Genomic DNA, 121896 nt, shown 5'->3' on the forward strand with positions numbered 1-121896 from the left:
AAAATTGAAGAAAAGAAGACGCTTCCCTTTGTAGCGTAATTAATGTAACAATGGTTATTGTTACATTAAAGACTGCAATATAGGACAAAAGGCAGGTTACTATTAGGGGTGGTAATCACCAGAGGCCTCACGATACAATATCATCACGATACTTATGTCACGACATGATATTATTGCGATTTATTTTAAACATATTGCAATATTCTGTGATATATTGCAATTTATTACCTTTTTTCCAACTTCAAATTTTTTTCCCCCACCCCTAGTTAATATGCATATACATAAATACACCCATAGCTATATATAGACATATAAATAGATATAATATATATCTATATCTACACTTAAACACATATATCACACACATATGCACAGACATATCTATATTCATACACATAGAAGTATTTGTTTGTTTGTGTCTATGTCGACTTCCAATGTTATTTTTAACTCCAGCTCACACCCTGACTCAAAGTATCCCACCCACATTCAAAAATGAAATTATCTGCTTTATTCCTATAATCATCTTTTTCAAGAACCCACTAATATTTCAAAAACATTTTGAATCATTCAGTGTTTTATTGTTGTCTTGTTGTAGCTTATATGATTTACCCATCATCAGAATATTGATGTTTACATTATCGCTTAAATCGCCAAATATTTTGGTCAAGGGACAAATATAAAAATTGGAGTTGTAAACAGAGATACACTTTTCAAATTTAACCTTAAATAATGCCACGTCCTTACAATACCAAATAGATGAAAGTCTGACTCATCTTCCTCCTCACAAAATCTACCTAAGCCACACTGTTGAATGCCCCATTTTCTAAGCATTTTCCTAGGCAAGTATCTGTAAATTTGTTTTAGTTGTCAAATTCTAAATGACACATCAAAGGTACCTGTAGTTGTGTAAATGCATGTAAAAAGCCTTCTCCATGGGACACATTTGTCTAACAAATCCTCCCAATTTGACTGAATAGCTACCAGTGCAACAAATTGTTGTTGAGATGCATGCATGTATAATTGATATATTTTCTTGTTTATTTTTCTCTTATGCCCTAATGAAGGGACAGCATACCATTTCTTTCATGTTCTTTTTTTTGTGAAGGTGCAGAAACTCATTTTGCTTGAACTTTGTAATTTTCTCCCATCTCAGTATAGACAAAACTTCCCATTCCATGCTTTAATTTTTGGTCTTTTGAAATGTTCTGTTCAGTCAGCCAACTCGCGTTATGTGAATGTAGAATATGTACAGCACTGATATGTGTCACCTAGGCTCTGACCTTGTCACTCCCAGCGAAAAAGAACCATGCTTAGCACAGCAGGATGTTGGGAGGAACTAACAATAACTTTCCCAATAGAGGAATGTAGACTACAGGTGGTGGTGCAGCTTCTGAAATGCTATATGAACTGCAGCAAAGCTTTTAGTTGAGCGGTGTGGCAGCATGCATGCAACTTCAACTTTTTTGATAATCTTTCAGAAGCTGTTTTCACATCAGTTTTTAGAAGGCCCTGGGGAAACTCTAATGCACCTACTGGCTACATGAACACCTTTCTAAGATTTACTATAGTTGCTGCTTGCCAAATTGGTCCTCCCTTTGTCTCCACTGGCTGTCCTGCCATATCTGTGTGGGTCACTCTCAGTCTGTCTGCGTGGGTTGTTCTCAGTCTGTTCGTCTGCAAACGTCGGTCTCAGTTTGTCTCTTGCTGTGAGCATATATCTGTGCTGCCGCCTGTCTGTGTTCATTGTTATCCGTCTGTGTGTCAGTGTTAGCTTGAATCTGTTGGCGGTCCTATTTTGTCTGAAAATCAAAGCAACTCGCAGCTTGTTAAAGGTCACAAGGACAAAAAAGTTCGCTGTGGATGTGCACAAGATATATCATTCCATGATGCATTTTCATTGTTTTGCAAATTCCAAATGATATACAGTATTTTGGTCATTTTAAAGATTATTTTTTTAGGGCTTTTATTGCCTTTATGATAGTTTGAGAATGACAGGATAACATGCAGCAAAGGACCACAGGTTGGAATTAAACCTGGGCTGCTGCCAATGACTCAGCTCACATGGGGCACAGGCTCTACCAAAGTGAGCTCAAGGTCGCCCCTATTCCCGTCATTTCAAGTTATACAGTAGGTGCTTTTTGTTTATTGCACGTTAGCCATGTCACATTCAGTAAAAGAGTTAATAAGTAGAAAAAAGACCCAGAAGTCCAAGACTTTAACTTCTGATCGTTCAGAGGGCTCATCTCTTCCAAGAAGATATGATTAGAATGCATGTTTCAGATCCCTGGATAAACATCAGTTGAATCTTAAGCAGTCTGTTCATTGTTGTGAATAGTGTTTGATGTGCGGCAGGCATAACTGCAGGATTGTAGCAGTAGTCAAAAACTCTGAACATCTTGACAAACCGACTGGAGTTACAGAGGGTGAAGATCAATGGAATGTCTGATCTTCAGGCTCCGGGTAAACTTTTAACTTAAAATGCACAGTATTTCTTTTCTTTTTCTTCATAATTTGCTATGTTTTGGGATTATATTCGATTGGTTCTGGTAAATGTCCTGCACAGGATGTTTTTGCTGCCTGTCGATTATTATTGAGACACACCTGAAAGCACCATTTGAAGGCAGGGATGACCTTGTCTAGAAGTTAATCTTTATGATCAAAGGATGAGCGGTTTCGTGGTTTCATCTGTAACAACCAGTAAACTGTTGAGTGAACAGTGTTGATATGCAAAATAAATGTGCTCATTTTAATAGTAGGATCATTTTACAGGATTACCTGTACAAGAAAAAGCAGGTTATTCAATCTAAAAGCATGTGTCTGTTTACACATTACTGAAATACCAAAGCTGTTTTGCAAACATGGTTTAACATTATAATATAAATGGTATGTTCTATCGAATAAACACATTCCTGAATAAGTTCTTCAGAAATAGAGCAAAACCCTACATACATTTCAGAGGTAATTCTCCAACCATTCTGCACCTTTTCTAGACTGTGGAGGACAGTGAACTTAATAACCGGTGTAACTGCATTTTCAGATTTCAGCAATGAAATCGGTGAGTTAAACGTTATAATAACAGATAGAATGACGGCTAATACGATGTAAATAAGACACAGGTTATTAAAAATATACAATTTTCCTCCAAAGGAAAGCAAAACCACAAACAAAAAACATTTCTAAACTTGCAGTTAACACCATAATTACATCACAAATCTAATATGAAGGGGCAACATGGTGGCATGTGTGAGGATGGCAAATCTGGATGAGTTTCTTTCCACATTCTCACAAGCAAGGCGCTGGAGACTTTAAACTGCCTTTTCTCTGTTGGCTCTTTGATATTTGGCTTTGTGTTTCACTGCCTTCCACTCAGTAAATACTGAATGCACTCCGGTACACTAAAACTCTGAATGGGAATGTGCAAGTCCACCCTTGTATCTGATTAGTTTGATAATATTGCATATCATCTTAAATATAGCTGGCATTAGTGCTATTTAGCTTTCTCATTTCCTAAAGCTAAGCTACTGTAACTACTGCAATACTTCTGCAGAAAGGATAAGATGTAATGGATGATGACACATTAAACCACATTGTATCTGCACCTTCACTTAAGGCATCCCTGTATGAATATACTGCAGACTGGATTCTGCAAAGAAGGCAAGAATGATCTGCTACTAGTCGAGTTCTTTCCCTAGGGAAAGATACTGCCAGGGAAGATAGAAAGACAATGACTGGTGAAGCATGTGCAGATTCTGCAAAGCCATGCTCACAGAGATTCTATAGTCCCAAATGCTGCAGCAAATCAGTCTATACATGCTTGAATCTATGGCTGATGTTGAGCAATGCTCAACAGGCCACTCAAACATTGTCTACAGGAGAAATGAATAGGGCTCTTACTGAACTCTGGCTGTCTGATATAACCCAAAGCACTACTCCCCTATGACTCTGATCGTCTAAGAAACATAATCTCATACATTTTCAATTTGCTGTTTTCTCCACTTCTTTCTGAGAAAAACTGGCACAAATAAAGGCTATCGTGATATTCGCACAGTATGACTGAGTTTATGTCTATAAGCTGTCTTTATGCCATCTTCTTTTAATGAGAGCAAGCTCAATTTGAGCTGTGATGCAGGGTAATGATCAAATAAAAGCATATATATATATATATATATATATATATATATTATAATTAGTATAAGTTATACCTTGCTCCTTTCTTTTTCTCTAATTTGGAATTAATTGCCAATGCTGTAATCATGCATGTTCCTTTGCTCAGCCCTTCATGCCCTTGAGGTCAGTAAACACTTGTCCTTAGTATCATTAAACTGGAACATATATAATGTATTATATCAGTTGTCCACATCTTTCAAAGTCTGCTTGGGTTCCACTGTTAATTTTTTTCAACTGCTTACACACAAAATCTTTTCATGTCACACGATTTTTGAAACCTCTCACTCAAAACCATAAGCTATTTCTCAGCCTTTCACTCAGTTTTCAATTGCATGAAACACTTTTTTTCAAAACACTACACACAATTCTCTACCTAAGACACAAAAATCTAACAGGAAGTGACTTGCTTTCCTTTTCTCAACACAACCAAGTTTTAGTATAGGCCTATATAGAGGTCAAAGGTCAGATTACCTGTTTTGAACAATGGATGCCAACAATAGACAGAGAGCAAGGGGAGGAGGAGGGACAGACAGGGGATGACAATGAGGAGGAGGAGGAGGAGGAAGAGGAAGATGGAGGAGGATCAACCGCGGATTGACCATGAGAAAAGCCCATCTTGAGTAGCTTTACAATGGCGTCCATACTGCATGCAACTATCTAATGACTATTTCAGCATTACAAATCAATCAGACTTTGTTTGTGCATACAATCCCCCCCACCCCACGACACACAAGCACACATTCTTTATTCTAAAAATGATACCTTTGGTTTACATATGTTTGTAGTTTTGGTTTCTTGTTTCATGCTACTGTATACAACACTGTGCTACTCTTACAAACGTGATGTTTTGTCCAATAAATATTTTCTGTTTTACTGTAACATTGCATTGTTGTTTACAGTGCACTTTTCAACCACTCTCAGCAGATTATTTTCACTCTAGAACATTGTAAATGTAGATATAGGCCTATGAAAGACAAAAGAGCTTTAGATTTAGAACAACAGTGTGTTATCCAAAAATGTACTATTATGAAAAAGGTGTTTGCCATTTGATGCAAATGCTTCATATTGAGATGTGTTTATGGTACTTTGAATGCAGTATTTCATTTTGAAGGAGATGTGAGGCATTTTGCATTTTGTGTGTGCAGTTTTGGGAATTGTGTGTAGAATTTTGAAAAAAGGAGACATAGTTTTGAAAACGTGTGTAAGCAGTTGGAAAAAACTGTAATAAAAATGCTGTGTATGCTCAGGAATACAGAAACAATGCCAATGACAGACATGCCTGTGAAGCCAAATTGCTTCAAAATCAACCAAATGTTCCATCCAAACTGAACAGGTGTGTGGGAACCATTGAGTTTTGCTTGGCAATGGTCTTTGTTTAATTAAATTAGCATAATTTAAATATAATGCCAGTGCTTTTAAGCAGCTTAATATGCTCAAGGTATGAGAGCCAATTTCTTTTGTCCCACATTTTTGGTCAGAGCACAGTGTGTGCACAATGTAAGAGTGCATGCAAATAGCCCACATGCCACCTTTTAACAATATTGTATCTGCTGTAGTGTAGTCTAAACAAGTAGCAAGTGTCATCTGCTGAACTGGCAGTATCTCATATCGTTTATCTGTCTTTTGATTTATGTACCCACTACACTGCTTTACTGCGGGTGGTTCTTATCTTTTATCAAAAGCACATCACAGGCGTCCCACTGGCTCAACATCTGCAGCAGTTCGAACCATCACAAGCTACTCATCTACATACTTTTACTATCATATACTGTATGTGGCTGCTCTGTTGTGCATTTTACAGATCACCTGACCTTTCCCTCCAAAATGTCTCTGCTGCTTTCACTGATGCCAAAACAAAGGACATTGTTCTAATAGAATAAATCAGTGGTTGTGAATTCCTCACAAATCACATAATGTGTGTGTGTGTGTGTGTGTGTGTGTGTGTGTGTGTGTGTGTGTGTGTGTGTGTGTGTGTGTGTGTGTGTGTGTGTGTGTGTGTGTGTGTGTGTGACATTTGAGCTGCCAGACACATTAATTTGAATTTCCTGCTGAGAGAAATTGGAAAATAGATCTGAATCTTATATTATAGTATTATTAATGGAAAAACAACAAATAAAATAGAATTACGGTTATATCTGATGGCAATGAGGCTTTCAATGCCCTGATTTCACCCTTAAAATAGCTTTTAGATTATAAAGTAATCGCTATGATTGTTTCGCAACAGCTCCAATCACAGATGTCAGACACAATATTTATTTGCGGGGATTAACCATCAATTTCCTACTATTATTTCACGTGGTGGAGCAGTTTTGCTTTTGAAAATACACACATCATATGGACCATAAACAGAAGCTGCCCTTCTATTATTAGTCCTGCCGATGATAATTGGATGAAGGGAAACAAGGGAATGTGCTTTCCATGCTGTTATTCCACCCTGTAGGAATCCTTGTCTGGGAAAACGGAAATGTGTAGAGGCAGGAAATCCCTCTTGCTATATTGTAGCGTCAACGACTGTCTCTTGTATGAAATACTGTTACTGACTCTCAGACAAAACTGAAGCGCATTCCACACCTCAGCTCAGGAAAAGTTCTTCTCCGACACTTGTCAATCATATTGATGAGCCATCCATTTTGAGATGGTGTGGTGCCTGAGGCTGAACTAAGTGCCATCTTTTAGGCCAACATAGGCATACTAAATCCATAGGCATTATATGCAAGACAAGAGAAAAGCGATGCTGAGGTACAGTTTTGAATGGTCCTGATCTGCTGCACGTTACGCATCACTGTTCTTTTGCTTCTTACTTCTTCCCATCACTCTTGATTGACTAAAATGTCCCAGCAACTCACAGTTACAACCAAGCTTTATGCTGCAGCAGCAAAATGAAAATGCCAATCACAAACGCCAACAAAAAGCTAATTGCATGTAAATGAATGTTTTAAGTTAATTTAAAGCCATATATGAATACATGTATGCATTTATTAATGATTTATGTATCTTCAAAACTTGTTACTAGAGGAGTAACACTAACCAATTAGTTTTGCAAATATGGGGCAGCCTAAACCCTTTAAAGGCCCTTATACAGTACAGTAGCTCCAATCTGAAGACAATAGTAATAATATTAAGACCAGCAGATTTAAAGATATTCTTAATTAATGGTGTTTGGTTTTTATAATTCTATTTTCATAATTATGAGCTGTAGTAGCAGCTGAAGTGTTATTAATTAACTCAATGTCGCAATGTCAAACTATAGAATGTGGTGAATGGCAAAATCTGCGTATACAATTTAATAATTGTACAACATTCTTTAAAATAGAAATGAGAAAATGTGAAGAAAATAAAAAAACACCCATCTCTGCTATAACTCTGTAATCCATTTTGACACATATATACTGTATTATTGAAGATGATGTGCATGTATGAACAGCACACAGATATAGAGTGTACAATACATAAAACACTAATCTACACAACAACACAGAAACAGACATAAATTAAGACAAAAGGCATCACTTTTTGCATATTATCGTATTATATCTATATAGGGAATCTTAAGGGTATTCACATCAACTTAGTATTTATGCAGAGGGAAGCTTTTAAGAGATGAGATTATAGTCAGAGAGATGGTATTTGAATGCTGAATGATGAATCGGTTAAGTCGCCCTGAGCATTTTCCCTGTGTAATCAGAGATCACAAAATGCATTACATCACTTTAACTGAAATGGGCTCAGCTATTGTACTATAGTAGCTTGATTGATGAGTATTGTATTATTTGTGAAAAGAAAACAGTTTAGCCAGACAGCGTCTCATGTCTGTGTCGACGTTGTTTGTGACTAACACCTTGTCACAGTGTCGGTATCTCAATTAAAATCAGCACAAATTCAGTCGATCATCATTTCATTTAGATTCTGACTTTATACTGCCCGACAAAGCCAAAACGCAGTAACTACATAGTTAGTTGACTTTTTGACATCTGTACCTTACAAAACGTATTATGCCATGTGTAACTTGGAGTGAAATAAAACTTAAAATTTGCAAGAGGGTAAAAACCAAATTGCAGTGACTGCACTCCACATAGTCAAGGCCAGCTGGTTAGCTAAAGCAAATGTTACCACTTTTTACTGTTTCCTGTGATTATGGAGAAAAAAGAAACACCAGATAAGGTAGTCCTGCTGAAAGGTAACACGCTTAAATAGCTTAGCAGAGAGGCAGTAACTGGGTCTTTGGTGTTTTTTGCCCCCCACGTCTCCTCCCAAGCAGCGCGGCAATGGTTATGTTTAGGGTTAAGGTTATGGTTAGCTGCCTGGAAGGCACCGTTGGAGGCAAAAAACACCATCGAGCCAGTAACTGCCCTCTCCGCAGCCTCTGACTCCAGAGGAATTCATAAGATTTGATGTGGTCACGCTACCTTTAAGTCACATATTGAAATGTATTTCATTAAATATTATTTTATGAAAAAGCTCAGTTCAAATGGAGGAGAATAATAAATGTAAATGTTTTACACCTTAAACTGTATAACCTGTTACAGTTTGGCCTTCAAAACCTTTTCTTCTCAACTTGTTTCTATAGTTACTGCTCTCTGCCTGATACAAAATGTATGAAAATGACAATTTTACAAAAAAAAAAATCAACCCCGCTTAATTCTGCATCATATTTTGATAGATTCATGCATCCTGTAAAAGAGTTATCTAACAGTATTGCACATGCCTGACCCTTTATCTAAATGCATACAAGTTTAACACAGTCAGGGGTACAACTGTTTAATAAAAGATAGTGTTATGTAAACTTGTGTCGTAACAGCTCACAGAGTATATAAGCCAGCTGTAATGTATAATGTACACCAAGCCTGAAGAAAAGACCATGTGGACAAGTGTGATAAGACATGAGAATCAGGGCTCCAAACAGCATGCACAATCTGTCATATTTGTAAGATACGGAGATGTGCTTTACAGCTAAACTACAGTATAATATGCAAATAACCATCATGGCAGTATAGGGAGCACAGTTTCCCCTTTAGCCTTCCCTATGGCGATTGTGCCTATCATAAGGCATCAAAGTGTCTGGATAAGTGGGGAAAGGTTACAGGGAGGGCAAACTGCCATTTGTGGACAGATTATATGCTTTAACTACTGTAATGCTGAGTGCAAAATGGTTACAGACCAAACCAAATGATCTAAATGTATGTCTAAAATACAGTGTTAAGAAACTGAACTCCAGCATGTCTAATAAAACCAGATTAAATCAATAATTATATGCAATGTACAATTACTAGGAATTTTCTCTAAACGCCCCTAATTACACACAATACAAGACCAGATTTTAATAGTCTATAATAATAATACATACATACATATATAATACAACAATAAGTATAATAATAACTGCAGCTGCGACAAAAGCATCACTATAATTATGATCATTATTTCTTAATTTGTCCCCAAGGGGCACTTCACCATACAAGGCAAAAGGGCAGTGGCTTGTGCTATTATAGAGACAAAACTCTGCATGTCCCTGGTTAAAAGCCATTTAAGACAGAGAGGTTGGGCCTTCAAGGCAAGTCAGAGTTGTGGTACCGGCAAATAGCTCTGTTGCCTTGATTAATTCAGCACTTGATAGAAGGAGATATTCACGTCATAGCAAAACGGCTTGGACTCCTGCATTTATTCTCTTTTAGTATGTCTTTGTGTGGGAGAGATTGTGGCACACAAGCTGTGTCCCAATTTCATACTATATGCTAATTCTAACTGGGTTGTCACAGAAAAGTGGCAACGCTCATGTAAGTTTACATATATTATTTGTCGGAAAATTTGACTGTGCAGTTGATAAACTCTATTATCAAAAATCCAATGTATAAAGAAAATGGATAAACTACTCACAGCTCACCAGATAAAAGTGGTAAGAAGGTTCCAGGAACAGAAGTACACTAATGTCTTGTATGCTAACTGCAAAAACAGTATACAGGCAATGTAAGGATTAGAATATTCTGTATATAACTTGTATCCAGTAGGGAACTGGGGCACAGCCTTAGTCTATCCAGCATACATGAGGTGTTCAAGTGTGCAAGTGTAAGATTAAAGATAATGCCAAAGACCACACAGTTAGGGGATAGTATTCAACAAGGATGGCATAAGGCTTGGTCATTTCAGTTTTTACAACGCCTTTGTAGAAATAACAAATAATGTGCATCCGTTGTTTATGAACACAGTAAGCGATGATAACGAAGTTGGAGAGACCCTAAGGACTGAGAAAAGCAGATGAAAGCAGCCTTTTTTGGAAGTTTCACTCCATGAAGAAGTAGCAGAACAGCTGAAGCAGCAACACAGGCAGCACAATAAAATCCACACACATTCAGCAAGTCAGACTGTTCATTGAAAAGAAGGAGAATTAAAGATTGTGCATGGCTACACACCCAGATTCAGGTCTAACTACATTATAAGGTCATTTCCAGTGGAAGATGACTTTTTGCTGATTTTCATTTTCTCTCACTAAAAATCAATTGTGACTTAACTACATGCATGCACCATGACCGAGAGCATTGTAAAATCTGTTTTGTCATACCTTTTTGGCTGATTCAATTCTTGAAGCCGAAGAAAACAACTTCAGAGACATAAAATGTAGTCGGTCAAAGCAATCCATCAAAGTAAACCGAAGGCTACAAATAACATTTTTCAATGTTGCATCTGAACAGTAATAGGGCATAAACCTTTCTATTAACGTTTGCTATTAAGACACAGGGACACCACTATGGAAGGGGGGATAGTTTGACTCTTTTGCTTCTGTGGTTTCCTCTTGAATTATTATTAAGTGTTGGTTTATAATCCCGACATATTCCTATAGATTTCCTTTCCAAAATGTGGTGATGCTAGAAGTCTCCTTGTGTCAATAACACCCCAATCCTGAAAATTAAATGAAAGTGAAACTTGATTTTTAGCATAACAAAACAAATACTGTGTCTCAGAAAAGTGATGACAAGCTGTACTGGGAAGCAGGAAATAAGCAGAAACTCCAATCACACTAGACTTTTTCTTTTAATGCACCATATAATAGGCCCTACACCTTGAGTAATAACAGGATTTGCACATTATACTACAAGGTGGTAATAGAACACTTCTGTGCTCAGACCACCCCTGCTTCTGCTAGACTCAAAGAATCACGTTAGACTAAATTTCTCCTTTTCAGTTGCTGATCCAGCTTCAGTTTGCAGTATAGTGGTGATCAAAATGTGCCTCTGATTGGTGACATTTCCTGGTGGACGTGACAACATTTTATGTGGTGGTGAAAGTAATTTGCTGATAACAATTGTGCATTTTACATGCTGTAATCCCCTTATAGAGATAGGTAGTGAAAACAAACCACTTTTGAAGCCGCAGCTTAAAGTCAAACATGAGCTGTTGTCAAGGTGTCTAATAGTGATAGACCGATTAATCTTAATTAATCGATTAGTTGTTTGATCTATAAAATGTCAGAAAATGGTGAAAACTGTGGATCAGTGTTTTCAAAAGACCAAGGTGACGTCCTCAAATGTCTTGTTTGGTCTACAACTCAAAGATATTCAGTTTACTGTCATAGAGGAGTGAAGAAACTTGTAGAAAATATTCACATTTAAGAAGCTGGAATCAGATCATTTTTACTATTTTCCCATTAAAACGGCTCAAACCGATTAATTGATTATCAAAATAGTTGCTGATAAATGTAATAGTTGACAACTAATCGATGAATTGATTAATCGTTGCAGCTCTAAGTTCAACAATGTTGTGTCTCATTTGTTAATATAATTAATTTGTTTTATTTTATCAGATGCAAAAAAAAATTATATATCGGCTATCGGCCGCACTGCTCTATAATAAGTAAATATTGAAACACTCATAGCGGTCAACCACTAGTGTCTAATGTGTAATACAACTTTGCCACATTGTACTAATGTCCTGTAGTCTAAAACCATGATCAGTTCCAAAACATGTCCTCCATTTCTATGGATATAACATATGTAATAAAACCATTAAAATGTAAGGATCCTATTTAAAGAACCTCTTATGGCCTACAGGATGTGCTGCTCTTTAGACTTGCTGAAGCTGCACGACTGAAAACACTACCTAAGCATATAATGAGAAGTCTGTTCAGCTCAGCTGGCAAGAGCACAGCATTATCCCCATTAAGGTTCAGAGTTCAATGCCTATAATGTGTTAGTAAATTAAATACCCCATTAAAGTCCATTAAGTAGTGGAAAAACAGAAAAGTAAGATACAATATACTATTGTCCTTTGCTAATGTTCATTGTTCTAAGGTGACTGAAAAAAAGTGTGTAAACACTCTTTGAACAACAATAAAATATAACCTCAAATCCCAAACTTTATGCTTTCTCGAATGACAGCAAAGATTACGAAGCATCTCCTAGTGTGTTGTATATGTGCAGTTTCACGTCATTGTCATGGTCTGCACTAAATATTGTCCAAAGTAGTGCATGGAAAGCAGTATGATTCCAGCCCACTCTGTCCACATAACAATAAAAGGATTTGACTTTTTTCAAATTTAAATGACCCTACTATTACCACTACATCAATCAAATTGAGATAACAAAAAATTTAAAATTTGAAAGGTTAATTAATACCCATACAGTCAGTTTCAGGGTAGGCCATTTTGCAGGATGTACATGGACATTAACCCCGGAAAGCCTTGTCTGTGTAAATGTACCTCAAATAATTTAGAGAAGCTCCTACTGCTATTACATTACTATTGTTACTGTTCTGACTATAAGGACTAAATGAATTACATTTGTAGCTAAACTTAACCAAATTGTTTTATGAGACTATTTTTTTATAGAATCCCTGTTGACCTAAAAGTGTTCCTCTGATGGAAACGGTTCTTAAAACAGCAAGTCAGAGGCAGCAGAGGTACAGTAGAGCTGTAAAAGGTTGATGTGCTTTGGAAATTGGATACCAAAGTGTGCAGCAAAGCCAACTTTAAGTCTACCAGGTAAATCAATGTGTTTGTTCATTTGTGGACAGAGCTTAAAGCAAGCTGTAAAGGTTTGTCTAAGGAAGCAGTTAGAGCAGTGACTGCCTGCTATCGCTTTCAGCAAGTTAGCCGATACAGGTACACTTTGACACTAGATGTTGTAATTTGTGTGTTAAGTGGCATGTTTGCTGGAATATTGTTCATAGTTTTAATTATATAGGTTGCATGTATATTTTGTCAGTAGCATTTTGGTGGTATAACTGTATGCGATAGAGCATTGATTGTTGCCTTGGCCATACATTATAGTAATTTGCTGCAGCACACCTACTGCTATATGGGTGTAGTTTGTATACAGATGGAGTGGTTCACTTCATTTTTCTGCCTTCAAATAGTCTGTGATTATTATCTGAACTGCAGAACTAGTTTGTTTCTTGCCATTTTGCAAAATGCTTAATGAATGGTATTTCAGAAGTCTGTTATATGCAAATATTGGAGGATTTGGTTGGTTAATGACAACTCAGTGAGACTTTCAAGACACTTTTCTTTACCAGTATGCAGAGGGAAGAGTTGGTCCAGGGGAGATCTGTTACTAGACAGAGGAGCCGTTTACCCTTGCAGGTCACATTATAGTGTGTCATCACGTCAAGGATAATTGAAAGTGTGGGGGGGAATACCAAGCGGGGATACAGAGGACAAAATGATGGTGACGGAAAACAGTGAAAGCCAAAAACAATATTCAAGCTGCATGCACAGAAGTGACACAATATGTTACACGATCACAATTCTATAAGTGCATTATAACTCCAGTCTTTGTATGTTGCTTTGTATGCTGGAAAGTGAATTGAGATTGAATTCATTTTTTCAGGGGAAAAAAAGGTACATGAGGAGCAAGTTTGTCCATATCCTTTAAACATTTTTGGAAACAAGTTAAATTACATTTCAATTAATTATCAAAACACAACATAAGCACTTGGAGTTAGAATGTGTTCAAAATCTATTATTCTCTTAGTAATTTTCACATACTGAAACCAAACTGTAAGATACCGGATTAGTTATTTAGTGTCACATTATTTTTCTTATATTTACTGCAGAGAGTCAGTATTATCTAAAAACTGGTAGACAGCTTTGAATAAATTGGACAATTATGAATGCCTACATTAAAGGTGTTTCTCATCTCATGTTGTTGTCAGGATGAACTTACAAAGAGCTGACAGGATGTTTAATATTTAAAACCTGCACTTCTTATTGTTTCTATGTGCTTAATCAATACCCAAACATACAATTAGTGTATTCTATCATGTACTTACTATACCCTATCTGTAGCCATATATGGTTATACATAGATTATCAATTAAATGATGTGAACAGGCCCTTTACATATTGCACTATCTCTGTGAAATTGTATGCAATCCCTAGAAAAAAAACAATGTTATATAATCACTTTGGAAGCCTCCCAAATGGGAGCAAGCTAGCAGCTTGTTATAATTGCTCTACAAGAACGGAGTAAGTTTATAACAAGCCTAAATATGTCTTGCTCACTTAAAACCTACTGGAGGCCAAAACATCCCAGGCATCAGGCAGGGAGGTAAGGCAATGTTGGAGGCCCCTGTCCAAAGCTTTGCAGTGTACATACATCCTCTTACTCCACCAGTATAACACTGCAGGATATTTGTGGAGAGTTAAAAAACAATAGCAGTAATGCTACGGCGCAAGACCCACCTGGAACTGTACCATCTAAAATGAACATATACGACATGACAAAACTGGCCAATACCAAGTAAAGCCCTGTTGAATGATAATGAAGCTTGGTGGTGGTGTTCCTCCAGGACTGTGTGACAATGCCCACACACTGTCTATGTGCATATGTGCAGAGTTAAAATAAAAACCATAAATACCAAGCTTATGTTAAAAGAAATAATTCACTGTTCCACATGACTGGCTCTGACACCTCAACTGTCAATTTAGTTCAATGTAACTGGGGGAAAGAAAGTGCATCTCAAAAAAACAAAAAGAAGCTTGCAAGATCATTGTCGCATGATGGTTAAATTCTCCCCGAGCATTTGAGGCGATGACACAATGGCAGTGCAACACTCAGCAGTATTTTTTTAAAGATTATCTCCACTGTGGTGTTATGAAATGCTGTGCAGTCTTCACGTCTTTGAATTGCACCTAATGGTGGAACAACACTGCCCCCTGCTGGGTTTAACATGCGCAGCAGATCACAACAATATCTACACAATGTGCATGTATACACATGCTGTGCTCCGTAAGGGAACAATTTATTTGCCATATGATAGCAATTAATGATAGAATGCACTTTACTAACAGCTGACACAAGAGCAATTGCCAAATGAGCGTGGCCGTGCCATAAAGCAAAATACTCATCATGTATGCCTGTTTGCTTTCCTAAACGCCAGCTGGCTGTGTGCACACTTTTGGGCGTGGCTGTGTGTGTGTGCACCCATATGTTGACTGGCCACATATGGTAATTTGCAGTAAATCATAGACAATACTGAAACTCTTATCAAATAAAAACCAAAACAGCCAAACCAGATGCAGCAACATTAAAGGGATATTTCACCTTTGGAAAGATGAATATATCTTTAAATTGGGTCACTTATGTAGTAGAAATGTGAATTGTTTTTAGAAATTGGTGGCTTCTAGGGTGAGAAAAGCCAGAAAATGTGTTTTTGGCTCATGTGGATGAAAGACACCAAATCCCAGAATGCACTTGCTTCGCTGTTTTAGCGTCTACTCCCAAGCCACGCCTACCGTTTACAGACAGACAGACAGACAGACAGTGAGACAGTCAACTCAACTTTAGTGTGTTTTATTGTCATTTCAACCATATACACGAAACAACGTGGCCCAAGTGGTTACACAATTAAAATATATAAAAACGACATTATATAAAAACGACATACGAAACAGGCTACATTTAGTGCACACACATTATATGCTCCGTAAAGTTCAGCTAACACATAGCTACTAGCATTAGCGCTTGGGCTATAAACACAGAGTATAAACACAGCCGTAAATTTGCGTGGAATGTAGAATGGTCGGCATTTAACAGTCACAAACTCCACCAGCAGTTAGCAGTTAGTTGGATACAAGCACCCCATTTCTGCACCAGGCAGTCCGTGTTAACACAGCCCACCTCCACTAGCTAGTCTTACCCGGTGACAGAGCAGCCGGCCTGGTAGCTGGATAGTCCGGTACACTGTTGTTCAGCCATGTTTCCACAACAACTAAAACACAGCAGTCTCTGAACTCGTGTTGGGAGTTTCGTTGAAGTTGGATGTAGTCCAGTTTGTTGTCTAATGAGCGGACACTTGCAAGCAGGATTGATGGACCAGGTGGCCGGCTAGCGTTAGCTTTCCACCAGCACACTCGTTCAACGTTCCCCGCTGATGATGTCCCTTTACCGGCCAGAGGCATCGAGCAACACCGCTGGTCTCCATACCCAGCGGGCGAAATTCGCGTAGTGTGTCTAAATCGGTGAAGTATCCCTTTAACATTAACAATACATTTTTTTATTACTGATTTTATAATAAGCAGATACACACTGTGCTCCACCATCCCAAACCCTGGTGGTGAACAAACTCTCACCATTGCCTACTACAAGAACTCTAAATAATTAAGTCAACATTGTCAAAGTGACACAGTCATTAAAGTGGAGTACGTTATACTGCAATTTTTGATGTTCAAAAAGGGATGATCAAAAACTAAAACTAAAATACATAAAAATTCCAGGCACTAGCTGAAAACTTTAATATGTTGCTACATTAAAAAAATGTTATGCAACATATTCAAATTAAAGTAGATGAGAATTTTATTTTTTGGATTTTCTGGAATCTGGACTTTGGACACACCTTCAGATATGTACCCAGGGGAACAATGATCTTAAATCACTACAGTGTTTCCTCTATGTTGATTTGACCGTGGTGGCCCCCCACGGCAACATTTCTGCCCCCCATGGTATCAGAAATAGGGCTGCATTGTTAGAGTACATGTCGGAGAATAGCGTGGACACACGAGGATAACTAGCCAGTTGAGATTGTGTATGTACGTCCTTGAGAACTGTAAGTCGTATAACTTATGTTGTCAGTTCATTTAAGCCTGGTCTTGCAAATTTAAATTAAGTTAACTGGTGATTTTCGGACCTGCCCCCACTGCTAAAAAAAATCCTAAAGGAAACACTGTCACTACCTTCCTTAAAAGCTACCCCTCTCCCACCAGAAAGCAATGAAAAGTGGAGGAATGCAGGTGAAGAGGGAGGAAGGTAAAGTGGAGGCTGTTTTGGACAGTTCATTTGCTACTCCATCAAAAATAGATGTCTGCTACTGAGGAAATGGATGTTTATTAACCCACAATATGCTTTACAGATGTAGGAGATCTAAATTCAGATTAGGCTCAGAAACACACATTAACCTGAAACTCCTGACTCATTTTCACTCACGAGCTAATAGTTTGCTGCTGTGTTTTGTCACTGATGTCACAATGTCTCTTTTGTCACAGATAAGTGAGACAAGTGCAACATCTTCTATATCCTCCATTACCGGCACAGCAAGAAACATGACAGCACAAACATCCTTTTTTCTAGGTCACAGAGGAAATAAGAAAGGAGTTTTAGAGCTCTAGGATACACGTCTCGTCTCGTTCTGTCCAGACAGATGCGCTCACTGTTGCCAAACCCCAACCCCCACTGTATGTCTGTGGTTCCCATTACTTTAGCCTAATCAAAGTAACCTTTCCTCGATGCTAATCACCACCAAACTGACCTTGTTCTTGCCTTAGAAAAACTGTGAGCTAAACATGAGGCATTTGAGCTGCCATGTGTATCACAAATATGCAAATGAATGCAGCAAGGTGCTCCCAAAATCTAATCAGATCATCAGTTCTCCAGGGGAAACGTGGAAATATGGTTCTTGACTTATTGTGTTTAGAAGAATGCGTCTACACAGACAGCCTTAGGAAACATAGAGAGAGAGAGCAATGTAATGCGTCAAAACAATTGTATCAGTTTTATTCTCCGAATTTTTTCGTGCAAATTTTGGACTTCTGTGTTCAAAATACGCCACAACTTTGTCTGGGGTAATGTGATGTGTTCATCTCCCTATAGGAAGACAGGAGGGTAGGAAGGGTTGGTGGGTTCACTACACAGCAAGTGACCCGCTGGAGACAGATGTAGCAGGTCACAGAAATAATCAGTGACACAGACAATACAGAACAAAGAAGGAACAGGTAGATAATAAGATGGTTGTGCCAGCAAATAAAGTAAGTATGTGAAAAGAGGTTGGTTTCGCATTCTGTGAGGAGTTCTTATGTTGGATACGAGCCAGGAAGAGGCAAGGCTGATGGCAGTTTTCCTACTGCAGTAATAAATCCCTGTGATGATATCAAATTTTGGAAAAAAAACAATGGAAAACAAATCCATTGCAGCATAATTATTTGATTTCACTTAAGGTATTCAAGTGTTTTCATGGCTAGGTCTGTTTTTTTGTTTAATTGTTTGCCACTTGAGCCAAAACTATAAACCAAACAAAGAAAAGAAGTTTCTCTTAAAGCATGTCTGAAAAAAATCATATTGTAGAGGTTTTAACAGCAGACCCTGATTCAGCAGGTCAGAAAAGCTGGTACAGGCTAGGGTCGTATTTTCCACTAGATGGTACTGTAGTCTCTCTTTATTTCACTCAAAGCTGCAAGATGCACCATCCTTATATTCCTCCAGTGTGATCAGAGATGCTTATACCTTGCCTACTAAAAAGCTCATTGTTGTCTAACAGAAGCATGTTCTGCAAATAACGACTACCAGAATCTACTTAAAAGGGGAAACATTACAAACCACAAATCTATAACTGTGGCCAAAAACAACAACAGCTAGGCTTTGATTTTCAAGTTAAGACGTTTAAACAGCCTACATGAATCCAGAAATTGGATTGTCTAATCTTTGCTTTTCAATTACAAAATGTTGGACAGTTTTCCTTTTTCAGGCTTCTGAAAACTATTCAAACAAATAACACTAGCTGAAAAAAAGGAAACTTCACTCTCAGGTTGAACTGCTAGCAATTCATGGCGATATGTCAATTGACAAGGGGTTGTGACTTGTGAGTAGACATGGTTTGTAACCAGGGTCATATTCCAAAAAGGTTTGTAACCACTGGTCTATAGGCTAGAATGCTATATTGCTGGTGAACAAAGAAGAATGGTATTGCTGACATGGCTGGACTTTATCTTCAATATCACAGCATTAAATAAGATGTTTTCTAATATATGTTACAATATGGCAAATGTATGCAACAGTCTGGTGTGCTCTCATACGATTTTAGTTTTTCGTACAGCTTTAACAAGAATTGGAATGCAAAGGCAACAATTGCAATCTGCTATCATTGGCAGAACAAACAGTTTAAGTTAGGTGACATCTAGGCTATCTCATATATATTTTGCTTTTTCATCAGAAACAGCAGTTGCAGTCACCTTGGAGTCATGCTGGTCAGAAAAGATTCCATCTTTTTGTAATACATTTGATTTGCCATATTTTGGCAAAAATGAATGAACACACATATTGTCCATCCATATGCTCAGTGTGTTCCCGACAAACTGTTAAAGGGATTTGGCAAAAATGTGGGTGTTTGGAATACACTAATCCAAAACATGGCTGAATACACAGCTTCCACTCTTTTATTTTAATGGTCCTCATGCACTACATGCCATTCACATTTTTGGCATGGATTTAAGCTGGGTATTTAGCCATATTTTGGCACAACTGTGTGTTTAGAACATTGTGAGCATATAGATGGACAGTGGAGGGGATTATGCTGCAGGAGATGTTTGAAAAAAGTTTCTATAGATTTTTTCATACTTCTGTATGTCAGAAAATCCTGTCACTATTGAAATCCAATGTAAGCAAATAAAGCTGACCATACATTAGATTCTAGGAAGGACTTAATAACAAGCTTTTATCAGCTACCTTTCAAGCTTAAAGGGGGCAAGTATTTCATACTATAACAAATACATTGGGTTTTCAATAATACTTATTAAGTCAAACTCTTTAATTATTTATATTAGTGCTGTCAGTTAAACGCATTATTAACGGCGTTAACGCAAACGTTAAACGTAAAGTTTCACCCATACACAGCCTGTATGACACGGAGAAAGCAGCCCAACTGGAACTGCTGCAAAGTGCAAACGCTGTCTCATTAACCGGTGATCACTGGACGTCAGTGAGTAATCAAAATTATTTAGAAGTTACTGCAAACTATATTGACTATGTATATCAGCATACAGTTTTAGGACTGTGTTGTTTGTATCATTTTTTTGACTGTTTTTGTCATTTGGGACATTGTCCACCCCCTTTTCTGTCCAGGAGAATTGTTACATTCCTTATTAGAAAAACGTAAAGGTTACATATGTACCGGTACATAAGTGTTAGTGTTACATCTCAGTTAGGTTAGGTACTTGTAGGAATTGTGTGAGTCACACATTTTTCTTTTGTTTACAGTAAATAAATGATAAACAATTACAAATCTTAAAGTCAAGTTCATAAAGTAACTTTCTTTGCATTCATTTGATTCCCAATTAAGATACACTGGTAAGAATGGCTTTCCATTGTTAATATGTACTTAAAAACAGTTCTGAAATGCAAAATAATAGAATTTTATTCATGTGATAAAACATGCGATTAATCGTGATTAACTATAGAAATTTGACGATTAAAAAAAAAAAATCGTTTGACAGCCCTAATTTTTATATATTTATTTATATATATATATACCTGTAATTTATATGATCAACTAAATGACTGACCGGGACTTTAACAAGAAAATAATCCTTTTAACATGAAGTGAGTTAAAGCATCCTGTCAGAGGTGCAGAGATTGGCATAGGGACCCAATTGGTTAGTGTTGATCTTGTGATATACACAGAACAATAATATGAATTAGCCCCTAATAAATCTCATCCTGCAAGTGTTCTTGTGCAGCGGAGGCTCTTAGGGGACACATCAAATAATTGATCACCATAAAGAGTCGGAGATGGATAATGCTGAGAGAGAGTTTTTGCAAGGTAATAAAGGGACCTGGCAGGAATGAGCGAGGGATCTCGGAGCTTGAGCCTCCTCCTGTTACGGATTCTGTATAGATTTTTCATTTGTTTAAGAAGGACATATCATATGCAGGAAATACAACATTAGCTACCGTCACTGGAAACGTAACTGATGGCTTCCTCACCTTTAATGAACGGTAATCAATCACATCCTAAAGCTATAACACTATATCATTGTATGGTTATTTAGCTACATTATGTAATAAATATGCTTTAACCCAGTGATAGTGGAACAAGGCGATGATATTGCAAGTCAATATTTAAGTTATAGAACTAAAATTTGTATCACGTCATTATATTTGCTTTGCCAAGTCATTCAAAAATCCTTCGGCATTGTAAAGGTGAACAAAGATTTTACTTTAACAAGCCCAGTATGTGGCAAATACATATTTAATGATTTGCAGTGACTCTGAGTTGAAGCACTTGTGCAGCTCAGGCTTTACAGAGAGATATTGACTTACATTGTATTGCAGCCCAATACATTTACAGGGGGCCGTCCAATCATTTTTAAACACTTTATTAGAGAGGACAAATTGTCATGGGGTTCACAATACAAGTGAATATAAATTGCACACGCACAAACTCTATTGGGACAGTATGAGTGCTGGACGTAGTTTTTGTGAGCCTTCTCATCTTTGCATCAGTCTTGACACAATAAATAGACAAATCAATGTCTTTACTGCCTGCCTTTTACTTAGGTTGGGGAATGTGACATGAATTACATCTAGTCGGATGAGTTTTTATTATGATACTAACGTAATTCACTGGGCACTCAAAATTAATTAATCAGTCAGGCTCCAATCGATTCAATTTGCTGGCAAACTCTCTGTCAGTTAGACTCTCTTCCTTTATACAGGCTATTCATATGCAGTATTAGATGTTTGGAGCAAAATATCAATACTACTTATACTACAATTCTTTTTACCAACTCATTTACATTACAAAATAATGTATATTATTATAAGATATGTTAGTGGTAATTACAAACTACACAATATCCCCAGGCAAAATCAAAACAATCAGCTTTACAAAATACAGTTTCATCTCAGCAGTCTTGTGGAGATCCCTCACTGAACTGACTCTCTTCTTAAATGATCAGTTTTATTTATTTTATATTCAGAAGACAGTTATATGGCTGCAGCTGCTCATCTCCTTTCTACAGTATAAAAAAGTGAACCTGTGCTTGAACCTAACATAACTGTACTGCTTCTCATTACTCCTTGGTTTTTACACGAGAAAGTCAATGTCGGTGCTGTTCGGGGGCATCAGACTGGCCTGGGGCAAACCAAACAGAATAAAGCGGATTATAAATAAGTGAAAGGTGGTTTAGCACTGAAAGGGCTTTGTTCTGTAAATTTGACAGCATGGCAATACAGCATTTATTTTTATTGAGTAAGCCACACAGATCCTGACACATCTTGTATTTTGATCAATTTAGTTCATTAAATGTTGTGTATGGCATTTACTGTGTGGGGTGAGCCTCTAGTCTTTTTTCCCTTAAAGCTGCAGTAGGTAGTTTATTTTTGCCGTCATTCGGCAAAAAAAATCATAATAACCTTTCAGCATATTGTAATTCAAGTAGTCTGAGAGAAAACTAACTTCTGCACCTCCTCCGCTCTGTATTTAGGTTTCAGAAAATGATAGCCATCACGGGAGACTTTGGCCAATGGTAGGTCATTTCAGAGAGAGAGCGTTCCCGTTAGACAAAGAGGGAAGAGGTAGAGCTGCAGGAAGAGGTCTCACTCTACTTTAAATCCTGCTGGGGTTTTTTGCTACCCACTGCAGCTTTAAGGCTGATGTTTTATTTATTTTCATATTAGCACAGGTGGTCTTTTTTTCAGGGGAGATTGCCCACAAAATTATATTGGCACCTAAATAGTAGCAATGTAAGCTACAAACTCCCAAAATTCTATAACCAGTAAATTCTTGAGTGCAACATCCCATTTCTCCACTCATTCTCGAAACCTGATTTATCTTTTTTCTATGCAGAAAAACAAACTTTGATAGAAAAAGTCATCACAATTTAAATGGCAACTACAATTTCAGAAAAGGAAGCAATTTTCTGCCCAATTCCACTAACCACTTTCATTTTGAGGGACTGAAATACCTTGAAACTTTTAAACATCCTACAAAAAAAAACAATTGTAGGCTACCCACTCTCTGTTTAAAGTGCTGCAGGCTAGTTTCTATAAGAGCTGGTTTAACAAACTCTGAGTCTAACCCTGAACTGAGTTGATTCACCCTGAGATGAGAAACTCTGAGTTTTAGGTTCCAGAACAGCTGATTTGAGTTGGTTCAATCAACTCAGAGTAGGTTCACTCAGAATTAAGCATGTGTACCACCACAATAAAAAGGCAGCATGAATGGAGCCATGATACTACGATTCACCATGGTAACAACCACAAACAAACGTCAGCGGAAATACTCATGCCACATACAGCAAGTTTGAACATGTATTCCGTTAAAAAAGCAACACAGGGGGGGGGGCGGCCTCTAGCTCACCCAGTAAGAGCGTTCGCCCCATGTTGGCTGAGTCCTGCAGCGGCGTGGGTTCAAATCCAACCCGCTGCCCTTTGCTGCGTGTCATCCCCTATCTCTCTCCCCCTTTCCAGTCTATCCACTATCAATAAAGAGAAAATGCCTGACCCGAAAAAAAGAAAAAAAAATAATCTAAAAAAGCAATACAGGGGAAAAGTACTAGGTACTGAGGCTGCAGCACCATCATTAACAGAATTACAATTAATAATCTTTAATTTCAAAGGGTTTACATCATTCACCTGCAATACTGTGGAACTCCTTTTTAATGGCTATTACTGGTTTGTGTCCAGGGAACACTACAAAAACATTTAAAAAACGTTTCAGAGCGAGTCACATTCTTCTGACGGCAACTAGCTATATAGGCGCATGTGATGCGGGGCACATATACAGTGGCTTTACTAATGTGCTCCGCATCAACAATGTTGTAAAGAAAACTGCTGTTTGCAAAAAAAAAAACGTAATGTGACACAAAGAATCTGCTGGGATGTAAGAGCATGTCCATGATGGGTGACGTTAGTGATATGAGGACGGATAAGGTTATGTAGGCTACATAACTGATAGACTGGGAAGAAAAACAATAACGCTCAAATAGGTAGGCTAGTATCTGGGAATGAAAATGCATCTAGTCGGGGCCTCAATATCATCTCCCGATGTATGTTTAACTCCCTGAGAAGTAATACAGCTTCTTCATCAACGGGGTCGTCTACAAAAGGAAATGCCATGTTTTGAGGGGAAAAAAGCGTTTTATAGTCTGCCTAACACAGTTAATAAACCAACCCTGTTTTTTTTATTCATGCCAATAACAAACTGCGCTAAAATGCACCTGATACAGATTCACAGGCTCAGTTACCATAGTAACTGACTCTGAGGTTAAGTTACCTCTCTTTCTGAAACGGGCTGGAGTTACCCCTCTCTCTCTCAGGTTTGATTAACCTCCCTTTCTGAAACGGAAAACCCAGAGTTTCCCTCATCTCAGGGTTAACAAATACAAAGAGTTTTCACTAAACCTTTCTGAAACGGACCCCTGCTGAGAGGACAAACACATACTGTAAACTGCCTTCAGTGAAATACTGAGACATTTATAAATTGCTGCAATTTAGCTGTTCGATAGGAAATATACTTTAAATCTGTTAGATTCTGGTGTTGTGCAAGGTAACATAAATATATAGCCTAATGGGCTATTATAAATGTTGATTTTCCACAGAGTTAATAAGTAAACTTGATCCAGATAAAATTTTCTTACAGATGTAACATGCTCGCTGCTGGCCATCAATTAGTTTGGACTGTCTTAGCAGTCTGATGTAAATTGAGGCTGTTAATGTGTTTAAGGTTATTGTGCGCATAGTCGCATGACGTCAAGCCCTCACGCCTTGCATCCCGAGCCTCTCAGTTTGTCGTCATAGTGGAGGACAGTCCGGATCAAACGGGGTCGTTTTGCCTTCGCACCTGCGAAACGGAATGGATTGTTCCTGATGTTGGGGATGTATCATTTAAACTCAGTCCGTCCAGGTCACTGATGGGCATTAAAAGTTGAATTAATCCCTTTATTAAGTTGGACTGATTATGGTTTAGAGTTTTGCTGCGATTTCCTCACTCATTTCGGTCGCGGCTGTAAAGTTTGGTCCTCCAACCCTCTGACAGCTCCGGTGTGGAATCAAACACACCCGCGGTATCTGTGTGACAGAGCAGCGGACCAAGAGAAGAGTAGCCTAGATGGGAGCAGAGTGAAGTGGAAATGGTCTACCATCAGCGCGTCTCTCTGTGTCTCACTTGTTTTTTCCAATCGTCCGAAACTCCGGCAGGTTTGCAAGATGTGGTTTTAGCTGCTGGACTCGGGTCGAGAGTTTGGATTCTCACTGTTGGATCTACAGGATGCATCATCACCTGAACCCACATTATGTGCAACCCGAAGAAAATCGGATCTGTTTGACAAGTTTATTTTAATCCCGAAACACCTCTATAAACCTTATACGAAGTCTTCTGAAGCGCAATGATTTTAACAACTTTTGTCATGATATTGTCCTTCCCGGGTAAGTCACGCATGCATCTGTTGATTTCTATCTTTCGGCTACAATAGCTATATAGTCTTTTTTTAAACGGCTCATGTTCCTTTTACAGTTCAACTCGCACACACTGGCAGTGGGGAATGAAAACGGGGAAAAAATCTGTTAATTTGTTGGATCTGTTCTGATTGTTGAGGCACGATTGCAGAAAGTTTGTCTAATGCTTGCGTAGCCTATCGTGTGCATCTTTGTGTTATTTGGCAACAATGCAATGAAGTAGCCTACTCTCCATATAAAAAAAACAAGCGTTAATTGACTGATCGGTTAGCCTGTTGTGTGTAGAACAATCGACAAATGAGTTCACATCGTGCGCACAAATCTTTCTGACTTCCTTCTTTGTAACTCCCAGACTCAGTGTTCACCTTGAAGGGTGAGGGCAGCTCGTCCTCCCGGCCCGCCCGGCCGGACTGCGTAAAGGCCAGTGAACAATGTCTGAAGGAGTACAGCTGCAGCACCAAGTACCGGACGATGAGGCAGTGTGTGGCGGGCAGGGAAAACAACTTCAGCGCGGTCACCGGTACGGAGGCGCAGGGAGAGTGCCGCAGCGCTATAGATGCCATGAAGCAGAGCACCCTCAATAACTGCAGGTGTAGAAGAGGCATGAAGAAGGAGAAGAACTGTCTCCGGATCTTTTGGAGCATATTTCAGAGTTTACAGGGTATGCAGAGCAAACTAATAATCATTAATAATAATAATTTGATTGATTGAGATTACTATAAAAAAAAAAAGTAGGCTATGAAGTATTCTGATCCTTTTGCTTGGTAAAAGAAATACTCCATTACAGCCAAAGTAAAAGGCCTGCATTTAAATTGTACATTTGTACTCAAGTAAAAGTACAGAAATGTCATCAGAAAAAATGTACTTGTACTTGCAGAATGGCCCCTGCCCTGTCATTTCTATTTTGTATTGGGTAATTATTAAGCATGAATGTGTATTAAGCAGTATTTCAATGCTGTAGCTGCAAGTGGAACAGTTTTACTACTTGTAGGTAGTTGAATCTGTGATGCGGTATTGTTATAAGCTTATCATATGCTTTGTTTGTGAAATCTGAAACTGCAAAGAAATTGTCAGATATATGCAGTGGAGTATACTATATATGTCGAAAATGTAGTTTGAAGTAGCGTATCTTAAAAGCGAAACAAACAAGAAAAGTAGGTACCTGAAACTTTGATAACATTCACTTAATCATCCTTTTCCTGTGAATCAGTCAAATTGCAGTAAGAAAGGTCCTCAGAACCCAGTGTTAACCCTTTCTGAGATAGAGATAATTGTACTTGTAACAAAGTGAACCTAAGATCAGCCTTGCTCATAACTTCTGCGTAATTACATAACATATTATTGTTTACAAAACAATAATTAATTAACTAATTAACAGGGATGATCCAATTACCCATTTAGTATAATTGATATGTTAAAGAGTATTCAATAACATCCACCCACACAACATAACATATGTTTACACATACATACACACCTTTTCCAGCTCATATTGTTGACAATATTTTTTTTCCCATGCAGGTAATGATTTGCTAGAGTACTCTCCATATGAACCAGTCAATAGCCGGCTCTCAGATATCTTCCGCCTGGCTCCCATCATAGCTGGTAAGAGGCTGCTTTTACATTGCCGACACCCCTTAGGTTTGGACATTGTGCAAAGTTCAGTCACTGCGTACATAGACCCATTACTTCTCAGTTGTGCTTTAAACCCAGCTTAAGTCACCACATCGCCGGTACAAATCTGTCACTATTTGACAACCACTCTTTTCTATTGCTGTCTGGTTTCAGGCTGCAGCTTTCAACGCCCATTATCCATCACAAAAGCTTTTATCTGCCACTGTGACCCACCGTATACAAAGCAGAGTAATTTAGTATATTTCACTTTCAGCTCTCAAAGCAATGATGAGGGGTTTGCATGTTTTTCCACTGTCACAGTAATTTTGCTGGAAGTAGCATTTATGTGCTAGTTTTGAATTAATTATCCTTTTAGAGTAAAGCCTGTGTTGTACGAGCTCCAGAAGCCTGCAGGGCGAAATGCCTGGATTATAAAAAAAGAAAGCAGAAATGTTGCTTGCAGTTTGTTGTTGCGAATCTAAATGCCATACGTGTCCTCAAATGTCAATGGAGTGCAGGTGGATTTGGGAGCATACACCTAGGCAGGCCCATATTTAAATATCACACACACACACATACACACACACACACACACACACACACACGAGTAATTAACCATCTGTCTGCATTCAATGGCACTGATAGAACAAGAGCTGTGTGTGTGACAAGTGCAGCGCTCTCTGGCACTCTTCAGTGTTGGGCTTTCTGGCTGGAGGAGGGTGTCTGCTGCACAGACCAGCTACCATTTCAGTGGGGGGAAAAAATGGTCATTTGATTCTTTCTCTCCCTCTCTGGCTCTCTCTGGCTCTCTTTCGCTCTGTCTGGCTCTCGCTGTGATTGAATCCACTTAGTGTATCAAAGTGGCTCTGCGCCACATGCAGTGACATAATGGCTAACTGTATTTCAAACTGAGAGTAAAGACAAATTTATTGGAATTCGGATTTCTTTCTTGTGCTGGAATAGTGCAAATATTGGTCTAGCAATGTGAGACTAAGACGAATTGCAAGAAAACAGAAATTGGAAAAGTGGTTAAGGATTCATGATGCTTTTACATAATGGGAATACTATTAAAACAGTAAAACAAATCCAGGATTATTAAAAGGCGGAGATGAAAAAGCAGCATGAAATCTGCAGGTAATGTTTTTACGAAATAATTTGCTTGATGTAGCTTAGAAGAGACAGCAGATCCCACTGAACAAATGTGGAATGTTTTAATCTTTATTAAGATATATTCAAAAATCTGATCTGCTGCTAATGTGCTCTTCTATCAAAGTCAATGACTTAGAATATTAAAGACATGCCAGTTTAACTTGTGTTTTATCATTATTAGGTGCTATTATATTATAAGAAATCTCGATGTGTATGTGAGCAGATAAATCGAGAGATGAAGCTGGAGCTGAGTAGCCCGTTTAATGTATATCAGTGTAAACAGCCAAAGGCTCTAAGAAAAAATAAATCACTTAATGGGTTAGATATCAAGAATCCATTTGCCATAAGTGACCTCATTCCTGTCTGCAACTAAGCAGGGCCTCAGGCAATCCACAGTGTAAAATAATGCACATGAGAGCAGCATAGAATGGTCCATGATATCCCATGGGTCAACTGCTAAAACATGATCCTCACTACTCTGAATGGCTGAACATCTTTGTTTGTTATTATACATTTCATTAATTTTTACTTAAAATAAGTTTCAGCAAAATGTAATTGTCTTAACAGTCCTCTAATCCTGTTTTTTATTTTAGATGTATATGTTTATGTAATAGCTTTAAATCTACACGTTTTGCAAAGTTTTCTCATCTTCATATAAATGACATCACTAAATGTAAATATCTAGCAACAAGCTATCAACAGGGCTAAGAGTCTACAGCTATTCCAGCGACTCTATGATGCTGTACTTAAGCACATTGGTGTTTTGAGCTACGGTGGTAAGATCGCATGCTCACAATGACAATCTAACATGCTGATGTTAAACAGGTATGTTCACCATGTTCACCATCTTAATTTAGCATGCTAATATTTGCTAATTAGCACTAAACACAAGTACAGTTGAGGCTGATAGGAATGTCATTAATTTGGCATCACCAAAGTGATTAGAAATCCTTCAAGAACCATGAATATTTGTACTAGATTTCATGGCAATCCATCCAATAGTTCTTTTAGCCAATAGTCAAAAAAAAAAGTCAAGGTTAGAGGTTAAGTCAGGGGATCACTAAACTCAGTAAGATTCATCCTCTGGGGACCATGAATGTCTTTATTGCAACCAATCCAGTAGTTAAGATACTTTAGTCTGGACCAAAGTGGTTGACTGACCGGCAGACTGGCATTGCTATCCATAGAGCCATGCTACGAGTACGGCTAAAAAACAAAGACACCATAATTAGTTTCCCACTCGACTACTACTGTAGTATGACTCCTTTCTGTTTTGAGTACTACCTTTGTTGTCACTTTTCATCATTTATGACTTTTGCAGAAAGCTTTATGATGTTTTTAAAACATTATTAATTCAAACTAAAAGGCGTAACATCAAAGCCAATAACTGCCAGAATATAGTCTCCAGGAACAGCTGAAATTAAATGCTGCGTCATTTAGAAATCAATGAACAAGTGCCTTTCAGAGATGTAACACAATACTGTTGTGCAGACTAAGGGAACGATGGGAGAACTGCCCTTAACAAAAAGGAAAAACAGCTTCTGTACAACACATTGTTTATGTCTTTAAAAAATATTTACCAGGGTACTCAAGGCCACCAACAAGGAAAACTCAAATTACTACATTCCACTGAGCTAAAGACAACTTGAGGTTATTCCATAGCGAGAGCTAAGAAGAGGAAGAATTGCTGCAGGGTATATCTTGTACAATCACATTCCCAACTTACAGTATAAGTAAGATATTTTTTAGAGACAAGATGAACTGATTCTGCATTTCCTCAACAAGTCTGAAACCAGTGGTATAAGAACAGATTACATCCCATCATTGGAGTCGCACTTACTGTTTATAAGAATGCGCAAGGGAAAAAAATAATTTCATTCTGTCTTTAATTGTGTTCTCAATGCTTCCCCTTGAAAATGATAGAATATACTTAAAATCACCTTATTTGCATCCAGTGCTTATTTGAACGTGAATATGTAAATCAGTGTTAGAGCATTTAAGAATATAGCCATGTCTCTATGCAGACACACCTCTTGTACTCTATTTCAATAAACTCCTGACACTCATGTTCCTATGATGCTATAGCCACTATGAATCGGAGCACATTTTCTTAACTGCATGAATGTTTACAGTTTCAGAGTGACAAACTTTAGAAGTTTTCAAAAAGCCCTCCAGACAGTTTCTCAATTTACATGTAAGCAGCCACTCAGTCTTAAAGAGAATCAAGTCAGTGAACAAGAGATGAAGCCTGGCATAATAGTTTTTCACTGCAAAGATCTCCAGAATAATTCAGTGGGTCTAGTTGCCTGAAGCAACAGATTCATCCTCTGTAGTCTTTGTCCTCTGCCACTGGCCCTGGCCTGCCTGTGCACTGTGTATACTGTATGTGAGCAAACTGCTCCAGCTAAATATCAGAGTAGAAGAAACATTTTTAATCTGCTGATCCTTTTATACAAGACTGCTTTCAGCCATATCAGCGAATCATCTGGAGGCATTTCCTTTCACACACTTCTCCTTTGTTTTCTTTCTGCCCCTCTGTGACCGCAGAATAACACAATTTATTCCAACTGAGTTAACCAGAAGGAGCTTGTAACCCAATAACAGACACAAGTTGTGGATTATAAATCTGAAATTCACTTAGATGCTGCGTGATCAAATATTAAAACATTTAGTGACATGAAGTGAAACCAACGTTATCCTTTTTATTAGCAAGCTAAGCTTATAATATTTTACTTCTTCATAAAAGAATGCATAATAGGATTGTTTCATATAACATGAGATATCTGAACAGTGCATAAAGCACTTAAAGTTGGCTGCACCCAGGGGAAACTGTGTACCCAGGGGTGGACACAATAACACCAACATCTGTTAAATAAACTGTAATCTAAGATGTTGAATGGACACCTCTAACATGACACACCGTATTTACAGTGTTGCAATATTTTGTATGTGTGATGGTATTATGTAGAATGCAACAGAAAATGTATTTAATGATTTTAGCGGGCAACATGAAAAAATTAAATAAAATCACAATAGCAAAAAGGCCTTCTCTCGATATCAATATATTTCATAATACTTTAGAATTTACATGTCAATAGTTCACTGGATTGCATTAAAATTGCACATACTTGAGAATGCCTGCTTTTCAGCACATGCCAAAGTGTCCTTGGGCAAGATCCTGAACCACAAATTGCTCCCAATGGTCAGGCCAGCACCTTGCATGGTAGCCCGCTGGCATTGGTGTGTGACTCTGTGTTTAAATGAGAAAATGAATTGCAAATTGTACAATTGACGATTAATAATTAATATGAAGTCCAGCACGATTTTCAGTTTGTGCTGAGAGTTTATTGTGAAAAGACATAATGTTACTCTTGTGTTTAGGGGACATTACATGAAATGGTAAGGTGTAACATACCTGAAACTTACTTTGCTACTGTGTTTTGACAATTTGATTTGGCCACATCATGCAAAACAAAAATAATATGTGATCAAATGAATCATGGCAAGAATGTCATGGAGCAAATACTATCATCAAAGTGGATATGCAACCATGGGTGATGTGGGCAATGGCTAATCATGGCTTTGAGATAAGAAAATAAAACACTATAGGCTGCAGGTGACACAGAATAATGTTTTCGGTCAGGCGTGGAATTATTTGATGTGAGCTAACCACACCCTGCACCCACGCGCACAAACACGTACACACACAATCAGTCTTACTGTGTGCATGTCTGTTGCATAGAGACCCTCATCTACATACAAATCACCCTGCACACATTCATACAGTGACAGTGACATACACATCCTCTCAGTGCCCCAGGCTTTCCTTACATCTTTCAGATTAATGTGTAGGTGCATGAATATACAGGTTCATAGTTTTAACTACTAATGCTTGAAAGTAGGAAGGAAGAAAAGGAAAAAAAAAGTCCCCAACAGTAAAATTATTCGACAACTGCTGAAGGTGAGACAATGCATAGACAGTTATATTTTGTATTGGCTGAGCTGAATATAACTGGTTTTCTGAAAAACAGAAAGCAAAAGTGGGCCTGAGCATCCACATATCTGACTCAGGCACTGCATCGACAGGTGCAACCATTGGGCTCGTACCTGCTTTCACTCCCACATCCTGCAGTCATTGTAGCGTTATACTGTATATTGTCGAGTCATCTTAACTAGGGATCGACCGATACTAGTTTTTCAGAGCTGATATCAATACCGATTATTAGTAGTTAATGAAGCCGTTAACCGATATTTTGAACAGATATGCATTTACATTAAAAATGAAGCTTTTAGTCAAAATTAACGTTTTGGAATGTTACAAACTCCAAAGACAAAAGTGTTTTTAATGCTTCAGGCAAGTATGTAACAAAACTGAAACACTAAACATAATACACAGTAAAAATTAATCAATAAATAAATACTAAAATAGCTTCCTGAAGTCTAAACATGCTAACAGTTTATTGCAGGTGTTGCAGACTGCTTACAGAGCTGTAGCGGAGCCAAAGTAGTGCACTTTTTAATTCATTAACTTTATCGGTTATCGGTAAAATAAAACACCGATACAAATAGTCTGCAAATTGCCAAATATCGGCCCAGATAACCGGCCAGGCCGATAATTGGTCGATCCCTAATCTTAACCTTAACTCAATGTTAACCATATCTTATATGGAATCATCATATAAGAATCATACTTAATATGGCAGACATGAGCAATGCAGAGGGTATTGCACTTCTGAATGAGTACAGGTTGAATGACAGACTGGAGGATTAAATGAAATAGAAAAAAGAATAGCTGATGCAGTATAAACTAAGTGAGATCCTGCTAATTACATAGGTGCACTTAATAAATGGGTCTTGGGTCTGGTCATAAATACTGAGACACTGGCGTGGATGTAGTGATGCTGGCAAGAAGCCTGATAGAAGGCAGGGTGCCATGAAGGAGTGGGCCCTGACCACTGCTTTTTCTTTCCATTATGGGAGATGATGAAGAGGGCACTAAGTAAAGGTATTAGTTTAAAAGGATTAAATAAGGCAGTGGTACATTGTGAAGAGGATTTTAGACCATTGCATATAGAGGCTCTGCAATATAGTTATGTTGTGGTTATCAGTATTTGGGATGGTTAATTTTGGGGACAATTAAAATAAACTGTAGAAGCAAGAGAGGTTTAGACATTTTGTCCAAACATTACATGTCAAATATACATAATATACATACTGTTGCTTGCAATATAGAACCTCTTAAAAACCAGTTACAAACAGAAAAGTCAAAAGACAGTGAAATCAATTTATAAAAATCAGAAACCCTGATACCCATTCAATATGTATTAAATTAACACACACTCTTGTTCTCTGGCTTTGTTCTCAGTGGCATGACCTTACAATGCTGATCATCTTCATTGACTGAGCTAATAGTTTTAACCGACCATGTACACTGGGCTTCAACGTAATCCAGACTTTTTAAATGCACGTTGCTTCGAGATCTCCATGCACACAGCTGGCTCTTGAGGTTTGCTCTGAGGGTCACACTAATACTCTGTATTACTATAATCTGTGTACCATAGATATGGGAGGGTTTACATGTCAGACACAGATAAAAAGAGCAATTCCATGACCACATGTTCATATCCATATTCTTGAATTAGAACATTCAGAGAACAAAGAAAAAGTAGGCTTGAGCAATTGCTTGGCAGAACATTATTATCCAGAACTGTGACACTGGAATTAAACCCTATAGAGAAAAGAGGTTTAAGGACCAGCTCTACTGCTTCTGACCTCACCACCCCCATGTTTAATGGTAGCATCAGTCCAGGAAATTCTGTTGGAGCTCTTTATTTCATGTATCCTGTGCAAAGAGAGGGTTAATCCATCTAAGCCTACATCTATAGACATAAGCAAAAAGAAAAAAGGGGATTACACAATTAGATGCACAAGGCTTGGATGCTGCAAACCATGCAGCCACGTTCAGGCGTTTTACCACCATTCTCATCTGGCACACAATCTAATATGGCCCACATTTGCAGCATTGTTTGCTGGTGTGATTTTAGTTATGTCAAAGTCTTTTTGCGATGGGCATTTTTTTAAATATTTTTTGACATTGTATAGATCAAACAATGAATCAATTAACTTAAAAATACTAGTCACAGTCCTAGGTTTTCCTCATGAAGTGTTAATTTAGTCTACCAGCTGTGCTCAGTAAATACAGTGCTGAAGACGCCAGATGCAAGCCTTTGAAGAGAATTTTTTCTAGGTCCAGACTTCACCTCACCTATATTCAAGAGCTCATAGGCCAGTACACTAACACCGATGCATGCCATGGGTTAAATAAGCTAACACAATTTGAACATGCTTAAGCCCACTGATCTGAAATAGTGTTTTCAGTAATTACCTATGTAAAATGTTGTATATACACTGCTAAACCTTCACAGGCATTTCATAAGATAGAGCATTACAAACATTGGACGTCTTGGCAGTTGTACAATAGAATGGTATGCTTCTCATATTCTTACATTTACCTTAGTGGACGCAGCCCCCCAGGACACCATAATTAACCTCTTATTTGAGATTCATATTTAACCCTACCTGACTGGCGGTCTTTCAAAAGGTCTTTTGTATCAAACTATTAGAAGTCAAAGGGTCAGATTCCAGTGTTTGCTACACTGGTTTTTATTTGGTCTACACCAATGGCAACATGGTGGTCTTGCTCAGGGGGTGCAACTTAAGAAGGCTGAGTGAAATTGTTTTTTTCTTAAGCCTGTAGGTCTTTTAACAAGATATGTTATATTTCAGGGGGACATATAGGATTGCAGTTCTTGGTATGCACTGCAAGGTCAATAGACTAACTTGAATAATGTTTAGTTAAATTAATGAATGTATACTTTATATAAGTTTAAATGATATGTTGGAACAGTATTGTAGGAATAATTGTTTACAAATCACCGTTTTTGGTAGTTGATGGGCTTTTTCTTAAAGATTAATTTAAACATGTCTGGTATTTCTCTCGGCACTTTATACTGTAGAAACATGACCATTAAGACCATCATTGGATTACAGAAACAGGCAAAGATTGTTTTCTTATGATTACAATCACAGTGCAAGCAGCACAACAACAAAGCATAGACCATGGCATAGCCCTGTTTATATGAGTCATTGCCAATGTTACATGACTTAATAGCAACACCTTTGTTAAGCAAAACAATCACATTCCTGATAAGCAAGGTGCTGGGGATGCTCTTCATGTATTCTTGTGGGAGATTTGAATAAAGTGATTGTTGAACTTCACCATATCAACATTATCATGATTCTCCCATAAACTTGAATCGGTTCTGGGAGACAGTAAAACATGGATTGTACTCTTGAAAAAGAGAAAATGTGACCCCAAAATTAGCTTATTAAATGCAAAAATGCTCCTAATGGAAAAGGTATTTTCCTGCCGTGGGGTGTTGCGTATTTGGAGTCACACTGTGACCTACAGCTCAATCTTCTTACTCACACTTAGCTCGGGCTACATGCACACACACACACACGGCACATTTCCAACCATGTTTTAGTCCAAGAGTAAGAACTTTAAAAAAAAGTATGTTTTTAATACAACTAAGGTAAGCATTTCGCTGTTGGTAACTGTAATTAAGCTAGAACTGTCACACCTATGGCTCGAGAGCTACAAACAGCCACTCAAGGATCACAGCCCACATCTCTAGGCACTTGTCAGATGTAAGTAATGGGTTTTGTAATATGTGATTAACCCAAGGTTCAGATTTAATCATGGCTGTTTTTGTGGTGCATGAAAGAGTGCAGTGAGCTTCAATTCCACCTCAAAAGGCAGAATTACAGAATTCAGTCTTCCATGTCGAAGCTGAGGATACAGTTTGTGTTACTATGCAGAACCCAGTCGAGCAGGAAGGACTTTATACCAACAAATAAGAAAAATGAGATGTGAGAGTCATTATGTTGGCCAAAGAGTGCTTTTGCTGTGCTATAATGGAGAGACAGGCATAGAGGGATGGAAGCAAAGATAGTTCACTTGGTTTATGCAACTGTAGTCTATATCCTTGACATTCCACTTCAGGGATTGCTCCGGTGCCACAGCAAACAGGTATTTTCGCCGATGTCCGTTTCCTTCCGCTTTCTTTGTGTTGGAATTTTAAACTCTGGTGGATTTTTTGGATCTTTGCATGTTAAATTGGGACAGCTAGCTAGACTATCTGTCCAATCTGAGTTTTCTCTTGCACGACTATTTTACAGCGGCTCCGCGCAGGGCTTAGCGCCGCCCAAGATGATTGTGATTGGTTTAAAGAAATGCCAATAAACCAGAGCACATTTTTCGCCCATCCTGGAATGCTATGTGGACTAGCTAGAGCCTCCTCCACTCCGCAGCGTGTGGATGGTCTGGCAAAGCAAGACTAAAAAAACTCAAAGCCGCCTCCGATGGAGCAGGTGTTTGTATTTAAGGAAAACAAAATCACCCGTGAATTACCTGCATAAGATCTGATGAAAGAAAACAGCAGCCGTCACACAAGCACACAATGGAATATACAGATAAGAGTAGTGTAATGTTTGGTAATGCTCAGAATACTAAGGGTTTGAGTGTTTGTCTAATTCAGAGAGATGAGAGGTCAGTGTGGTATAAATGTGGCTCTATGTTGCTCAGACAGCGGTTTGATCATAAATGTCAGACCTAATTAGGTCTGAAAGGGGGATCTGATAACAACCCGAAGTACACCATTTAGTTGGAGAATTTGAGTTCAAACGTGTACCAAAGCAAAAGATACAACAAATTTGTGAGATAGCTCAGCTCCCATACAATTTCTCTTTTCCAGTTTCAAACAGGCGCATAGTAAATTATGTAATTCTAGTAAAAAATTGTGAGGACTGGTTTTAAAGGGGTGATAGAATGATTTTATAGGGTATTTCACACTGTTCCTTAAGGTCTCCTAATAGGGTATGTAACATTGGTTGGGCTGAAAATTGCCCGAATGCTATTTTATTAGGCCCTTAACTACCCTGTGAATATGGCTCTATTTGGAACAAGAGCTTTTCTTGCAAATATGGTATGCTCATGAATATTTAGATGAGCTGCGCGCTGATTGGTTTGAGTGAACCCCATAGAAACACATTGGAGACGAGACAGCAGGTCTCATATTTCAGACACTGCAAAGTTATACGTTGTTTGTCGGGCTATTTCGTTATTAAATTCACTTCTGAGACTTTTTTATGCGAGGAATCAACTATATAAAGCTCAAATATTTTTTACAAAAATTGATGGCTAATTGCAAATTTGGTAAGACGTGTCAGACTTTAGGAGCTCCACACAGTCTGACGAGAAAATGGCAACCTCCATACCCAGTGAAAGTCACCGTTTCTCGGCTACTGGACTACTGGGGCTCGGGGCTCCAGCAGCTGGCTGGCTGCCGGCTGCCGGCATAACTAGACTATATTTAGTTTGAATTTCGTCACGCCACTTATATAACATATACCCCAAGGTCTTATAAAGCTAATAATGGTGTCCGATTGATTTCAATTTAATGCATTTTTGTGAACATTAGGGATTTCGTTAGCTGCTACTGTCCCTTCAATCCTATGTGTACAGATCGCGGCTAGCTAGTTAGCTTCACTTTCGGCATAATTAAAGTCTATTTACAGTTTGAATTTCGTCACGCCACTTATATAACATATACCCCAAGGTCTTATAAAGCTAACTATGGTGTCCGATTTCAATTTAATGCATTTTTGTGAACATTGGGGATTTCGTTAGCTGCTACTGTCCCTTCAATCCTATGTTTACAGATCGCGGCTAACTAGTTAGCTTCACTTTCGGCATAATTAAAGTATATTTACAGTTTGAATTTCGTCACGCCACTTATATAACATCTACCCCAAGGTCTTATAAAGCTAACTATGGTGTCCGATTTCAATTTAATGCATTTTTGTGAACATTAGGGATTTCGTTAGCTGCTACTGTCCCTTCAATCCTATGAATCGCGGCTAGCTGCAGGCCCTGGAGCTCCATCAGGGCTTCTGCATTTTGTAGTCCAGTAACCCAGAACCGGTGACTTTGCGCGGGTATGGAGCGCCGCAGGCTTCCCTTCGTGACGGAGATCCAGCTAGCTCACAGCGAGTCTATGAAGTAGGACATGCCGGACGGCGAGGCAGCACCGCCCGCTGTCACGTATCCTGCTGAGCTCCTGCTGAACTGCGACACACAGTCGGACAAAATTTGCAATTAGCCATCAATTTTCGTAAAACGGCCCATATTTGACCTCTACATAGTTGATTTCTCGCATAAAAAAGTCTCAGAAGTGAATTTAGTAATTAAATAGCGGACCTCTGGAGATCTGCATGACCTAGCTAAATTCAGAAGACTAAGCTGACCTCAGGTCAGTGGTGTAGCCTATGCAAATGTTGGAGCGTGACAAAGACTAGGAGTTGGGATGCTGACGTCAGCTTCCAGCTTTGTTGAGATTCGCCCGTTTTCAGCGGCAGTTTCAAAATATGAGATTTGCAGAGGATGGGGGTATCAATGGGATTTTGAGCTTCTATGTATGTACTATTTACCCATCGAACGTCGTTATTCAACTATGACAAGGTAAAATCGGTAATCGGAAAACACATGTCAATAGTGACACAATAGATTGAATTGTATCTACATTTGAGTGTATTTTCACCTAAGAGACTGTGGATAGAAATGGAGTTGTGCAATGTTTCAGGTGCAATGTAATTAACTCCCTGAGGTCTAAGGGCATTTTCACATATCTTCTTAAATTTACCTTTAAGATATTTGCATATAACTAATTCATATTTTGTTTCATATCAGAATGTTCAGAACAAACTCAGCTTTCCGTATAGTGAAGCCCACATCTTTTCTAGAGCAATGTGTAAAGAGATAATTTGGCACTAAAGTTGAAATGTTGATGTTGGCTATTTGAAATTTCTCAAATCTCTTATGATGTGTTGTACGAATTGTTTCGATGCTTGCAATGAGTTTACCAAAGTCTAAGGTTATACGTATATGATTAAAATAGTAAATGAATATCGCTTTTTGAGTAGGAGTTTTGTCAAACACCGTTTGGACGGGCCGTAGCGTCTTTCATCCTCAGAGGGTTAAACAGTCCGTTTTTTACGACTCAAAATAATTCTCTACATCTCTTGGCTAGACTGTATCCTCTTATGTCATTTACTCACGATTATGTCATTTTGATGTTCTGATCATTTATGAGGCGTAAACAACAATGTAACCTGTCCAGGAAAGCAATAATTCTGACATGACAAAATGATGCATCTCTCCTCTCTCTTAGTTGAGCCTGCATCTACAAAGGAGAACAACTGTCTCAACGCTGCTAAGGCCTGCAACCTGAATGACACATGTAAGAAATACCGCTCGGCTTACATCAACCCCTGTACAAGCAGGGTGTCTGCTTCTGAGGTCTGCAACAAGCGCAAATGCCACAAGGCCCTGCGGCAGTTCTTTGACAAGGTAATTAAGTATGTTAATTTTGAGAGCTATTTGCAGCTTTTGTGTGTGTTTGATTTTGTAGTTACTGCTCAAATCAACATCTAAACCACAACCACGTCAAATGTCAAAGGAAAAGTGTAATTTCACATTGAGCTGACTTTGAATCCAATCTCTCTGTAAAATTCTGTTACCTATCATAACGCTTACAGTAACTCCAATTAAAGCTACTATTTTCGTTGGGAACTTGGGAGGAAGCCATAGTGGGTCTAAAGTCTCTATGTTCATGTTTTGTCACTATTTAACTACAAGGTAACTGGGTAAGGAAAGTTACTTACAGTAACTACTCTTGTACAGGTGGAAGCTGCATTGAAAGTTGAAGATGTTTTTAGACCGCAAGAAAGAGGACAATTTTGCAGATATCAATGGACACCTTTTTTATCTTTTCTTTCCAAAAATAAAGGTTCCAACGAAATACAGCTATGGGATGCTGTTTTGCTCCTGTCCAGCGGGGGATCAGACAGCATGTGCAGAACGCCGGCGACAAACAATTGTACCCATCTGCTCCTATGAGGATAAAGACAAACCTAACTGTCTGTCTCTTCAGAACACATGCAAGACCAACTACATCTGCAGGTCAGAAGGCACAGAGGGATCCTTAATAGATATTCAGTCTAATGTTCTTTATTCTAGCGTGTGTTTTTACTATTAAATTATTGAACCATTGCTTATAAATGTGACAAAGCACTTAGCCTAGTATAAGCTTGACATCTGACAACAGCATCAGGAAATTAGCATCTATAATTTGTATCTCTATTGTTTTTAGGTCAAGGCTGGCAGACTTCATGAGCAACTGTCAGCCAGAAGCTCACTCCATATCCGGCTGTCTGAGGGAGAGCTATGCTGACTGTCTGCTGTCTTACTCAGGTCTTATCGGTACGTTCTCTGAAATATTTATAAATTGGCTTCAGAATTTGCTGGGTAAATTATAAAGCTAGACTGGTAACTGGACATATAGCTGGACTACTAATGGTGTTTCTTAAGATTTGCTTTGTGCCCGTCCCATTGCTCAACAAACTGTGAAATCTATTCAGATAAACTTGCTGCAAGGAATGTTTTTTTTTTAATCATAGACATTATATGTCAGTCAATCATTAAGCTATTAAACTTGTTTCTATTTTTTCTCGTTATTAGCAGTGTGATGATGGATAACGCTTTCGCAACGCAATCAGATTTTTTTCCTACACCAAGAGATAACAGAAACTAGGGGTGTAAATCACACAGTATATCACAACACGATATTATATCCATTCTTAGGACAATGATACAATATTTACTGATATCACAAAGTCTGCCACGATACGATTTCGATTTGATTCGATTCAATTCAATTCAGGGGCCTGCGACCGATACGAGACAATATTATATGCCGATTTAACAAATCAGTTACATACATATAAATATATATATATATATATATATATATATATATATATATATATATATATATATATATATATATATATATATATATATATAAAACAATTAAAATGTGATTTGAAAATGTCATTACTAAGATGTTCAAGACATTTAAATTAAAAACAAATTTCTCTTTTTAATAAAAAGAATAAATACAAAGTTGGAATTTCAAAATATAGGTGCATTTTAAAGATGACGACATGTATCAATATTTTCACTTTGTATCGATTATATTGGATCGTTGAGGAATGAATCAATATATTGATCCAGATCAATGCATTGTTACCCCCCTAACAGTCTTATAAGTTTTATAAGATAGAATATAACCTAGTTCTTTATAGCTAAAAGTACAGTGGTAACATTTTACCATGATGCAGTCACTGTACAGCTATGGCCTTCTTCACACAGTTAGGGTGGGTTAATTCACTTGTTCACACAGCTACACTTGAAGCTACACTAGAATGAATACACTTCTGTACAAGTATGTCATCGTGAATCGAAACTCTTGAATCTTAAACCATGAACACACCACTGTCATATGACAACACACTCTACACATACTATGGTGTTTTATTATAGATTACATTGTTGCACAGGCACTGCTTCTTTGTAGGCATTTATGCTAAACCGCAAGCTATGTAACAGTTTGTTTACAGATGTTAACTAGCAACTAAATAACGTTATCTTAATTTATTCTCTATAGCAGTGTGCAGAAGTAGTGCTTACTTCCTTTTGTTCAGTCTTTCTTCCATCAGCAGGTTCCATTATGTAGAAAGGAAAAATGTTTTAGTAATTGAGATTGGAATGCAGGGCAACAGTGACCAATTGCAAACTCAACAGGCAGACATTTTAATCTAGTCCATTCATATGCTACTTCACACAGGTTACACCCTCTAATGGGGCCCCCATGGCTTAAACACTTATCTGTCTGTCACTTATCTCTAGTCTCTGTCTCACCTTTGTTGACATCACTACATCTTTGAAAAATGTGCATGTTGTTGAACAGGCCATGTCACATAATAATGGGGACACTGTACAAGTCAGTGAGGCTTATAAGCACGAGGAAAATATGCGATATGCGATAACGTTGTTGAATATCGCGATAATGATATTACATGCGATAAATAAACAGATATTAAAGTGTACTCAGTTCTGCTACTTTCAGTATTCTGCCAAAATACAACAAACTGCTTGTTACATTTAAAACAAATAAAAGGAAATAATTTCTAACTTTATTGAACATTGAATTGAACATAAAAGGCACCACTTAAAAAAGAATGAGTTACATTTTCATGATATTTTCTTTCAACTAACACAAAAAAATCTCATAGTGTCTATCGCGATATGTTGCAGCCTTTCAAGATATGTATATTGCGCTAGTTGATATTGCGATGACGATAAATAAAAACAATATATTGTGCAGCCCTAATAGGCACCCTATAATACTGAATAAGCTCATTGTCAGTGAGTGACCTAAACATTCAAAATGTGTGAAACCAAAAGAGCCCTGTTATAGAGGGTTTCAACTATGATAATAAGACTACAATTACAATGACTGTTTACTTCTCTTTTATGCTGCAGGTACAGTGATGACACCCAATTATGTGCGATCCCTTGGTCTTACCCTGTCACCATGGTGTGACTGCGGCAGCAGTGGGAACAGCAAGCCAGACTGTGACAGATTTGCTGAGTTTTTCACCAACAATCGATGCCTACGTGAGTTCCCGTACTGCAGAAATGAATTTCCCTTCCAACCTTGCACTATTCTTCACCGCATAGGGCAATGACCATTTGTATTGTTGTCTAGACTTAAATTGGCCTTTTGAAATTGTAGACTGGGAGATGATGACTAGAAACTGCAATAGTAGTAGATGATGGTCTATCATGTGTTCTCCCTTCAAATACAGTTTCTGTTACGTTGACTGTTGTATAAGGAACAGTGTCTTGAGCATTTATTTTGTTTGTTTTTCACTCATATGTATTATGTAGTATGAGTGGATTTCTACATTCAAACTCCAAGTCATAAGAGTATAAAAGAGCAATTTTAACTGAACGACAATGTCCTAAATTGCTTTGACAATAAACCATGCCCAATCAGTTTTTACTATGATTAAGATTAGACCAAAAAAGAAATGTTTGCACACAATTTATTTTGCCCATGGAAAGGTATCTTCGATTAAATGAATGAGAAATTTACATTACATCATTTTAGAAGTTTTCTTATTTCAGGCGGTTATGAAGTTCATTTTTGTGAATCATAGCCATTATATGCAGACACTGCTTTTAAAAAGGCTCTTGAGAAAGGTCAAGTGATTTATTTCCCTACACAATTATCTAAAGTATTAATTATAAGCAGCTTTTAGTTGGACATGAACAAAATGTTTTTGGCCATGCCACTTCCACTTATTTTTAAGGAAAGGACAGCAAACATCTGCTAACTTGTTAGATGTGCAGACTATATTATTAAAAACAAGGTTTATGGGGCATTCTGGTGGATAGTGCTTATTACATGTACTTATAACAATCTATAATTAAATCAAATGACATTGGATTCATATTTTGTCACATTCCATTTCATTGCATGATGTATTCTACTAATTCATAGATTTTGTACAGGATAAAGAATGCCACTGATTAATACACTATTTTCTTGCAGGTAATGCCATCCAGGCATTTGGCAATGGCACTGATGTTGGAGTTTGGCAACCCCAACCCCCGATACAGCCTACTGTACTAGAGCCTAGCATCACTCGGAGGGGAAAAGAACGAACTAATAATGCACTGGATGCACTGACAGACATGACCAAACTGGATCTTGATGACGACTCATCATATCACATCTGTGGGACCTTACAGGTGAATTCTTTTAAGTAAAGTAAGAGTTTAAAAAGTAGAGTTTCTGTGTTTGAAATATAGGATGCATCTTTCTTGCTGACTTACAACACTGATGTTATATTTTTGAAATTAAAAAACTGCATAAAAAAGCATGTCATGAAAAAAAAGTAAAGAGGTGGAGATGAAATCCCTGCATGATTTGTTATAATATAAAAAAGTCACCAACTAAATCTGTCTCTACGAGATCTAAGAACAGGGTTGGAAAACCCTATTTATCCAGTTGCATTTATCTTAATTATTTAATGTATTTTTCATTTTACTCCATCATTGCTCAAAGAAAGTCTAAAGAAATTCAATTTCAATTAAATTTTATTTATAGTATCAAATCATAACAAGAGTTATCTCGAGACACTTTACAGATAGAGTAGGTCTAGACCACAATCTATAATTTGACAAACAAGCTACATTCTGATGTCACTATCTAGTCAGCTCAGCAGTACACTGTATTTGACTACATAGTTGCTAAAAGACAGCAACTTTTCAGAGTTAGAAATCTCATAATAATGGACCTACCCAATTTTTATTGATCTCAATAACAAAGAAACGGTATTAGTCTTATAAGGAATTCCTTGCTGAAACAAAAGGGTACAGCTACATTGTAAGGTAATTTATTTCAAATATAATAACTACTTATCTCAATGCAGTTGTTTGCTTGCAGTTAGTGGCTGCGCCTCTTGTTTATAAGAAAAAAATACTGCTGTTTCTTAAAGCAGCCATATTATGCTCATTTTCAGGTTCATAATTGTATTTTAAGGTTGTACCAGAATAGGTTTACATGGTTTAATTTTCAAAAAACTCCATATTTGTGTTGTACTGCACCGCTCTCTCTCACTGCTGCAGATCCTCTTTTCAGCTGGTCTCTGTTTTAGCTACAGAGTGAGACCTCTTTTCTTCTTCTTCTTCTGTACTATCTTTGATTGCACTGCACATGCCCAGTAGCTCAGATGTAGATCATGTCAGCTAGCTAGCTCCATAGACAGTAAAAGAAAGGCTGTTTCTACAACTTTGCTCAGTTACAAGGCAGGATTAGCTGGGAGACTTCTAAATGAGGGCGCACATGTAAGTAGTTCTTTTGTAGATTATGGTGAACTTGTGTGTGTTGTAGCAGTGCTTTGCTATTGAGAACGAGGTAGCATACTAGCGTTAGCATGCTAGCGTTAGCCATAGCGTTAGCATGCTAACGCTACGAGCTAATGGTTGCGGTTAGCCTGCTCGTTTCGGCTTGTGACGTCAAAAGCCGTGCTGATTTTGAACAGCTCACCCAGAGACTGAAGGCAGGACACATTCAGAAACCGTATCTCAGTCTAAACAGCATGGGTGGATTTTTTTCAAAGTTTGTATGTGTGTGGAAGCACCACAGACACAACATAACACCCCAAATCCCAGAAAAAGTGATTTTTTCATAATATGGGCACTTTAAGGAAAAGAACAAACATGGAATCTTTCCACAACATGTTTTGATTACTTTCCGTGTCTTTCGTCCGTGTAAATTTTGAAGTCATCAGAAACCTCTCAAAACTTCTGAGTGAAAGTGCCTGACTCTAAATTGAGACCTAAATATCAGGTAGAGATCTATTCAGAGCATCTGTCTGTGTCAGACGCCTGGCTCTGTCACCTTGATGGATCAGGGATGGTGTTATGGTGGCATGCACAGAATCCCCCCTCCTGGGCAGAAAGATGAGACGTCAGTGTGGAGTCAAAGTTCCAAAGCTGTCATGTCAAAGCTAATTGGTTGCCACAGTAACATCAGAAATGGCCCACAGGGCTTGTGTGTGTGTGTGTGTGTGTGTGTGTGTGTGTGTGTGTGTGTGTGTGTGTGTGTGTGTGTGTACGCAGTATCATTGTAAGGATGTACCACATACCCCAGATTGAGGTTTTAGTTTAATTAAATCCCTGTTAGCTTTGTAAAAACTATACATACATATATAAATATATATATGGCTGATATATATATAAATACACATAAACATAATTATGAGTAAACTGAGTTCCTCTGAAAGTGACTCAACAAAATTAAAGCCTACAAAAGTAGAGATCGAAAGTTTATTTTTGACCTTGCAAAAACCGTGGTTGACAAAACAACCTCACCACAAGGTCCATTAATGGACATTCTGATCATATTGCACGATCTTCCTCAGCAGACGATGTTTGCACACTTGTCATGCTTTGTAAATGTCTACATTTTCAGCTCCATTGAGTTATTTGAACTACCGTTTCCCAGGTAGTTTTTTCCCTGTAAACTGACATTTCTTCTTAGATCTAACTCATTTAATTCAACATGTCTAAACATACAGTATGCATGAGTCTCAGAGACCTTGCTTACAAGAAATTCTAATGTGACTTTAAAAAGTGCTACCAGAAATGTCCATAGCAGTCACATGATGCAAAATGGTTATTAGTTTTGAAATATCAATCGCAATTGTAGAAAATCAATTCAGTATGCTGATTTTGACATTTAGTACCATAAATTGCATGTTTTGCTTAAATGTGCTTATAGGTACTCCAGCTCCTTTGGAACGGTTTGGCTTTGCCAACACACTTCAGACCTGTGCTATTCTCTTCTGATAAATACTATGGGGCTGTATTTTTTTTAAATGAGATGATATCACATACTTTAAGGGAGACTATCTATCATATTGGCTTTTAATAGCGATAATATGATTTATCACCAGTAAAAACATCCTCCCAAGAGGAAAGACCTCCTATAGAGCAATTAATCACTCTTCTCCAGAATCCTGGTTCACAGAATTCTTTCTACTTAAGAACCAACGCGTGGAGTGTTCATTATGTTCCCAAACCACCATAGAGTCACTTTATCATTTTCTGTACTCCATCTGTATCTGTGAGTGTGCATTTGTTTGCGTGTGTGCAAATGTATGTGGGTATATTTACAGTGTGTGTGGCTCAAAAGGTTTGGAGCTGTCTGAAAAAAAGTTTGAATGTATTAAACTATCATAACCTTGAGCTGGCACAAACAGAGGATCTCACACAAACAAACTTTTACACAAACACACACACTCGAATCTTACACGTCTTGCTCGGGGAGGATGATTATACAAAGAGGTTTATGTCGGTCTAAACTATGGGAATTGGGGGGGGGCAAGTATTATCATAAATCTCATTGTGTGTATTTGCTACTGTGGCAGTGGCAGTTTGGCTCAATGCAGTAATGATTTTGCTCGACCTTGCGTTACTTTGAAGACTCTGCCCTTCTTTTAGCCACAGTTAAACTTCCAGACAAAGACAATTTCTTCATTCCACTGCACTGAGACTGGCTAAATGAATAATAATAATGTCTGCTGTATTTTTATAGGATTTTTGTACCATCATCAGCCAGTCTGTGATCTTGACAGACAAGTAAAAACAATTAAAAAAAAATAATGGAAGTTAATGTTTCTCTGCCTTCTCCTCCGCGTTTTCTTTCTTCTAGGCCCAAAAACTGGTGTCAAATCTAACAGTGGATACTGCTCAATGTGTGGTAAGAATTGTTTTATTCAGTCCATTTCATTCGAGCCCAAACAATATTTGTGAGCCCGATAAAGATATTGATAATTGAAAGTGACAAACAAAACAACAAAAATACGCACTGAGCTCAACATTTTACATTCAAAAAATAAACTTATAAATGCTCTCTGGTAGACAAAGTCCGTAAAGGCAACACTGCAAACATATCTTTATAGAATTGTCCTGTACTGCAATGTCTTGTGATGCAACGGCTGACAAATGCAGAAACACAAATTAATCTGTGTAACAAGTCGTTCCATCCAAATGTAGCTCAGCTGACAAAATTTAACCAAATAGGCAAAAGAAAAAGCAAATTAATGCCCACTTTATTACATTTTGGTTTTAAATCGCTACATTTCCAACTCAGTCAGGTGTAAAAACTTTTTTCCAGCATATTTCTGACCTGACTTACATGTACAATGCCATTGGTAACCAAATTTGCTTTGATTGTAGTTAAACAAGCTACACATATTGTGATCCTTTAAATCTCAGATTCACAGTGAAGCCCACAGCAACAACAAAAAATCCATTTCAAAATAGTTTGTCAACCTCCCACTCATAGTAACACTAAAACTCTGGTCTTTTCCCTCAGAACCATCAACTGGATGAGTCTAGTGACTCCAATGCTGTTGGTAGAAGCTCAGCAGCTGAACTCTCAAGTATGCACCTGGCATTAGCCTTGGCATTAACGCCAATAGTATTACGGCTTGAAGATTTCCAGCTTTTGTAGGATCTGAGGACTGTGGATCAACCCTCTTCTCTCAAAGTGGTTCAACTCATTTTGATTTAGACATTTGCCAAAGTGCAACACCTACATTTTTCTTGAAATGGAAATGAGAAAACACAGCACGGTAAGAGCACTGAAATCATAGACAACAGTGGATTATTATTATCTGAGGAGTCCATGTTTACTGTAGCTGAGATATCAGCTCATTCGCCTTCCATGCCTCGTGGGGGCAATTTGGTGACTTCAGGAATCAGATTTGCGCTGAGAAACACTAATTTTTTTGGGAGTCTGTGATCTGATAAGCATGTGAATAAATTCACTTCTTTGAATGTGTTGCAATCAGTGCACATTTGACTGAATGGACTGCCAAAATGCTTAACAGTGTTGAAAGTGGATCATTCTCTGCATAACTGTGCTTTGATTTGTCCAGCCAATAAACATGCTTTAGTTCAACAAAAGGAAAACTAAGTGTTGATATAAAAGTGCTGGTCTATAATATGTCAAAAGGGACAGCTAACAAATTTCATAGACACACTGTATGGAATATGATTCATAAAACATTTTAACTCATTTAAAATCCCATAACATTTTGTCAGTTTCCTCAAAGGACAAAGACATATCAGCCAAACGAAAACAAAAAAAAAGTTACAATTTTCTCTTCTACATGTTCCATACTAGGTATAGATCCGGTTTGTAGATTTGATTGTTATGGTGGTTTGTGGTTTTATCACATCGCCTCTAAAAGAACATTTTGTACATATGATACATAAAGTGTACACTATTACAGTATGCTGCCGTTAGCTTGTAACATATTGTCTGTAATGTTTTTGAGAGTCTATGTTAGTATCTGGGGACTGAGGCCTCTCAGCGTTATCCAGTGTAGCTATGATTGATAAAGTGTGACGGGGTACAATTCATTAATAATGTGGTTACAGATATGACTATTGTGTGATTATATTTTGATTGCAAAGTGCATAATGTTATCTTAAACAGTATTTTTCTTGAGGCATATCAAACTCTGTAATTCTGAATCTGTAACAATAAGAAGAACATTACAAAAGTGTCTTTAATGGCTAAAAAAAAGAAATGTTGTTTTTCTGTCCTACTTTTGATGGTTTGATCCAGATTCTTCAGACTGCCAGATTTTACTTTCACATTATTGTGTCCTGGTAGAGAGCAAAAGGACAAGGGTTTGATGAATAAAAAATGTGTAGTGTACATATCCACAAGTTGAGCAAACGCCAAAAGACAAAAGCCAGTAGACATAAATTGCTAGCAATTATTACTGATGCAAATGGCCAAGTTAAAAACAAGTACATAATTATTATAAAAGTAATGAAACCCCTAATTATCAGACATTCAAAGGATGTACAACATAATGATGATGAACACTAAAAACTTGTTTTTAAACATCCTAACATTTCTAAAAAAAAATAATAAAAAACAAATGTGTCAAATGTATCTGTTAAAATCACTTTTATGTATGATCCCTGTAGACATCTAGCCATACCAGCCTACACTTGAAGACATATCATAAAGGAGGCCACTTTTATGTACAAGTAGCCATGAAAAATACTTTAAGATTTGGTGTTTGCCAAACAGCTGAAATAAAATTGGTGAACTGTGACTGCTGGTTTCTACAATCAACAGCAAATGATACATTCTGTTTTGGGCTTATATCAATCCTTTCCCCCCCAATGCTAGTTTATCTGTATTTTTAGCAACTACTGTGGGATGGACTCTTGTAAAGCAGGATTATAAGATAGCACCAGGCAGACAGCCCGCTATTGTCAGTCAGATCACATCAGTCGCTGTGCAGAGTGACACAGGCGGACAAGGACGCAGCCTGTAGAGGACAGACTGCTCAGTGGACAGGACGGGGACACGTCTCGCCAAGAACATGACACACCTGTTTTTGGCACAGTGATGGAACACTTGACCTAGAGAGAGAGAGCCTAAGATTTATTAGACGTGTCACAGAACTGAAAGAGACAAAATATGCTCCTCATTTTATGCATGAGATGAAAATGACAACTGTCCATTCAAAGTGATATAAGAGGGAAGTAAAGTGATCGGAGAGAATCTAAACACGTTACTTCTAACAAATCTGTGTAATAATTTGGGACTATACAAAACATGTTTTTAGAAATGGTGCACTTTAAAAGGAATCGTTCAACATATTGGGAGATATGCTTTTTCCTCTGTACCTTAGATCTTTATTGATGTAGAAAAACTTTAAAAAAGATCTTCAGTAGGAGTGAAATGAGTTGGGGCTTGGAGCCACAGACAGGATAGGGAAGTCTCTAGGTATTAAACAATAGACTAACACAATGTTGGATGTTTTAAATTACAAATAGACTGTATATCACCAGCTTCATTTATAAAAGGTAGATATCCACCATTTGACATGTGGCACTAATCAAGTACAGGGGTCTTTAACATGGAAATACAAGTCTAAAATAATGTTTAACAGGCTATTTTTATTTTTGTTTGTTCAATGTCCGTGTGCTTGTTTATTTAAGTCATGGTCATCTTGTTTCAATTTCTGAAAATGGATATTAGGCATTTTGTAAATAAAGAAACTCTCAAACTATCACAGCACTATTCAAATGTCCAAACTCGTGAACCTCTTCATGGGATTTGATTATAATACCATTACATTCAGAGATGTGACTGACATTACAATTTAACTGTTGAGGTTCTTAGAATGCAACACACATCATAGTTCACTGAAGCCTTGAGACAAGAATAGTTGTCATTAAAACCCATGATAAATATTATTGCTCACCAGGTTTACTGTGCCATAAAGCCCTGAGGGCCGAGAGATAGTGTTTTGAGACTCTTCCTCACACAACTATAAAACCACGGCAGGTCTACTCAATCCAAATGTTAACCCTTGGCATAGATTAAAGAGAGTCCTGATAAAACAGTTCAATCATGGCAGCAATGCCTGGTGGGGATCACATCTAATTACTGCAACTTTGACCTCTCCAGCAACATTGTTTCAGCACCTCGAAACTACTCTGTGGATTTCACCTTTTCTATTAACCAGGAGAGCAGCACCAATTTCACTTTATTACTTTCTTTTTTTGTTGTGTCCAAATGTCAGGGTGTGCCTGACTTTTCGCAGTAAACACTACATCAGTTACTTTGAGATGATTCCTCTCGCATGTTTTCCAGAGTGGTGCAGGGGCAAAGATAAGAGATAATAAAGCTATTCATTGGTTGCACAATGAAGCCAAAATCCTAAACTGTACTTGAAAAAGATGGAAGAGACTGAAACTGTTTTTAAATTACTGGATAGATTGAGAACATATGAGAGCTGAAGATGACCTTTTATTGTTCAGGCTGAAAAGAGACACATTAACCTGTTGACCTCGATAGGATTTCATCACTTAAGTCATCTTATTTTAAGAAATGTGCAACAGAATATGAGCTATTGAATTGACCAGTCCAACTGTGGACCTTACATTGGAGAAGCTGGAACCAGGAAATGATTGGTATTTCCACTAAATAAATGACAAACAACGGATTACCAAAATTACTGACAGTTAATCATTTCAACAATACAGTTAACCTGCATGAACAACTAGAATGGCAAATGCATTTCAGTTGAAGACATTAGTCAATCATGGCATAATGTGAGATTCATGTTAAACTATGTTAACTGATGACTTATCATCTGACATTGTGGCTACATCATACAGAAGAATCTGTATCACCACCATTTGCTACAAACAATCTGGAAACACAGTAACATAGGTAATGCTTCAGGTTATTTAGTAGGCCCACTAATTTCCTATTATTTTCTTCATTGGCTAACTGACCCACTAGATGAAGGTTCACTCACAATTTTTTAAACTAAATTACCCGCCGTAGTCTGCCCCTATAAAAAGATTGTTTTTATTTTGTAGAACCTCCAAATGACTGTAGTAGTCGATAAGCACAGCAGAGAGTAAAGTGGGTTTGCACCCCTGCAGGCTTTCTTCTGTCAAGATCAAATGGACAGTCTCTATGCTAAGACTCTGCAATGAAAAAAGGACTTCTAGACTAAAAAATAAAGAAATAATGCCCCTACAGAAGAACCTGGGTCATTTTCATGAGTTATACTAAGCACTCCACCTCTGGCTCTACAGCAGATAGAGTACAGTGGCATGTAGAGCCAGAGGTGGAGTGCTTAGTATAACTCATCAAAATGACCCAGGTTCTTCTGTAGGGACATTATTTCTACATATATATATATATACTTATATTGTTTTATTCTGTTTAACCTCTTATTTTAGAGAATGTGTGACATGCACCTACAACACCAAAACAAATTCCTTGTATGTGTAAAAAGCGTACTTGGCAATAAAGCTTTTCTGATTCTGATTCTGATAAAACTATAGACTGTCGTGCCACTTAGGCAGTTGTTCAGCACCACGGAGAGCGCCACTTCCACAAAGGGCAACCTGGGGTGAAGCTGGAAAATATGACACCAGCTGTTCTCAATCAAAGTAATGACTCTCCCACATGAGAATAACCTCCAGCTTCCCTTTAAATTACAGATGGTTACTGATTTTCCATGAGAGGGTGAGAACTAACCTCCTATCTGTGTGTTTACTAATGCAGTGTCTTTCTGGTTTAGGCACAAAGTGGCTGCATTTGAGCTTATACCGCCTTCATCAAGGAAATAATAATCAGCTTTAATACAGCATAATGCCATATTAGAAATCTCCTACTGCAAATGTGTTCTGTCAAGTACAACAATACATCTGATGACATTTTGCAAAGTGTGTCGTGTCCCCACAATAGTTATTCTTTGTTTGTCAAGAGTGATTTCAGTATTGCTTATAACGGTCACATCTGAGACCTTAACACAATGGCTATGCCCTTCATGAAAAGGGGTGTGCACCCAGCTGGTGGCTTATTGTTACACAAACATGATACCTTAAATTACACAAGTTGAGTAAACCTTGTGTTTTCAAGCTACTTAATATCAGCAAGCAGGCAACTCACATATAACAGATGTAATATGTAAAAAAGTACAGAGTTGATAGTTGGCAACTAGTAATATAATGTAATCATGATATGAAAAACAGTAAAGCAAGCTCACATAAAGCCATTAGTTTAACTTAAATGTGTTATTAATGTTTAACATATATTAAGTGTGTAGAGTAGGCTAATTGTGAAGATAACGACTTATGTGACAACAGCCATTTTACCTTTGCCATTAAACTAATATTACAAATAAATAGTTATGCATATAGACAGTTTGGAAGACAACAAACTATTAAGCATCCCTTGAGCCAATATACAATACTAACCTCTACTAAGCTTGCAGTAAGCCAACAGACCCCACAAAACAACAGGAACAGCAAGGGGTAAATGTGCTGCAATTCAGCTAACAACATGCATGATACTTAAATATGAGTGTTTATATTTCACTATTATGTGAATCAAACTACTATAATGCACTTTCCAAACAACACAAGATGAATGCCACAAAAAAACATACCAAGCAAATACTACATACTGTACTGTAGGCAGCAGAATAAAAAAAAAGAAATTAGCAACCAGCACATGCCAAGACACATGTAGGAAACATGAAGAGCAGCCAGGGAACATTGACACAAACTAAATAGAGTCAGCCATCAACTCACTGTAAACATAACAAAGCAAAGCCCACCTTGTTGAAGAGACGTTGGCAATCCTCAAAGTCTCAGCAGAGTAGTCCCAAGCTTGGTTTTCCAGTCCCATGGAAACAGGCAGCTTCCAACTGTATAGTCTGTAGCTAAGAGCTAATGGAGAGCAACACAATTATTCAATTAATTCCTCACAAAGCTGTCTTGAAGCGACAGTAGAGTATTGTTGGAGAGCAAAGTTAGCTTATAGTGCTAATGTTACATACCCAGCGGTGTACTCGCAGCAAAGTTACAGAAGAGTTTGTAAACGAGCAGATCAGAAACTATAGCCAGCTTAACTTTAACAGACGAAAAAGAGGGCAGTTTAAATAACCCGCCTTGTCACAGGTGTGTTTTTCACGTAATATCGTACGTAAATAAAATACTGTTATATATAAGCAGCAGGTAAGGGAAAATGTCCACTAAAGCCGAAAAAATATTTCAACGTACACAGTACACAGGTGTTCACTAACTATACCTGGCGCCATTGCTCGGAAGTTCAACGCAAATGGCGTCCACTATCTTAATACAATCAATATGCAGCAATTTAAAAACAATAGGATATATGAGCACCATAGTTCCTTTATATAAGCTATATAGGCTACCTTGCTAACGAACTGCTACAAATACATAGCATGATACAGATGACACATTTAGGCTATATTTTATTTTATTTGGTTTGACTAAAGGGTAAAGGGATATTCTTCATTTTTCCCATTCTGCCGCCAGGGCTTGAATGCAGCATTAGAGCTTGACTTGGACTGTTGGAGGCAGCGGTATAGGCCTACATTTTCCTGTGCAGAAGCCCAGTGGTTCCTAAAGTGGGTTCCTTAAGGGGGGCCCAGGGTATCCCTAACAAATAGGGGAATATTTTGATTTCACTATAATTTAATCCTTAAATATAACACAATGACAGAATGCATGACTATTTTTGGTCATGGCTTTCATACACTTTCTGTAATAAAGCATACATAAGCAAAAATCCTATCAGATGCAGGAACCTGGGACAAAACCTTATTAAATGGGGGTCCATGGTTTGATTTCTGTCAGTTTAGGGGTCCTTGACACAAAAAGTTTGGGAACCAAGTTTAGCCTACCTATCACCTTGGACAAAAAAATGCAGATTAATGTGGAAATGCAGAATAGGATCTTAACTTCTAAAGAATATAATATTTGCCTCTAAAAACGTTGGACATGGATGGAATTCCAATGATGAGGTGGCAGAGGCAGTCATGATCACCAATAAATGGCATACAGTACCTCCCAGATAGTTCTTCTTGCTTTTACCTTCCCCATTATATGTAAAGCACACTGACATTAGCAAGTTAAGGCCTGGACACTTTGATTTACACTGTGTACTGGCATCCAAATTCTTCCGGCAGGATTATATTGGATGGTTTGGCAGATCTGTCTTCTGACACACTCCCATGAATTATATAGCTGAAAGTGATGCATTTATCACCATCTCATGGTAATACTGGAGAAGAACTAATACAATCAGGAATAAAAACCCATACTCCCCTATCATAAGCGAATCAGGGAACTCATGAGTGTTAATGTCTACACTGACACGTTTTGATTTGAGGCAATCCGCCCATTCACGTGTTTGTGAACTCTTAACCTGATATAGCCTGTGTGACCTGCAGATTTTGGGTTGAATTAAGTAGATTGTGACAAGTTACACAAAAAGACAAGTTCAAGCCAAGGTCTCCCCGACTTTATCCAATTTCTCTCTGGAACATTTTGTAATGTTATCAGGGCATCGACAAAGGAAACTGAATTAGGTCCTATTTATAAAAAGAAAGGGGACACACATTGACATTGATACACAGTGATTTGACTTGGTCACCAGAAGAGAAAAACTAAGATGACACAAAAGGATTTTATGAGTGTTTCGGTTAAGCAATTGCTTTTATAATAGTCATGTATAGAGAGGGATCAAGTCAAAAATCAGATATCCAAATTTAGATTTCAGCTTTGAATGATGAGGTCAAGTAATGACTGTATATCATTTAGGAGCTGTTGGCTAGAAATTATTATTATTAACATTATTAGCAGGCTTAAGTAGAGTTAAAATACAAATCAATCTTTTCAAAAGCCAGACAATAATGCCCATCAGGGTTGGACCAGACTGGACATCAGTTTGCCAAGAGTGACTCAGGCTGAGCACAGCAGTCACTCTGAATATTTTCAGCACATCCCCCTCCAGTGCTTAGCAATGACCTCTGTTCACTCAACTGTCATTTTAAAAAATAACAGCCAGTCACGCCTTGGAACAGTCAGTAGCCTGTTTGGTCAAAATCTGATTTTAGTGCCTTCCTGGATCTTTGTCAGACCCAGGGCCAATCAGCTGGCCCTGGAGCTCACATGCAACTATAAGCCGTGCACAAACGTGTGTGTAAATGCATGTACAAGCAAACAACTTAAAAACCTTGTCAATGACTACAATATAAAAATGTAGATAATATATATGGTGTGCTGCTTTAGACATATCTAAAGAGAACTGCCATCAGCTCTTCTTTTCTTGTTTTCTTTCCTGACACTTTGCTCTCGTGTTCCTCATATAGCCTACTTAGAAAGTATTCATATGCCTGGCATAAAACCTCAGTCATGTTCTGAAGATTTTCTATTCTTTACACACAATTATACAGTAGTTTGGGATTCATGTCTCTATCCTGATTTTACTTTCAGTGCAATAATCTTCTGCGCCTTTTTCTTTGTAGCAATCAGTTTTGATTGTACAGTGTTTCATTTATTATCATTTATTATTCACTATAGGACTATATTGGCTGCTCCACAAATGGCAAAAATTGCACTAATGTACCGATTTTTTGAAGACATGTCTATTGTCAACATCACTAAAACAGCAGGGGAGAACTCAGGGGAGGCATACAGCACTTCACAAGTAGGACTGGCAGTCACAAGCGCTCACAAAATCGCAATGGAGCCCCAAGACCATCTGAAATATGAGTAGAAAATCTTCATGAAGGACACATACAATATACATGTGCACTTCTTATATACAGTAGCACTTAATGGGTTCATCGTCAGGTTTCTTGCCATCCACCACATTATAATACAGTATACCCACACTCCTTTATAGAACTATGGTGGCTTTTCTCCAAGAGCGCCTGCAGCTAATAAGTATACTGTTGAGTATAAATGAGGATTATCTGGAGTAGCTCTTTGGCCGGCTGCATTTCTTTTACATCATTGTTCAAATGCACACCACTGACATTGAAGAGGGAGCACAAGCACTCTGAAAGGTGTTGGCACATTGAAGGACAAACCTCTTAAAGCAACATCAAAGCACTTTTCCTCTTTGGTCCCCCTACAGGTTGGAAGCGGAATTGTCCATTACCGCTGTCTCATTCGAACTACAGATCCGCTACCTGATCTGGCAAACTTGCATAGTGCGGTTATAGCCGATAGAGGGCCGCAAAGCGAATGCAGAAGTGCTGTTCACCCTGTTACGAGTTGATGAACCACTGAAACGATTTTGGAAACATTATTTTAAAAGGTACAAAAGAATCTTTTGTGTTGCTTTAACATCAGGCTGATCTTTAAAAGAGTTTAATGGAGCATGTTTCTTTTCTTCACATTTAGCCTTGCAGGTGAAATTGAAATAAATTTAAAAAAAAGTTTGTTACAGGATAATTTGGTTTTTATAATGTATTTGTCTAATCAACTTATCTTTTCATTTTATTTTACTCAGTCTCTTGCATTTTTTTTTTTTTGCTTGTTCTGACTGCATGCCTGCAGAATATTCAATGTTAAAACTAGCTTTAACCTAACCTGCATTTGGGTTTTGATTCATTCTGGTTGTCATAAAAGGCTTAAAAGGAGGGTTTGTTATTGGTATGTTTTTAATCCGTTTGTATTTTAATTCAGTTTTTGACTTGGAGTCAACTTTTTACAGTTTAACCAGGACAAAACTGAAGTTTTGATCATCGGTCCTGAGGCTCAGAGAGAGAAACCCCAAACCAAACTGCAGGAATTTTCATTAAATCCATCATCACAAGTGAAAAACCTGGGCGTCATTTTTGACTCTGAGCTTGGGTTTATCCCACATATTAAATACACAACTAAAATAGGTTTTTATCACCTCAAAAATATAGCCAGAGTCTGCCCTATTCTCTCTCAGGCCAACATGGAGACGCTGATGCAAGCTTTTGTCACCAGTCGCATTGACTACTGTAATGCCCTGCTTTCTGGTCTCCCCAAAAAGAGTATCTCCCCTCTCCAACTCTTACAGAACTCAGCCGCTCGTGTGCTGACGAGGACCAGAAGGCAGGCACACATTACGCCGGTTTTAAAATCACTGCATTGGCTCCCCGTGTGTTTCAGGATCGATTTTAAGGTTCTTTTACTGGTTTTTAAATCGCTTAATGGTCTTGGGCCTTCTTATCTTTCGGAACTGCTTTTACCCTAGGAGCCTTCGCGGACCCTGAGGTCCTCCGGTACTGGCCTTTTGATTATTCCCAAGGTTCGGACACACACACTCACGGAGAGGCGTCGTTCCAGTACTACGGCCCCCGTCTGTGGAACAGCCTGCCGGAGGGCCTCAGGTCTGCAGAGAATGTTCAGATTTTTAAGAGCAGGCTCTAGACCCATCTTTTTAACTTAGCTTTTCTGTGCTCAGTCACATGTTAGTTTTATTGTGTGTATGAGATGGGGTGTGTGGATGTTGGTGGTGGGTGTGTGTCTGTGAGTGTCTGGAGATGCATTTATGTGATGGGGGGGTGGGGGGGTCAATTGCTTTTAACTGTAAAGCACTTTGTGCTACATTTTACATGTATGAAAAGTGCTCTATAAATAAAGTTTGATTGATTGATTGATGTGAAAAACAATGTTTAGTTGCATCACTTTTAATAACAGTTTTATGAAAGTATCATCCAAGAAATCATTTCACTATATACTGTACATTTATACAAATTACTATGTAGAAAATATTTTTTTTCAATCTTGCACAGGCACAAAATACACCAATATTCAGGTCTGGGTTTGAGTTTCTCTCACAGACACTTTCAGGGGGGATAATTATCTTTAGTTGAGGCAATCAACCCGTGTTGAACACCAGGCACCAGAATGCAATTACAGATTGTAGGTTTAAGCTTCAGAGACAAAAACACCAGACAGGCAGACACAAAAGCGTACAATTCAATGTCTGTACTACAAGTACTGTATGTGAAAAGACTTCAAAGCACAAAAGATTTTTAGGTCTTTTTTTTTTTTATTTTCTGGCATGTTGTCCATCTTTAAAATACACTGAAGATTACTGATATGCAGATTATCATCTTTTTTACATGGTACAGTGAGACCCTGATTCCTGTGTAATGACACTGTTATAGGATTACTCTACAAACACAAAATAAAAACACATTAGCTGGCATACTATCCTTATGAAATGCATCATAATGACAACTCACTTTGCAACAAAAAACAAGACAATGCCCGTACAGTCCTTACAGATGCACAATTCAAAAGGAGATGACATTAAAACAACCGATTTAAGTCAACAATAAAATCAAGTTAAATGCTATTACACAGGAATCTGTTAAATATCAAAACAAAAATATTAACAGAAATGCTCTTTTCACAAGTGTAGCAAAAGACTTACAATTTATCATATATATAATAGTAACAGGTGACAAGGCCTAAAATAAATGATAATCTCTTGCCATTTTGTCATAAAAACCTGACAAACACATGGAATCTCAAGAGATAAGAGGGACAAAGACTCACATTTGTTCCAACAAGACACTGTACAGCTCAGGGTGGAGGTCGGGGCTAAAAATGGTCGACAGCTTTTAAAATTCTGCAGATCAACAGGCCCCCTCCTTCCATGGAAACATTATAAAAAAGTAACGTAACTCATTGTACTCAAAGATCGAAATAAAGTCATGGTGTCAGAGGGCTCCTAAAAAAACATTACAAAACAAACTAGTAAACAGCCAGAGGAGCATGATGTCCCTGGTCTAAATTTTTTTTAAGCAGACGTCTTTCTCTTAAATGGCATCCGCCCACCACATAAATCCAAGGGCAACAGCAAGTTGCACAGCAAAATGACCCAATAACCAGCTACGGTAAAGAATTGACCAGAACATCAGTGTTAATCTGCATTATGTAACTTCTTTAACAGTGAGCACACTGAACAAAAAACAATCTGGATTTTTGTAACAAATGAAACTTCCAGTTTGCTAATAAAAATGGATCTAACTTTTCTTACGTTTTGGAGTTTTCCATGCTTTAGTTTTATGACCGATGGTTTGTTCGTGCCTCCTTTAGTTTTGCAGTCTTCACCTACATGCAGCCGCTGGTAGTAGTGATTGCAGTCTCATGTCTCAGCAGCATTTGTACATGTATTTCACAGAAAATACAGACGTTAGCTTCAGCTGGGTGGATGATACATATGTACAGTAAATGCTAAAACCGATCATTAATGGTAATTGGCAAAGTGGTGTGACGAAAATACGTCGTCAAAACCCTATCATGTGGTTACGGGGTGTTAAGAGAGTCCTAGCCTAGCGCATAGATTTCCCCACGAAAAGGCAGAATGATATCAGTCCATACAGCAAAGGCTTCTCATAAGTGAGTAATGCCTTAGCACCATATAATACCACTTGTTGGCAAGCAAAAAAACAAACAAAAAAACGCAGGCAGCATGTGTTGGATATCTACCAGCCATTTTTTTAATCATCTCTTGTATTTCCAACTTGATGTGATCAATTAAACTTTCATATACCTTAAGGTACAGACACCTTCGCTTTTCTCTCATGCTGAGCAAATGGACGATGAGGTGTCACAAAATAGTCACGACCGAAGCTCCAATAGGTGCAGATCCCCCTCATTAAATCGGTCTCTGATGTCACTCTGATGTCAGGCGGGTTCCCTCTTAGCGCAGACAACAAGCAGACACAGTTTTGCCATGATAACTGCCCAAGCTGAAGGGAAGCGATTTTGGGCCCAGTAGGTGGAGGAAAGGTTGTTTCAGAGATTGGAGAAGGATTCATGTGACCAGAGGTTGATGTGTGCAGATTAGAGCAAAGGGACAGGAAAGATAAGCAAGGTTGTGCTCTTGTGGACTCGGCAAGTTTCAGTGAACACTTGAGTGGTAGCAGCCGAATGTAATCTTCTACATGTACCAATGTCTTGTCTGTGGAAAGGCCTCCAACTGGGACCTGCGCCATAGTGAAATAATGTGACCTCAGATGGTATAAAAAGGGACCCAACTGGATTGACAGCTTGAGACTCAGACACAGGTGCCTTGGTGTGCTGGAAAAAGGGCTTTTCGGTTCTTTAAACCCTGGGTCTTGTCCTTAAAATCTGATGGTTTCTGCTGTGAAATGTCTATCAGCGCACTGGCAACGATGAGTCCTAAAGACGGAAAAGAGCAAGAAAATTGTGAGGGTGGTGAAAAACAGGCTATTTCCACACATTTTTGTTTGTTCAGAAAGAAGGATTACAGGTGTGTCTATAATATTTAAAACACCCAATTTTATGTAGAATATTTTTGCAGCTTCCAAGAGCAAAATTAAAAAACAAATTATGTGGAGATTGGAACCACATTTTCAGTAGTAACATCAGTAAATAGGAGCATGGTTATATATTTATTTGTGATGCAAATGTGTGACATTTGCTGTAAGTGATTATATATATATATATATATATATATATATATATATATATATATATATATATATATATATATATATATATATATATATATTTCTGATGGTGTACAGGATGGCTGTTTGTGATGTTTGAAATTGAACGATGGACCTGCTTTATGAAAAGTAAATTGGATTCAATGAGTCTCGCTGTGGCCTGCTCACTCTAAAAATACAATACATTTACAACGCGACAGACTTATGGGTCACTGAACCACGTTAAATGTGCGTGTGGGGAAATACATGTCTTATACATACACAACATAGGCTGAGTGACAGGTTTACAAAGTAGTAAAATCACTGGCCATGAGGATGAGAGAAGTAGAGTTTGTGCTTAATGTTATATGCAGTAATATGTGCCTGCCTTTGACCAGGTACATGTTCATAAATAGATGTTTAGTGCAGTAATTAATTGAGACGGCGTCGGCATTGTCAACGCAACAGGTGCAACCCAAACCTGATTAACATTTATCAGAATTAAGCAGAGTATGGTGAGCATCATGGCAGTAAAAGAGCGGTTTTATTTTTTTAACCACACTTCACCATATATACACAATTGTTACCTGACTGTCCTGGGGGAGGTAAGTCTGAGAGCCCAGAGGGCAGACGCATGAGGACAGTCAACACAGCAGCTTTCCCTCCTGAACACGGCTCAATCGCTACAGGTTTAGGTGCACCCTGAGAAGAGAGACACAGCAACAACAAAAAATGACACATTTTAAAGATGGATGACTAAGAAAGACATCTTTCCAATGTTCACTGGTTTATTTGGATTTTACGGTAAAAAAAATAGCTTTATCAGCTGCACAGACACCAATTATAGTGATTTGAGATAAGGTGTGACGGACAGGATGCATGATAGAAGTACTTTATTGACTTGATTGGTACAAGAACCCAGGATCTCTTTACCAACCCATCTTAAATCAAAGTGATGTGACAGTCACACTTGGAAAGATCGACCAGCAGACCAACAGTCAGTGATACAAGCTGCTGAAGTTGCTGCATTAAACACAAAACACCCTCCTCCTGAGACAAATGGTTTGATTGGTCACACAACAAAAACATATATGTGTGTGTGTGTGTGTGTGTGTGTGTGTGTGTGTGTGTGTGTGTGTGTGTCCTCCTGTCAGACAGTCCATGTGTTGAGGCAATGACCTACCCTCTCAGTTAATGGCCAAAACTGCTTGTCTCAAGCGTGAAAAACATGCCATCCTGATAATAAATGTCAAGGGTTTCACAGCATGTTTTGGATGAGGGGATAGAAATTAGGGAATAATAACATGTCTGAATAGAATTGACTTTTTTTTTTATCTCTCTGTGACTGGCTGAATTTAAAATGGAGATAAGAGTCAGAAGAGGCAAAATGGTAGAAAAACAGGGATGTACAAGCACATGCATTAAAACATGAGAGAATCAGGAGTGGGATGTGCTCATTTGTAGTAACATGTTCCACTGAAATTTGTTGTATATTTCACCCTGTGCAAACAGCACCAAAAAAAAAACTAAATATAAACAGTATGTTGTAAGTGTAAATTATACATTCAAAAGTTACATGCAGATTTGAAGTCATTTAATTAAAAGTAAGTGAAATCTTGTTTGCTATAAAGCATGCAGTGTAATTTCCCATGCAACTTTCAATTAAGTTTGCTAATTCAAATGCCATAGTTCACAACTAAAATTTGTTTCTTTGTTACTTGGTAACATAGGTGTTTTATGCCATTTTACATGAGGAACTTCATTATACAAACAGTGTAACATTTGGAGCAAATAAGAAATTAAAATCTTGAAAAAGTCTTAAAAAGATAAATTGAAAGAAACTATTGGAAGTTGATTCTGAGAGGTACTGGATTAGTCCTTCATCAAAAGAGAAACGTCTTTGCATAACTAATTTGCTGAGGTTATGAATGCTGACAACATTGGCCCACGTTATTTTCCATTTGCCTGTACTACTGATCAGCTGGAACTAACACAGAGGGACAGAAAGATGAGGAGAATGGAGAGCAGGACAAAAGGTGAACCAAAGTAGAAAAAGACAGTACATTAAATGTGACAGACACAAACTCTAATTGTTAATCAGTTGTTAAACTGTCCTAAGAAGCCCGACATTTATAACGTTTTTACTCAGGCCACAAAACTTGATGAGTGCACAGATTACAAGGCCTGATTTCAAACATCTACCCTATCACTGTTTGTTTCATTAGTTTTAAAACTAATTTACATGCAACCCTGGGTCAACTGTAAGTACAACCTAGATACATTCATTAGTTTTGTTGCCTCTTACATATGATTATACTACATGTAATGCTCCGAAGGACTTAAAACCTTCACAGGCACCGTGTGAAAGCAAACACAAGGAGGCCAAACTTCAATTTAAACACAAGGAGTCATACTGTACATAAGAATACAATAGTTTCTGTATTACAGGCAGGCTAGATACTGACAGATATTGTTTATGTGCATCATTACTCAACCCAATTAAACCACATGATCAGAATAAATTCTCATGCATCTTTTCAGCTGCATTCATGATCGAGAGAGGCCCATATTAGATCTACCACGGACATACAAGGGCAATTAAATTGCCAGCCATTTCATGACCATTCAAGTGATTCTGCTAATGAATAGCTACAGTATGTAAGCCATATTCATGCAAGGGAGCTTTTAAGGCAGATTCCACTGCAAGCTCTACTGACTTGGACCACTCGGTGAAACATCATTACAGCTGTTCCAAACTAATTCCTAACACTGAGACACTTTACACATTACATTAAAAGACCATTTGTTTACACATCCTTTCTACACTGCCACTCCAAATGTAACTGTAGTAACCTTTGATTGTACATTTTAAATATGTAGGATTACCACCATCACCTCATGTTTTACTATTGGGCTCTGTTTACACTGGCTCTGTTAATCTGAACATATTTCTTAATTTACAGATCATACACAAAGTTGATAATATCACTAGTATTAGTATTAATATAAATCTTGGTAGTATTATTAGTAGAGCTATAATTGCTTGTATCCTAGTGCTGTCTATTCCTTGGAGCGTGCAATTCTACATTACATTGTTGTGCATTTTTTTGGGAACTACACTGAACCGCACAAGTAACGTCACACCAATGCTGTGATGCCATTAAAGCATAAAAAACACATTTTTGTTTGTGTGAAAGGCAGCGATAATAGCAAAGTCAAACCACCTCCTTTCTTCTATTAACCTGGGATAATAGAAATATTCCAAAAATGCAGGGGAAAATAAAAAACCCAATCAATAAATATTTTCAATCATAGTTTTTTTTTTTTTATCAAAGTTTTTTAAAATTGCTGTCTCCATTTTCATATCTTCCAAAGAAGGTTTACACAGCCTGCAACTCTACACACACACACACACACACACACACACACACACACACACACACACACACACACACACACACACAATGTATCTGCTTTCCTGCTGACAGGTGTCATCCATCATACTAGCTGTCCGTTAGTGCTTCCATATGTTGAATGCCGGCCATAGTGAATAGAGACATCTGTGACATTGAGGCCTAGGCCTGCAGTGTTTGGGCCCTGATTGGCTCTCTGTCCAACAGCTGCTGACATCTTGGTCACTAAAAGCAATGTCCATCTCTTGGGGGTTTAAACCAACCAAAAATAGAGGAAATGGGCACAGAGGCTGTTGTGATTTTCTCTGGGACCTGCTGGAAAGATTTAGTGACAGACAACTGGTAATAACTAATGCAGTGAGATCAGTGCTGACAGTACAATCGGGAAAAAAAGGGTCTTAAATGTTTTCATGTGTTGGAATGGGTGTGAGGGGTCATTTTGGTACTGCAGCCCCTCTGTGTCTTGTTTCCTGTGCAAGCTGCATAATCTCTTAGTGTGGTTATGATCCTCTAAAAAATTCTCTAAACTTTGTCCCTGAAATACCGTAAATAAAAAAAATTCAAGCAAACCTCAAGACTTCCAAACTGACCATCATGTGCCTGCATCTAAACGTACATTATCTGTACAGTCTGTCTTGCCTGCACTAACTCAGTGAGTGAGTGGGCCTGAGTTTAAAGTACAAACAGAGCTGGTGAAACAAATAGGAAACCAGTGGTGCTAGCGTGACATCAGTGTCCTCTTTGACATCAACAAATATTTAAGTGGTGCCAGATGCTGACCAATTAACCTTTATAAAAGAGAATTAGACTCGTTTCATATGCTTCACCTTCAGCTGGAGCCAAGGCATGTGATGGAGCTGTATGTGGTCCAACATGTGCATTTGCACATTTGAAACCGTATAGATTGGATTTTTCTGGGATGAATCCAAAATACATGGACATATTTAAAAAGCTGTCAAAAGCTACGTTGTGCTATGGCTGAATATGACTCTGTGCTTCATTACAGTATATACAAATATATCAGTTATATAGAGATAGCTCCTTAATGCAAATCATCTTAACAGCTGGAAACCTAAAATAGAATAAAATCATTAATGTGTTATAGTAAGTACATATTTGTTTCTGTCTGTATTTAATGTTTGTTTATTTCATATTAATGTTTAATATGTTTATGTATGCACCAACAACCAGGGCAAATTCCTTGAAAGTGTTACTTACTTGGCAATAAACCCCTTTCTGATTCTGATTTACTGAAGTACAGTAGTAAACTATCGCAAATGCTGCAGCAGCTACATGACCTCTGAAAAACACATATTTTCAACAGAGAAATGTGTGTTTTGCTTTTGTTTCCATGCAAGGAATGCTTTATGACCTTTGCGGAAGTATATAAGATATTCATGTTCTATTTGGCTACTGGATACATCTGGATTTAACACCTTGCCTACGGTAATGCTGGCGTCACACATCGTTGAATGTCATTTGAGAACATTTCTGAGCCACTTTTTTTTTGGAAGAAAACATTTGGCATGTAAATAATTAACCAAGCAACACTTAATTAAGAGCTGCTTGGCGAATTAGATGTGTGCAGGATTTACCATTAAGGCTGTCACCATAAGATGTGTTTTTAAAACACATTTAGGCTATGAACTGGGCAGGAAAACTGCTTGCTTGTACAGTTGTATGCTGAAGTTACAGTGTACTTTATGTCTTAGGCGCTACTGAAAAGCATTCAGCATACAAACTGTGAAATACATTTAGAACACAAGCATGTAAATCAGGGTTCTCAGGTGTTTTTCTCAAACAAAACTTGTATTGTAACTTCCTTAAAGGCTGTACGGACATCTAAGTGAAATTGAAAGTCAAGTGCTTATAGGTTCATTCTGCATCTTGAAAGGGTCAAGAAACAGAAGACTGAAGATTGTTTTTCCAGTAATCATTTCCAAAACAGCTTGGGATATTGTTTACAGCAATACTCTCCAGTGGATGCAAAGTCTCTGCCTTAATGCGCTCTATAACAACAACACTGTTTTTTGATTGTGTGCAGAAATGGGAGGAACACTACTGGAATAAATGATTAAATGACAGATTGACACACACGTCCAACTGACAAGTCTGTAATTAACATTTTACCTAAATAAAGGCAAAGCAGTGGTTTCCACTCAGACCATTCAGATTCAGACAGTACCTTACTGCTTTGAAAGCACAACTCAAAAAGTGCACTCAGAGAGCTAAGAAGCATTGTTTTTCTCCCCTTTCTCTCTTTACATTGCCCTTCACAACACCATAATGCACACTGAGTACCACTCAGTAATATACATTAATAGCTAATGTAGTGCCTCTTTCCTGGTTGCCACAGTGATTTTATTTCTCTCAGCGGCAGATGACACAGAGGTGGCTCTGGCTGAGGAAACACTGTTGGTCCTCCGATGTCAATTTGTGGATATAGCTCCCTATATTGTGTTTAAGCTATGCTTTTATCCCATGTGTCAGAGCCCTAGACTGTGCTTTGCGTCAGACTTCTTCTCTACTAATAAATAGGTAGCAACTGTACAGAACATTTCATATGTGCAAAAGCACGTGAGGTATAATGACATATGAATCAAAACCTGAACCTCAACGTGCAGTATGTTCCCAGTGAACAACCCTGGAGAACAAATTAGGCAAAATTAAAACATGCACACTGAAGAACAACAATAAAATAAAACCATTCTGATGTCATATGTTTAATATCAGAGCAATCCCTTTCCAACTCAGTGATGCTTTTCAAAGTAACAACCATCCTTTTCTTTGCAAGAAGATTAAAACGACCATAAAATCTATATTTTTCTTTTTTAACTTTTGAAAAATCTATAAAAATCTTTTGAATAATTGGCATCGTGACATCACTTCGTATAAAAGCTGTGGAACATCGATTGAAAAATGTCAGCAAGTCTGAAGCCCTGATTGCAGAGGACAATTCATATATATAAAGAAGACATGGGTAGAAAGGACCATCACTGGCAGATTTCTTATTGATGTGGGGAGGGGATATAAGGCTGACATCTTGTGAGTGGAGCACATGAGCTGGTTGAGTACATCACAATAAGGTCCAATGACAGTGGCACTACAAAACTATTGTATGTATGTCAGTAGAAGCACTTACAAATCTAAGATTGATTGTAACAGATGTGCAAAGATGACAAAAGGGGGATACATGGTCAAACTTGTTGGTGCTTGTCAGGACTCACAATAATCAAAATTGTGTAATGATTGATTGATTGATTGCGCGTGCGTGTGTGTGTGTAAACAAGCAGGACTCACGTCAACCACAGGCTGCAACAGTTCTGTTTCCTCGCCCCTGGCATCCAGTGCGAGCGCAACTGAGGCAAATGGACGACTGGCCATCTGCTGACGCTCTCTCATCAGTTGCTGTAAAAATCAAACACAGATGACAGATGAGCATGAACATAGAACGTAGTCTTATCAAACAAAATAGATAGATGAATGACAATTATGAGAAATATGCTCTACTTTATACATACATTATTTACATGTAATATACATCATAAATATATAAACCCTCAACACATTACATTTCTAATGAAGCTGAAAGAAACATTTTGAATTTCAGCCCTTCATTATAAAGAACTTATAGGAAGTCAATATCCAACGCTATCCTGTTACTGCATAAAAACACAACAAACACATCTGACAGTCAGGGTTATTAAATGCAATCCAACTCCTTAAAATATACTCATTATTGCTCACAATATGTAGATTATTATTATTTAGTGTTATTATTAGTCACTGAGCCCCAACTTTATATGAGGATTTCCAGTTGTGTACTTTCATTTTGTATTATAATATAATTGACTTGAATACTGAAATATTTTTTATATTTGATGAAATTTATTATTATTAAATATTTTGTCCATTCATACACGAGGTACCAAATTATTCCAAACTTTTTTTGAATATGATGCAAACTACAGTGACACAACAACACTATAACCCATCCCCACTACAAATACTAGACATAGGAACAGTCTTGAACCTAGACAATCTAATTTTAAATTAACATTAAAAACTTAGAACTCTCAACTTACTCATGGGTATATTGATCTGATCAACACACACATACAGGACACCACCACAGAGAACTATCCAGACGATTCTCTCTGCACAGAAATGCTGTTTAGGTTACTGACTCAGAGTGACACCTTTTCTGTTGCTTAGACTGAACAGAAAATAGCATCTCTTGTTCCCCACTAATCAATATTGTAAAACAACTAGCGCCATACTTTCATCAGCAATGCCGTGTCTGATCAATATCTACACAGGCCACCATTTTAGCACCAAGGACATCACTGATTGCTATTGGATTTGTGATGAGCTTAAGTGTGCTGCATTAGGATTCTAATTGTACTTCAGATTACTAAGCACATCAAGCGGTTGTGATGATTGGCATCATCATGTGCCCTTCTCATACAAAAGTAATACTAATACACATTATATAGTAGATATGTAGAAAATAATTTGCTGGATGCTCTGGGTTCTGTAACATTCTACACTTTATGTATGTGAGGAAGTTTAAAACTAAGTAGAAATAGTAGTTTAAAACGAGTAGAAATGATGAACACAAAAACATAGCATCTGTCCACCCATAGTTTAGCAACTGTAACTAAACACAGCAAACCTGTCACGCTATGGATTTCTCCACATGCTGAAGCTGTGTGCGTGCAGCTGTACAAAGAATGATATTTGCTATTTAAATAGTTTGGAGGGCCATATGTTTTTTCTTAGCCTTTTCAAAACCAAAAATACAGTGTTTGTCTGCTCAACGTACATAAGCTGCAAACGTTAGCATGTCTGGCTTACTAGCTTACTATCAAGGCCAAGGAACATTTCATTAGCTAACTACATTTTTCCTTATCATACTTGTAATACAAGAACTAACTACCTCAACACTGCAATACAAACAATGTTGTTTCTTTATTTACAAGTCTTATACATATGGTGACTTGTAAATGACTTTTTGCATGTTAGCTTTAGCGTCAGTCTATCAGCATGTTATCATGTATATTATGTATTATGTATATCAAATGCTTGTTTTAAAATGTGTCAGATGGAGAAAAAGAAAAAAGAAAAAGTCAGTCGGAGACGATGTTTTCAACTCAGCTGGAGCTAATGATAGCTTAAGAAGCTTGCTAGCTACAGCTGATAAAATCTGTTGACGAATCAGCTAGAAATAAGAAGACTGCTTTTATCTACTGCCCTCTAAAATCAAGAAGCCATTGTTTAAAAAGAGCCTTGCCACCGTTATCATTGTAAACTGCATGTGTGCCATGTGAGTAACTAAGGGGACATAATAAAAATCCAAGTATTCATTTTACTGCCCAACTCTTCAGCTAAAACTTGAAAAGAAGAAAATCTATTCAAGATTTAAAATCCAGCAGACAGTTAGTCCAACACAAATGCATACATTATACACAACACAGCACAAGATCCATATCTCCTACACTGTCACCATGAATCACTGAAAAATATGAATAACATAACACAACATCTGGGGTTATAGTTTGTTTAAAAAAAAAAACAATAGCAGATGGAACAAAGGACAATCAGTATCTTTTAGTGCTACCTTTGGGGAGACAAAACCTCCGCCTTGATGGAAGCATCTGGAACTCAACATGTAAAGGATGTTGAGGGTCCAAAGTGCACTGCACAGCTTGACAATTTTTTCCAGTTTGTTCCTATTTTAAAAGACTAAGACTGCAAAACCAGCAAATAATTAAAAAAAAAAAAAGGAAAAAAGGATGGCCTCAATAAAGAAAATAAAACATTTTCATCAGTGTCATGTCCACATTAAAACGTCACAACTTCCTTCAAAAGAACAACCGTAGGACAGTGCCCAAATACTTATATTGCTGCAATGCTGCCACTGGCTCACAAAAGAAGAAAATCTTTTATTTTTCAAGAACGCTAGACTGTTCAAGCACTTTCCAATTATCTCACATTATCCCTCTGATAATGTGCCTGTTTGGGTCAACTGTATGAGAATGTTGAGTTTTCTGGTGGTCTCAATCCTGAATAGGAATTTGTCCTTGGTGTCGTGATGAACCCTGGTATTCTTGTGTCCAGACCTCCCACCCTCACTCACTCTGAATTCAATTAAGTATTCATTAGTCTGGCTATTAATTGACAAAAATTCAGATGAGGTCTGGAGAGGTTGATAGCATTGTACAAGTGGAAAAAGAAATTCGGAAGATGGCGCTTTAAATTAACGTCTTGGGGGAATCAACGACTCCATCTATACGTCAGGTTAGAAAAAGAGTAATTCAGAGCACTGTATTCATTCTTTCAAATTGTTATAGTTCTGTTGAGGGTGTACACAGGAAAACATTAAACGTGATGGAAAGGGTGGTATTCAATTAATATGTCACTTGATCAGATACTTGAGAGCTAACAGTGACTCATGACTAGTACTTGCACAGGCAGTTTTTCAACCAGAGCCTCAATCAGCTGTGGCTTTTTATAGATATTGAATTACAAAAAGACCTTGCACAGGCTCACAAAACAACAAATCAAGACAGCATGTTCTCAAATCTAGAGGATACATAATGAACCTTTTAAATAACATATCTGAAACACATGAAATGGCAAACCACAATGTAATGAAATGTGTTTAATCACTAATATCCTAATATAAAATGATGACACAATGGTATAGCTTCTGTCTTCTGATTTTTATGTAATGTTCAAGAGTGTAAAAATGTTTATTGTAAGTCACAAGACACACATAGAGGCAATATTTAAGCACATATCATCTGGGCAATGTGCATACCATTTATGTATATTGCTGTATAACATATTTGTCAGATGTGTGGTGTTTCCCCGCTCTGGTGTGTCTAAATAAAAGCAACAAACACACAAAAAGGATGAAAATGAGAAAAATGGTCAGTGTGTTTTATATATGTTCTGTGTGTATCATACATAATGCCTTATTTGTGTTGATGCAGCCCATGCTGAAGCATTTCCTTCACCTTTACAGACTAGTTGTACAGCTTTACTTTCTCTCACTGGGGAGTGAGAGAAAGGTTGAGGTGGGTTCTATGTAAGAACTGTTTTGTTGAATCACTCTGAAAACATTCCCCAGGGGGAGGTAAAGCTGAGAAGAAAAAAAAACAGCGATATGAAATTGAGATTGATCACCTGATTGATTTTTTCCCTTTGTAGCTCTGATTTTTAAACTTTAAATCTGAGGGCCCATGTTGGATTGTTGTACATCTCTACTATTAAACATCAACCCAGCAACACCAAACCGATAGATTTGAGCTGCTGGGCCACCGCAGGTCGAAATGAGAATTTTTGCCCTTTTCGAAAAGATAAAAGCAGGATGGAGGGCCCGGCGGGGTTGTTGCAAAACAACGAAACAGCTCACGGCTTATTATGGTTTCCAACACAAGAGCTTCAAATCCAACTACTTCAAATTCAACTACTAACCTGAACATTCATTCTAAATGTCAGATAGCAGTAATGTTAACTTATCGTGTTACAGAATTCATTTAAAGCAACAAAGCATGAGATCAGAAGCAAAGTCAGAGAATGCTGGCGATTTGCTCTGTGTCCGGCACAGGCATCAAAGACTGTGCTGGGAATACAATCATCGAAAGAGTCAGTACAATACCAGAGAGATTCTAGAAATGAATGCAAAGTTAATGACAAAAAAGGCAAGAGTGAACTCTGCAAAAACAAGTTACGTTTGTGCAATGAAACTGATTTTGTCAAGAATACAAGCTGGAGCCATTCACGGTTGTGATAAGGGTGGGCATGCAGTGCATTGCTATGCAACTTGATTAATTTGGCAAGTGGGTGCATGAATTATCCGTCTTGTGAATACAGCATTTTGTTCCCTTCATTGGATTCTATAAAAGGGTAAGTGTCATCCCGCCTCTGAGCATATTCTACACATAAGCAGGTCACTTTGTCCTTTTCAAAGATCACTGGCTATGCCCACAGGCGCTGCTCAGCAGAATAAAAAAACTAAAATAAAAATATAACGCAAAATAAAAACAAATGCTTTAACAAGCTACACAGACTGGGATTAATGGAATTCCCTAAATAAAGATATCCTGTCTAGTAGACTGCCACTGTTTACTACACTGATATGATATTGGTGTGGTGTTGTGTCTAAGTACTAAGAACCCATTAGAAAACATGAATAATATGTAATATTGCAGTAATAGGAAAAGTAATGAGGGTAAATTCTAACATAAAATATTAATTAAATGTTACTTTCATTCATTAGTGGGACAGCTTCTAAGCTTCCAAGGGTAATCTATATCACAAGTTGAACTCCTAATCACAGGTACGCTCAATCATCTGTAACTTTAGAGGAAATTGTGAGTGCAAACTTTAAACTGAACAAGGGACAATCAAGGTGACCAGGGGCTTAAGAGTAGGATAATCTTATTATAGCAATCGATGACTGCTGATTGAGCTTTTCAAGGAAAGAGACTACATCAAGTCTGCAGAGGGACGGGGATGTGAGGATTTTGTGGGTTAGTAATGGGTTTCTTTCAGTTTTGTCAAGGCAAACACATAGCAAATTAGATAATTGAAATGTCTTGATTAAAATGGGTTGTTTACAGTGAGCATTTGTAGGTAAAGGCTCACGCTGATAAAACATAAAAATGTGTCTTTTACAGAAAACAAGACTCCGATACATTCAGATCGACTTATGCTCTGCATGTAAAAATGCAGCTCTTTAATTCATCTGAATGAGGCCAGCAGGGGTGCTGACGTAGAGGGCAAAAAACTAACAAACAGACAGGGGGTTGTGCGGCAAAAAAGTGAACCTGGCTCAACTGGACCGCAATCCATCCACCAATCAAATATGTGCAAGCAGACATTTCTGGTAGATTAATTTGTAACATGAACAGAGTATTTCTGCTGTAGTTCTACTGAAAATGTTGACCTGTTGGCTGTGATAGAGGTAAAGTCACCAACGTCAGTGACATTCATCCTCTGGACACCATAAAGGGCTGTACAAAATGTAATGGCAATCCATCCAATAGATATTTTAGTCTGGATCAAAAGTGTTGGACTGACCGACCGACATTGTCATCCGTCAAGCCACGCCGCTAACATTGCTGAATAAATTACATAAGAAAATAGGAACTGAACTACATTAGTGATATACCATTATAGACAACATACAGTAGTCCTTGCTCTTAGCCTTTACATCCATCACTATCTTATCCTCAGCTGACACAACAGGCAGGTTTAAGCCATCAGTTACAAACTGGCCACAGCAATTACCAACGTCATGGCCAGGACAGCTTCTATGGAAGGATGACAGCTTTAAATAAACAGATGGTAATTAGTTACTGGTGGATTTAGTAAATGAAATGCGTAAACATACTGAAAAAAAGAGAAGAAAATATCCTTTTTATGTTAACCGCTGCTCAATAATAGGTTAGAGTGCTTTTAGAGTGCCAGTAAAACATCACCGCTCCACACGACGGTCAGTACATATGATGCAAGTGTGTATGAGGCGTGTCTGCATGAGTGTGTGAGAGAGATAAAGAGAGAGGAGCCGCATTAAATAAATGCACGTTTGTGTGTAGAACATCTTCCGTATAGCAGTTTGTTAAATGTCAGCGCCCCCTCCGTCCCGTTCCACCCACAGGTAGCTTCAAAAGAGGTCAGCCCTCGTCCTCCTCCGTGGCATTTACAGCTGTTGTCGTTTCATCCCTTTGCCCGCCCCACTCAGGATCCAAGTCTTGACACTTATCAACTAAAAGTATTCGAATACAACAGCAGCACCTTGGGATCCAAGTCCTTTCAACTCCTGACAAAAAAGAAAGCCCTTATCTAATTAGTGCATTAGAGTGGTAAAAGATCAGCTTTGTAAGATTAACTCAAGAGGAATTACACATTATGGGCCCTATCTTGCACCCGGCACAGCGCAAAGCCCGACGCAAGTGTCTTTGCTAGTTTAAGACCGACGCAGTTGTCAATTTCCCATCCAGCGCTCACATCGTATAAACAGCAAATGCACCTGCGCCCATCTTTGCACCCATGGGCGTGCTCTTACAGGGAGGTGTGTTCAGGTGAATTCTTGGCATATTGCCATCTTAAGGCAGCGGGAAGTGATGGCGCCATTGACCAACAAAAACCTGGTCTAAAGTCAATAATGCAGCATTTCATTGTTATTTTAACAGCGAATTAGTAAAATGCGCCTAGGCTCGTGCACAGCGCGCGCACACACACACACACACACACACACACACACACACACACAGGGAAGCGCAGCAGCACACAAACATGCAAAAGATTACAAATAAAAATATTACGGTGCAAATCAGCCATCATAATAGCAATGCGCCAAGGTCCAAACGCGTCTGGCTTTTAAAGGGAATGGGAGATGACACTCTGATTGGTTTGGTGCATGTTACGCCCAAAACACACCTATGATTTAATGAAGACACTAAGGACAACCCTTTTGAACCATGCGCCCGGTGCACAGACCCTTTTTTCAAACTAGCAAAAGTGGATTTGGACACGCCCTAAACGCACCTGTGCCATGCGCTTCACGCTGTGCGCTTAGATCGTTAAAATAGGGCCCTTAGCACCTTATGGCTCTAAGTTTCTGAGAGTTTGTTAGTGGTTGTTATTCTATCCTCCATCCACAGCTAATTTTCAAATTTCAGACAGACGATGTCAACTTGGTTATGTACAAATACTCAAACGTGTTTCTAGTAAAAATCCAGTACATACAAAAACAGTTTCATTTAAACCCATTGCTTTTTACATCTAGCACAACCCAGAAGTACTTAAACAGATTTCACACCAGGAAGCCAATATAAAAATATCCAAAAGTTCAATCAGTATCAGACATCCATATGTCATTTGGCTGGACCAGTGTCTCATTACTGTCTCCGCTATCTCCAGAGGTCTCATTAGAACTTGTTTCTTCCATGTCCTTATATTCAATGGGGGCTTGTGAGCATTAGATGGCTTCAAGCCCAAATCCTTTCAGTCCATATTTAGACAAGCCTCGTAAGTGCATGGGCTGTTTAATAGCCCTTTCAAATTAACTGCTGACACAATGCTCAGTAAAGAGCCAATCAGTTCACCAATGGACGAGACTGGCGGCGCCGAATCAGTTAATCTAATATCGTACAAGACTTGGAATCATCTCAACACAAGCGAGTCATCACAAATTCTACAGAAACTCTTGTGATTATACCTTCACATTAGTTACTATGTGACAGAATGCTGAATGCAAACTAAAATGCATACTACTACAAGCAGTCTGGTAATAACATAGTATGAATGCCATCACATGATTGCCCCAAAATGATTTTTGTGGATAATTTGAGCCGGTTTAGCTGATGTGCTTCTTTGAAAATACTCCATACACTTAAAAGAGCACTCCACCAAATTACTATTGCGCTCCTATAACATTGGGGGGGCTCACGGTGGACAGTTAAAACAAAAAGGATCAAATTCGACACAGCAGAATCAGAGATATCGTCTCCTACATTCTACGCATCCTTCTTCCTCCTGAAAACCTGGCACCTACATTACCTACAAGGCTAAAGCAATAGAAAGCAATAGTATCTTGTAAAACCTGATGATGAAATAGCTGGTAAAAATCTAATAAACTGCAATTTCATAATGGGCCATGTGAAAAAAAAGACTAATAATAAATGCTAATTGTATTTAAGTTCATATGTGAAGCAAAATTGTGTCCCTGTATCTCTGTATATTATTTAGTCTAAATGGGTCAAAAATATAGAAATTACCCAATATAATTCCATATAATAATTATACATGTGCATGATTCTTTACATTTGAAGGGACTTCTTGATTATTACATCATCCATCAGTTCAAAACAACTGCTGTTAGTGTTGTAAACAGCTGCATCATGTATCTAAAAGATGAGTGTGCATTTTAAAATGGAGACTAATATAGTCCAGTCTTACTTGAGAAAACAAAACAAAACAAACAATGGCAAAGAGAGTCCTTTCTAGGACACAAAGATGGATTTGCGTATAACTGTCCTTTGAGCAGCCAATGCTACAGAGAGAAGATCTTGTTTTCTGGGAAGATTTTTTTAAAGAGAGATTGATTATGTCTGCACCTGACAGACACTGATAATAGAGTTCATCAAACAAAAGTGAGAAAATTTGGAGGTTGTTCACAGGATTGTTTCACCAGCTGAACCTTTGTATTTTAGCTATGGTTAAAAATAATGAAATTACATACTAAAATTACTTATTTTTGACACGATCCTAAATGGGTACTTTTTATCAGTACAAATGGTGGCAATATGAGGCCTGGATCTACATTAAAAGCTTATACTGATTGTAGTATGAAGTGTGCAGACTTAAAAGCAGTTCTTAGTTGTTTGACATTATAGCTACAAAAAAAACAAAAATTACTTATTTAAGTGATGCACTGGATGCCCCATTATATACTGTACATAAAACCTATTTAGTGTGACAGGATATAAGACAGACCTTAACTAGCTCAGCAATAATCACTACAAATGGCCCCACTGATTTGGGCATTATGGAAATGTGGCCAAGAGAAGTGCTACAAGAGAAGCAGTTAAAGACTACTTGCAAAGCTGAAGCACCCATAACAGCACTGCAGAACCTCCTAAAGGCAGCTACAGCTTTCAGGTAAAGGTGACCACCACAAAGCTTCGCTTTACAACTTCTCTTTGAAAGAAGGGCAGCTGAAAACGCCACAACAGGAACCTTACGGTATTACTTTCCTCAGGTTTATAAAGCTATGTAGTAGAAATGTTTATTTGTGTAAGTGATGCATTTTTAAATAAAACATAAATAGGGTGTGCAAAACCTTTTGTGTCAACAGGGTTTAACTGCACAAGTGATACAAATTTCATATCTTAGGCTGCTACAGGGTTTGCACATTCATTTCCATCAAACCTGTAATGATTTCTCCTTTGCAGCCAACAAAAGCTGCTTACAACACCCAACAGAATCCCAGAGGATTTCTAGGTTGTAGGATGGATTCAAATTCAGAAATTATGAGCACAGTGAGGAATGTAAGGTTCACGTTCCAAAGAGAGAAAAATATCATGTCTTCTTTACTAAATGAGCTAAAACCAAAATACATGGTGACCACTTTGACTGAACTTTACACTGGAATGGACAGACTCCAGGGAAGGTGCACTCAAACTGAGAGCAATAAAAATATACAGTAGATGTGTCATCTGCAAACAAATCTTTCAGTCCTTCTCACAGAATAAAAAGTAGTTTGTTCCTCTGGTGACAAAACTTTTCAATCACCTGAAATTAAGAGATGAGTGATTTTTATTTAAATACTTATCTACAGTATTTTCATCTGGCAGCTGAAGGGCAGCGACAAACAGATGACGGGAATGCCAAGAGCAGACAAAAGTGAGCAGAATTTTAATGACATGAGCCCATCTGCCTGCATTAATTTTTATTGACTTTAATTCTTTGGATAGGCAGGATTCGGAGTCACGGTAGCTATCATTCTTGTTTATTTTCATATATCAATTATAGGATATAAAATTGGGATCTTATGATTATCAATGTCATCCCCAAAGGGGAAATAAATTGTGGGAGCTTTATTAGTAGACTGCTGGTCATAAGGCTGGATGTGCACCAAATTAAACGTCCTACTATTGAGTATCAGACAGCATCTAGGAGAATATAGGATATGGCCTGAAGAGATGGAAATGAATGCTCTTAACAGAAACCAGGAGCCACCCCATGCAGTTTGGGTTCAGGGCAGTGAGGTGAATTTACATAAATTTTCTCTATTCCTCAATTTCCTGCCCTATATCTTTCTTACCCTCTTTTTTAAAATTTCTTCTGTCAATCATTTCATCCTTCACCCCTTTTTTTCTCAACCCCATCTTTCACTGAATACTAATGGTTCATTCTATCCCCTTTTCCTTCACAGTCATTCACAGTATCTCTACTCCCTCATACCTTTTCCACTCAACTTGAATCCACAATTTATCTCAATATGATAATTTAGACTTTAACTTTTAACCATATTTATTTATGACAAAGCAATCGATCAAATACTGGGACAACGTAGCCATTAGCAGATACTCAGATATATTAACAGATATACTTTGAACGATTTGTACAGATGAGGACTTATCTGTTAAAATGCAGTTTGCTTTAAGTTTCAAAAGTGGTTCAGAAGAACTGGGGCATTATCGAGTTTGAGAAATGATATTTGCAGGCATTGTAATTTGTAGGCACTTGTGAAACTGTGTGTGATAATGGTGCCTTAGCAAACATATTAAGAAGTAACCATTTTCTCTAAAGAGAATGGGAAGGTACTTAAATATTACCACGATCAGGTGTATGTCATAGGACAACAGAATGTGTTTTATGGACTTACTTCTCTCCGTCGTGACGCCCAGCAGGTCTGTTTGATCTTCCACACCACTGCAGCCACCAGGAGAAGTGATAGAAAGCAACTGGAATAAAAGAGAGGAAACAATCTCAAGCAAGATGCCTTTAATAAATAGCCGTCACTGAGAAAGTGCACATATATATTCTCTGCATACAGGGAGCACTCAACCCTTTACTTAAAGCATTTTGCTTCTTTTATTTGCATGCAACAGTAGATACTGAATTAAGATGCAGTTTAATCCAGGAGAGTAACGTTACCATGTTGCAAGGATCCCTATCTTTACATTACAGTATATCCTACACCAGCTGCAATAGTTCTGGTTCTACACACTCACATACTCTACCAAGAATGTATTTGCCAAGTTTGTGTACACTCACAATATTTTCTTGATATATTAAAACAACTACGATATTACTGGCTTAAACAGGAGTAAATATTCAAAGTTTCCCCTTTAACTTCAAAAAAGACAACACAGGGGAGATGATATGAAGAGGTAGCGCATTCATTTCTTAGCAGACTGAATATTTTGGCCGATTACTTCAATTAATAACCCAACAGTAAAAATCATTAGTCAAGGGAAATTCAACAAGGTCCGAGAGTTGCTGGGATAGAAAAATATGAATGATTGAGAGCTTCCACTTCATTATCCTGGTGACGGATGAGAGTGTTAAGATTATAATGCGCTGAAGAGAAGTTCTGCACTTTCTATGAGCTTGTTAGAGCAACATGTGGGACGCTGAGCACTGCGGTTAGGTAAAAATATATGGAAACAAAATAAAAAGGTCAAGTATTGGTGTTAATTTACTTTAATTTCCCCCCAGATTGCTCTGTCATATATGTATTTTATTATCTAATTATTCTCTACTCACTGAATTAGAATGGAACATGACCCTGTTCCTGATGACCAGGAACAAAGACAATCATATTTGGATTTGAAATCCATACTGTAATATGACCAATGAGTCCTTGTCTTCAGGGACATGCAACATTTCTAAAATGAGCAGCCTGGTCCAATAAGCACATTTCACCAGAGACACATGACTAGCTCGGATTTCATGGGCACATTTGTTTGATATCTTCACTTTAGTAGGCTTTCAATTTGTCGGCCACACCTGCTAGATCTATTGGCCAGGATCTTTGAAGAAGGCGATAGAGTCTGTGAGGAATGTGATAACACTTGGAAAATACAGCTTGTCAAATAAAGCAAAGAGGGGGGCTGCCAAGCCAAAAAGAAGAAGAAAGGGAAGTGGAATTAAAGTGTTGAGTGATGGGAAACTCTGTACTTCAAACAGCTCGTCATCGCACATGGAATTTATTGCTGAGGGAAACCTTTCATTCTTTTAGAAATACTTGCACCATCTTAGACGCCTTTGAAGATAACAGTGGATGGAGGAAGGGGGTGTCGTGGGAGCGTCAATGACATTTTAATGCGGCAGAAGTGACAAAAATCCCTAGACAGATGTTTGGCTTTCATTGTCACTATTTTAGAATGTGAAGAAGCTTAATTCCCCTTTGCTGTTCCTTCTGCTGTTTATTAAAAGACCTCTGCAATCATTAATGTTCTAACGGCTTAAGGTAGTGAAGGACAAATGTAAAATGACTAAGACAAAGATTATATCACATTTTCTACAAGTAGTTATTGATATGGGATAGGATCTAGTAACAGGGGGTGTGAACTTTCATTCAGCCAAAAAAGCAAGACAGTAGGAAGCGGTCACACATTATAATTAATTTCCTGAGTTTACTAATCTCACAAAAATCCCACTGTTCTTTATGCCATTTTACATTGTTGTTGTTGTTATTATGTGTGTTTATTTTTATAAGATTTTTTTTAGCATTTCCACCTTCAATGGATATGACAGCTCAGACATGAAAGGGGAGAGAGAAGGGGAAGACATGTGGGAAACCGTCACAGGTCAGACTCGAACCCTGGACCTTCTGCGTCGAGGAATAAACCTCTCTATATATGTGTGCCTGCTCTACCAACTGAGCTAACCGGCCAAATTATTCTAAGTTTTTAATAGTAGGCCGCCAAATATGTCTTTTGTTTAAAAGTGATTGTGTCACACAACGTGTAATGCGAAAACTGTCCTTTGACAGAGAAGAGTGAACTGAACACAGCTTTCTTTTAATTACATGCCCGTTTCTGCAACCACAAGGCTACAGTTACCACAAGGGAACGCAATCAATAATATCTATACCTGCTTTCTACTGGCTTCTTATGCTGTAAAAACATGATCCAGGAAGCTCTGTAAAAAGCACCCTTAAATTGCTTAAAAAGAAGACATGATTATGTATTATAGGATTAAAAATAGAATTCTGAAATGTACTGCAAGCCTGAAGCTCTTTCAAGTATTTACACATTTACATGCATTTTAAGAGTTCAGTTTTGTGTGGTTGTCATTCGACCTTACCTGATAATTTTATGAATGAAGTTGGTGATTAAAAAAGTGTGCATGCATGATTCTTAATAAGTCTACTGCTTGCACATATATGGTATAAACACAGTGACACTAATGTCTTATGTGCGCGCACACACACACACACACACACACACACACACACGCTCACACGACTGGTATGATGCTTGTTAACAAGTATAAATAAGAACCTGGGGTTCCACCTTAAGTAAAGCGCAGCATCCTATTAGACAGTTCCTACAGCATCTAATCAGAACGCATAAAACAATCAGACTCTAATTAGATTACAACTAAGCAGTGCTGTGCAAGTAAATATTGTTTATGAAGTCACTAAAATGAAGTAGCAATGTGGAAAGTGATGGCTTGTAGTCAAAAAGGTGAGGCGATATTTGAAAAAAACTCAAGAGAAAACAACAGAAGGAGAAAACAGCACTTGTTCCCAGTCATGCCGTCATTCCTTCACTCTCTATCTCTCATACAAGGAGGTCCAGAAACCCTGAGGGGGGATTTGACATTTTGTCATCAGGCTGATTATGTTTCCTGCAGGTCCATCCCCTCCAAACCTCCCTCACACACACGCAACTGCCTGTGACTGCATCAGGTTTTTTTACTTTCTCCTGAGTTTACGGGTCACTGAGAACTGGACAAAAAGGATGCAGAAAAGACCCGAGAGAATTAGTATAACCTGCACAATAATGAAAAAACAAACAATACACTGAAGGAAACAGATGCTGCCAAACGGAAAAAAAACTATGTTCTGTGTAATGGATGGCTGGGATTAAATTCCATTGGATTCAGAAAGCACAAATTCAACAAATCTTTGAATTGGAGAGAAATTAATGACTAAAGAAACAAGTTTTTCGTAAATACCATTCAAACAACAATTTCCAAAAGAAAGGAGTACAATGCTATGGGCACACATACTTTAAAAAGACCAAAACTGTTCCTACTTTTTTTTTTTCTGTGCCCCTATTGTGACCCTATTCAAAATGGCTTTCTGTGCAAATGATGCTAGTAGCTGTCAGACACATTTTTAGATAAAATAATCTCCGTCCTTCTCCCATTTCCATCCAAGAATTCCTGAATTTGGCTATTCAACTGTAATTCGATCGGATGGAGACAGAAGATAACTGATTGTGTGACAGCTTTTCGGGAAAGTTATTGTGGGCTGGGCAATGATGGGCAGGCGCCTTGGGCAAAGGCTGTCTTCTATTCCCACCTTGACAGCTACACAGATAATATGTTAGTACAACTGCTACTCTGGGGAGAACACCTTAAAATAAAATAAAACACACATCTACACAGAAACTGCACCATGGTCTGTAACTATTAGTGTCAGGTGTGAACATACCTGCACTGATCAAATGATTGAAACCAACTTAACTTATCCACTAATCATTTGACTGATTCAGCACGATGAAAGTAAATAAATCTTTGTGAGGGAACTTCATTGAGGGTCGGCATTCTTTTTTTTAAGCCAATATCTAACTTAAAGCATACATTATCCAATCATACTCATATCATATCATATCATATCATATCAATCATAGGGCATCATAAACACACAACTACCCACCCTAGAAGACATTTACAGGGCTTGATGTTCACACAGGAATCCTCCCACCCAGCCAATCACCTTTTCACCCTGATGCCCTCTGGGAAGCGATACAGGTCCATGAAGGCCCGCACATCCAGACTTATGAACAGTTTTTACCCATGTTCCATAAAAGAACTAAACACTAACAAATAATGGTGCAATAGCAGTCTTTCTGCAAATCAAATGTGCAATATCTGACTTTTTTATTTTTATTATTGTATTTACTATATTTATTGTTTTTATTCTGTGTCTTTTACCTTTATAAGGGTACGGTCATTGTATTTGTGTACCACTGAGGGTGAGTTGCATAAAAATTTCGTTGGACAGCTGCTATCCAATGACAATAAAACGTATTCTATTCTATACATCCTCTTAACGTATTCAGACTTTGCTATGCTTTTGAGAGAACTCAATTGACTCATTTTGAACATTTCAATGAGAGAAGATCCATCGCAGCTCTCAGGATGAAAAATCATTAAAGAGCCTGTATCTTGATCGCCCATGCCTTCTCTTTACATGGCACTCACAGAGCAATATGCACCTATTTAAACGGTTATGGCTGCTTCATTTGCCACTTGAAAAAGGAAAATCGCTGCCTTGAAGACACAAGAAGCATTTGCATGTACTCTGTTAACAGAACAGGCTGAAGTAACTCAATAAGCCCCAAAATGGAGAGGTGGTGGGTCAAATTCTGGATGATGCTTCTTGACTGCTGAATAGTGTGTACAAGTAGTATAGATATTTGACTCACTTACCTGAAAAATGTGACAAAGAACTGGACAAGATCCATGATACTGTTGTGTTGGGAGAAGGCAATCTATTTGAGAGAAAGAAGAGAATGAGAAATTACTAAAAATCTGACAAATGCCAGGGCAGTAATATTAAAAACTAATATTTGACAGCCAACATGATATGAACATGGGTATAAATCACCATACTAAAAAGGTAAATGAGGCTTTTGCAGCATTCACAGTCACTCCAAATTTCTTTGGAAACTTGAACATTATATTTAAAATCTCTGTTGTTAATAATTATGTAATTCTAACACTGTTCATTTCGATTGAGTTCTCCTAGTTGATCCGTGACATTGTGAAGGGGTTAACACGATAATGGTGTCGACAGTTCAAGTCTGCAGTAAGAGCAGAATGGACCTGCTAAAAGGTCACTGACGAGATGTCTTCTTTAAAAGAAATAAGAATATAGTGGAAAAAGATAAAAACAGGGCAGAAAGCTTTTCATGTGCAGACGATCCACAACTTCTGAAAATAATAGTTTTTCCCAAGTGTTTCAGAACATTAATCTATTGATACTTTTTTATGAGTTAACTCAAATATGTCTAACGCAATGTATTCTGAGCCAACAACAGGCTCTTTCTTAATGACTTGAGGCCAGAGATGAAAAACATTAACTTGCAAAAACACAAATAAAACCTAAAAATCCAATACTAAATATGACTATAACATTACAAACTTTCATTGTTTTTCAAAAAAAAAAAAAAAAAAAAAAACTCCATTGAGTAATTGAGTAAAGGGACAACTGTCCATAACAACACATCTGCTGTTGGGGTAAATAACATATATTGCATCTCTTGTATAGCTGATAAGTGTATTTATGTCAGCAGCATGGCCAGTGAATAATGGACCAGAAATATATTTTACCTTCATTAAAAGAGGGATTACACACAGTCCTAGCAGCTAAATCACATCTGATAGGCCACATCACAGTGACAGGTCATTATCTACTGTAGATGCTTCGAAGGCTTTTCGCCCTGAAAGCATTTAGACACACAAACAACGTCATCTGCAGCAGTTACCGAGCCCCCTCTGGTTCATAGCACGTAGGGTTGGCTGAAAGGGCACAAATTGTGCTTTTAGAGGTATGTCATTTTTGATGCTGATGAGGCAGAAATTCAAAAAAAGGTACTTATTTTGGTGATTCAGTCTTTCAATAACAATTGATGCAATCATTCTTTATATATACAAAGAAGAAGAAAAGTAGCCCACTATCACCATTTCTCAATTATCTACAAGCTGCAGAGCTAAATATGTGGCTTAAGCAGAAGAAGTATTTACATGTTAAGGTTATTTAGCAGGACAGTCTTTACTGGACAGTTTTTTAAGTAGAAAATGAGATTCACTGATCTGAAATGAGATGCTCACTGACATGGCAAACATGACTCAAAATCACCCATTACACAGATGTTTTGCTGGATTTTTTAGTAAGTGTGGGCAGTTCTATTAGTGCGTAGAACTCTGCTTTTCACAATATATGAGGTCAAAGCAATACGTTTGGGGTTAATTTAATTTTAATTCATCTAGCTGAGCCGATCAATGGAATCATTTGAGAATGTACTTCCATTACAAGTGGACTTTTATTACATTCAACAGTCCTCTTGTGTTACGATTATACTGACACTATTGATGTCAATGAAAAATCGTTGCTCAAGACCATCTTTACCCACATTTAAATGCTTATTTTATTGGTTCAGACCCTAAATACAAAGTCTCACACACAAGTGCATTATCAAATTCTGCTTTATCTCATCCAGGTCTACGCTCTCACCCCTGCATCAGAAAGCAAAACGAGACCGTATCCTGTTACCAAAGCTATTTGCTTTAACAGCTAAAGCCAGTCCATAATAAACAAGTGACTGTTGGCCAGGAAATCTAATAGAAAAGTATTATTGAGCCACCTCCACAGATGGACTGACCCCAAAGATGGTATCGCTACATCGTTGTCCAATCATCTACTTTGTGAAAGCGAGGCACGGAACAAATATAAAAATCAATACTTGGAAGTGGGCTAATTAGCAAAAAGGGAATTGTGTGCTATTATTAGGAAAGGTTATTGTGTCCATCATATTTCACAGTAAAGGTGTCTCTCTTAAACATACAATTGTTTCAAAACAGCAGATATGGAGCAACATTGGCATCTTTAAATGCCTGTTAAACTAAACCATGAACATGGATAGCTCAATTGTTGTTTTCCTGCAAAACCAAAATAACTGAGAGAAAATGGTATCTATTTTTCACTTTGTTGTATTTTTACCCCTTTCACCACATCAAAGCCTAAATCTCTATTCAGAAAGAGGGGTAGGAAAGGTTAAACGGCACTTTGCCTTTGCCTGCTAAAAAAAAGAAAAAACAGCTGTGCACCTATGCACGCTAAGCATCACTCATTAAATCTGTAATTAGAATTAAGTGCACTTGAAATCACCCTGAGCAACAATAAGCTCTGCGTCTGCAGAGGCTGCTTCTGCTCTCTGTATGTATGTAGGACCAAATGTCAATCAGTGGGATGACTATATACCAGTGTTGTAGTCAAGACCACCTAAACCGAGACCAAGTCATCACCAAGACCAGAGCGTATCGAGAGCGAGACAACACCAAGACTTTGAGGGGTTGAGACTGAGTCGAGACCAGACCAGTGCGAGTCCCACATTGCATGCCACGATAAAATGTGGAAAATGCTAACCATAGGCACTCCTGAAATTGATCAGAAAGATCCACATTCTTCATTCACCTCTTTTATTGGCATAAGTGTATCACGAGAAATGCCTAGATAAAAGGCAGTAGTGGTCTTGAAGACCGAGACGAGATCGAGACCTTCAAACAGTGGTCCCGAGACCAAGACCGATCTTGAGTGCTACAGCACTGCTATATACATACCATATATCTAGTGAGCAAATTTGAAAGCAAAAACATCACACAGAACGGAGAGGGGATGAGATCACTGTGTGATCTGCTTACCTGGATCTTGATAGGCCATGAGAAGTTACTGACGTAGACATAAAAGGTAATATTGGGGTTGCTTCGAAAGGTGAACTTCTCACAGGAGAAACTGTCTCTGTATTCCTTGATGTTAGTTTTGGACACAATGGGCACCTCCTCTCCAGAGATGGTTCCAGCTGTTGGGGCAAAGAGTTCACGTTCAGCACGCTGCCATTTGGCGTTCAGATAGCTCAACTACATACAGAGATGGAGCTGCAACATATCATTATAAATCCATTAATGGGCTTATCAAGCCATTTGGGACAGGAATGCTCTCATAAGCAATTAGTATTATTATGTCTTAAGTGCATTAAACTTGTTTTTGGTTGACCTTAAACAGAGTAGAGCTTTATTTTGTAATTATACATGCTGTCCATATTTTATTGTTAAATGGACGTGGGAGAAAAGCACAGCTTGAGAGAGGGACTGAAATGCTGCTGTCCATAGGTCATGACTGAGTCATGTTAGCACATAGTCATCATTTGAATCCATATCACCACTATCAGCTAATGCATTTAGTGTATTTCAAACCTAGATTTTAGCATTTTATTTCCTTGAGGCGGATGCAGTCTATATGAGGGCAACACAAATCTACACATATCCACTATTATTGATTATAAAGACTTGTTTGTGTCCATTTGTGTTCAGTATTCATGAGAGGGGTTGTTATTTCATTTTACAACAGCCCAAAACTGGTTGTTTCTTTCAATAAAATTCAATATGGTCAAAACAGTAAACTTTAGAGTGCCTTGTTTATATAAGATTGTTAATACCCATCACAAAATAAAAACTAATTTATTTCCAACTGAAAATCAAGTCTATTTTCTGTCTATCTAAATGTTTCAAGTCATTTCTTATTCTTCCTTGTGTCAGTGGGTCCTCAACATTGACATTCCAACCCACAGCTCTGAAACAAAAGAACTGAAAATGACAGCTTGAGTGTGGCTCCGTGAGCACGTTTATCTTAATTGAAATCACCCTCCTCCTCCTACCCAAAAGCGCTTCAACGCTCTTGTCGATTGTGAAGAGGCTCCCGTTCCTTCTGAGACACAATATCTTTGCTGGGGGAAAGAGGACCCAAGTTCTATTAATGACGGCACTCTGAAAAAGGTTAAGGTGGCGTGGGGGGTGAGGTTAACGTGTTCGAGTGGTTAGAAAATGTCAGTGTTGTGGGGAGGAAGAAAGTGGCAGATGACTTGAGAGGAGGGGAGGGCAGGAGATAAACGGTGGCACTGGACGACTGCAGTGTCCTTGGGTGTCTTTCCTCAGGGGACCTATAATACCCACTCAACAGTGATACAGCACACACTAACAAGAGAACGTACATTATTGTTTCTGCTATAGCTGTTATACCACTGACTAAATCATTATTCAAATAAATACATACAACAAATTTTAAGAAAAAGCCAAATTATCTACATTAGAAACTCAATTTCTAAAACCTCAGACATTTAAGGTGGCAGTGGCAGTTAAGTTAATGTATTGGTAACCCAACTGTATGATATTAACAGCATCATGGGAAAACGTTTGGTCATTACATACAATTAAAACATGAATGGAAATTACTAAACTGGGTTTTTGACTAATAGTGTAATATTTGGGTATATTTGAACGGTGTATTTTATTATTTCTGTGAATATTATGGAAGTAGGCAACAGTATAAATCATCAGCATGGGTCTGTGTTTGACCTGTTGGTATAAATCCCTCTATGGAAGGAAATGGCCTCTTATTTGTGCTTGGGACAAACTGAGCACTTTGTGTGGAAGTGGCCAACTACATATTCTTCTATTTTGAATATCTGTTTTGCTGACCTTCCAACGCTTAAAAAGGCTAATTCATAACATCCAAAAACGGCATTAATTTTACAATTCTGAAGCCATTTGACTCAAACATCTAATAGCATTTGTGACCTAAGCCATTTGTTAGGTGGAGAAAACACTTTTTTTAAATACATAATTATTTTGCTCTTTTACACAAATTCATTTGGTAGTCATCGATGGTAATATGTATTTTCACAGACAATGGGTGGATTTACAATACAATGAGAAGAGGAGAATAAAAGTCATTAACCAATGGGCTGTTGACACTACTACTTAATTCAAAACTTAACTTAGAAATGGACTGATTATTCAATCCATACTGATGAGATTGGAATCAATATAAAAAAAATACCACACAGTTACACAGTCACAGTTTAGCCCTCGTCAAGGTCTCTGTGAATAGAAGATGTTTCTTCAACACAGTAAATTAACTGCAAAATCAAGTAAAAGTACCTGTTGATCCCACCGACCAGGTGATGTTGAGGTTAAAGTTGTTGGATGCATTAATGGACATGTCCAAGTTCTTGTTTGCCTTCAGATGGATAACATAAAACATAAATGTAGTTAAATATAAGATAAACTGATAATATCACACACAAAAAAGAGCATGAGCAAGAGCATCATTATAGTAAAGCACATCATAAAAGCAGAGATATTATGAAGAGGTTATGCAATTCAACAAGGATTCAAGGAGCCTTAAACAAAGTTATGGGCTGTTCCAGACTCCTGGTGCAACTGTCTAGCGTCTTCATAAAAAAACGATCATCAACGTTAAATGTGGCAGCGTATGACTCGATCATTACCTGCTCAGGTGAGGCCATAAAGTTGATGGCAGTGTAGTGATTATCATCTTCCTGGATGAGACTGAAGGTGAACTGGTAGTCGATCAGGAGATTGTCTATTTAAAAAAAAAAAAGCAGTCATATCATTCGACAGCAAACTGAACATAAAGAGGAGTGGGAACTTTCTGAAGGATATACACCATCTAAGCTGCCAGCTGTGGCCTACACTACTGGGGACTGCTATGGCAGAATAAATATATAGAGATGTATGCTATGTGATATGATCAAAAGAAACTTCCAAGTGATAGAATGATGGAGACAAGTGAAATCAAAATGTCTGTAATCAAATCCAATGACGGCAATCAGGGTGTACAATTTTCTCATCAAGCAGAAAACGAGTAGGAACACCTGACTGAGAGTGAGCTTGAAAATTTGCCCTGCAGCGATTAATAAAGTATCAAACTATTCATTAATAGTGGTCACATGGCTGCATGAATTCACGACATACTGATTGAGTGTAGAGTATACACATACACATCGGATTGTATCTTCAATCACATTTGTACCATGGATGTTTGATTTTTTTGTTTGCAAGTAATGGGGCAGTAGATGATTACATTTCCAGTGGGCAGATTATTTTTTTTAACAATAAATAAAGACAGAATAATTGATCAGTCAACCTTTTTGTATAAATCCAACTATGTGGATTAAAATGCTTTCTTACTGATGCTCGGGTCAAATTGGGTGTACATCATTTTGTCTGGGTGCGACAAATCGTGCAGTAGAAAGGTGGGCCTAAACATGTTGTTCCTGTTCCAAACTTTAAATATTAGAGATCTACACGGTCTGACTTTTTAATGCTAAATATCATAATGGACATTTGTGTGTAAGTGGACATCAACAAACAAAATTGTCACATATAAATTGTGTTTGTGATTATTCAGAAGCAAAACTAAACTTGTCGCCTGACAGTTTTCTGTTTGATTGCATGCGTGGTTAAGTATCCATGTGGTAGTCAAAGGGTTTTAATTGAACAGTTTGGGAGATAGCAGAAGTGAGAAGTCAACGAATACACACTGTGAAGTAGCTGGATGACGTCACAGTGAGTGGGGCGTGTTAATCCTTGCTCAATGGCCTTTCAGACAGTCAGGGGTGTCATGTTTACAATACTGCGTAACAGAGCTCAAGAGAAGGTCCCAGTGGTATGCAGAGGTTAAAGCAAGCTCCAGGCTTTTAGTTCCTGTCTTCCCCTCATTGAGCCCGTGTCAGGCTGTGGCATTTCAAAAAGGGACAAAAACCTTGGCAAAGGCTCTGTTGTCAGTGGCGAGAGAGTTGAATGAGAGATGTACTGCAGCACCATGAAGGACACCACATCATGCAAATAAACACACAAAGCACAGACACCTACATGTACAGTATACAGAAGAATACTGGGCACTGGGTGTAAACTTTATGTCATTTTTTTATGCCATAATGCAGCCGGCTTGTTGATAGGTTTTCATTGTACTGCAGTGCACTCAAGTCAAACTAACATTTAGTCAACTTTCTAAATTAATGAAAGAGAAGGTGGCTGATTGAGGGAGAGAGTTGAGACAAGTGGAGAGTTTTTACTCCCTCCATGTCCTTGATTAGCTTAATCACTCACTCCTTCTGATGCACTTGACATTTTCACGACAAGTCATTCTATCACTGAACAAGCGCCCCTGGTGCCAAAGTGCTAAAATGCTCCATCTGCCCTGAGTGGAAGTAGTCAAGTAGAAGAGAGAGAGAGAGAGAGAGAGAGAGAGAGAGAGAGAGAGAGAGAGAGAGAGAGAGAGAGAGAGAGAGAGAGAGAGAGAGAGAGAGAGAGAGAGAGAGAGAGAATAGCCAAAAATAATCAAGGTGTGCGCATGCTTATGAGCTGTCTCTACAGCAAGTAGCCGTCCAGCGTAGAATTACTCACAGTAACAGGTTCCTCTGAGTGGATTGCCAAGGTAACGGTTTTCTGAGTCACATCTGCAGTGAAGACAACAGAGACGAGAGAACAAGATGAAGAAGAGCGCTAACAGACAGAGCAAGAATGCTTCCTTATCAGGAGCAGTGTTTGCCAAGTGCCAGCGCATTAGCTCCTGCTGTTGGCACTTCATCAGGTCTCTTACTTCTGACGAAGAGGAAATAATCTGATAGTTTGCAAAAGTTAATTAGATTTTGTTTATCAAAGCAACACAGTGACATGCAACAAACTTTATGTACCACCTGATCACAGAGCCCAGAGTGGCATCTAAAAGTAACGTACTAATTTAATCCCTTAACGTCCTTTGAGCAAACAGCCCAATTTAAGTACAATAATTCCTACTTGATTATTTGAGATAAATAATCCAAAATTGAGAATCAGAGTTTAAGGATTCAGACTTGATAATCAGGGCATATGGTGAACATCTTCACAGCACTTACAGCACATGACTTTGTTTACTTTTGATTGCAAAATGATCATCCTATTACTTTTGATTCCCCCGTCGATTCATAGCCTTGTTACAGCTACATTTTTGGAGATAACCCACAAAGATCAGGGATAACCCTGTTCTGGAGTGGAGTTTAGTATCCACAGCACTAAAGTGCAGTATATTTCTTAACCAGTGTTAGAATCTCAAACAACAATTGACAACAAATTCAATGTTGAAAAAGAACTAAACCTAAACAAGAACATGAACTACTTCAAAATGCTACAAAACAAGTACCAAAAAATACTTATCAAGACTACATTTGGTCAGTGACTCTAGGTAATTTCTGGCATCTGTTTACATCTGCATGGACCAAAGCTGTTCAACAGAAACCTTGTACAGCAGCGTGTGATCAAGATGTACACAGGAGGCATGACAAACATCAGGAGGAAATGAGACAATGAGTCTGCTGTGTAGTACTTTGAGTACAATTATATATCATGCCTTTCTTTCACTAAACTGTGCATCAAAATGATGCACCCTTGCATTTCTTATTATGCTGTTCAGTCTGTTGGAGTTATAGACTTTATTTAATTTTTTTAAAACACAAAACTCATTTTAAAGCATTTAGCAACCATTTTCCACTGTAACATTAATTAACATATACATGAAGCACACAGTAATAAAGGGCACTGATGGTCTTCATGCGGAAAGAAATATACAGTTTAATTTCCCCCTTTAAAGAGCCAGTGAAGCAAAAAATACTTTTTCTAATTCTTATGACAATACAACTATAAAACCGTGACAAATAAGAAGCAAACAAAAAGTAGTCATTTCCAGAAGAAGAAAAAAATATATATGAACTATAATTACCTCTGCCTACCCATGGTTTGTGTTTGTTGCAAGTGTGAAATGACTGTAAGCCCAGGGCCAATGAATCTATAACTCTAGCTAATGAGGGTCCAAACCCAGGGCTAAACATGGTGTGAAAATTGGACAATTACTAGCTTCCATTTGCCTCCAATCCATTGTTGTTGTTAGTTGACAAACACTAATTTTGAAGCCTCGGACATCGCCACTGTCCTCACAAATGGCAAATACAAACATTAACTGTCTATTGACAATAAAAAGATGCACCACTTTAAACCTTTCCGCCATTCACTGCTACACATTCTGTATGAACTTGATTCTCTAACAATTTAAGATGCCATCTCTATACTGTCCTTCAGAGTTGGATTAACACATTTCTAAAGAAACATGTTTTCCTGTGCATTTATTAAATAGAAGGATGTAAATGATTTTCTTGGGTGTCCTGTAAGGTCATGCAGTTTGCTTAAACCACTGCAGTTTGACACTATACACAATTTTTACACAGATAGTGTGGCATGACATCAGCCAAAATAGTCTGACTTTCAAATGAAGTGCTGCCAAGCTAAATCATTTACCATCCATAGAGTGCCATCAACTGTTCCATGGGTTTTATCAGGTTCATGGCTTTGCAAAGGCCTGTAATGAGGAGGAACATATGGCAGTGTTTATTGGATCAGTGTTCAGTGTTCTCTATCTCCTTTTTAATGCATCTCCCCGCTCTGTCTCGCAATATTTAACACTCTACAATTTACTTGGAACTACTATGTCATCCCTCTGCTGTAAGAAGAACTACATATGCACTAATAAAGTAAAAATGGCATTAAAACATACAAGTTATCTATTACCACGCTGATTTTGTGTCACTGTTGTTTTTTATCTCACAGATAACCAGTTAGAGTTGTTAAAACGTGAATATCAGAGGCGGTGTTGAGGAGTCAGAGAGGACACCCAGCCAAGAGGGATATGGAGGAGTGGAGCAAACCAGCTGAGAGACACGAACGCTGCTGAGGAGGAGGTGGTTGATAGTGATGTTACAGTGAATGACTCTCCCTCTAAAAATAACGCAACACTGGTTGTTTTGTAGCATTTTTGGATTCACAAGACAGACGGCATTACGCAAACAAATGTCAGTCAGATGTGGGTGGAGATGTGTTCCAACACTCTACACTCTGTATCACTTCCTGGTGATATTTAGAGTAAAAACGTTGTAATACTGTAATTTGAGCTTTTAAGCTTAAAAAGTGAATTATAAATTGTTCATATAGCTGATGCTTATATATCTTATATACGGTCATATCTCTTGTCTCCAACAGCTGTTTTACAGCTGCTGATTACTCAGAGACACATGCATAGTAAATGCATGCTTTAACAATATTAACTGGCCGGATGAAGAAGGATTCTGCCTCTATATCTAACCAGCAAGTCCTGAAGGACAAGCATCAGTGCTCTGACTGATCTAATGGGGGCAGGACACTGGGCTGGGGAGGGGCCAGCTCTGCTGCTCTCACTGTTTATATTAAATTGGCAAAGAAAGGGTAGAGTGCTTTTTTTACCATGGTACAAAGGACCGAGGACAAATGCCGCCACAGGCTTTTGAACCTTGCAGAACATCACTCCTGGGGCATTTTAGCTGCCTGGCATTTGTAGATGGCAAAGCACACACACACACTCGCACGCTCATCTTGAAGTGTAAAATACAACTGCCCTACGCTGTATCTTAATTTAATCTACACCTGCATGCATGCATGCACACATCTGAACTTCAGGCAATCCCCCTCCACTGTATCTTAATTTGATCTACACTCAACTTGGAACCTTTGTCTGTGCTTGTGCACACACTGGGATTTAACAGGCAAAACACACACAGACACACACAGACAGACAGACAGACAGACAGACAGACAGACAGACACACACACACACAGAAATGTGCTATGAACAATGTCCTTCACACATACGCAGGCCAAAGCAGGCACACACGTGTACACTCTCAGAGCTACTCTCTGTTACCTCCAGCACAAGAAGGATCCTGAATAATGAGCACTATCACAGAAAAATATTTCCCTAACCACTCTTGTATGAGTCATCAATGTAACGCAGTGTGGACCTCATCAATTGTTTTCAAAAACAATTCTATTTTGCACTGATGCACATTTCACTTCATTACTGCAGCTATTATTTGGAGGTCCTAATGGCGTCGGTGGTCGCGGTGCATGCAAGTGTGAAAGAGTGCATGTGTGTACTGTTGTGCACATTGCGGAAAAGACAGAGTACCCTTGTGTGGAGGTCTTTGTGTAAGGGTTACTGCTGGGGGCGGTGCGACTGAGTGGCAGACAGGGGTTGGGGTGACACTGATTACATGTAATGAGATACTAGAAATTACATTACAAAAAAGGGAACAGCAAACACCCCAACTGTCAATACATACACACTAATTAGATTACACTTGAGTAAAATTGAATACTCCAAAATGTTTGAATGTGAAAATGCATCTTGATTTTGAGATTAAAGACAGCACTGAAACAGCGGTTGTTGATAATGACAATCTAATTAAAGTGTAAATGGGACTGAATTAGCAACATATTCTGGTGGTTTATGTTGCTGGCTAAATTTGAAGCTGATAATCAGTAATGGGCTGCAGGAACCTTTCCCATAACTGGATCCAGAGCTGTATGGGCACATCCACCCTCTAAATGGCTGATGATCAGCCTGCTGGTGCTTGGCCCGTTCTGATACACCCCTCTGATTTCGTAGGGTGGAAACAGAGTCATTTGTGTCAACTGTTAGCCACCTGCTATCCGTGTGTTGCTCTGCATTGTACTGCGCTGCATTCCATCTGGTAGCAGTGATGTTTCCGTCATTTGTGCAAAGCGCCATTTATTTACTGTCAAAGTCGAGAGAAAAGCATTGAGGTCTCACTCTCCTCCAGCCTCTCCCTCTTCCTGAGCACTTGTGTTCTCTCACTCAGTGGTGTTTCTTGCACATTGTGAATATGCCTCCAAGGCTTTGACGTCAACTACCTTGTAGTGTCCAAGAAATAGACTTTGTTGATGAACTTTGAGTCTCTATAGGTGACGCACTTTCATTTTCGGTTCCAGCACGGTGGTCGTCAGTACTTAGAATAACTACCACGTATTGGCTCCTATGAAAAAACTGCTCCTGACACAAAGGGTGTAACAGGTTAAGAAGAAAAAAAAAAACAATATTGCTAGATACTGGGTTTTTATGACACATGAATACAGGTTGGACTACTACAGTTTAGATCGACCATCAAAGTATAAAAGTAGAACAATGTACTGTACATGTAATTATAAGAAAATGCTTCAGATTATGTAAATATATATTTTCTAATCACATACAGTTTTCTTCTGGTTAACAGCTCATGCAAACGCATGATTTACATACAGAGCACGATGCCTCTAACATGTTTATCCACATGTGACCATGTGTAAATTGTGTGAACATGTGCAGGCTGCGAAAACTAATTTGGCAAAACATAGTTGGGTTACTCAGTATGAAAATGTATTCTAACGACTTTCAAGTTGGGTATTTATAAAACATTATTTAAATTGATTATAAAAAAAAAGACAACAACTTTGTTTGAGATTTCAACCCGAAAGATTAAAAGGCACCCTGTGAACTTTTTGACCACTAGTGGTGCTATGGAGTGATGTTTTTAGGAGTGGTTCCCCGTTTTGTTTTGCAGGAACATGTGGAGACACCATTCCACAAGTGTAGCCATATGCCAACAAAGGCAAAGAGGAAGCAGACTAGTTGGTAAAATAGGATGTAAACTACCCACAATTTTAAATATTAAAAACCCTTGACAAATGTTTTATGAGGAAGGAAATGCATTCATTAGTTTGTTAGACCTCAGTGATACACACAATGTGTTTTGGTGAGAAACCGATCATGCAAACAGAACTTTTGTTTGTTTTTAAGAAAACTCCACAGGGGGGCATCATGACTACTGTATGTGACTTGTGCTGACTAAACGGTTGTCATTGTATTCAGCGAGAAGATGTCTCAATAGAATCAGTATGACGTGCAAAATCTGACTTGAACTTTAAATGTTTTTTTTAATTAACAAATCAGATTAAATATGGTTTGAAATGTGTGACTGAATACGTAGAAATGACAAACCTAAACACTAAACTGAATATGCAATTGTGATCCAGTGTTAGAGAGACTTATAGGACGTGCTTTTCGAGAGAGAGAGAGAGAGAGAGAGAGAGAGAGAGAGAGAGAGAGAGAGAGAGAGAGAGAGAGAGAGAGAGAGAGAGAGAGAGAGACTTCAAGGCATGGTGTGTGGGTGTGTATGTGCATTCGTTTTTGCTAGTGACCCCCCTATAACTCTAACTGCATTAGGGGTATTAAAAGCATCAGAGTCCATTCTGCTTACAACTGGGAAAGCAGACAGCTAAGTGGAGATGGTCCTCCCACACTGGAGGAAATCCACTGTGTCAGCAGAAATCCTGCTGGAGGTGGAGTTTCTGGACAATAACGCCAACTGATGGGTTTTTCTTTTTTTTTTTATACCGCCAAATCATTACAATATCCAATCCTCCACATGAGAAGGAAGAGGGCTGCTCTCAGTGATCAGAAATCAATGCCCATGAACTGTGACCTCACAGTCTATGAAGCCCATCATATAATTAAAACAAAGGGGGGACTGAAAGTCCGACTATGTCATGATTCAAAACCAAATCAATGTCCATTTAATATGTATATACTTATTTTTGAGTGTCTTTCTGACTAATTCATGACAGCACTAATCCAATATGTACAGTATTAAGGATTTGTTTAGTTAAAGCTTTTGGGTCCTCTTTAAAATCTCCAGGGTGGGTTTTTATATCTATTTCATAACAGAAGCTCTGTTCATAAATATGTGGAAATCGCTGAACCAATATTTAGGTTTTTTAGGCAAAATATCACAAACAGCACATCACACCCTCCCATATGTATCTGTCTCGCTTGTCAGAATGACTTTCTCTTAAAATAGCTGCGAGCATTTCGTCATGGCTCCATCCCAACTGATGACTGGCCCGGTAACAGGCAGCACAGAGACTCGCTTTTGATTGGCATTAACTCAAGTCAGTGAATTTCAGTCGGAACATCTCTTAGTTGACCTCTCTGTTGCAAATCTGAACTTTTGGAAACAGCGTATGTAGATGCTGAACTGACCATAAATTCATGTGGTAGTAAACAGCTATACTATGAAATGTTGGAAAATGCAACCATTTAAAAAACGACAAAGCACTTCTGTTTTTGCATGTGTGTGTAAGCATGTGGTCGGAGTACTCACAGCTGGCACTGGTCTCCTTTGATCCCCTTGGTGGTACAGAAGCACTTGCCAGTTAACACCTGGCACACACTTGCATGACCATTACACTTACAGGCTGGAAGGGGCAACAAAACACAGATGGAAATTGGATTGTTGATTAGCATCAAACAAAGCTGAAAATGTGAATAAAGTGAAGATTTTTGTTTGTATGTGCTTGCACGTTTAAAGCTTTGAGTTCAGGATCTCCTGAGGGCTATAATAAAGCCTACACTTCTTGTCGTAACAGTTGTTTTCCCCCACTTTATAGCACTAGGCTAGCAGTTTCCCATTGCTTGCAGTGTTTGTGCTAAGCTAGGCTACAGACATGTCTTCTGCTGTACTGAACACTCTGAGATGAAATTGATATTGATCTGGGTAGGATGGTAAACAAGTGTATTTCCCAAAAGATTGGCTGAACTTCAAAGATCTGAGACATGATGGAGAAAATATGCCCCCCCCTAGATAGGACACCACAATACCCACTGGGCATGTGTGTGTGTGGAATATAAAAAAGTGCAGCAATAGATGTGTGAATTGGCTCCTTAAGTGCTACTAGTGGGGCAGCCTTTCAGGTTTGCACTTGCAAAAAAATAACCTATTCCTTTCAGTTGACTGATCTTTAAAACACTGAGAAGGTGTTTTACAGAAGGGTCAGTGGACACAGTTCTAAACCTCCTTCATAGCACCTAAGATGGTACATGACTATTTCAGGTGACATGAGTGCTTTTAACTGAGTATCATAGCACTTTCTCCTACATTTCTTCTTATTGACAGCTGGTGATACAGGGATTTAGTTGTACTGTGTGCAAGTCACGCTAGGTAGGAGGGAAATGCCTAATGTGCATAAAACAAACACTAAATATGCAATGGATCCCCTTGTGTTTACATTAAAGCATGGTTCTATTTGCATGTACTCATGGCATATAATGATGTTGAGTCATTTCGCCCCCAGGCTCCAAAAGAATAAGCAGAATATTCCCTTCACAGATGATCACCTGTGTAGTTTCCCTTTACAGGTTACAGCTATAGCCATAGCCTATGCATTAGCAGCTCCCAGGTGTGTGTGTGTGTGTGTGTGTGTGTGTGTGTGTGTGTGTGTGTGTGTGTGTGTGTCACAGTCTGGCAATTCAAACAATAGCCTCCATGTAATTTCTCAGGAATGCTATTCACGTCTTATAAGGGACACGGAGCGTGGGTAAATCTTCTCTTGACAAGAAAGCTCTACTACCAGTCTTCAGTCAATCTCCAATTTATTTAATAACACCCTGAGACTGTTACCAAATTCACATAAAATCATTTTATATTCAGTTGAATGCTTAGTTCCTAAGCTAACACCCTAATGTTTACAGCCATTCTCTACATTAGATTCAGCAAACATTAAGTATGTTTGTTTTAAAAAAAAAAAAAAAAAAAAGGAAGAAAAAAGAATGCTGTATAAATTATGGCTTTGCAGTCACTCCAGAAAATGTATTCTGCACGAGACACGGATAATAAATCTGCATCAAGTGTGATATAAAAACTCAATCAAAAGTTTTGTTGAGTGTGTGTGTCTGTCTGTATATCCCTTCAACCAAAATCAAGATAAATGACGCATTTCTATTTTCAAACCACAGAAACGCAAGAAGTCAGTTCAGCGTTACCTCCACTTCCCACAGTGTACCACATCTGCTCTACACTCACTCTTATGTCAGGAAAACACAGTTGATCTTGACATTTCCTTGTCTTTAGTGAGAGTGGTATTTTCAACTCAGTTGCCATGGCAAAAAGAAACCAACAGAGACCAGATGTCTATTTTACCTTTAGTTGTTTTTCTGTGAACACTTTATGAAACCAACATGGAGGAATATTCTCATTAATCAAACAGGATGGACAAATTGTCACCAATTCCTCTCAATACACAATAGTGCCCTCTGTTAGTTAAGTTGCGTTATTACTGCATGTTTATCACGGAACATCCTAATTAGAATTCAAGAAGCAGATAATATTTTTCTAAAAGTTTAATTATCTTTTACACACAGTAGGTCTCGTCAAAATAAAAGAAAATAGAGAATGTAATTTGTGTTGTATTTGTTTAAACTTAATGATTGTTAACTGAAATGAAATGCATACAGATGATTGAGGAAAGATTAAGAGGGTTAGAGTTAAATCAATTGACTCCATCACTAAAACAATAACAAGTAAATTCATTATGTCGTATGTGTGCAGAATAACTAATTTCTGCGGTGATGCGGCACTTACCCTGGCATTTGCCGCCATTGGTTGGGTCTCCATGGTAACCCGGCATGCATGTCTGGCAGTGAGGACCAGTGGTGAGGTTACGGCACTGTTCGCACACACTGCCGTTCACACACGTGCTGTGGCCATTACACTGGCATGCTGACAAAGAAACAGAGAGAGGTTATGGATTAATGCAACAGCAGGGTTGGAATACATTTCACTGCTTTAACTTTCTGTATTTCAACTAGATGTATAGGAAATAAGTGAATATGAAATGTCAAATCTTAACACATTAAGCAACTCATGGCTACCACAGTTAATGTATCCTTATCCTAGAGAAAGCTAACACAAGGTGGAACTAACATGGATTATTTATTTATTTATTTTATGATTAGGGACAGGAAGAGTGAATTAACATGCTTGCAGTCACAATCATCTTCATGTGCCTGCAAGTCAGATTTACAGATTCATTTTTGTATAGTTTGAATCCAAGCCACACAATCATGTTGCTTATGCTCCCTGCAGCTAATTAAAAAGCTTGGATTTGACACTCGCCCAGCAAAACGTACACTTAGGGGTTGTTGTTATTATTGCTTCTTGGAAAATCAACAGACCCATTAGAGCTGTCAGCAGCTTGTGTCTGCCATGTCATATTAATTGCCATTTAATCAGACTTGACTTTTAAAATATTTTTAATGGCTGCAACTTTTAATGAAGCTGCATCTATGTGTCCAATTGGAAATAATAATTAGATACATCTAATGGAAAAGTATATAAAATAAAAAAAAATAAGAAGTGTTTCTTTTATGTAAGACTGATTCATAAGTTAACCTTGTTTGCATTGTTTTTTCCACACTGTAAATATGGATTGTTATAATTCATCCCATCATTGAGAATGAAAAAATGAAAAACGCCAAGCTTTGCACCTAAAGGCTTAAATAATAAGGCAAAATATCATCCAAAACTACATGTCCCTTCAGATTTCTCAAGGTTTTTTATTAATATCACTGAGCCACTGAGCACACCGCACAGTCTCATATTACAACTCTGAGTATATCATCGTCTTATATGACGTGGTTGTATGGACTGGGGCTTGATGACTGCATTAAATGGCATACTAGCATAAGATTGCATAAAGTCAGCAGGGAGGGATTAGTTGCATAGGGAAGCTGTAACAGGAATCCTTGACAAGAACATTTTTTTAAACTTAAGACGTGACAGTTAATAGGTACAGTAATAACAACCTCTCAAGAAGGTACACTTATGACGCATGATCTGTAATTTCAGTAAGACAGAGAGGAAGTGGATTCCTTACCAGGGCAGTGAATGAAGGCCCACTCGTAGCCCTTGTCTTTGGGGCAGATGCCCGGCTCCAGGATCATGTCCTGGGACTGGACCTGCTGGCCCTGCTTCGCCAGTCTTTTCATCGGCCCCCGGTAAGAGCCCTCTATGCACAGGCCCTTCCCTGTGCTGCTGGGATCTCCACACCAGCCACACTCAGGCTGCTCCAGGCATTGGGAACATGTCCGCAGGCCTGAACAGTTCTGGGCTAAAGGAGAGACGAAGAGTGAGAGACTTTTATTTCTTAAAACTATCATATTGGAAAGTTTCCATTACTGTTGCACTCCTTTGCTCTTTTTATTTATTTATTTATTTATTTATTTGTGTGTATATATATATATATATATATATATAAACCCCAAATTGCTTTTTTTGTCTTTGTTTATTGTCAATTTCTTTTCATTTTAACATTTATTTACCAGGGTAGTAACCTTAAAACAAACAGCAGAAGGCAAATTGTAACAAGGCCCAATGTCGCCGCAAATAAAATCCTGAGGGATGTTGCTTTCAGGATTTCAGGCTTTTAAACATACAAAATCAGTCATTTCTTAGCCTTTAGCAGGACATGCAGATTAAGGAGCATGAATGTGCTTTGCACTGAAAACACAAGCTGGTTATCTAGTGAGCTGTAGATTTGAGGGCACATAAGACGATAAGAAGCAAGTGTTGAGCATTTAACAGTTGATTGAGAGGTGAAAAGGCCAAAGAATGATAAAACAAAATGTATCAGCACACAAGGGCCAGTGAAAGGTTTGTTATTTGAGCAAAGTTCAATGAAAGGCTTAAATGTGATGTGTGAGGTGGCACCTCGCTCCAAACTCAGAAACCCAAGGGAGCGATGCTGTTTCATCAGTTGGGGGATGAACTTTTGGGCCCCTAAATTGCTTGACAAGTTTCAGTGCCGCCACTTGCCATCCAGACAGACACTTCAAATGGGGAAAATGCCACTACTATTTTAAGGAGACAAACATTGAGTGCTTTTACCTCAGTTTATGTCAAAAAGTCTCCAGCTATTCTGCTAATGGATGTGAAACCATGACGCGAGAACAATCAGCACAAAGTAAGGCCATTTAAGTATGTTTTGACAACAGGCTGATTTCTAGTGGCTGATTTCTAACTAGCATACCATTCTGAGAAAAGAAGCAGCTGAAGGAGGACTTTTGTCTTGCCACAACACAAAAGCATGTTGAAATAAAAACTCTGTGTGAACACGAACGACATAAATTGGATAGTGATCGTGACTGGGTCTGTACAGCAAAATGTGTGTCGCTTTATCCAGTGTTAAGCCGAGCAAATATAACCTGTATTCCTAGCCCCTATTCTCTCGACAACACTGTCAAGTCTGAATTTATTTATGGAAGCTTTCAAGTGCATTTTAAAATGTAAACGAGTTTAACATCATCATTTAATCACAAATGCCATCACTGCCCTCCGCAGCTTAAGAAATTGTGCAGAAACCGATAATAGTAGAGAAACAGAGGATGCAGTCAAGGCACGGCCTCTTAAAATATGATGGAATCTAGTTTTTAATGACCAAAGCATACTTCTGAATATTGTGATGGCAGAGATACAGAATTATATTTTACCAGTACTTCCTAATGGCTTCTTTTAATATAAATACAGCACAGAATAACAACTAATGACTATTTTCAAAATCAGTTCATCTGCAGATTATTTTCTCAATGAATCAATTAATGATCCCTCCCTCCCCCTATAAAGTGACAGAAGAGAAAATGTGAGTTACAAATTTTAAATTCCCAGAGCCAAAGGTGCGTATTCAAATAGCTTATTTTGTCCCACCAACAGTCCAACAGACTCATTGTTTCAGCTCACCTACTGTACTGTGCATCTAGTCACTTACAGCGTAACTGCAGGACCTAAAACAATGGAGTTGATGTAGTATGGAGCACACAGCCCACTATCTACTATCAAAGATCAAATCAAGGACCAAGCAAAATGCTGGGAGGAAAAAGGGAAAGTCAACTCCACGCTGCATCTTTTAAATTACAGTATATCTGAAGTAAATGCAGCTTCAGGGGATTCGCTTTTTCTGACCTATGTTGATGAAACAGATAGACAGTGTGTTCATAGCAGAGATGTGATGTTGATACATTTGGTCTGACTGTTTGATCTGGTAAGATAAGAAGCTGAAGAGGTATTATGGATTACTACTTAACATGACAGGTAGAAATCACTAGAACTGCTGCTGAAGGCCATGAATAAAGAGTGCTTCCTTACAGCAAAGCAACAAACTACTACCAAGTATTAGTAACTCCCAAAAAATAACTACTTGTGCAAGGTCAGAAATGCAAAATTAAAAATATCTACTGAGAGCAACACATACATCACAGTCTGCCCTTTCAAAGCCTCCCTGAAGGTAATGATACTACAGGGCATTTCATCCAAGGTCTATGGTTTGAAGTACATGTGTGCAATGTACTCAGCATAAAGAAAGCCTCTCTATGCACTGAAAATGAGGAGGAAAGAAGTAAAGTAAGAGAGGTAATTCAAGACTTAAGTGGTGTTTTCAAAGGTTTGAAACTTGAAGGAGCAAAGTCAGAGCAAACAGAAAGAGAATTTATAGGATACCCTTCTCTGTCCTTCAAGCCAAAGGGGACAAATTCCTCAAGACAAATATCCACAGTGTACAGAAACGTCTCTGAGTGACCCAACACCAGCTGACACAAATTAATTTGAGACTGCACCCTTCAGCTCCCTAAATTTGTTACTCGCTAAACTGATCTGAGATGTTTTTACGATCTGACACAACTGTGGATATAATTCATACATCACGCAGCACAACAGCACGGACCTTCAGGTGAGGGATCCCTCGGATCAACTTAGCAATGTGAAGTGAAAAATACTGTCAACAGTTTAGCCTCTCTATGTGTCCAGTGCTTATTTTATTTACTTTTAGATATGATGACAAATAAAAATAACAAATGAAGCAGATGTGTTTTGTTGTTCCAAGATATCGTTTCATGTTTGAATCTAAGCCTATTATCTGATCTATTCAACTCTGATGGATAATCACTTTTTCCTCGGGTGAATCTTTTCCGTAATCCTACTCCAAAAACTACAATAACGTTCATATTTACATTACTGTATATGCAGCTATTCCCATCATACTTCTCATTCGCAGAGAGAATTTATTTTTGTAGGTTTCTCTGTAATTGTTCCTTGATACGTGACTGTCTTTAAACCACGTAAAGCCAGATACTGCTTAATAGTCCATCAGTAGCATGGTCAACAGGGAAATCAGTTGGGGCGACTCTATGCGAGAGCAATTGGGCATTACAACGTCAAAAAAAACTTCCAAAGCGAATCAAAGGAAACTAATACCATTTTCCCTCTGACACAAACACCTTCCACTTTAAGCTGTTTTCCTCCCTTAACCTCCTTTCTGGCTGTGATGAATATTGATTGCTTACAGAAAGCAACCTGGGAAAGCGTATTGCCGGCTACCTTAATGCCAGACTATAGACTCAAAGAAGCCTCATCTAGATTATGGTACGTAAAAGACACTTACCCACACAATCACCAGTCTGCCACTCCAGACACTGGCCATAGGGGAAAGAGATAACATAGGCAGTTGAGTCGACACAGCGCTGCGCACTGCCGCACCACATACACTCCATGGCCTGGCTGGTACAGTTGGCACAATTGGTGTGCAGCGAGCAAGGCTTCTTACAGGATGGACGGGAACTCTGGTTGGGGTTTCCTGGACAGGAAAGGACAAGATAGAAGGAAAGGATAATGGGTCATTTTCATATCAGAGTGCAATTCCTATGTAATGTTACAACGTTTCCAAACAGATAGATCATATCCATGCAGTATACGCATGCATGCATGTGAGCGTGTCTTACCGGTAGCTTTTTCACAGATGAGGCCATGGGCAGTGGCAGTGCATGGATTGGCCCTCAGGCCTGACACCTGAGGCTCCTCCAGGTATGCACAGAAACCAGAGTCACTGGGCTCGCCGGGCAGCCAGCGCAGGCTGCCGTTGGTGAAGGGAGACATGTCCTCCCAACCCCAGTACGACACGTTGATTTTTCTCAGGCCCACCCAGGGAGACAGCCGCTGTGGAGACACGGAAAAAATGCTTAACACATAAAGGCCGGACGAGTCACTGGGTATTCAAATGTAGGATAAAATATCGCAACTCTGCCTCCCCTTTCTGCTCCATCATGCTATTTAAGAAATGAACGGCTACTGCATTTACACCTGGGAACCAAGAATGCCATTAAAAGTCTGCTGAGAATAATTTCACAGATATGAATACTTATTTGCCTTCAGGATTTAACTCAAAGTAATGGGGAAATGATGGGAAATTGCATGTCAAGGTTCTGTTTGGAACAAACACACGAGTTTCAACTCCAGCAGACTGACAACAAATGATATCCTCATGAATACAGCACGCATGACCAAACTAAAATCATCAGTAGACTCCATAATTTTCTTTCAGTGCAAGGCAGCTGTGTAGCTGTGGCGAGATGAGAAGGTGAGTGTTGAAAGAGACTTGAATTATGATGTTAGGACAATTTATTTTTCTTTCTATGAACAAATCGTAATTTATGAGTCATAGTTTATGAGCCGTTCTCAACTGTATTGCTGGGCATACTGGACATCTCAAGGTGCAGCATATCACAGTATGGGTCTAAAGCATTTGGAGCCTACTAACTCAGACATGTAAACTCGAGGAGGGACGAATGCCACAAACTTACACACATTTTGTATTTGTGTCACCGATTTCCGTTATTGTGTTGATATATTTGTGCATATTAAGAATCGATTAGAAAATTTAAAATGCACTTTATAAAAGCAAAGGAATTTCAAAGTTATACTCTGATCAAAGTGAAAACTAAAAGAAAAGCTATGCCTTAGATAAGTGCTTATGATTGTTCCTACAGACAGTGAGTCATATGGCCCTGGTGTGTTATATAAAGCAGAAAGAAGAAACTGTGACAGTGTATCTCAGAAACTAAAGCCAAGCATTGTTTTCTACTTGTAATTGCATCATAGTCAAAAACAAACCATACAGTCTGTGGCACTGCCAAATCGAAAACAATGTGATGAAAAATGGTTGAAAGACATGAATTACACAAGCTAAAAGCAGGGCCGCAATCAGACAGGAAACCGAGCTGTGCACAAGTACAAAACTGATCAGGAGAAAATCATCTCAGAATGAATAACTCATCAGAGTTACAGACAGATAATCTTTGTTCTCTTCTGTCAGCTAAACACCAAGTGGTAAGCTGCATACCCAATTACCTGGCGTCTGAGGATAGCTGAAAATATTTCGGATTGAATTTGACATACCGTATTTACTGCAGGCTTTTATATTTACCTTGTCTTGTTGCTGGAGCTTCTTTAGTTCCTCAAGCACAAAGTCCACTTGTTTGGAGGTGGTGAGTGAGGCGATGTTTCCATTGAGGTTCTTGCAGTAGTGTTGGGCATTGTCATAACTCTCGCGGCTGGAGTTGATCCTCAGACAGGCCTCCCCCACCTGGCTCCATCCCTCACTGCACTGCTGGGCTGGGAAAAAAAAAAAGTGTATGATAAGAAGATGTATGAGCCATGGGCCAAGACATGTTAGATGTTAGTAATCTGTGAAACTATTTTGACAAGACTTTTTCATTTTAGCCATTTGGTGCTAAGGAGGTTGTGTACAAAGGGTTTTTAGAGCTTTTTGGTTGACAACAGTGGCCTTCTGTCGGCGAAAATGACGCTATGACACCGGTGTGAGTGAACCAAAACCTGTTGTAAAGCTACGTGAAGCTGATGGAAGCTGCAGATTTGGGTGATAATTCTGAGTATGTTCATCACTGAGAGGGACCCATTTCACATTGTTTTCACCTTGTCATTTGATACATTTAAAAATATATGTATAAATTATTTAAGCTTTAAATTCAATTACACTTTAAATCATTAGTTAAATTCTGCTCAACACCATTCTTCAAGAAAAAAGTAGAGAACATAGCAGACTTCCTGCAATCTGTGTTTATGATTATCTGCTTCCTTCCAAACCACAGCAGACTAAAGATTTAGGACTTTGTGTGAGTGTGTGTGTGTGTGTGTGTGTGTGTGTGTGTGTGTGTGTGTGTGTGTGTGTGTGTGTGTGTGTGTGTGTGTGTATGCGTACATGTGTGCATGCGTGCGAGCACGTGTAATCTGCACTTGTTTGCCTTAGAGAAAGCCTGTTAATTACTGCTTCTCGTAAAAAATATGGTGGGTGCTCATTTAAATGTGTGTGCAAGTACATGCGAATCGTGCCGAGACTCCCCTTCAGGCATCAGAAATACACACATACACACATAAGATTTGAAACTCCCAAACATTGCTGCAACAAGCCCTTGGGCGACAAGTTTTTACAAACTGAAAAATATGGATATAGAGACAGCAACATTTCTTGAGATTTAGCCAGTCAACATTTGGGAGGGGGAGTAGAGGGTGAGAGGTAAGATAAATAAACTGCCAAGCCTGACAAACATCAGGATGACACCTTGAAAGTGCATCTCTGCAAACAGCAGATGCTGTGTTGAAGTCAGATGTACAATACAATGTACAAATCCTAATAGCAAGGTTTAATGATTATAAGTTTAAATATTCGCTTCAGGTCTGAATGTGTGGTCATTCATTACACTTAACACAACATCTCATCATTTCACAACACAAGTGACTGTTTTATGTTATGAAGCGTAAACTCTCATCAGATTGTATCCATGAGATTAACAATAAGGTTAATGTACAATGGTAAGTGCTACACTTACAGCAACCAAAAAACAAAAGAGTAAATCTGGACATCTTCTCATACACGTGTATAAGTCCAAAGCCAATGTGTATGCAAATGTATGTTGGGGGCCCAACGTCTATCTTACCAGGCAAAGCGTGGCACTCTGACTGATTCTGGTCCCACTGACAGTTGAGATTCAGTGAGCAGCTCTTGCAGTTGGCAAGCTTGCTGCACACATGCTCGTTCCGCACTGGACACTCCGTGAAGTTCCTCACGTTCTACAGAAAAAGAAAGAGGAGAGAATAGAAAACACAGGACGGTTGACAGAAGCTTTAAATTTAAGATAGATCCAAAAAGTGTGGAACTGTTGAGAGCTCATGAGAGTAAATATCTTTCACCGCTAAAATACAGTCCTGTTTAAACTATTATGCATTACATTTAACTAAAAGGTACGACATGTGGACAATATATACTCTTCCTAAACAGAGACACCATAATAACCTGAATTATCACTTGATTTCAACAGTGAAGATGACCAATATCCCAAGCTTACAAACACAAGTGTGTGTGTGTGTGTGTGTGTGTGTGTGTGTGTGTGTGTGTGTGTGTGTGTGTGTGTGTGTGTTTCAGAAGACCAGAAGTGCTCTGACGCCCCCTGTTGGACGACTCACAGAGGAACAGTTGCTGGAGGCAGAGATGCACTTCTTGTCATCACACCACTGGCACCCGTTGGTGTTGGCTGTACAGCTGGCACAGTCTGAGAACCGGTAGCACCGCTCGTCCACTGTGACTAAAAACATATAGGGAGAGGGACAACAGAGTGCAGTAATGAGTGTATATGGTCCAAAATCACACATTTTCTGGAATACATAAGATGTATCTATATTTAAGTAGAGGGAAATAGTTCCTGAGGAATATGAAAACAATACGCATGAAACTAGTTGATAACCTAAAAGGAAGAGCATTCTGTTGAAGTAATGAAAAGTTTATTATTATTAGTCAGAGCTAAAACCAAAACAGCAGTCATTCAGAATAGCAAAGAGCCTAAATGCCTGTGTTGTAAGTGTGGAAGAGCAGATAGGAAACATTCACTCTGCAAAAAAGTGGAAAGTTAAACCGCAAAAAGTTTTGAATTTCTCACCAGGTTTAGGGGTGCAGAATGAGGCAGGAGTGAGGCTTCCATTAACCATACTGGGTTCCCAGGGAAGACAGCGGCCTCTACTCCAGATGCAGCGCACCCCCGGCCCAGCCTTCACACACCCTTCCTCTGCCAAGAAGGCCTGGCAGCTGGGGGGTCGGTAAACAAGCACATCGTTGAGCAGCACGCCGGAGAAGCCCCCAAACACATACATAGACCTGGCAAAGAAAACGTGAGAACAGAGTGTAAACAAGAAGGCACAAAATAGAGATAAACTTGATTGTTCTATTTATTTCTACTTATTAAACACTTCAGAAGGGTAAAAAAAAAAATCACTCTACAAAAAGTGCAACAAAGTAATAACAGGCAGTAAAATGTGATGTCATGACCTTGTTTAATAAGCAGCCACAAGATATGTGTAGTAAAAACTTGTAGTTTGTGTGAAGCGTCTGTCCAGTGTGCTTTAGTCTGACTGCAGATTCCATAAGCGAGACTCACCCATTGCTGACCACAGCAGAGTGACCAAAGCGGTTGACATCCCTGTGCAGGTCTGGTTTAGGCAGGAGTCTCCACTCATCACAAGCTGAGGAAAACACAAAACAATATGTAAACATCTGGTGTGTCTTTGTCCTTATGACATTAGAGAAGGTTTTTGACAAACATTTTTCAAGTTGCTAATAACACCACTGGAGAGGTCACCGTTCAAATGGTGGCATAATGTTGAGAATAATATGAGTCCTACCGATGTCATACGCAAGGAAGTCAGCAGAGAAACACTTGGCGCCGTTGCTGAGTGATGTGTCGTTGTGTGTGTTGCCGCCGAAGATGAGCAGGGTGCCGCTGAGGAGCACAGCTGAGTGCAAGTACCGTGGAAAGCTGCTCTCTCTCAAAATGAACCTAAAACATATGCATGTCAAGGGCAAGAGTAATGAGAAAACACGTAACAAACAGATTTACATACACCGACGTGAATGCATAATGAGTATGTGTTGATTTACCATGTCCGGGTGTTAACCTCATAGCGGTAAAGGTCGTCAACAAGGCCGTACTTGTTGGCAGGCAGTGCCTTATAGCCTCCATGAATATACACACTACCACTGGCACTGTCATAAGTGCTGCTGTGGCCGTAACCTCCCTGGGGAACGGCACCTTTGGTCTCAGGCACTAGCCACGTGTTGGACCCTGACAAGAACACATGTACAGGAATCTTTTATTGCAGTAAAAAAAAAAAGAAAATGATAGGAATCAAATGATATTTTCAAAAATGTGCATCCTTAATCACTTGGAGACAGCTGGGCTCTTCACCCTTAACGTTTTGACATTATTTGGCAAAAAACAGATAATGCATAAATGGCAGTCTTTTTGTTGTGTGCACTTTATATTTTATAGGTTTTGATTTAAATGTCAAAGATGTCATGCGACAGGGATAGGATATAAAATATAGAGAGCTCAAAGAATGAGAAACAAGCAGTCTCTTTAAGCTGTGACTCACTCAGGCTATACTCCTGAACGTTGCTGATGTAGCTGTAGATGGGGGAGTAGCCAAAGATGACCAGCATAATGGCCTCGCCCTCATCTAGCGAGACGCAGTGGGCCGAGTGACCCTCCACAGCGTAAATCTGGGCTGGTGGGCCAATCACAGGGTTTCTCCGCTGCCACGTCCGACTTGGTATGTTAAACACCCACAGCTCGTCTGTCACATTCGCCCAGCCCGCCTCCAGTTTCCCACCAAACATATAGATATCATCCTGAGAAAAAGAGAGTTGAGTGTTTATACAAGCATGCAAAGAAGCTGATGCATGCAGTAATAAAAGCAAAAGGAAAGGCTGAAGTGTGTCAAAACATATAGATAGAAAATGTAGGTACCTTTCAAACAAGCCTGTTTCGTTGTAATTCCTTCCTCTACTTTTCAGTTTATAAAGCCATAAAGCTTGTTCATGTTGACAATATAATCGATATATGGTCATGAGAAAGAAAACATGTCTCTAAGCTTTGTGTTTGAAGACATGTAGTTATTTGAAGATGACATGTTAATACTGAAAATGAGCAATTTCCAATTGAAAGCGACAGGTGTGGTTTCCTTTTTGTGTGAGCAAACTTTTATTGCTCTTCCACCCCATCTAATTCTCCCTCCCTCCTGTTAACATTAGCGTATTTTAAATTACATCTGTACCCAGAGAGGTTGAGGCATATGTGTATGTGTGTTTACCTGGTAGGCAGCGAGTGAGTGGCCGTATCTTGGCACAGGGCCACTGTTGATGGGAACTGTGTTCCAGATGCCACTCTCCAGGTTGTAGCTGCAGAGCAAAGCAACAGAACATTACACTTTAATGCATGACCTTGTGCTGAACATGAAACACATTTATTAAACACTACACACATGCAGTTTGTCCCTCCGTGACACATAAATCTAATTTTACCTCATGATCAGCTGATGTAATCACAAAAGGAAGCAGTTTCCTTCATGTCAAAGGTACCGCTTCCAGTCACAAAAAGAACTTTTGTTTAGCTAGAGGTTTTGCACACTGATAAACACGGGAGAATTCATGTTTGTAGGCATTCACTATACAACAGCTGGTCATGTCATCGCACATTGGTCATTAATTCAAAATACTTTTGGAGCCCAGGATCAATTTTCCTCAGAAATCATAGCACCTGATGTTGAACAAACAGATGGATCAGATGGAGAGCGCGTGTCCAGGCAATTCAGATTAGTTAACTCTGAGCCAGGACATGACTCAGCACAGATGTCAGCCTTTTAATCAGCCAGTCTGCATTTTATCTGGACGCGTCATCAAAGTACACTAAATACTAAATTCTCAATTTCTCAAGTCAATGCACCACCTATACTTTCACAAAGCAAACCACTGAAAGATTAACTCCCACACTTGCCAGTTTTGACAAAGCGAAACAGGTGGCCCTAACACTAACACAATGGTCAGGACTTAATCTGAGAATGCAGTGGACTGGACAAACTACCAAATATTTGTTATTGTTTCATTTTTTTCATTCAAAAACAAATAAACAGACATTTTGCTTGTGGAAAAATCTATACTCTGGGACTTACTTGAGAATCATCTGGAAAGAGCTGTAGTTGAAGGTGTATCCGCCCACCACCCACATGACCTTTTCTTGCACCACAGCCTTATGGGAAGCTCTGCCGAGTGATGTGCCAAACGGCTTGACACTTGGTAGAACCCAGAAGGACTCAGTGGAAGGTACAGTTAGAGAGCAGTCTGGGCCTACAAGACGGGATGAGAAAGAAAGAAAGAAATAACAGCTGATAGCTCATAGCTGCACTATGTACACACATTTGTTTTTAAGATTATTTTTGGGGGATTTTTAGGCCAGCTTAGACATGAAATGGGGAGAGAAAGGGGGGAATGACATGCAGCAAAGGGCCACAAGTCGGAGTCGAACCCGGGCCCGCTGCATCGAGGACTGAGCTTCCGTATATGGGTGCACACTCTACCAGGTGAGCTACACAGGTGCCCCACTATTTTAAGACAAAGAACTACATTTATCTGATGCTGAATCTCTTTTAAGGATGGATTTTTTCAGCAGCATCTGACACGTTTTCATTCCTACTCAGTGAAATAGCAAACATGCCTCTCTCAAACCCAAACGAAAGCATAGCCTCTCCTTAACCGAACATGACAGACAGGGAGGTGTGAATATGTTTAACTGTGTGTGAATGAAGGCCGTGCTGAAAAAGCACATGCTTTTGCTAATGACTCTGTCAAGTTTCATCACGTGAAAGTATTTGGTTCCCTCCAGCTGGAGGCTACATAATAGCGCTCTGTCACAGGGCTTATCGGCACGGTACCAATCAGCATTATGACACAAAACAACACAGCTGTGCACACTTGTCTGCTAACACAGTCTCTTCATTACATCTTCCTACATGATCATTTTTACAACCTGTGATTGCAAAAGTATGTTGCATATGATTCATCACTCAGTGTTTTGAATGTGGTGAAATGATTCAAAAATACTTCAATTCAGTCTTTTTCTATTGTGTGTCAATGCTGAGAGTGTATGTTGACAGTGAAATAGCAGATACCAAAAACATGCAATGCCAGAGCAATGAAATATTACTTGGTTTGGTTTAAGCCAATTCTTCGCAATCTGAAAGCTTGCAAACATCTGTTGGGTTTGGACAGAGCTGACTGTTACCTTGCCAACTGTCATTGCAGACGCACAACTTCTCCCCAGTGAGGTCGCAGTAGCCGTGGTCGGGGCTGCCGCAATTGTTCCTGCAGTACGGGATGTCACAGGCCTCGCCTTTCCAGTACTTATCACATTCACAGTACACTCTGCTGGCGGCCGAGTTACCAGGGGTGCACTTCCCATGGCTAGAGCAGTTATTGGGACAGGAGTTGATCCTAGACAGAAGGATGTTTTCATTTAGCCAAACACTGTATGCACTATTTAGGCCACTTGCAGACCTTTACTTGGAGACTGAGGAAGATTAATGAGAATCATCTAGCGTTTGGCAAAGGTGCAGCGGATAAAATGATTAGTAATAAATGAAAAACTATCAAGCAGGTCACTGTTCATTAACAGTGATTGTTGCTGTGGGTTTTAGTGCAGCAGAAAAGCACTTGTACCAGCCTTTTTTTGTTGCTGAAATGTAGGATGCAGAAACAGGTTACCATCCATCAACTAGCTAGGAGAATTAAATGCACAATTTACAATAAATCATCAATGAAAACCTGATGTCTCTAACACAGGTAATGGCCTAAAACACAAGCTGAGCAGGAATTGGTTCCAGGTCAGGAATCCTAATCTAAAAATATAAACAATGTGAGGTTTTTATATGTTATATGTTATGTTTAGGTTCAAATGAAGAGCCTGGCTAACTTACGAGTAAAATATTTCAAATCCTGTCAGGTTATATGCAGCATCGCTGAAAAAGTGGAGTAGTGCATAGCCTGAAGTTGTCTCAACCTCAGGAACCGTCTCATTTCCTCGTATCTCTGGCACGATGAGGCCGCTGTGGAGAAATGCAGGAAATTCATTGGCATCACTTTCTCACAATCGCAACCCGCACCAATTCTAAGTTACAGTTACAAACCAATAACTCTGCTAAATCAAGATAACCAGACACGTTACATTAAGTGAAGAGTAAATTAAACAGCCTGAAAATCACGTCTCGCTCCGGTCTTAAAAAAAGCATCCATCTAACCAATACCTATTTATGTATTAACCCTAAAGTATCAATCCACTCTTTCACTTTGGAGTTTCTTACCTGAAAACAGCAACCATGGGGGCATATATCGAGTCTCCATCATAGACGTACATATGGTCCCAACTACATTCTGTGGCAAAGTGGTTAAATCTTAACCGGAGAACTGCATTTGGACTGCAAAGGAAAGAATGAAATAATGGTTTAGGTTTCAAGGATGGACATTTGAACAACATACACATTTGTTTTCCAAGTCACTGCAGGATTCATATGTTGTTGTTCCCAAAATGTTTTAAGGACCCCAAGATGATAGGCTGGCCTCCCTTTTCTTCCTGGCAATAACGTTTCCAAACAGCTCCGTCATCGCAGTGACCGTGGTTACCATGACAAGTTAAAGCATCAACTGGTAGATTGCTGATTAAAATGTAGTAGTCAAACCCAGCTCAACAGACAAACATTCAGAACCCTTTAAAATGCTACAGACGGCCACTTTACATTATACTGTGTAAGCAACAAAAGTACACTTCCTTCAACAGAGATGCTGATCTTTGTTTAATTGTATCAATCAGTTTACGCTGCATTATTAAATTTGTCTGTGCATGCTCAGCTTCAGTAGAACATACCAATTTACAAAAATACTTACTAGCCCTCAATGAGCCAGGTGCACTTTGTTTTGTACTTGTAGTTGATTGGACCATCGGTGAGGTATCCTGAGGGCTCCGTCAACCTGAAAGATCACAGAGGTGGGACAGTTAGCACAGGAATACTGTATGCTGCCTCGAGTAGAATGTGTAAAGTCAAATGCCTGAAATACATTTGAATCTAAAGAAACAATTATTCTAATGGTTGTTCCATGGATTGGTATATGTATACATGTAATTATTGGGCTACACATTAACTGTATTTTCTTGCTGTTCTGGATTTTTTTGCAGTTAGGAAAGTAGCATTTTAAGTTAAAGACATAAAAGTAGAGGAAACAAGAGCATCTTTAACCACAAGTCATCATCTAATTTGTTGTGTTGCCTGTCTGAGACATCAAATACATGAATAAAAAGCAAATGTTTATATATTGTTGTTTGGAATCTTTTCTTTCAGAAATAGCATTTCATAAATTGAACACTGCTTTTTAACAGTTAGCTAATGTTAGAAAAAAATAGGGAGTAAGTAGATTAGCCTAAGTATATGTTACTTCTTAAAATCATCCTCACACTCAGCTTTAGAAATGACAATCTTTTTTAATGTCCCTAAAGCAGCCCTACAGCAGCATGACACCCAATCAGTGGTCAGACTGTCCACCTGGTGAAAATCACAAAGATTTTATAGGTGCGTTTTGTAGTTCAGAACCAGCAGCATGGAACAGACACCAAGATGTTACGACTCAAATTCATAAAGTACACCCAGTCTAAGGCAGCTCTGTTGTCCTGGTGCAAAGTCTTCTATAAAGGTGAAATCATGTGTCCAACTTTAGTGAGCCCAAGGTCAATCCCTGTCAACCAAAAGATTCAATCATCTGTCTCTTAAAAAGGTTCCTCTGCTGCGTTCTGGCCTTGCCTCAAGTCTGACACTGGAAACAATTTTCAACAAAGTATTCTTCACAGTAGTGTGTCACAATGATAAACGACTTCTGAATGGACATTCCTCACTGTCCCATGTTACAAGAAATTTGTAGGTATCCCACCCACAAAACGATTGCGATGAGGAGACAGATTACCAAAAACTAGTTTCCCCACACAGTGATGCTTTTTTTCTGGTTTGCAACAGATTGTATTTTGATAAAACTCATTACTTCATGAATCCACAAAATGAGTTATCTGTCAGTTGATACCGTTCAGGCCTTGAGATCACAGAAAGACAGAGTCCTGGTTTCTTTATTTCTGACTTTCAAAGCTTCACGAATACATACTGGGCTCTCGTGGGTGGTCTGAGTAACACAGTAACTGAATTGTATTCCCTTTTTATGTACCTGTCAGTTGTTTTGGATGCATAACATGAGAGTGTACGAGTATAAATAAAATATTACTTTCGATTCAGAGGTTTTGAAGGATAATGGCCTAAATACAGTTTTAATCTAATAAAGATGCATATATGCATACTGATGAAGTATGCATACTGTATAGTATGATCTTGACCCTTTTTTGTGTCAAACATTGTTTTGTATTTTGTTTACAACTCACATCAGGAAAGCGTATATGCAAAGTCTTTATGCAAAGTCTATTGATCGATATAAACACCCAGCTGCATGCAACCAGCAATGAGTTAGGGCAGTGTAGACATCCAAGAATGAATGAATGTTTTATGGCGCACTTTGGACTTCCCAGGGAAATTATCCTGTGCAGTCCCTGAACGTTTCAAGACTGTGTTCCCGCCGTCCATGCCACTGTGATGTTTGGTCCTTCTCCATTTGAAATCAGACATTATAACGCATCATAAACAAGAAAAATAATCTGTGATGCTGAATTAAACTTTCAAGATAGGATTGCACACTTATTATGAGGGAAGCCACAACATGTTTTTGCAGCAATGTGTAAGTGATCATGTATTAACCAGGGTGCATGCCTCCATTCCACTGACTACAGAGAAGCTAACAGTTAAATTATCACATTTCAGTGGTTTGTCTTTAGGTGATGGGAGGTTATTCCCTGACAACATACCTAATGACAACCCATACAAAACCTCAGACACACATCAGGAGCAACGGTAATTACTGTGATCAAAGCACTTATGTACCAGAGTGTGCTTCAGGTGTACTGAAAAGCCATTAGATGTTCCTGTCAAGTGCCATGCTCAAGATTATCATTATACAGCAGTTTGATGTTTTTCTTCTGTCAATTTCCATTATTTTCCTGCTTTCTCCTAACTACTACCAAATGTACACACAATCCTTAACTCATTGCACCTATTAGGGGGTTGACATAGCATTTACCTGTGCTGATAAACACCCATATTCTTCCAGTTTAGGAACAATAGACATAATCACCATATAGGCTGCAAGGCATTTGCAAAATTAGTTGCAGATGTCTTCTCTAAGCCACTGTAGGCTTGTTTCTCTGGCAAAAGCTAAAGCAATTTATTTTTTTATGGATTTTATGTGCAAACGCATCAGGCCGTAAGTCAGAATAATCGTGCGTGTTAGAGGCTTGGTTTTCTGGTCCATGCTCACACGTGCAGATTGGATTGTGCAAGATAATTGCACTCATTCCTTTAATCATCAACATCAGACATGTGAGTAATAATTACACATGCCTATATCTCCAGGGAACAGGGATAAATCACAAACAACTAATTAAAGGACTGAGGGAGGCTACAGGCAAAGTGAGAAATTTTCACCAAACGATCAGTTGAATCAAATTAGTCAATCCACCAAAATCTAATCTGCAACTTTTTTGGACTAACTGTTGAAGTCAACATTAAAACATTGTTCCAGTTTTTTAACTGAATATTTGCTGCTTTTTTTGCCTTTTGTGGTAAACTATGTATTTTTAAGTTTTGGACTGCTAGCTGAAAGCGAACAGTGTTGAGCTCAACAGGTCTGTTGAGGCTGCTAGCTCATTAAAAAATATAGTTAGGTTTTGAACAACAGTTCGGCTGGTTACTGAGCATGTAAGTGTGTAAAGGGGTTTTGTCTTTGACATGCGAGACAATTATTAACTGCAACCCATCTCCCAAAAAACTAGGTGCACTAAGGTCTGTTTGCTGAGTACCAATGATCTCTACTAACACTGTTGTTTGATGTAAAACAGCCACTTCTGGATCATATTTGATCTTAACTTACTTTAAGTGGCTCAGATGATTTAAAATCTAAATATGATCAGAATTACTAAAACAAAGACACTGCATCAATCTGATGTTGATCACAGATTAAATAAGATGTAGTGCATCGCCACTTACTTGAACCTTCCTTGGCAATGCTGGCACTGGTCTCCAACCCATCCACGATCACAGATGCAGGATCCGTTGATACATTTTCCAGATAGACAATTCTTGTCACACGGTTTCGCCGGGGAGGCGTGAGTGAACAGTACAAAGTAAAACAAAACATAGACCACCAAGTATCTGTTGATACCCCGCAGATCGCTGTGGGTGGCTAATTTGGGTCCAAAAAGAAGGAGTTCAGTCTTACATTGCCCCCCAGTATCCATTTTTCTGCCAGGACGACCAAGCCGAGTAAAAGACCGGGGCCTTTAGCTCTGCTGGAGAAAGCCTCGGCTATTCAGGCTGTTTTAATTATAACAAAGAAGTCCTGCATATTTGTTGCATGTTATGCATACTCACATTAAAGCTAAGCCTGTTTACAAAGCAAAACGGCTAAGAAAATGTAATGTTATTAAAGTGTGTATAAAGGCTGCTTGTTTAACCGCATGCATAGATTTGGAGTGGGAGGAATTCCCTTCACCCTACCTCTTGTTGAAAGAACCTACCAAAAAAGCCGACCATCGATTAAAGCTAATTAAGCAGCTAACTCGTTGAAAATTGTGACTAGCCAATACATCATTTGTTAGCATATGTAGCTTATTTGTAGTTTGGCCTCTGCTAGGTATAGTAACGTTACAGCAGTGATTCAAGACCCCTCTCTTCCAAATGCCATTTCAGCAGCCATTTTAACGCGTAAACAATCCTTCAGACTGAAACAAGGATGTACATTTTAACATGCGATGGTCCTTCCACAAACCGCTGCAATTTAGCTGAATCTTTACCACAGAAGAACAAAGGGGTTGTGGTGTTTGTAGCCCTGGACCTAGTGCGAAGGCTGCCGCAGTCAACATGGATGTGGTGTGGGAACTGGAAACCTATTCTTGCCGACTGGGGGGCATTGAGCTAATACTTTGCACTGTTGTTAATCCTACTGTCTATTCCCACACAGCAATTTAGGCACCTTCAAAAGTAGACTTCATTGACAACAGTGTGTCGTGGCGTCTCCTTGTATTCCAGTGGGGAAAAGCACCGCTGGTACTCTCAAAACATCACAAGAACTGGCAGCGATGGATTTGCTAGCGCAGCGACACTAGACAGTTCATCAGGTTAGAGAAAACTAAACACACCATGCGCATGCGTACTGGAAACGGGTTTTATTTAAAGGTACAGTGTCAAAAACCCAAAACCCACCAATTCTATGCGGCATTTAAAAGCTTCCAGCTAGCGGTCCGTATTCGTATTTTCGAGACTGAGAGCTACATGGAAAAATATGCACCAAACAAGCCACTTTGAAGTTTCTCAGGTCAAAGATGTCCACTCCAATACACTCCAAACATAATTGGCGACATTGTGTCCTTGTACTTTTATCTTGAAAAAATGTCACAAGCAGAGAGGGCACTTTATTTTTTGATAAGATAAGTTACAGTGGTAATAGAATTGACTCATTTGGTTACATCTTCCTTAAAGTCATACAGAGACTATTTTATTTTTTATGATTGTATGCTCTGTGTAATGGTTTTGTGTTCATATATCATACAATCTTATTTAGTTTTTAGTTACGTAATCAATAACAACAGGCTTTTCCTCTTCCTGCACATTCATTTCCATTCATTTTGTAGGCTATATAATTAGTTTGATTTCAGCCTGTGCAAATAAACAAAACTGATTTAGCTTCTATTGTTATAATTTACAGCCTATTACCATTATATGGCAAGTAGCAGTAGGTGGTATATTGCAAATATTTAACCTATAACCTATTAAAACAATACATTGCAAATAGCCTATATGTAGATACGGGCTCTGCTGTTTAAGACACTCTGTGCAGTTGTGGGTCGAAAACATTCCGGGTTGTCAGTCCAGCCAACAATAAGAAAAAAAACAAAACAAGATCACACCAGTTATGCTATTAAGTGAAATAAATAAATAAACAAAACTGTATATATCTTACATTCATACTTTTTGTATTCTTGGCTTTTAATGGAACATCATTGAACACTGTAACAGGGAAGTGATAGTGAGGATGGTCGACAAAACAACAAATAATAATAATCATAATCATAATATTAATATTAAAGATGTCACAAAATAGTCTACTTGTGGTTGAGGTCCAAAGAGGTAATTTTCACAGCTACAATTGTCTTGAACTTAAGCAAAGCAGAGAGGCTGAACTGCATCTGCATTTGAATTGTATGAGATTTGCATTTCAATTTGTCTGGTAAAATGATGTTCTTATCCTGCTTGAGGTCCTGGCACATCTCAGGAAATTTCAATAACTGACACTAAAGGTTGGAGAAAAAAATCAGCGACAAGGTCAAGGAGGGACATGCGCTTTTTAATAAAGTCTCTTATCATTGTGTTTGAGGAGGCTCTATTGTGGCTGTACGGTACCCTAACATGAAATGCAGTACATCTCTCTGAGAGAGCACTTATATCTTTGTTTGAGATGAGGCTAGTCGGGGTGCTGCTTGCTGCCAGCTGCTAAACTGAGGAGTCTGACAGATTGGGGCATTGGTGGAGTATGCAGTGATATAAAGCAGCAGAGAAATGTGAGATGTGCTTCTGTTTGTGTCTATCATGCTGCCGATTCAA

General features: G+C 38.5%; 2 protein-coding genes across 3 annotated transcripts; one reads left to right on the forward strand and one right to left on the reverse strand.

Annotated features, from left to right (window-relative positions):
* The first annotated feature begins 25146 nt into the window (after positions 1-25146).
* On the forward strand, positions 25147-50084 carry gfra1b (gdnf family receptor alpha 1b). Its single transcript, XM_031315072.2, has 10 exons — positions 25147-25790; positions 26173-26481; positions 27342-27425; positions 39875-40053; positions 40493-40665; positions 40856-40965; positions 43090-43224; positions 44165-44364; positions 47834-47881; positions 48500-50084. The coding sequence occupies exons 1-10, from the start codon at positions 25751-25753 to the stop codon at positions 48635-48637; spliced, it is 1416 nt and encodes a 471-aa protein (XP_031170932.1). The 5' UTR covers positions 25147-25750; the 3' UTR covers positions 48638-50084.
* Positions 50085-59533: 9449 nt separating this feature from the next.
* Positions 59534-120426, reverse strand: atrnl1b (attractin-like 1b). Of its 2 annotated transcripts, XR_004107660.2 has the most exons (30): positions 119284-119534; positions 116039-116122; positions 115459-115572; positions 115075-115203; positions 114384-114592; positions 113275-113449; positions 112417-112504; positions 111700-111955; positions 111206-111389; positions 110950-111104; positions 110706-110790; positions 110211-110425; positions 109741-109859; positions 109215-109347; positions 107684-107871; positions 106203-106416; positions 105866-106057; positions 102311-102544; positions 101017-101154; positions 98761-98854; positions 92108-92160; positions 90187-90281; positions 89837-89915; positions 87542-87699; positions 84548-84609; positions 79761-79839; positions 68657-68764; positions 62531-62645; positions 60479-61674; positions 59534-60430 (listed from the first exon to the last, which is right to left on the reverse strand). XR_004107660.2 is itself a non-coding variant. In XM_031315068.2 (29 exons), the coding sequence occupies exons 1-29, from the start codon at positions 119532-119534 to the stop codon at positions 61550-61552; spliced, it is 4131 nt and encodes a 1376-aa protein (XP_031170928.1). In that variant the 5' UTR covers positions 119535-120426; the 3' UTR covers positions 59534-61549. The 2 variants fall into 2 exon arrangements, 1 of the variants encoding a protein (XP_031170928.1); XM_031315068.2 differs by having other exon boundaries at positions 59534-61674; positions 119284-120426.
* Between the last annotated feature and the right edge of the window lie 1470 nt (positions 120427-121896).

Source organism: Sander lucioperca, chromosome 22, assembly GCF_008315115.2.
Source record: "Sander lucioperca isolate FBNREF2018 chromosome 22, SLUC_FBN_1.2, whole genome shotgun sequence".
Classification (NCBI taxonomy): Eukaryota; Metazoa; Chordata; class Actinopteri; order Perciformes; family Percidae; genus Sander; species Sander lucioperca.

Excerpts from the sequence above, each read along its gene's own strand:
- gfra1b (XM_031315072.2), top strand. The coding sequence starts at position 25,751 with ATGATTTTAACAACTTTTGTCATGATATTGTCCTTCCCGG. Across the intron at positions 26,482-27,341 it reads CATATTTCAGAGTTTACAGG|GTAATGATTTGCTAGAGTAC; the intron begins GTATGCAGAGCA and ends TTTCCCATGCAG. Across the intron at positions 40,054-40,492 it reads TGCGGCAGTTCTTTGACAAG|GTTCCAACGAAATACAGCTA; the intron begins GTAATTAAGTAT and ends CCAAAAATAAAG.
- atrnl1b (XM_031315068.2), bottom strand. The coding sequence starts at position 119,534 with ATGGATACTGGGGGGCAATGTAAGACTGAACTCCTTCTTTTTGGACCC. Across the intron at positions 109,348-109,740 it reads CCTCCAGCAACTGTTCCTCT|AACGTGAGGAACTTCACGGA; the intron begins GTGAGTCGTCCA and ends CTTTTTCTGTAG. Across the intron at positions 106,417-107,683 it reads AGCTCCAGCAACAAGACAAG|CGGCTGTCTCCCTGGGTGGG; the intron begins GTAAATATAAAA and ends GTGTCTCCACAG.